This window comes from Onychostruthus taczanowskii, unplaced genomic scaffold, assembly GCF_017590055.1.
Source record: "Onychostruthus taczanowskii isolate IOZ18803 unplaced genomic scaffold, ASM1759005v1 scaffold45, whole genome shotgun sequence".
Taxonomy (NCBI): domain Eukaryota; kingdom Metazoa; phylum Chordata; class Aves; order Passeriformes; family Passeridae; genus Onychostruthus; species Onychostruthus taczanowskii.
In genome coordinates, this window is record NW_024502014.1 from 6,230,490 (window position 1) to 6,374,668 (window position 144,179).

The window sequence follows — 144,179 nt, forward strand, 5'->3', positions numbered from 1 at the left end:
GCTCAAAGCCTGCCATGTGACCAGCTACAGGTTCCAAAAAGCTTTTTGCTATAAGTCCAAAATGAATTTTTGCATTTCCAAATGAATCAATAGATGCTGGGACACTATTGGACTAGATTATTTGTCTGCTGTAATAAGCATGCTTGATTTTCAGGGGCTGCCATTCCAGAGGCCAAATTAAAGATATGATATTAACTTCTTTCAATGATGCAGCATCCCAGGCAAGAGAAGAATGCAAATAAATCAATTCTACATGCTTAAGCCCATCTTCCTTTCATGCATGCCTGGTGATGGAAAATGGTTTTTTTTTTTTTTCCACCCTGTCTTATCATTCTGAGATATAAAAAAAAGATTTTGTTGCAGTAATGAAGCACAGGAAAAGAGCTTGTTATAAACTTCTTATAGTTTAGAACGAAGGGCAGGTTTTCATTAGCTTTGTTACATTGAGCATCATCTCTAGACTGGAGAAATTGCCACAAAAACTAAAAGAAGGTGGATGCAATGTACAATTAATGAAAGTAAAAAGCCAAGATCTATTGATAAAAAAAAGAAAAATAGAAATTTTTCCCTGATGCAAAGCTCAAGTTACACCAATAACAAATGTTAAACTGCTCTGTTAAGACACTCAGGAAGGAAGTCAATGTCTTATTTGAGTAATAAAGAATTTATTTTAGTTGTTTCTTGCTGCAGTTAATTATTCACTCTTTGTTTCTCCTAAATGTCATGTGCATACATCTATTTTCCCATCCACAATTACTCAAGCATTAGTAGCAGGGATACAAATTACATGAGTGACTATGTGGTTTACTCAGGCAGAAGTACAGTGCACACAGCTAAACTTGGCCTTAGTGAAACCTCATGTATTTATTTGCTTCCACTGAGAAAATTAAACAAACTGTTGCAGATTTTATTCCTTTCCTCATGAAAAGACCAAACAAAAGATATTTATTTTAAATACTTGGAAGAAAACTTTTAAAAATTTTGCTTACTCAGAAATATTAGAGAATTTCCTAAAGGACAAAGTGTTCATAAAAGGAGAAGCAGTTTTCTATAAAATAGATTAAAGGCTGTAATGATGGTATCATTAATTCTCTTACAATTCAATCTCATCTTTGTAGAAAGCACCGACCCTCTCCACTCTATTATGTTTTAGGACCTGATTTAAGAAATAATCCCAGGATATTAATGATGCCACAGGTAACAGTTGTAATATTTCAGGTGGTTTACAGCATTGCTCTAAGGATGGAGCACATTTAGTTTGAACCCCATTGCACTTTATTGGGCAATAATTGCTTTGGGGAGCACTGAGAATGCATACATGTATTCAGGCTTCAGTTACAGTACTTCATAAATCCCTTTCCTCCACAATTTATCCTCTTGCTCTGCTCTCCAGTGGTTGCCCTGTAGTCTTCTCTCAGTCTCCTTTTTACACACATTTGTCATGCTGCATACCTGAAGAGAGTCCCTATGTGCATACACCAGATGCCTTTCTCTAGATTCTTTATCATGCCTCCCAAACGTCTCTCCTCTTTAATGTTCCTCCACAGCTTCTTTTCAAGTCTGGTCCTGTGTGTGCAGATTTCCTACTCCACAGAAACCAGTTTCCAAATGGCATTTTATCCTAATCAAGTACAGCACAGTTTAGTTCTGAACAGCTAAAGGGATGCTCTTGGTTATGTCTTGTGCTTAAATACCCTTAGCATGACCTAAATATTCCTTCCCATCTTCTTCCCATCTCTCTCTCATAGAGTGATAGAACAATTTGTTTGTTCACTAAAGAGGCTGCTGAACAAAATTATATCCATTTGCTCAGTACATGCATGTAGCTGGAGGACCTCTGTGCTGGATAATGCACTTTGGTTAGGCTGCAGTCTGAATCCTTCACAGCAGAAGTTATAAAAGCTAAGATGTACAGTCATTAAGAAGGCAGACAATTTTAAAAGTTGATAAGAATTTTTTTCTTCCTTTTTTTAAAAGTATACTTGTCAAAACTATTTTTTATACTTTTGCCTCAAGACCTCTTCCAACTACATATATTCTTGTGTGACAAAAATACAAGTAACTATACTCAAAACTCAACTTTTTTTACAGGAAGAACATTAATAACACCAATATTGTTCAAAGCAATACCTTTTGTCCAGTGAGTTAAGAACTTTTTATGCCTTAATTAATCCTCAATCACTCCCATAGCTTTGAGAAACAGCATCATATTCATGATTTGTAGTTTAGATCACCTGAAGTGAATTTAGCAAAAGACAGGACCTCAATTCTGGATTTTTCAGGTGTGATTTGGGTACTCAGTTCCAGCACAGAAGAATTTCTATCAGCTTTGCACCTACTGGGGACAAAATAAGACAGAATAGCACCCACTGAAAGTGCAGTTATGCATTTGTTCATTCCTATCTGTTCTCACTTGATTAACACCACACTGCCTATAAAGCAAGAATTTGAACTAATGTTGGGAAGGATTATCAGCAAGAGATTAAGATCCTGTTTATCAATAATATTAAAATTTGCATCAAAGTCTTTTTAAAAGACATTCTAAAATAGTCAATGCAAATGATTACACACATGGTCATCCCATTTTCCTTGAAAAACAAATTGAGAGAAAAAGTGTTACCTATTCTTCTCTTGCAAGTTTGCATGACACAATCTCTATACTGATTGCCACAGACATCCTCTTTCTTCCTACTGCTGAAGAATCAAGTTCTTAAAGGTTGCTGGAAGAATTTAACCCCAATAGATCCTGCCATCAAACTTCACTTTTTCATGGTTTGTTATTTCTACTGTGCTTGACACTGTGAAAGCAGAGGTCAGGGCCCTATTAAGACAGGTTATGGAAAGCTGAAGGAAAGTGAATTCATACCACCATCACCATTATATGCAGTGGCTGAACTCACCTCTCACTGTTTATTGTTTAAATCAAACCTTGACCCAACAGGACAAAAAATAAGAAATTTTACTGCTTTCTTTATTTCCTCTGATGGTAAAGACAGCCATGCCCTCTATTTACAGTGTCATAAACCTTATATCCATTACAAAGAATATTTTGCAAAACACAGATCCTAACATTTAGGCCTGGATTTATCATATTAGGCAAAAGTACTCACAGCCGTGACAACATACCTGAGAAACAGAGTCAGTGTCCACCTGCATCTTACAAAGAAAAGATTAAAGGCTGGAATTTCTTCATCAAGGTGTCTAGGCCTGCAAAACTTGCCACTGGGTGTGAAAGTGGGATGCAGTTGCATACAAGGTTTTTGCTTTTTTTTGTTATAATAAATGTTCTATTTACCAGTAATACGATTGTCTCCTGATCCCTATACACAGCACAGCACTGACACCTGCACCAAAGAGTGCAGCTTATTTGGGTCTTCTCCTTTTAAGCAAAAGAAAGGCCAGAAGGAGGCAGAGAACAGACAAACCAAGACTCTTCAGCAAGAAGGCATGCTGAGGATCAGCTGCTGGGCCAGTGTTAGGGCAGAAGAGGAATACTCATCCTTACAACCATAAGGGCCAGGGCAAGGAATTGCAATGAAGAGAACAGCTCAGATATAATCAGACCTTTGGTAACCTCCACAACCAGCTTCAGGGCATGGAAAACATACAAAGAATTTACTGTGAATTCTGAGCAAAAAAAATCAAAACAGGGAATACAGTGGAAGTAGGCTGCAAGAAGTTTAATTGGGGTAATGAGAGGAATTATTAGTTAGCTGGAAAGATGGAAGGCTCAAAGTTCCCCTTCTGCTTCTTTGCATAAGATCTTCTCATTGAGTTCCTTGTACAATAAGGCTCAAAAGCCCAGGTACACATGGAGACTAAGGAGCAGGGACCCATCAGAAAAGAGAAATGGGAAGAAAACCAGATTGGTCAAGACAAGACTGAGGAAAGGAGGTGTCAAAGAACACCTTCTGTATGTTCTTCTTGTTCTCCTGAGTTACTTGAAATAAATCAGCCTTTTTGGTTTTTTCAGCTGTGTGATCTATGGCACAGACATGAAAAACTTGGATGCAAATATGACAAAACTGCAGATGGAGGTCTTCTATTTACAGAACTGCCATTCCAGTTAACCAACAGGCATTGCCAGCAGTTTGAAATCAGTCCTCTAAGATTAAACAGAGTCCCAATTAAGCATATCTTGCTCAAGTATATTATTTTAATATTATACACCAGTAGGTGTTTTGAATTGTTCAAGTAAACAATTCCTAAATTTTTTGTAAAAAAGAGAGAAAACTCCTCCACAAGGATCAAAATATTGTAATAAATCGATGCCATTTCATTTGAGAAAAAGGACATTGAAAGAGCCTGCTGATCAAGATGTGCATCTGTGAAAGATTTACCATATACAAAATAATGTCCTGACAGTGCCAGTATTGGCAGATAGTGCTAACAAATTAGTGCTTAACATGTTGATTTATTAAATATTACTTATAGCTCTCAATGTTTTTCAAGCATGAAAGATTTGAAAAGACTCAGGACAACAAAATCTCCATCATTTTATAAAGATATTGTGATTTTATTATTATGTCAATGCAAGTTATCGTCTCTCTCATTTTCATATGCTACTTCATATTTTCCTCTTGTTTTCTCTGCTGACATTGATTATTTTAATTTATTTTCACAGCCAGATCACTAGGAAGGGCAATAGTATTTTTTGTTCGTTATTGTGGTACAGAGATAAAGAGATCTGAACCCATCCCCTTTGCCAATCACTGAGTAAGGAAAATAGATATTTCACCTGATGCAGTGATTATAGCCTGGGTTTAATAAACCAGCAAGAAATGTAATGACCTTTCAGCTATCATTCACTGCAGGAGAAACCAACAAGGCCTTAAGCTTCCAGCAAACCTTTTATAAACAGTAATGCTCATTTCAGATAACTCAAAAGGCAGTGCAGAAAATAATCCTTAATAGATTGAGTAAATGGAAGCATATAAATCATGCAGTGTATATTTTAATTTCTAAATAATTATTTAAGGCAATTTGCATGAGAATTTTGGCTATATCTCAATTCTCTACTGCAATACAAAAGAAATTGCCATAACATTACAGGCATTGCTATTTTAAAACCAACATTCATATTGAATTGGGACAATCATCCTCCAGTCATCCCCAACATGATTAAAAATTCTCCAGTGCTCCAGTAATCCCCACCAACTGAGATGCTCCAGTCTGGCACGGACCATTGCTGCTCCATCATTGTGCTGCACTTCACCACTCACTGAGTAAACAATTTGACATCCAGTCAGCAATTCCACTGAGAGAGACTTGCTTGTGTTTCTGACCACAGCACCATTTTTAGGAATGGCTACTTCCATTCTTACACTGAAAGAACTCCCTAATTGATCTGCTGAACTGGACCCTCCAGAAGCAAAATCACCCATGCCCTTGATCTCATGGGCCACGTTTTCTTCCCTTTACACCTGCCTTTTCCCAGCATATTTGCAGAGCCTCTTTGAGTCATAATGATGTAAATCTCAACAAGTAGGGAAAGTTCAAAGACATCTAGAATAGAAATTTAACAATATTTACCTTTTCCCTACTAACTGCAATTCTGAATCCCTGTTCTTGAAACAAGAAATTGTTTTCAATTTATCTGGTAGCAAAAGAAGAGAATGCTGACTAAACCTATTATCTTCTCTGTGTGCTTATTTTCACTTTGATGTACAATAAATAAAAAATGAACTGACAATTCTGAAATATGGAGACACCATATCATTGTCACTGTGTTCTTACAAATCTGATCCATTCATGCTGTTTAAGCTGCTGAAACCTTTGAAGTTGGAAAATGCTGCCATGAACTTCTAGCACTGGTAATTAAGACATAGTGTGGCAAATCAAAGAAGACGTGCTACCTTGCATCTACAGTTCCTTACTAAAAAAATGCAAGCTGAGAGTCACGATAATAAATCAATTGGTTCTGCTTTTCAGTAGGAAAAGACCTGTAACTTGTTATATTATAACTCAATCCCATCTTGTATCCAAGATCAATTCCTCTTTCTCTTCATGCTTTATGATCATCGAATTTCTTTTTCTTAAGGCTAATTTTTCTTATAGAAAGCGAGGGAAATACTGCAAGGTTTGAGGAGAAAAAGAAAAAAGAAAAAGAAAAAAGTCTGTCATCATTTGTCTTCTCAGTGGGGAGAGCAGGAACATTTCCTTTCCCCTCTACTATCACATTTTTCTCCTTCAAGCTGCTGTTGTTTCCCCATAAATTTCGGCAGGTTGAGCTTCTGAGACTGTGCTGTGGTTTGGGCTGGGGAGACATAGCTTGGAAAGGTTTATTAGCACAACTGGGTTAAGCAATGTGTGTGAGTGTGAGGGAGCCTTGTGTTCTGGGTAATGGACTCCTTTCACATTTCATAATGTATTAAAAACACAAACACATCTATTATTTCAATAAAAATAAATCAATATGTGCTCCAGTTGGAAATCTCACTGCCATATTAATTTGCTTACTGCATAAACCAAATTCCTACATACAAGGTGTGGAATTGCCTGGGCTTAAATCATGGATTTCACTAAAATATTTAATTTTTCCTACCTCTATTCTATTTTCTAGTCTAGTTTTTGCTTCAAAGAGGATAGCAGGATAAGGATTTATTAAAAATACATATATGCCTAAAGGGCACTGAGCAGTTTGTTTGATTCTAAGATGCAAAATAAGAAAACCTTCTGCATAATGATAACATTATTCAACATTTTCAAACATGTGGGCTTTTACATGGCCATTCCTGTCTGTTTCCATCACTGATCTAAAGTTTTTGACTAATTCCCAGAACTGTGAGCTCCTCCAGCTACTCTAATTCTGTGCTATCCAGCCCAACCCAGCAATACAGACAAATTTTCCAAACCTAATTGCAAATGTAGGGATGAGCTCATGCTGCTCATTTCCCTTCTCTGCACCTGCTTGTGCAACATAAAAGGAACCAGACAAACCTCGACCATCTACAGCCACACATGCAAAAGGCAGATCTCACACACATTCTACCCATTGCCTTGGACTCCTCCTCACATTTAGCAGCCAATTGCTGTTTAACTTGTGAGCTTTTTCCTACAAAACCAAGTAAAGGCAAGGTGCAAATTCCTGCTGCCATTCATGGGAACTCTCTGAATTGTCCTGAACTTTGCTGTCGTGGCTGTGACACTTCCTGAATGATCCTGCATGAATCATTTGCCCTTCACACCAAGGAAATCAACTTTATTGAAATCATAAGACATTCAGGGCAACCCAGGTTTCTCATGACACATTTATACAGTGTCTTTTACAATAGGACTTGAATTGAGGGTGTTATAAAAATAAATATGGGACCTCTGTCCCCTAATGTTGTGCATTTTGTCAGTCTTCGACCACAAAACCTGTCTCCCCTTCCAGTACCATCAACTTCCTTACTCTTATTTTTCCACAATACCTGAATTAAATTCTCCCAAAATGGCAACAAAATATTCCCATTTCTCTTGACATCAGAGCAGTGATAACAAGTACAAAAGGTTTCTTTCCAGCATCCAAATGTCTCCTTATATGTCACATAGGAAATATATAGAGCAGCTGCTACAGGAGTCTGCCACTAAAAATCCTAAGGGGCTATAGTTGTCATCCTAATTTTAAAACATAAGCATGATTTTGAACACTAGTGAGATTTTAAAAAAAGTTACACTACTGTCATATATTTATTTGTAAAATATAGAGATTTAAGTAGAAACTAAACAAACAAAAGAAAAAAAAAAACAACAACTTATTTTTTCTTAAACCTATCCCATTTCTGATGAGACTTTACCAAGGAGACAGTGAGACTCTGCAGTGAAATGAACCACACAATCAAAGCCCAACCAGTGCACAGAAACAGCCACAGCATTCATCCAGGTGAGTGTGTCTCTAATAACACAGCCTCACGTTCCTTCTCTGGGCACCTCTTTCAGCCCAGATTATTCCTGCTGCTCACAGAGGGGGAAGTGCATGGGACTCACTCCCCAGATGTTCCTGGATGAGATATTTGACCATCTTTCACAGCTACTCTTGAGTAGACTAATTTGGAATAATATTTCTCAACATAAACAAGACTACTTTCCCACCAATTTAACTAGATTTGAGGGAAAAAAAAACCCAACAACAACAACAACAAAATACATTAACTTAGAGACACTTTGAATTAATATTTGGAACAGAAAACTTCATCCCTTGTGCTTTTTGGGCAGTTTCCCAGCTCAGAATTAAAGACTTTTGTTTAGCAGTGAGCCTTATTCAAATAAAAACAAAACAATGATTCATAACTAATCAGGGAAACTCACAAAACAAAGAATGTATTTAAAATTCAGCAAAGAGGCTGTAGTCATGTAAATGTTTCCAATTTCTGATTAATTAGTAGTAACAGCAAGCTGGTCAGTCAAGCTTCCTAAGCTGCACTTTCTTTTCCTCGAAGTCCTAAATAAACTTTTAAGGAAAATGACAGAAGCACTTTTCTATAAATACAGCAAATACAAATAATTTTCAACTAAAAATCAGAAATAAATCAAACAAGGCCTTGTGATGCCCATTCGACTAAAACAGTACTTAATAAAGGCTTACTATTCTTATATATTTGAGTTACAAATCACTTAACCCAGTTAAATTTTATCCCATAAATCCCAAACTAAAGGGATTATGTTGTATCTGAAGGTGAATATGTGCACACACACACATACACATCACTGTCATTCATTCACCAAGTCCTGTGATTTTATGAGTCAGAGATTAAAACCTATAGATAGAAATAATAAAACACCCTTAGTTTATTTTTCTACAGTAATGCCAAAAACTAAGATTATGTTTGTGAGATACATTTGAATTCAGTTAGGTTATTAGGATCAAAAATACTCAGATTTTGAAGGCCATATTTTTCTCCAATACACCTTGAAAAGGGTATGTAGGTAAATTTCAATACCTTGAAAATTTTAGGGATTATGTTAAGAGAAAATCTTTATGACACAAAGTATTATTAGGGTTAATGTGCATTAAAATGAAAACTTTGATCAGATGTCTTGTTTTCTGATTTTCAGTCATGGTGGAATAAGCCCAATCCTAAAATCACCATGACATAAAATGAGGCCATGTTTGAGTGGATTGCTCCAGCCACCAGCCTGATTCAGTCATCACTTGGGAACAACTGAGATGTGGCTGCTCTTGATACTCATTTTCAAGGCTTTCTAAAAAAAAAAAAAAATTTCCATTTTCCTGATTTTCATAAATAGTTTTGGCACAAGCCTTATGTATACAAAGAAAAATCAAAATGTTGAACACAGATGTCGCCTTTTTTTTTTTATTTTTTAGGGATTTCCCTCCAACTTCTAGAAAAATATTTTTGTTTTTAAAGATATTGCTACAAAATACACATATAAACAGCATGGTTCTAATATGTCACAGATAATAGAGCCTCATCATAGTGAAACTGTATTCAGCACAGTAAGAAAAAAATCCTTAGAGAAATGACTCACTAAGAAAAAGCCCAGTGAAAGTCATGTAGGTCTCTGGAAGATAATATTCAGTCACAGCATGCTTTGAGAGATGACAGCACTTGTGAATAAAAAAGAAAAAAATCAAGGCTACAAACAAGAGGAAAGAGAAGAACAAGTCAGATTTAAACACATTTTTAAAATCCCCTAAACCAGATAAGTGCTCTCACAAAATTTGTTTACTATATTATATGGAAAAAAAAATCTAATTCTTTACAGACAGATTTTCTGTGACCTCAAACCAAAAAGGGGAAAACACCCAAAAGCACTCCAAACCAAACAAAGCTGAGCTGTTTAATTACTACCATCAATTCATCTCAGGACTTGTGGAAAAAAAAAAAAAATCTAGAAATCGCACAGGTCTTGCATAAATGTGTGTTTGTGCTTCCTTCCTCTCTGGTTGTGAGTAGGGTTATGGATGCTCAGGCACTTGCAAAATCAGATTCTAAAATTAGAAACCTTTGCTGCACCAAACTGAATTCTTCTGTGCCTAGGCAGCTCTTACCCTCCTTAGCAGCCACCATTTCACCTTTCACATGCTATGGGGTTTATTTTTTTACATAAAAGGACTCTCTAAAATAAAGGGGGGGAAAAAAAAAAAGAAAAGGACATCCTCATTATTTACTGATCCCACTTCTATTCCCTATTTACAAACAAGGAAATTGATTGATATGGATATTAACAAATAACCACATTTTTCCACTTAACTTACCAAGATCACAAGTTGGAGTGTGCATCTTTTTCAAGTCAGTGACCACCCCCAAAATATTCATAGGTTTTCCCTGCCCCAGGGACTCACTACCATCATTGGTGTCTGCGCAAACTCTGGAGAGCCAGAGCTGCAGGAATTCCCTAAATTTTGTCCAGGACTTCAACACTGCTAAGCTCAGCATCATAAAAATATTTCTCCTCCATTTTCTAAAGTACCTGTGGCTTTGTGGAGACAGGCTTTGTCTGAACTCACAAGGATGGTTATACTTTGAAAAGAATAAGGTTCAAGTGTGCTGAGCTACTTCCCTAAATAAAGTTAAATAACAAAGTGCTTTACTTGCTTCCCAAATCGAGAGCATAATCAGAAGCATGGTGTAGGAGGAAATCCTGCTTAACAAAACCCAACAAACAGAACAGCTTTTTTTAAAATCTTCTTTTCCTGCCCTGGATACTGATATGACCACATTCAGGATGTACAAACAGGAACAAGATCCCTTAAATGGCTTCCTAGAGACACACGAGAAACAAGAGAAATGAAGATAAGATAGGTAAAATTAGAAATTAGGAACAGTGAGGATTTCTTCTAGTCCAAGGAGATATGAAAGAAGCAGAGGGAAAAGTAATAAAATAATCTGGGGAAATTAGGAGGACGTTTCTCTGTAATGACAATCCAAAGAGATTGGGATTTTTTAAATATTATTTTTATTTTGGAAAAGGAGCTTGTTTATAAGATGTGGCTGTGAAGGTACCACAGTTCTAGCAATTAGTCCTCTGCTAATTGAATTGCCACATCAAAGAGATAGACATTGTAGGGTAGCAGAATAAAAAGACACCTATAGCAGTAGGCTCTTTTTTAAAGATTGCCAAACTTGGAGCATCTGTTGAGTAAATGTTGCAAACACCCCTGGTAAATATTTCTCTCTATTTCCTCTCAGTGGCATAAAGACAGCAAGGAGAAGCCCATGTCTGAAAAAATATAAATGGTTTGGTAAGGATCTAATATTGTAAGGTTGTATTATGCTACTGAATATTATCTTGTAAATACAGACTGATTTTCCAAGTCCTCAGTTGCTACCAGCTTGGATGAGCTCCAAAATCCACTTTTCTTCCAGAATTAGGGACTATCAAGTACATTAAATATAGAGAACAAAGTTTTTGCAACTATAGTAACATTTTCTTAATTTCAGAGATTGAGCATTGACACATAATCCTACATAGTTATTTTTATGGGCTCTGATACTTCCATAGTCGACTGCAGATTTATTATTTGCATCTCATTTCCATACAATAGAACAAAAATGTCACAATGGGAAATTCAGACATGGTAAGATAGGAAAAGGAGAGAGAAGGGAGGTGAAAATAAGCAGGAGGGAGAGAAAGAGAAAGAGAATATGAGAGGGAAAATGCAAGTGTGGGACAGCATGTGTGAGTGCACGAGCAAGAGAACAGAGCGGGAAGAGGAAAGAGCAGAGAAACAGAGAGAGGTGGGGGAGAGAGAACGACAGAACAATTCTTTTTTTGCCACATCTTGAAATGTAGCCAAGTGAAAAAGCTGATGAAATGGACTTAATGAAATGAACACCTGCTTCTAATAGATGAAGGAGGACGATTTTTTGTACAGTTGATTTCTTGTGTCAGAATTGCTGGTAGGAAATTGTAATTAAGAGCAGATCAAAAGTGAGGGATGGTGATTTCCTCCATTCTCCCTCCAAAGGATTATGTATTTTAAGTAGATTTTAATCGTTCTTAGGATAAACATGTCAGAAGTGTTTAGTTCTAGAGGGGTCTCAGAGCTTCATCACGTGGTCTCTGGTGTGAGGAACTCCATTGAATCTCTGTGCACCTCAACCCTCATTTTTCCACCCAAGGTTCCATCTCCTGTAACAGAATTGCCAGCTGATGTGCATGTCCATGTGTCAGACCTTCCACTTATCTGTTCAGATTATTGGCTCAAAATTAAATTCACTTTGAAAAATTAATTCACAACTCTATAAATTCTATTTTCCCCCCACATCTCTTTATACAGAACCAAAATTCAATCTCTTTTTGCTAAAACCTACTTTGACACTTTTAGAAGAATACAAGCATGATTTTTTAAAGTTTTTACCTATGAAAAGCAGATACTCTGACAGTACCTGCCTCTGGCAGGGAAGGGTTTAGCCCTCAGAACAACCCTAAAGGGCTTCCATTTACATAATGAAACTAATATGCTGCAACACACTCCAGCAATTCTTCTGGATCAGATACTTCACATTTATTATGGTATTTTGGTGTACTTTTAGCAGGGCAATTTAATTAGAATTATCCATGGATAGTTTAAAAACTGAATCTGCAGATCATTTATTACTGGCCTGTATTTACTGATGCAGCAAACAAACCCATCTGGTTAGGGCTTATTCTTTAATTAGTTCATTTAACATTTTTGTCCAAAGTGAATCGACTACAACTTTATACACGGCACAGGGCATAAATCAGCCTCTCATACTGAGTGACTTAATGGGGAGTGTTCTCATTGAGGGCACTTTTTATACATTTCATTCACTGTGCCAGAATTGTCAGGGTGAAATTGTGACAACAGCTGGCTAAAACTGAGGGATTATGACCTTCTCACAGTGATTACATGGTAGAAATTAATTGTGTTTCCCCCCCAGCACTGTGGCATTGTGATTACTCGAAGCGGAGAGCGTGGGTGGGCGTGGGCGAGATGCGTGCAAGAACAAATAGATTACAAGGCACACAAATCAATGCTTGTTATTGCCAAGTCATAAAAAATGGTTTCTAGCTAACCAATACTGAAAGAAAGAAAGAAACAACAAGTTTAATTTAATTACCAGTATATCTGTTTTGTACTCTGGAGCTACTGAACTAAGATAAATTGTGAGACTAACATTCATCTGTATGTTATATTAAGATGCTGGTACAGCCATATCTTTCAAAGCCCTGAGTTTACTCCACCAATCATTTTTAAAAAATAACTCAGTCTTTTCTATGCCATAAGTAATGCAGTAAATCTTGTTTCTTTTAATGTTACAGCATCTTTCTTCTTGATGTTACTTCTTTTGCCATCGTTTGCTGCAGGAAATATTGATCTCTGCTTCCTCAAAATGAGTTTTCCTTGTACTTTTTTTTATTCAGTGGACCCTACAGTTTGTATGCTTGATATTGCACGTTCCCTCTCTGGGGAAAACTGTTCTGCCACTTTGCAGTTTCTTTAAGCAGAATTCTTTTCACACTTTAAATAGCATTGCGCTGTGCCAATTGTGAAAAAACAAAACACAAAACCAAACCCAACTGAAGCCTGTTTGGTTTATTGTAGACATTTAGTTACACTCCAAACCATAAGCTGGGAGCCTGAAGGGCAAATCTGGCATTAAAATATCTCTGATTTAGTCATATACTTTCCCAGAGCAGCATGTAGGCTAAGACAGGAGCTTCAAAGAAGTTTCACATATTTTTGCAATGATCAAAAGCCTGTGAAACATCTTAATTTGCAAGCTTGCTCACACCCACAGGTAGCAGAATTAATATGTGGGGGAAAAAAAGAATTTTGGGCCAAAATTCAACACAATACATAAGGGCATTGCTAGTAAAAGTATGCAGCTACATCTCTGTCCTTTTTACACATATATTTCTTTGTTAGTTTAGGCACTTCCTTCAATAATCCTTCATTTTTGGGTTCAGATCTCTATGAGCTATGGGTGATCTCCATCTATGATTCCCAGATGGTGCAGCTCAGCAGTACTGTTACTTCCTATGGATTGAAGCTTGGCTTTTTGCTCAGCACAGAACAAGCAAAGAAAAAGGACTGTAAATGATACACATGCATTTCTTCATCTGACCACCGAGGCTGCTGGTTGGAAATAGGACTCTGAACATTTGCTTTGGCTTAGGAGAAAGACATTTTTTCCAGTTGCCACATCCTATTAAACAATTGTCTTTATTTTCCAATGCCTGCATGTTTATTTTCTTTGCTCCCAGCATTACATGAGCTGCTTTCCTATATGTGACTTACTTCTAAAAAATGCCCAGTCAACACATTTTCCATGACATCAGTGAGAACTGCTGCTCTCTGAACTTTTCCATATTTGTTTGCTTTTCTTTAATCAAATTAATTAAACCTTTAGGTCCCCATTTTAGGAATGTTAGTAATAGTACTATCTGTGGGATCTTTTTCCAGCAGAATGGAACAACAACAAGTTTCAGAGCTGCCCTTTGAAGAGGTGTGCTCTCAGTGCCTCATCCAGCTGTATTTCCACTGCCTGTGAGCACGTCAGTCTGTCCAAGCAGACCGGAGACAGATTCTTTCTTTCTTTCCAACCCTGAGAATTCTATTTTGCCTTTTTATGATAATTTAAGTTAAAACTCAAGGTGGACAGAGCATTTTTATAAAAGCAAATACTTTGTTGGTTTTTTTTCCTATCAGGCCACTGGAACAGGGAATAGGAAAACTGAGTTATTCCCTATGATAAAAAAAAATAAAAAGCCATTTTTAAAAATTGTAACTGAAAGTTCACGAGAAACACCCTATGAAATATTGAAAAAAAACCCACAAAATATTTAAGCTCACTCACAATGTTCCTGAATTTTATATTTGAAGAAATAGTCATTTAAATACAAAATTTTTATCAGATCAATTGTCTGACATAAACCAATACAGCTTTATTAGCAAGCTCTGCAATGGCATAAAATTACCCACAAGGGTTATTTTTTCTGCTTTAAGAAAATATAGTGTGCTTTAAACAACTATTCTCATCACCTAAATTTCAAACTACATTTAAAGCAAAAAATATTTCCAACTGCCAGCTGACAAACTAATTCTACTCATAAGAAAATAAGACCCTATAATGATTATATAAGGTGGCATATTTGTACTTTATCTCATTATTTATTTTGTGGGTTATCTGCTTTTTCTTTACAATTGGTTGAATGAATTTTACCAGTTTGAAGTATTGACATGTTTTAATGTGGATTTTTTTTCACTTTTTAAAATAAAATTAAATCGTTTTAGATACTTCCCCTATACCTCCATTTAATGTCTGCTTTTATAGCTCTAAAGTAATTATATTTTTATACCTAGTCATTAAATTCTGAAATTATTCTGTGTTTAATCTTTGCTGGATTTTGCTAAGCTAAGTAAAGGCATGTGCACCTCAGTGATTCTGCTCTGGCTACATGGAAGAAATGAAGATACAAGATTCACTGCACAGTGCAGTCGTGTGCTTTAAGTAATATGCTCCCTGATCTGTTATTAGCAATGTCCAATTAGTGGTGTCCATCTAAAAATAAATTTTTCCCCCACTTTAAGGAAGTAAAGTGTTTAAGTACTAACACTTGGAGGAGAATAAGAAAAAGGGAAAAAGAAAAAGGGAAAAAGAAATGGGAAAAACAAGAGATAAAAAGAGAAAAAAAAAAACAGGAAAAAATAGGAAAAAAGGAGGAAAAAAGAGAAAAAAAGAGAAAAGAGAAATTTCCTTTTAAAAAAGACCATTTTTTGCTGTATATGAAATTAAAAACAATGCAGTTACTTGTGACACAGGAACAGCTGCATGCCATTGGTGTTTGTAGGAGCCTGCAGACACCCAAGAGCACGAGCGATCTTCCCACAGGCAGCACCGGGCAGCTTCCTGTGCGATGGCATTTGGATGCAGCCAGGTATCCAGGCCATGGCTTTGCCACTGGGACTGTCCCCGAGCCCGCCTGTGGCCATGCCAGTACCCCTGGCTGTACCCCTGTCCCCGGCTGTGCCAGTACCCCTGGCTGTGCCTGTAGCTGTGGCTCTGTCCCCAAGCTGTGCCAGTACCCCTGCCTGTGCCTGTAGCTGTGGCTGTGTCCCTGGCTGTTCCCCTGATCCTGGCTCTGTCCCTGACCCTGTCCCTATCCCTGGCTGTGCCCCTGTCCCTATCCCTGGCTCTGTCCCTGACCCTGTCCCTATCCCTGGCTGTGCCCCTGTCGCTTTCCCTATCCCTGGCTGTGCCCCTGACCCTGTCCCTGGCTGTGCCCCTGACTCCGGCTCTGTCCCTGGCTGTGCCCCTGTCCCTATCCCTGGCTGTGTCCCTGCCCCTATCCCTGTCTGTGCCCCTGTTGCTTTCCCTGTCCCTGGCTGTGCCCCTGACTCCGGCTCTGTCCCTGGCTGTGTCCCTGTCCCAGCTGTTCCTCCCGGAGGCTCCCTGCCTTATCTCCCGCGGGATAAATGGGTGCGTGCCGGCCTCTCAGACCACACAAATCACCCCGGGCGGAATAATAATTGCACTTGTACCTGCAGCCAAGCTATTTCACGGACATGTGGGGTTGGCAGAAAAGTGAATCAATTTATAAGAGTGTGCAGCGTTAGATAAAGCCCAAGCCCTGACAGCTTTATCTGATAGGTTCAGTTTGTTTTTTTAGAAGTGAGTAGCCCTGAGGCTTTTTGCTGAGTTTTATTGAATAGTCACTTTATTTTAAGCAACAACAGAGGTTTAATAGGAAGGGGGAACATGCTGAAAGGTCACCTGTAGCCAGGTATTATCATCTGAGCAAATGCAAACTGTACATCATGGAAACCTCTTTACAAACTGACAATAAGCATTCATCTCCTAGGAGTTGTTTCATCCCTGTGCTCACATCCTTTTGCTGAATTTTCTTGCTTACTATGATTTTGATATAACTGACACGGACAGTAAGAAGATATACTATAATCCAAAAGAGAGAATAAAAAAGAGTGGAATTCAGCTCATTCAGTAAAGTTCTTTTATAGAGCAATACATTTTAAGATAATCTCTGGAGCAGCAAATTAAACAGACATGGAAACAAACTTCTATACATCTCAAAATTATGATGATCACACAAAGTAATTACCACTAGATGCTAATTTCATATACTGCCAGAAAAAAACCCTTAATTAAACATTGGAGATGGTAGAAAAGAAGAGAATTGAGAAATGAAAGGAAATCTTTGAAAAGTTTTGGGACTATTTTCCTCAGGGTTTTTTTTTTAATCCATGCAAATGGTAAGAAGTTCAGAGTTAAAGCAAATGTATTTTTCATTTAATCTAACTACAGAAGCAGAGATCCTTAGTCCATTGAGCCAATCCACAAATTATATGAGGAAAGCTTGCAGGACAAACCACTGCAAGAGCATTAAAAGACCCCTTCATTGCTCTTAATTTCAGTTACCCATTTCATTACAATAACAAATGTAAAAACACTACATAGAAGTGGTGGTATGGGGAGGACACATTTCAAGAACAAGACCATGATTTTTCCTGAATACCATCACAGCATCACTCTCTCTATTACTTGCAGAAATAAGTCAATAATTATAAGAAGATACTCAAAGACTATGTTTTACCCAGTCAAAGTTAGTAAACACATCTCCTAGGCTAGAAAAAATTCCTAGCACACAATAATCTGTAAATTATAGCTGGAGGCCAATATTTTAAAACTTTAAAAATACAGGTCTTGCATCTCAAACAATATTCATGGATCAACATGAACTTAAAGAGGCCACAAAAATTCTAAGCAATTAAACGGGATTTTTTAAGTTTTAAAATTGACAAAAAATAGTGATCAGTATTTAGGAAATTGCAATTTCAGGACTGCGTCCCAAGCGCTGTTAAATTTCTTGCATTCTTCTTTCGAAAGTTTGATGTTCCCATGGGTAAATGTTCAACACTAATAAGTTGCTTCTGTTTACTTGTGTTTGAGTCCCTAGGAGCCCCAGGGACCAATCAATGGCAAATCCCTATGCCTTACATATCTTTCTTTAAAAGCTGTGCTTTTGCTGGAAGAGTCAAGATTTTTATTTTTCTAGATACCATCCAGATTTTGCCCATGTGAGGACCATATTTCCACTTCAGAAAGTTAATAGAACTATTAATAAGTATTAGTTCAGCCCCTGCAAGAGCATAGGGACCCCATCACTTAAGTCAACAATAAAGACTTCAGATTTCTATTCAATTTAATCTAAAGATCTAAAAATATTTCAAAATGTAAGAGAGTTGTGCTTTCTACTCCTCCCAAACAGTATAACTGTATTTACACGTACAGAAGCAAAGGGCAGGTGGACAGGATTTCAGCAGTGCTGGCAGAGCAAAGTCCTGCTCTCCTCATTTAAACATGCAGTCTTTGCACCCCAAATTCCAGGAAACTTGAAATTTGAGCTCTGCAGTGTTCCAAGTATTCCCTGCACTGAAGAATTTTGAGCTGTGGTGTCAGCAAAGACTCACAGGATCTGTACCACAGACATGTGCAAGGAGCAGCAGTGTTCTGAATCCCTTTTGTCACTCACAACACAATGAGCTTGGAATATTTTGTTTACTTGGTATCATTGTGCATGGGATTATATTTTTTACAAAATAACAAATGGGTTTTATTTTATTCAAAGACAACCATGCATTTATTTTCAGGTATCTTAATAGAAATTCAAAGTATTTCATTCTAAGTATTACATTACATCAATTATGTTGATTACTATACTCAAGAACCTAAAGAGGATAGGGAGGGTTAGATTTTTAAAATCTGATTTAATACATCATTAATTCAGAAGAATAATTTAAATATTAATAGACACTCTTTAAAAATCAAATATCTCATTGGGTGTGGGGGAGTGGGCATAGAGCAGTAGGAAACACAACAAATCTCAAGTCAAAATCCAATTCGTAATTTTTTTTTTCCACAACAAATATGCCAAGCCCTATGAATTATTTAGGTTATACTTTCTGGCCCCCACCTCACAGTTTCTCCCAGTTGCATATGTTGGTTACCCATTAGCTATGAAACACTGCAGCCCCTCACCCTCTCCAGGACCTGCCAGCTCTCTCCACCAGGAGCCAAGTCCCTGAGAGGAAGGGATTCTATTGTTGCCATGTCTGTGCCCTGCATCCAAACAATCCCCAGTATGAGCTCACTCTTTCTGCAGCATTTAGGTGCGCTGCTGTCTGCCAGACAGGATTCTGGTCCTCAACAGGAATGATGCACAAATTCAGTGTCCCTGTGTGTCCTGTCATGCCGCTGGGAAGGGCAGGAGGTGCTGGTACCTAAGGGATGCCCAAGTGTTTGTGTGTATGCATGTGTGCTTTCACCAGCCACCTTCTGCCTCAGCTGGAAAGGGGAAAGGAGCCCTGGCTGCCTGGGTTTGTGTTTTGGGTGGGTCCAATGCACAAGAGCTGTGGAAAGCCACATCTCGTCCACGGCTCACTGTTCACCCTGTCAGCATCCTCAGTGTGCTGTGCCCCTCTCTGCGATGCTCAGCTTTGCTGCTGGTGGAACGGGCTGCAAGTAAAGTGGCAGCAGTGTCCCTTGGCTGGGGCAGAGACTCCAGGTGCCCAAGGTGATTCCAGGGAGGAGGGAGTCCTGGGCTGGAGCAGACAGCCACGTTTCTGACATCACTTCACACCAGCCACACTCATGGTCCAGTAGCAGCCTGAGAATTCTCTGTTCACTGACAGCCCCAGCAGCTTCCATATCAATGCTTGTTGCAGTTCGACTTGAGGGGGGCACCCCGGGGTGTCCCCGGAGGGCCCCCTAGGCTGTGAGTTTGCTGGCAGCAGCAGGCAGGCAAGGAGACTCCACACGGCTTCTGAGGGTGCTGATTAGATGAAGGTTTATTTTGGGTCCCATCCTCTGGAACAGCATGGTTACTGAGGGAGAAGGGAGGAAGGGGAAGGAGGGGGAGAGGGAGAGCCTAGGGGAGGGAAGGAGCAAGAGGGGAGGAGAAAGGGCTAAGACAGTGACTGGTCTCTCTGGCACTGTTTAAGAGGCAGATTGAAAGTAGGCGCGGAATCAGACTTGGGCCAATGGGATTACAGATACAGGATGGTTCAGGGCAGGACCACAGGCTTGGGATATACCATACATTTTGGAGGGATGAGACAGAATATACCGTTTAAATAAAACGTAATACTACACATGATGGTGTTGTAAAGCTGATATCCAGATGGACAAGGTCATCAAATTTGTCTCAAAACATGTTTGATCCATTAATTGCTCAGCTCTAACTCACTAAGTTGTCTGCATTATATATGGATTTAGATGACTGAGTGGCCCTGCTCATTTGGAGTAGAGCACTGGATTTTCTGATATGCCAGTGCACTAGAGTGGAAAATAAACAACATCCTCAACTGCTGAATAATTAATTATTTTACTGAATTAAATATGAAAATAGTACAGATCATTTAGAATTTCTTATGCTTTTTAGTAATAGTCTCTTCAAAACCTATCACATTACTCAACTTCATATCAGCATCTATTTTATTTACTCTCCATTTTTAATATGCAGCACGCTGCAGTATTTTGTACAAATAGCCATATAAAGACATCACATGCTGTCAAGCAGGAAGTGAAGGTTTTGATACTACTGGGATCTTGCCTCAGAGGCAGCTCAGTGTTGTGGGTTAGACTTCATAGCTCAATTTCCCAAAGTGAAGGTAGCAAAATAATTAGTAAGAATATTTATGTAGTAAAAGGGGGTTTCCTGTGGAAAAATTTGCTTGCGTATGGATGAAAGTATATGCATCTGTCCATACTTCTCAGCACTAACAAAAGGGTTCTGCTCCTGTAGAATGAAGAGGGGAGATAACCTCACGACACCCCTCATCACAACCAGAGCCAAGCAAATGACAAAATTTTAAAATTTTTTAAAGGAAAAAATAAGCTTATTTAAGTCTGAGGCTCCTGCATGTGTCCTCATTAGTCTCACAGCACAAAAATCACTTTCCCTGAATGATGAGCCCTTTCTCCCCATGCTTTGCTATGGGAAGAGTGGCTTCATCCATGGATGTGGCAGCTTTACCAGCAATGGAAGTCCTGCTTCTCTAAGCACAACCTGCTCTGAGCACAACTACCAGGGCCCACAGAAAGTGATTTGATACAACCTGACCCCAGTTTACACCTTTTGCCGATATTTGGTTTTTGTACAGAATAAACTGAGCACCACATCTCCCTACAACTGCACTCATCCAGGACCACAGGGAGTCTGCTGGAGAAGACTTACTTAACAGAACTATTCTTCAAAAATCCTAGACGAGATAAAATTCATCTCTTATTCCTAGAAATATTAAGGAGGAAAATTTTAAAAATGCTGAGATTTGATAATATAACAGGGCTATCTATAGCCAAATTTAAGATTTGAACAATAGCCCATTTTCATCTGTGAGAAACAATTATTCAAAATTTGCATTGGGGCAAAGATATAAAACATCTAGACAGAATCTCTTACAGGCAGGAAAAGGGAAAGTACCAACCTAGAACTTAAAAACTCATTTCTTATGAAAACTTGAACATCGTAACTTGCTATAAACTGTCTTCAAACACTTTCTATTCTTCCAATTAATCTACTCATATTTCCATGTGAGTTTTGAGCTTTTGATGATGGTCAATTAAACAACAATTATAATATATTTGTTTATGCAAATAACAAACACCAGAACAGCATGTATTTGATGGAATTCATATTATTTTCCCTTATGATCGCTTTCTCCTTAAAAACAAGCAAAATATCTGTAAAACAAAACAGATGATGTTCAAGTGATCTTTAAAGGATGAAGGTCATGCTTCGACAAAAAACAGCAATTCAACCAACCCTTCTACAGTTTTTACAATTAAACTGAAAGCAACAAAAATGTAGCAATGCAAACCAATCAATTCAGGCTCTCTCTGCTTGAAGTTGAGAATCTGCCAATTCATATAAAAAATTTGCATTTCAAAATGAAACATAAAACCCTTCTTCACCTGCTTGAAATGAAAAGAAATCCCAGTGGATCTTGTGAAATACATGCCCATTGTTTAACGACCTTCTAATACCAGTGAAAGAACATCCAAGAACATTGCAGATAATTCTGGTCTAATCAGGTTAATGACGGAAGCCAAGGCCAGGACTACAGCAAGCTGTTCGTTAGCATTTGATATTTCTGGCAAATAAACGCACTGCTGTTCATCCATTAAGTTCTCATCCACCAAATGGTAACAACTGCTCCTGACATTCAGTACAGAATATTCTGCTCCCATATCGAATCCTGCTGCTCTAAAGATGCCACCACTGACATGAAAGAGGAGGCCAAGCTTCTTCCAATGGTTTCTGTTAAGCCACCACAGCAATAAAGTTCCAGCTGAGCAGGGCAAAAACTGATCATAATTTTTTACTTTTTCTCATTGTATGAGGATGCATCTGGGGAAATTTTGTTCTTCATTGCGATGCAGGACAGGGAAATAAAACAATCACATATTATTATGTCTTCAGCCTTCATACTGAGATCATGGTTCTGTGATCACATACTAAACATATTTTTCATAAGTACTGTTCAATCTACCATGTGCAAGATTCCAGATTTCTGCTGGCCTTTAAATCCCAGTTTTATGTGTCTCTTACAACCAGTATTCACTGGTGAGCTACATGGACATGATCAAGCTTGCTCCAGCTGATTACTGACCAGCTTTAAAAGGCCCAGAATAGCTGTTTCCTCCAGCTGGAATGTTGATTGAAGCTATCTCAGCAAACATGGAATATATGAGCACTCAATTTCCAGCCATTCACCCAGAGACCACCCGAAATGTAAGATTTGCTGAGGTCAGGATTAGATGTGTATAAAACTGATAAATTATTTGGCCAGAAATTATCATTTCCCTTCACCAAAGGGGCTCCTGTTCTGCCAGCCAGCAGTCCTCGTTACAGTCTGGAGCTGAGAAATGCCTCATATTCCTTCAGTGTCCCAAATCCATCTGCACCCAATAGAGTCCTGAAAGATGTTCGTCACCAGCCACTTTGAGGAGCTGGTCAAGTAACTCCTAATTCCTCAGGAAGGGGTGGACTCTTCCGCTTTCATGGGGAGGTCACTGAGGAATTTGAACTACTCTTTTAAATCCATCTGAGGACACACCACTGTGCCAGTGCCTCAAGAAACTCTGAACTGCCTTTCCCTCCCTGGAGTTGCTCCCTACTGTAACATTCATCTTGCTCATCTGTCCTCATGCATTTTTCTGCTGTCTGAAAAATATACTGGAGGTAAACACATACACGTATTCAGAAATTCAAATGAATAAAGGTTGCTAAGAAGAATCTTAAATATTATTCAAGAGTCTCCCTTGATTTTTCAGAAGAACCTTGGTTCCTACTGCCTGCCCAGGGAAAGGCTGGACATGGAATTCAGCTGAGTATATCAGGCAATATCTGAAGTTCAGCAGAAGTTAACAAGACTCACAAAAAAGATCAAGACTTTCAGGTCAGCTGAACCATAATCAAGAAATAAAAAAAATTATTGAAGACAACCACCAGCCAACAGTAGATATCAAAAAGCAGCAGTTCCTGGGGTAAGAAAGGAAGCCATTTCCTCACAGTTGGTTTCTCCCCAAAGGTCACTTTCTGAAACCTCAAACTTCCAGGAATGAGCACTTACTAGAAGATGGGGTACAATGTTCTCATTCTGTTAAATCTCATTATTTCCAAATCACTGAAATGTTCTGTCTCATGCAGCTGCCTTGCAAATTGGCTGGCAAATATTAACTCAAGCTGGTCTACCAAAGCAGGTGATGAATTTTTTGCTTTTCCATTTCAGTGTTCCAAATAAAGTCTGGGTACAACACAGACAATGTCTGCACTGTCCAGGGAAGGACTTTGTGAGGAGATCCACTAGATTCCCATGGAGGGCTAGACTGAAACTTTGGGATCCAAGCTGTCACTTCTCTAGCACTAAAAGTGACCTATTTTTTTCAACCACATGATATGGTTTTTTGCTAGTTAACAAGACACATTCACTTTTTCCACTCACAGCTGCACATCTGTACAGTCTTTCCTTTGAGGACTCCTGGCCAGTCTTTACTACACACTTTGAGTGGTCACAAATATGAACTCCCTAAAACTGCAGTGGTTATGCAGCCAACACACCAGAGGCAATTAACACAGGCAGGTGAAAGACTGGGAATCTAGCAGAAAACAAAACACCACAGCAGCTCTGACTTTCTCCATGAGAGCTGTAAAAAAGGTTAGGAATTATTTCACATCTACTTATACCATGCTTAGATAGACTGCAAAGGTTAGCTGATATTTACAGCTCCAGCTCTCAGTAGAGCAACCTGGCTGCTCTGAATTCAACAGTCTGGCTTTGATCGTCAGGGAAACATGGTCTAGCCATCTCCTGCTTCCACTCTAAAGTGACAGATGTACTTCAGCAGTTGCTGAAGGAGAGACATGAAAAAAATTACCAATCTATTTAGAAGAGCCCATCATGGGGTCTTTTATGTGTAAACATTTCCTGATTTGATGACAACTTATAGGATAAATTGTCTCTCACTATGTTTTTAATTACCAGTCTAGACAAGACTAATTGCAATTTATTTCAGTTGAGGTGAGCAGGAGTATCAACATCTCCATTTGAGCACACATCTCCTATGGAGATAAGTCTGTATCCTCCTTGTCTTCTCTCCAAACTCAATGGAGATAAATTGTCTCCTGCTCAAGGTGCTCCTGGCTTATCATCCCCAACAGCCTCTTCTAACAAAGTCCCATCAGGGTTCTGAAAGCCCTGAGGCCTAAAGAGCTCAGTCCCTGTGGGACACTGTTTCCAGTCTGCACTTTGATGAAGGAGGCACCTCAAAACATGGAGAAGGGAATCAGCCTGGAGCTCTGAAAGGCTGCTCCAGTTCCCCAGGCCAAGGCACTGACAGTGCAGGTGGGAAAGGAGCAGCACAGAGGCAGAAAGCAGAAATGATAGAGCTGGCACTGAAACCAGGTGAGAGTAGCAAGACACAAGATCACCCACCATTGCCATTTTAGAATGAAATGTAGGAAACGTGGCTGGATTGTAGAATTAACTGATAGCAGTAAATAAAATAAGGTAGAAAAGGCAGATGAAAGTAGCAACATACTTGGGTACATTATAAGACATTCATTACAAGACTGCCTGCAGCAAAGGCTGAAACCTCATTAGTCATATGTACTTCTCTGCACCAAATGTGTGATATTTACAGTTATGATTAGTTTACAGGCTAGTTGAAATTTGGACCAATGCCTGGTTTTATTCTTCCAGAAGCACTTGAACTATCTTCATGGTAAACAGATATAACTGAGAAAAAATATATAATGTAGAGTGGCTTAGCAGTGGCTCACAGAGCAAAGACAAAAATAATCTGATATAGAGATAGAAAAACAGTATGAAAATAAGAGATGAATGTGGACGGATGGCAAGCACTGCAGGTGTATGGTACTCAATCATATCCAGTCCGGCAGTAAATGAAATACCCTATAGAAATAGAGCTGTCTTTTAAAAACAAAAATTAGTGGCTGATATCAGCTGAATGATTCACCCTCCAACTTGCTGGAGATTTAAGCAGAACTGTAGTATACACAAACAATAAGTCTCTTTCTCTCACTGTTGATTTTATGGATTATCACGAAGAAATTGGGAAATAGCAGGTCACATTGAACCCTAATCAAATTTTAGTATTAGGGGAAAAAAAGAAAAACTTAATTTTTTAAAAAATATTTTCTTAATGTAGCTCAGAGCATTTGTTCAGTGAAGAATGGTTCCAAATTGTAGTTGCTAGTAGTTTTAGACTGCTGCTGTCACCAATCAATATATGCACAAACTGGCAGAGGGTTTCTCAGCTGCAAATGGAAAAAAGAATCAAGCTTGCAACTGCAGCAGGGAAAGAGTGGAAAGAAAGGGGCATTGGAAAGGTGGAATAGAAAGGATCAAAAGGGATCATCTGTCTTCTCAGGGGAGGAATGAGAACAACATACAAAAAGTGAAGAGTGATGAGTTTTGAGCAGGATGAATATTGGTCTCTCTGCTCCTCTCTCTCTGTCCCTGCCTATCCCAGCTTGTCTCCCTTGGCTACCTAGGGTACAAACGTGCATTTGAAAACTGCTACATCCAGGCTCCTGCTTCACTTCTGTCCTTCAGCCTTCTCTACTCATCTCTACCTCACTGGGGAAGAAGAGACCAAGTAGGCAGCCAGTCCCTGCCCCAGCAGTGCAAAAGGCAAACACAGCAAAACTGGAGGCAGGGATGAGCAGCTGAAGAAGGTCTCAAGGAAGGGCTTTCTGTTCTTCCTTGAAAGGAAGCACACTGTTGCTGCTGAAGAATATGACCCTTGGAGTTAATTGTTTTTTCTCTGCTGATGTGGTAGATTGAAGAATCTCACTGTGAGGCCACACAAGTGCTAGAGTGGCACCTTAAAAGGTACCATGTTAAGATCAAGAATGAACCTAACTACTCCTCAGCAGCACTCAGCTGCTGGATCAGCTCATATTGGAGGAAATGCTGTCTACCTGCACCTTAAATTTACCTGCTGCTTCCCTTCCAAAGCTGGTAAAAACGCACATTTGATGACAGAAAGCTAAAACTGCTTAGGTGAGACCTGTCCGTGCTGAAAATCAGCTCCCTTTTGACTTTGTGATTCAATGCCTTCAGCCCTTTGGATTATTACTTCTAGGAGCAATTGTCCCAAAGATTATTAACTAAAACTTCTTGTAAGTCTCAGTGAGGAGTTAATTAGTGTCTGTCTAGAAAAATAAGTATCATATTGCTAGAATCTTGCCAACCCAACACAGCATTCAGTGCATCCTGCGAGAACAGCCATCAGTTCAGCTAGTTTTGGAAAAAACACTCTAAATTACCCCAGGTTATCCAAGTTGAATTTTAGTTTTCCCTGATTTATGGCTGACCATTATTCCCATGCATTGTTTTATATCAGCATGTGGCAAAAAATGTTAGGTTTTTGCTTTCTCTCTTATATTTTCCTTGGAATGCTTCATACAACAAATCTAATAAGGTGTTCAGAAAGTCAGCTGACGTATGAAGACATCAACAATCTGAGGAATATCAAATTACTTGGAGACTGGAGAGCAAAACAAAAAGAGGAAAACTTCTTGGGAACAGATAAGCACAGAAGAAAATACATAATTTGCAGAGGTCTACAAATTACTTTAGCACATGTGTGCACATTTATGTTATTTCCAACAGAAAATGTCAAAGGAATTTTCCAAAGCTCTGCTAAATGAACACAGACTTTTCTACAGGTGAATACTTCTTAAGAGTTCAGGAGTCTTAAGTAATTATGTACCCTGTTAAAACAGATGACATGTTCCATGCAATCCTGGCAGGTCTTAAGAGAACAATTACAGAGTTTATATTATCTTTTTTTTCGGTTGTATCTGGTTGGTTTCTATTGGATATATTCTGGAGTGATTCTCTTTAACAGTGAAGACACAGTGGGTCTACATGTACAGAGATAAACCAAATAAATTCAAAATATTTAAGCAAAAGTAAATCAGTGTTTTCTGTGCATATAACAATAAATAGACACCAATGAAAGAATTGATGGGGATGCTGAAAACAAAAAGAATGGCAAAGCCTGCTACAAGGGGCTACTGAAGACAAAACTTGAGATTCAAAACTATTACAAACATGTATGTGGATAGCAGATTATTATCTAACAGCTGCTATAACTGAGAACAATCTATATATTTTGCAAGAAAGATTGGAACTTGATTAAGCCCTGAAGAAAAATCCCTGGTGGGATCAGGATTTAGACATAAATGAAGACATGCCATAGGGTGCCTGCCTGTTATTGGGCCTTCTAAAAAATCTGGGTTGGGTCACTTTGAAGATAGGATATTGAATAGCCTGCTTTTATCCAGCATGAAATGTCTGTGTGTCTATGAGTTTCTAAACTAAATCATAACTTTTGTTTGAGGACAATATTTTTGAAATTATTTACTGCATCCTCTTTATGTTACTGTTTAAACACTACTTAAACAATTGGTATATGCTTATTTTTTCCAGGGAGCCATTTATAAAGTCATCTAAATGTAATTCATGCCAAATAATTCTTCTTTTATTAAATGAATTCAATGGGTTTCAACTACACAAGTGCCTCAAGCAGAATTATAATCTGAAACCCTTCAGGAATTTCTGATGGTCATTAATGCAATTAACAAAAAATGGCTATACTTTCCCTATTTTATATTTTCAAAAGTCATGCATATTTTTCTCCTGAAATTCCTGTGTAAATCAGCTACATATGCTTCTGTCTTCTTTTAAGACAGATCAGCAAACAAAGATGTGATCTTAGAGATGTACCCTAAAATGCGTACTGTAGGTGTTAAGAAAACAACCAACCAAAAAAAAAAAAAAAATCCAAACAAACAGAAAGCAAGGAAAAATATTATTCATCTGAAACCTAACCATGCTGAGTTGCTGAGTTCAGGACAGTCTATTTTTTCAAAATCTTGATCCTGAGCAACACGTGTTGTAATACTGTGAAAGCCAACTTGATCCTTCTACTTATACTTGATAATTTCCCCAAACCTCAGTTTCAGTCATCCAGCAGATGTTTACCAAAAAAATAAAGATGACTTAATATCTTTTGACATCAATTCTATGTCAACCATTTCTACCTGTGCTCTACTTCACATGGTCCCTTCCAGAGTAATTATTCCATACCAGTTCACTAATGAACAATGCCTCTCACTGTGGAGCACAGAATTTCACATCAGTTTTAGAAGATGTTACATCAAACTTTTCTTTGTCTACTTTTTATTTAAATTAAAATCATTACACTGTCACAACTAGCAGGAAGAGCAGCAGTTTGATTGACATTATGATCAGGTTGGGTTTTTTTTGAGCCAGAGTAAAAAAAGGAGACCAGAGCAGAACAGCACAGCTATCATAACATCCCACTGTCATACAAAACCTGACAAAGTGCAGGCTTTGGAAGGACAAGATCCCAAAACACCGCTCTATGGAATGTCCAGCATTTCACTGATTTTTCTTTCAATCATATAATAGCTGTATCATCATAACGCAAGAACACTACTGAATATGTTCTGTACTATTCTAGTGCCCAGACATTTCCAAGTGATCATCAAGCTCAAAACAGAAATTAATCCTTACTTCCAAAAATTTTACAAGCCTGGTTTGACATTGGTGGTTTAGTGAATACACAGTTATCCACTATGTAGCATTAGGCTCCAGGGCTAGAAAGAAAACCACTCAGATTAACATCAGCCAGTGCTCTCACCGTATTGGAATTTTAATGTTTGACAAATATTTCTGAGGGGAAATGGATGTTTAAAGAATGGTCTGCAGCAGTTTTTGGGGAGTGACTCCCAAGCATGATGTCCCAATGAGACAAAGCTAAAACACACTTTAAGTTTTCAGTCATACTGACAAAGCAAGAATTATTGGATTCAAAAAATAAAATAGTTTGGTGTGAACAAATGAGGATAAATTGGGTGGTGTTGCCATCTTATTGCAAAGGTTTCGTATCTTCTTGGTGATTTCTCATGGGCAGCTCCTCACAGCACTGACTCCTTCTCAGCACAGCCAACAAACTCCATCCTCCCATCTTGACCAGCCAACCCGCTCTTTTACAATACCCACCCTAACTGGATTGAGCTGTGTCCTGTTAAGGGCAGGCTAATTCTTGATAATTAGCACAGCTGTAACTCCTTAAGGGTGAGATTACCTTCATCACTATCTTTGTTTTCCTACATTCCACCCATCCACAGGGTGGGGTGACAATCCTGAAAGTGAGAACAAGTGACTTCTCTTTGATGCAATAGAAAATCTTTGGAGAGATATGAAACCTGAATGATGAGCTAGAAAAATGAATTTATATAGAGATGCAGAAAGCAATATTGCCTTTATTCAGGCAAGAGAAAGGGGGTTTACAGTAACCAAGATGCGATCTGATGAATCTAGACAGCAATTTTAGCTGCATGAACTGACTGAAAAGGTATGAAGTTAGAGCTGTAGGGTAGAATGGGACAGCATGACCAAGGCATAGGGAGGAGGATCTGCAGAAATACCTAGAGATGGTGACTGTGGTTTTCTGAACTACAAAAACTGAATGTCCTGCTTTAAACTGAGCAAATCTTAAATAGAACAAAACACATGAAGGAGGAAACTGAGGAAGGGTAGTAGACCACAGAAGATATGAGATGCCAAATGGAATTCTGTGGCTCTCTCTTGGCACAGACAATGCCAACTGGACTTTCAATCAGTACTAATGGAAACATCTCTCTTTGTCCACAAAAAAGGATGAAAGAAGATTTGATATAAATCTTTTTTTAAACAAGAAATCATTTTTAGTATGTGCTGATGACTTGCTGCCTTTTATATACATATGGTTTTGCTATGGAAAGACCATGTTTTTCAATTAATGTGACAGTGTGATTCAATGTAATCCAATCGAGGAATATAAAGAGAGCTGTGTATAATCAGAAAAGTACTAAAACAGAACTCTTCTGAAAAGGCATTTGGTGTGATGGTGAAACTTCAGGAAACTGAATCAGAAATCTGAAGCAGGAAACAGAAATCTAAAACAGTGCTACAAATCCCAGTGGGACAGCCATTTGTAGATGTGAAGTATTCCCACCACAAATCTTGGTATTCGTGCGTTATATAAAAGTAAGTGCTCTTCTGGGAACAAATAGAGAAGAGAAAAGAACCTTAGATTGTTTTGAAACATTGGAGCATTATTGTTCATTCCCATGTAGTTTAAAATCTCAGAGCATTCCTGGTTTGAACCTTTATTTTTAGGGATCCTACCATCAGGGTTTACTATGCACGTTTAGTTGCAATTTGGAATGCAAGGTATAAGCCCAGAAGTGAAATTATTTTAGTTAATTGAAGGGGGGAATGTAATCAGTCAGATTCTTTTTTCTAATTAAAAACTGCAAAAAATAATTAATTCCAAATGCTTTCTTGCACAAAATAGCTCCAAATCAGATAGGGATTTAGGATGCATAATTGCAGATTGAATACAGGGTTGAAAGACTCTCCAGAAATTTCCAGGGTATTTTCATCCAGATTTTGGACTGGGAGGAGTTTCTGTTCAGACATTTAAAAAGATGTAAAACAAGATGGCTATATAAACTATAAATACTATACATATGTTCTGAGCCCTATAGGGAATTTGAAATTACAGTCTGGTAAGAGACCCAGGGGCTTAGTTTGGATTTGAAAGATCCATGAAATTACAAACATATCAATGTATAACTACTTCATCCACATAACAGAAATACAGACCATAGCTGCAAGAGGAACTTTGAGAGGTAAAACAATTTAGTCAAATGCTCCATAACAGTTTTCACTAAGAAGTTTTCCTTGGTCTCACTTAAATCTTTCTTACTATATTTTAAGATCATATTTGTTTATTTTTCCCATCCTAGACAGGAAGAATAATTTCCCTATGTCTCTGCATACTACACTGGAAAACATTTTCACATCACCCCCTTGATGCTAAACATTCCTATTTCCTTTTTTCCTTCTTTCCTGTAAAAATTACACTCAGTTCCTTTTCAGTTTCTTCTAACAATTTCTATTTCCCTGCAGTGGAGTGCTCATACCTGAACACAGTAGAGTCTTTCCAATGCTGAATACAACAGAGAAAAATTTCATGGCTTTCCTGGGTTGCAAAACATACCAAGGCTCTGGGCACTGCACACATGCCATTACTGTGATATATTGTAGGGATACTTATGCCCTTGTGACAATATGATATTTGTTACTTGTGATTTATGTGTGATTTCTTATAATTGTCAGGACCTGTTCTGAAGGATTTCCAATTGTACCTCTTTTGGTGAATGAACAGCTTATTCTGATCCAAGTATAGTACACTGGCTTTCAGTGAGCACAAATGCATTATACTTTTAATCAAGACTTTGACTTTGCCATTTTGAGCTCAAAAATAGACTAATGCTTTCAGTGCTTTTACAGAAATTGCAGTTAAGCTGATTCCTTTATAACTTGCCTCTCTTCTCTCATTTTTTTTTAACTTACAAAGCTTTCCTAAACTTCTGCTGTATAACCCATGTTCTACACAGTCTCAAGATAAGGTGTTAATCTAAAAAGTTCAGCTTGTCCAACTGATTTTAAAAAAATCCCAAAACCAACCAAACAGGAAAAAAAAAAACAAAAAAAAAACCAAAACCAAATAAATCCAGTGAATGGTCTGGGGAGATATTTTGTTAGAGGTATTACAGGATTAGTTTTCTGCTCATAGCAATTGGTTGTGATCTCTTAAAGTAATTTTCCTCCTTATTATTGATGCAGAAGTGACTTTACAGGAAAAACAACAGAGGTAGGTACTGCAATAATTAAATCAGGAGTAGGGTTTCTATCACCCTTTGGTTTTATTGTACTTAACAGCATGGAGGATGAGAGATCAGTGTTCATCCCTCTAGAAATTTCCTGATTGTGTATCCCTGAAGGAAGCAGGACATTGTTTACAATTGCTTGTTTTATGGCAGATTTTAAATGTCTCTAATACCGATGGACCTGCATTGTGCTGCACTGCTGTACTTTGAGGCAAATTAGGACAGACATTCTTTGTAGGTTGTTTTTTCCAAATGGTTTTAAAAGATGATAGTTCACACGAGTTTGTTTCCACAAAATTATAGTCTGACACATTTTTTACCTATCTTTCAACTGACATTTTCTTTCACCATTATTTTCAACTCAACTATTCTGTGGCGGTGCCTACAATGCTTCCACAAGTAGGTGTACTAAGATTTCTATTTTCATTACTCCTGTGCATTTAAGGGTTCCCATTTCAGAGTTAACACTGTCACCTGAAAGTCTGTCCAAGTGATAATGTTCCTGTATAGCTACAGTCCTGCTCAGAGCCCTATTTTGGAGGCAGGCAAAAGTATTTTGGCCATGAAATAATACTGGTAAGCTAGTAAATGCATTGACAACCTCAGGCCAGTGTACCATCAAGTCATCTACTCACATACCCACAGCACTGTCCAGTTGCTTTATTCCTTCTTGGTGGGATCATATTCATAATTATTCCCTAGATAATCCCAAATCTGCACAAAGAATACTGACTGAATACAACCCAGCAATGCATGAAAGGAGTTCTAACAAACAGCCCTGGATGTCATTCTCCATGTTACCTCAGAGAGGGAAGCCCTGAGTCGGGCCATCCTCTTAATTCACTAAGGATCTAGGTACAGACCTCCAGCAAGATGAAAATCTGACAATCCCCGACTACAAGAGACATTGAATGAAAAGCATCCAATGCTGAAGGTCCAAAAGTTGAATATTTGAATTCTGAGCAAAGCCCAGCAAAGGGATATGCAAACGAGCAGTCACTGTCTCAAACACAATTTTTGGGAGTGTCTGATGGGATTAAGGAATTTCCTTGCTTTGAGCACTCTGCTGAATAAGGAATATGTGCTTTAGCACTAGAGGATCCCTTGATACAGCCCTCAACAACAGTGCTCAAGGGGAATGTGCACCATCCTGCAAAATTAAATCCATGCCTAAATCAAGTGCTAGAGAAGAGCAATAGTGAGAGATCAGAGTCTGAATTAGTGTGATACACTTGAGTGTGGAGTTTCTTCCTGCTTTTCAAACTAAAATTTTATCTGATGCTTTGCTTTTACAGCTATTTGAAGTCTGAAGTCTTAAGCAGTTGGTGACTGAGGAAGTGTATCATCTTGATAGAATAATTTTTTTCTTGCTGTTGAAAATTAATTGTAGGGTTATCACAGACTGAAAAATTTGGTCGTTTGAGACCAGGGAGAAGGAGAAGAACACGGTGTGAGTTGGCTTTCAATTAAATCCTACATTGATATATTAAGTAAATTCAGCACTGTTAACTTAAAACACCTGCAGGGCTTTCCTAAAGCTCTGATATGCTTCTGGCTGAGGCAGAGGATTTAATTCTATTTTCAATTCTAGAAGACTTGAGCACAATTTACATTTGCTCAAGATTTTAGAGGTAAATAATATAACTCCCCTGACAGGTTATAATTAATGGTTGTTTAAGGTACATACACACTATCAGATGATTACACTGTAGTGACAGAAGTGCAAGGCAGGATATCTTTTAAACAGAGAGATTATGAATGAATATTAGCATATGATATTCTTTGAAATCAGAGATTTTATAAATGGTAGCCCTTTGTGCCTTCTCAGAAGGTCCCTTTCAGGTTTGCAGGTCAGCTTGACTGCTAGAATAAAACAAAAATAAAAATTACCAGTTCTACAATTTGCATGAAAATCTCATGTCCTCTCACAGTTGCCACGTAGTAAGATTAAAATATGTTCAGTGCTCATGTACTTTATTCTTTAAGGGTATCAGGGAGAAAAATATAAGAACCACCATAGTGACTGTGAGGTCAGGGGTTGGTTCAGTCTCAAATCAAGAGGCATCTGGAGGCAGTTTGAATTAAATTGCCAAGCTTATGTAGCAGGTAGCTTTTGTGTTCAGAAAGCAGAGGTGTGTCCTGAGGGGTGGGAGAGGCTCTCACTTGTGCTGAGCTGAACCCCCATCCCACACAGCCTGGTCTGGAGGATGAAATGCACCCTGAAGCTGTGTGAGGAGGGAGCTCAGCAGCTCTGTGAACATGGTGAGCACAGCCCAGGCCCTCCTTTTGTTTGACCTTCTGTTCTTACATTTGTTGGCAGGAGAAGCTTGTTAGAGCAGCAACATTCACCACATGGGATAAGGCAAAGCAAGGATTTTCTTTTTCTTTTACTTCACTCCACTCCTCCTTTTCTATTTTTTTCTCCCTGCAAAGGGAGATATTATTTAGCTTTGTGACTAAAAATCACGTTGGTAATAAGCATGTTAAATATATTGCCTAATTATATTGTAGTTATTTTGTGAAGAATTCTATGCTTTTGTTCAATTTTATTTTTCTTTTCTTGTCTATGAAGACTATTTATGAATTATGCATGCAAACATAATTAAGAATAACAATTGGTGAATTTTACCCTAGTGACATTGCTCTTTCAGTCTCCCACACAACTGTAGCTGTACTGAGTTTATGCAAGTGGCAAAGGTTCTCTGCTAAAACCAGAACTACTCTGTCTAAAGTTCCTTTGAGTGCCAACAGCACTAAATGTGGGAGAGTAGTTTTGCTACCTGGTTCCTGCTTATTTCTAAGTGATTGAAACACTTTCCTCTGGGCTGGAGAAATATTGACTCAAATTCTAATAGGGGGTGGGTGTTAGAAAAAAAAAACCAAAAAAAAACAAAAACAAAAACAAAAAAAAAACCAAAAAAAAAAAACAAACCAAAAAAACAAAACAAAAAAAAAAACCAAGAGCTTCTTAGGTTATAAATATTTGATCAATATACTCTTGTTAACCTGAATTATGAACTTCTCAAACATTAAGTGAATTATTCACATAATTCTTTTTGATATATAAGGTAGCTACATTTTGAGATTCTGAATACAGAATGTTTGTCTTTTGTCCTCTTTTTGGATGGAATTTCTCTACTCACACACAGCCTAAGAAAAGAATTTTACCCACAGTTGTCCTGAGATCAGCCCCCTGAAGTTTATCAGAAATTCTTCTGAAAATGACAGATCTGAATTAGTCTTCCAATAACTTTTACAGTTCAGCTGTATCAGAACTATAGTCCTTTTATTATTGACAGCTTTCAAAGAAATCACTCCAAACAAAGGCTAGGAACACTTCCTGTTAGCAAGCATGTGTAATTCAAGAATAAAAGACTTGCCACCTATGCAAGATAGGCCACCAGGAGAACTAGATTGTTTTCCCACTCTGTGTATGAAAGAGGTCTAATATCTTGCCCTTTTTTTCTGTTATTTAAATATAAACTTGTTTTACACTATATAAAATATAAAAGATTATTTTAGGCACTAGAGAAAATAAATTTATTTCCTTATAATGAATGCGATGGACAAAACCTGAAAATAAACTTTAAGTGCATGAAAAAGGTGCTAACACCTAACATGCACAACATGCAGACTTTAATTCTGAAAATGGGCCTGCACAAGTGCCCTCCTCAGGTCCCTGGGAATAACAGCTCAGGGCAGAACTGGAACCTTATTTAGGACATAACAGGAAACACTGACCCAAAGAAGGTTGGGTTGAGAAATCCTTAGAAAAATACAATCTTGGAAATAATCCAGGATATTCAAATAGTCTTCAATGATGTGATGATACAGGGTGACCTGCAGAGATCAGATCTGTATAAGTCACAAATCGCCTTAAATCAATGCAGAATTTGCAAATTGGCAGAGTTTAGTCACTAAAGTGGTATTTTGTTTCATCATTGCATTAATCCAGCACCTCGTTGCTTGTGCTTTCTTTGCCTTATTCAAGCTCAGCTTTTTTGACTATAGGTTTGAGTCAGGCCTTCAATAGAAATACAGAATGTCTACCACACCTCACAAAATACTTTATATTCTTTATCTTGTCATTGCACTGCTCAACAGTTGTTCAAAAGTGAAAGAGAAGATAAAAGGCTATTAATTAAGAATCTAGATTATACTTCTTCCCCTATTTCCTTTGTGGTCTTCATAATTTCATGATGTCTCACAAATCTGTTTTTCTGAGCAAGCTCTGCTCTCTACTAGGAATTTACTTTAAAAGATGGTTTCAGAATTCCAGAAGCATAGGAGAAAAGTAATTAGCCTGAATTCTGGGTGTAAATACATTGCTAGAATGTATTCTAGTTGTGCTGTAAGCAGCCTATTACTTCCAAATGCAAAGCAGTCTATTCAAATTGACCAAACATTTATGAAAACATCTCCTATTTTATTAACCTTTTGAAAGAGTTTTCAACAAAAAACTCAGCATAAGGTTTAGGAGATCACTTCAGAAGCTCTGGATGGAAATAGGCTTTGACGAAATAATTTTCAATGTAGTTTATTCTGTTATGCTTATTTGACTAGATAACTCACTTTTTATTAGATGTACACCTCTTTTTTCTTTGTTTCCTTTATTTCCTCTTCACACTCATCTTTTTTTGCCACTAGAATTACTCAATAGTGGAAATAAGACAAGCAACTTTGAACCTGAAACACCTTCAATCCTTTCACCACTTAACTTGTACAGGTTAATTGATTTTTCCTCCCAGCACAGTACTGATGCCAGATTTACATTTCCTCACTTTCAATCTCCTGCCACACCTAACCATGTTCTTCTGTTCTTCTGTTTTTTCTGTAGGTATTTCCTAGCAAAAACGTTTGAGGAAGGAAGGGAATTTGTCATTCTACCTCTCCCTTCAATTTCATTGATTGTCTTAGAATACATTAGTGCTCCTCCATATAAAAGTACTGAACCAAAAAAGGAAATGGCATTGTGACCTCAGGGTTACTGAAACACTGCATTAAAAGGGGGCACAATTGCTTCTAAATGATCTTCACATAAATATATATACACAGATGCACACATATATCGAATTACCAATTTATAACATCTCTTTAAGGAGAATACTATGTTACTATACAGTAGTACTATTTTTGTTATATAGAGGCAATGACTACTGTCTTTCAGACCAAGAAGGAAGGTAAGGAAAGAAGGCAGAAGAGAGTCTATAACATATCTGGTTCTGAATATTTTGGTATTGTCTGAGGTTTTTTTGTACAGGAGATGCTAGAGCATCAAGATTTCTCTATGTGGAATTAAAATGGATTTGCAACTTTAAGCCCTTCATGGCTTGAAAATCAGTATTTTTAAGAGACTTTAGACTGAATAGCTCCATCAACTTACCATCTGCCTTCGCCTGCTAAGCCCTACCCCTCTCTCTCTATTAAATGAGGATTTCTTTTTTTAAGTGACACACAGAGAACTTTCATTTGATTGATGCCTTCCTGTTGTCATTAATCAGTGGCAGTACAATAGCAGAAAGAAATTTTGAAAAAGTAGTGCTATTCTGTCATAAACCACCAGCAGGAATCTATCACTCACAGTGTTGTAAGGTTTACTCTGAAGAATCTGAATCTGTTAATTGACATACATAATTAATATGAGAAAATCAAGCACTACTAAAAATCTTCATGTCGCTCAACAATTTCATTGAGTTTGGAATCATGAAGTTTTGGGAAAGAAAAGACAGTGTGACCTTTCTCCTTCAAAACCAGAGAACTTTACATGGAATTATTAGAGTTAAAAAAGGAAAATAACTATTTATATTTAGATAGACATTTTTCTAACAGAATGCTCCATATGTTGTGTACTTATGCACAATATATATTTTATACCTAGAGGTAACATATAGAATTTGTTTCTAATAAAAAAGTTGAAAAGCCCTATATAGGATAAATTTCACTTATGCTGACTGGCCAAACAACACGGCATCAAGATTTGGCATGGGAAAAGAATTTCAATGAACGTCTGAGGTTTATTACATATTGTTTCACAAGGCTAGTACTCGTATTGAGGTGAGAAATGTGAGCCTTCTGACTTTTCTGATTTACATTAGCAGAGGATACCGTTCACAGAGTGCTTCTTCCAGTGTATCACCTTGCTAAACAAAAACTATTTAAAAACTACGACAGGTAGCTCAGATATTTTTGCTTGAGAAGAATCTCCCTGACACTCTAAAAGCACACACGTCCAAAGGCAAAATTTATACATGGCTGGAATGAAGCAAAGAGTTTACAAGTAGAAAATAGAACCACAAATCTTTCTATACTTTCATATAATCCTTCAGCAATATCATCCCACAAATCACACATTAAAAGTAAAGCTAATCTTTTCAGCTTTACAGGGACACTGTGTTGGATGCACATAAGGATTATTTCATTTCAGGATTTGGGTTTAAGGGGAAAACTCAAGAAGCAGGAACCCTGAAGGTCTCTTCCTTCCCTGAAGGAGCCAGAGAGGAAGAAATTAGTGCGTGAAAGTGTCCTTGCTGTGTTTCCTGATGATGTCTACAGTTCTCTCCATTAACAACAGCATGAAAGCAGAGCCCTCAAGAGTTCTTGTGAGCCCAACCTCAAACCAGAGCAGCAGAATGAATCCAGGCCCCAAATGTCACATACCTAACATGTGATAACCACCCATTGTTGAGGTTATACTGAAGCCAGGCCTTTTCTATCAACATTATACACCTCCACAGAGTTTATTGTTCTGTTTCCTAGAGGAACATGAGATTATCCACAGTATGGCCCATGATATGCTCCATAAAATGTCTTCGTGTTTCTCTAATCTCTGCAGTCCCATTCTCAAACAGCATACTAAATCTGTGAGTTATAGGTGTTATACATTGAATGTTATAATAGATTTAATTCAATTTCCATTGAATGCTTTTATTTCTACTAAATAGGGCATGAATTCATGACACTATCAATAATTGTTTATCAGAGTAACTCACCCATTCAGGAATTATGCTAACAATACTCTGAAATAGGGCAACACTACAGCAGGATTTAACCAAATCTTTCAAGATTTCAATTTTCAGGGAGCTCTGGACACATTCAGTATAGTACATATCTATTTTTTTATTTCATATTGATATCTCTGTTTAAAAGCAGAATATCAAATGCATGAAATCATTTTTTTCTCAGAGAAAGAAACAGAAGCCTCAAGCATTCTGTAGCTCAAATGCAGTAAAACCTATGGACATCTTCCACAACCTAGAAAAACCTTCTGAAGTCCATCTAACACAGAGAAATCCAGCATCCCTTTCATTTTTTTTTAAGTGGAGTATTGAGAAGCATAATTATTGTAATTATAATAATTACCTGTAAGAAAGATCTCTAATAATTATTTTCTTCCCATATGTGTTATTTGAGTAAAGTACTTGAGTATATAAGGAATCATGAATGATGACTGAGAAAACAGTACAAACAGAATAATCGATCAGGGAAGAAAAAAAAAATCTTAAAATCTGTGAAAACTCTTTAAAACCTCACTTTGACAGCTCCAAAATGAATGAAATGGTTTTGGCACAAGATGTTGACAAGTTATCTGACTCGAATTACAGTTTTACATGCTATGATTCTTTTATCCAAAACTTCAAAACAAAACTTGCAACAGACTGTTTCAAATAAGTTAAAAACAATTTTATAAGTAATAGAATTTGTTACATTTCAGAAACTGCAACATTGCTAATTTCAAAAATGAAAATCTTTTGGCACAATGTACAAATGAAATATCATATAGTAAAGCTAATTTGACATAATTTTTCCAAGTTATTTTCCCTTTTTCTTACCTGAAAACGTGTGGCAGCAGCTCTTTGGCCACAGAGAGCAACACACAACTTTGCCAGGCGTTGTCCGGGGGAAGGCTGTGAGAAGAACAGAGAAAAAGAATCATAAACAATTCTTATCTTCACTGGCTGCACCTGTTGTTGTGCACATGTGGAATGTGTTATGGAGATTTGTTTACCAAAGGGTGGTTTCTTAATTGGCCACTGGTAATGGTGTTTGGACTGAAAGACCAATTGGGTTCACCTGTATTGACTGTCTGTAAGGGCAATGGGTTTCTTAATAAGTATAGTACAACAATAAATATCGCAAAAAAGTGATTGATCAGCCTTCTGAGAATCATGGAGTCAATGACCCAGTTAGTGGCCAGCAGTGACAAGAATGAGTTTTGTATTTCTCTAAACACAAAATTTCAGGGAATTCTGGCATCTCTCCCCTTTGCTACACACACAATTATTCATTGTAAGTAGTTGTCGTGCTTCAAGAAAATATTTTTTCAATCAACTACCTCAACATGTTAAGGAAACTATTGAGTGTCTTAAAACATACAGGAAAGTCAGCAAACCCAGATTATTTCAGACAAGAAGGAGGAAATATCTTCTCAGCACCCTCTGGCATGACTGAATGCTCTAGCAGCTCAGTGTGAGTTGAAGGAGACAGGGACTAGAAGTTTCCCAAACAGAGAAGATACAAAAGTAATTTTGGGTCTATGTAAGTCATTATGGACTTATAACTCCAAATTCAGGTAAATTGGATTCTTTATTATGTTTTCTCAATCTTACAAGCTTACATCTAAGAATTTTATGCCCCAATAACATGTAACTGAGCATCGGACAGCTTTCAGTGTGGTCATCCCCCCCAAAACCTTACTTTTACTCCCAATTTTTTTTGTTGAGGGCTGTAGCATAAATGTAGCAAATGACATGCTCAGCCAAACTTTGAACACAGGTTTCCCAAGCCATAAACTTTGTCCAGTACTAAACAGATCTGAGAAAAAGGCAGACTACCTCCACCACAAAATCTTAAGGTGTTAGACATGCCATTACTCCTGAGTCAGCATGCATCTTCTTTTCTTAATTAAAAAAGAATAAATAAAAAATGCACAAGATATATTCACTCCTCTACTACAGAAAAGTGTCCAGATCCTGATATCATCACTGTGGAAGGCAACACAAATGTGTTTGCCATGGTTATCTGTGAAAGCCTCATCTGACAACAGGAATGGATACACAAAGTGTATCCAAAAAGAGGAAGAAGAAATCCAGAACATGAGATAAAAAAAAACAAGCAAAACAAAATAGCCCCCCCCAACCCCCAAATCCTCCTGTAAATGTTTATTCCAATTTAATTGTTTCGGTGTTTAGGGTTCTTCATTGCCTGGTGGTTGTTGTGGTTTGGTTTTTTTTGTTTGTTTGTTTGTGGGAGGGGGTTTGTATTGTTTTGCCTTAGGTGATTTTGGTTTGTTTGGGTTTTTTTGTTTGGTTTTTTTTTGGAGGGGGGTGTGTTTGGGGTTTTTTTCACCAGATCTTTTGTTTAGGATTTCTTTACTGATAAATAAAAAATAGTTGCCCGGTCAGTTAAACACAGCAGGGTCTGAATCAGTTCTGCAGAGCAGGTGACTGTCTTTAGCTTCCATGAGTAGTGATCTGATTTTTTTTTTTCCTATCTTACACTTTAAAAATTCAATTCCAGTAAAACCAAGTGTATGAATTTTTAACTCCCTATCTCAAGCCAAAGCTCTCTATAGCCCATGTTCTCTGAACTCTGGCCCACATTAAGGTAGAGCCTGTTAAAAAATACAAAACATAAATCAGCATTAACCCAACCCTGACAAACCCTGTAGTTGCAGCACAGCTTTCAGACAAATGAATATTCTAGAAGTAAATACATTGCATAATAAAAATGCACATACCAAATGGTGAAAGATTAATTTAGACCCCTTAATAAATTCATTCTTCCCCAATTTATGTCAATGATTTGCATATAATAAAATTGTCCTTGAGCAAATATCTGATAAAGTAATAAACCTGTCAACTGCATAAATTGACTGCTTGCTAAGGCTATCTGGCAGTTGGTTCATACAGAGGCAGATGCTCTGCTATGACACAGTAGCTGCAGGAAACATTTGTCTGTTATGTGATAAGAGGGGAAAACAGAGTCAAGATTAGCTTGGATTTTACTCAAGCTCAATATTCATCACAGAAGAAAGGAATATGCTCTTTAACCAAATCTGCATATGTTAAGTCCCTTGAATTAGACTTTTTCAACTCATCTAAAAAGGATAAAGGTTTTTGCTAAGTATGAGAGGAGATTAACAAACTGATTTGCAACTGAGCGTTTATTTTTTCAGAAAGCTTCATGTTGATCACATTACTTAGTGAATCACCAGCAAGTAACAAAGAGCAGAAAAGGAATCTACACAGACAATATGTTAGACTAGAAAAATCTGAATCTAACATGTTAGTCAGGATAGGTCATTAAATACTCATGTTTTCAGAACGCATGTTTTAAGGATGATTAAACTGACACCTTTACCCCAAAATTCATGTTAAAACTGCTGTTGCAAGGTGTTCAGCAGACCTTTTAGCCAATAGCACAAGTACATGAAGAATTTCTTGCTCAGAGGCAAGCCTTGAAAACAGTACAGCCCCTCCTAGTATTACATGAGAGCTACTTCTTCAGGAAAAAATGGAAAAATACTGAGGAAACACAAGTGTCAATTGGAAACTACTCTTCTGCCCCTTTCCTTCCCATCCTCTGTCACCACACAGAAACTTGGAAGACTGTTCATACAAAGATTACAAAGTATGAGCATTTACTAGGTTAAATTATTCAGGGAAAAATGATATTTAGATACGCAGTTTCCAGTGATGATCTCCCTGAAATAAGCTCCCAATAATAAATCATTTAGAGTGAAACTAACTTAAAGGAATTAAAGCAAAAATGCAGTGTTTCTTACATTTGATCAAATAAGGAGAGATGTAAAATTGCCTTCTTGCCTGCTCTTTTCTTTAAAAAAAACCAGAACAAAACAAACCAGAGGCAACACACTCAAAATCCCACTCTAACTTTTTCTTTAAGGTACTGCTGAAATTCAGACAAAATTCCACAAAGCAGATGGGTTTCTTGCAGTTAAATAGAGAACACATTAGGAGCATGGCAGACCTTCACTTTTCAAACTCCTGGGAAGTGAGACTTTTCAAGGAGTTTGAAGTGATAATTGCCATGCACGATGCCAATTATTTATATGGCTGTGTCCAGTTGGAAAAGGCAATTTTCAGCATGTCTTTTCCTGATGCACTATGAGAAAATATGCCTCACAAGCAGAAAAATCAAAGCTGTACAAGAATCTGCTCCTGGTAGAAGTGAGAAGTGGATGGTTACACATAAGGAGCTGTCAGAGTCAACTGAAAAAAGTCACCTTATCAGCAGCAAAACGACAGAGTCAAAACTGATCCTGTCCCAGGTCTATTACAAGCCTCAGATTCCCCCACTCAAAGCTTAAGTCAGCATTTATATATAAATCTAAGTATTAAAATATTTATTATATTTTATTATTTTTATTTCATTAATTATTTTATAAATGGTGTTATTAATATTTATAAATATATTCGTCTATGTATTTTATATATATATTTTAAAAAAGGGTAAATACAAAATATAAAGCAACAAACTGCACTTTCCAAGAAACATTGCAGAAGAAAGATGCTAGTTATATATATTGACTAATAGTTATAAAACAAGATGCATGATATTTCCCATTACCTGTACTGTATAATATTTGTATTGTTGCAAGTTAAACCCAAAGCAATCAAGTTTGTATATGTTACTGTAATTTATCACTTCCACAATAATAGAAAAATGGCTCTCAGTTCTCCAGGTCTTCTCAACTGTGTTGCACATCACTGAAGTGTTTAAACAGCCATGTTTCCACACATGTCTGAAAACAAGACTGTTGATATTGTCTCTTCTCTTCTATTCATGCCCTGAATGGGCAAAGTATTCCCAGCAGTTGTGCCAAAGTTCTTGCCCAAGCGGCAGAAATCAAGTGACCTGGGGGAAGAACCGAGCTCCAGCACCCCAGGGCACACATCAGTATTCCCTTCTCACAGAGTACCAGCTCAGACATTAGCAGTGAACACAAAGGAAAAACACGAAGAAGTACAAAAGCTCCAGCACAGCCCTGCAGAGGACACTGCCAGCATGCTTAGCCTTTATTTGGGAAACTTCTTTCTTTGCATCAGGCTCTGTGATCACTTCACCAGCACTGGAATAGTGAATTCTAGTCAATGTTGCACATGCTGATTTTTTTTTCCCCAAAGACTTAAAAGCACATAGTATGGACCTCAGGGTCCATAAGGGTATTTCAGCATGCCTTTCCCATCATGGTTATGCATCTTTGAGGATCTGGCCTTCATATTGTTCTTGTGCTAGTTATAGAGACTGGATACCCCATAGGAGACTGGTTACTGCTCCTTAATTCCTTGCCAGACCCAAGAGGCAAATTACAAGTCTGCCTCAATCTGCAACAGCTGTCTGCAGTGCCTCTGGACTCAGGCAGAAAATAGAGACTGCAGAGTCTATTTCAGTTTTCCTGCTTAACCCTTCTGCTTCCCACTATGTCCCAAGGGATCCTCATGTGTCAGAAGGCAGCACAGCAGCTGAGGGGTTTTGTTTGTTAGGTTATTGTTATTATTAATTTTCTTTCCACTGTTTCAGATTGTGATTTTGTTCTCTGTGCTGTCAGGGGAACTGGGGTGACACCTGAAATTCCTAAAGTATGTTTGAATAAATTGGCAGTGCAATGAGCATGACTTACATAGCAGCAACAAGGATTTAATTAAATAAAAGGGAGATTGGGTATTTAAAAAATCTTGCTAATAAAGGTACAGATAGATACAATTTATCTAATAAAAACAATATATGGTATAGCTGAAGAATCCAGGGCATTTTCTAAGCAGAATAACAGAGAGCAATTTCTTATCCTTATCTAGTACAAGAAAGCAAAATTTTTATTCAATTTATGGAATTACATAGGAATGTAAAAAATTAGATCCCAGTCTATTTCCTAAGGTGCCTAAAACCCAACACTGAAAATCCTGCTAATATGATTAAGCAGCTCCTCTGTGAGCAACTCTGCATTTGTGAGCGATTCCCTGGGTGTTGCAGTAGCTGCAAGTGAGCAGCTTATATCAAGATTGGCTGTGGAGTTCATATGGGAGGAGAGACACAAAAGAGATATGAGAAAAATCAGAGGGATAGGTGGGAGTGGGACATGCTTAGGAGTTACACCATTGTGCCTAGGCTAGATTCATCTTTGTAATAAAGTACTTGGAAAAAAAAAAAAAAAGGACTTAGACATAGTCCTTGCTTAATAGAAATGTCATGCTTTCAGAGATGTCATGATGCTTAAGCTGACAGAATTCCCTCTAACTTCAGGTACTGAGAAATATCTCTTCCTCAAAACTAAGGAGTCACACATATGTTTGCAATAATGTAATAGACAGCCACACTGTGATTAACTGTAAGTGATAAATCCTATTCATCTCTCTGAAAAAAAAAACAAAACAACAAAGCAAACACATGAATCTCCTTTCACAAGTCACCTTATTTAATTGGTATCATTCCACCTCTGACAATAAGTCAAAATTCAGCATCAAATGATAAAGTAGGAGTTTCTTCATAAAATGCAAAGAATTCTGAACTAGTTTTTTTTCAGTCTCTGCCTTTCCTCACTTGTTACTCTATCTGGGATGCAGTGGTCAGCCACCCTCACCAGCAGAGAAATCACAGGTCGTATCTTGTGCTCCTAGAACACTCTGGGGTAGGCTGAAGGGCCTGGGGAAGCACTTCCAGGTGTCTTCCCCTTCTCTGACGTTTGGCAGGGCATTTTCTTTCTGCTGGGTTTTAACATTCCCAAGCTCTCTGTCATGGACAGAAGAAGTTCATAGATAGTTACAGTAAGTGGAACTAAACCTCCTTTCCTTTCAGGAGAGACTTCAGGCTAAGCAACAATTTCCTTAGTTTTCAATGAACTTAAAGGGAAGAGCTGTTCTTCACAAGTTATTCTATGGGTTTGGGGCTCCAAAAAGGTCAAGTTCTCATCTTTAAACCCCTGGTCTAGCAGGTCACAATGTCTCCTGACTACACTGAAACTACTTACACAAATCAGGTTAAGTGAAGTGTTCATGGCAGGTGACAATCCTCATGACATGCTGAAAAGTCTGGAGAGTCACTATTATAGGAATGTTTTGTACACACAATATGTCACTTTGTATTAGAAACCATTCCAATTTTTGGTAGTGAAAGCATAATGAAGCGGGGATGTTCATAGGGCCTATAGAATTAGAAGCATAAAGCCCGAGTCACTCAGACTTTTAGCAGTAATAGTTTCTTTTGCTAAATATAGGAATTACAATTCCAGATTCATGCTCAGTGAAAATTTTGCACCAACTACAGAGGCCCAGTTTATAGGTTTTCAAAGGAAATGAAAGGCAGAATGAATCCTTTCCTGTCCACAGACCCTGAACTACAGCTGCTATATTTGAGGAATGCTAGCAAGAAAGGTGCATGGTTTACAAACTGCCTAAATTCCAGCTCCTTAAAAGGCAAAAATTACTGGACTGGGCCAGTCAAAAGGTTTCAGTACCACAAGGTTTGTACCCCTGAAGTGATGGGGAGAATACACAATGCTACACACTCACTGATCTCCTACTGTCTCTTTGATGAGCTCAGGAACAATGAACTCCAACCTCTGGCATGTCAGCAATGCTTCTCCACAGGCTCTCCAGAGAAACAAGAACTCCTCACACCTCCTACCACTGAGATAATAGCTCTTGGTTTACTTCCATGTTCCAATTGTTCTCTGAATCAGGAATAACACTTATCACATCGAGCAAGTCTCAGAAACCAGAACAGCTTAATCAGACAGCCTAAATGGTGCCTCAGTTTTGTGTTTTGCTGTCCTGTGCAGGGGCTGGCCTCATACAAGCCTTTATTCAGCCCCACACAGAGCCCCCTGGGTTAGGCCTTTCCTGTCTGAGGCCTTGGCCTAGGCAGGAGCTTTGAGCTGAGTCTTCCCACCAGCAGCTGGTGGCTGTTTATTGCTTTCAGAAAGATTTGCCATATGAGACTGCAGAGAAAAAAGAAACCTCGCCCAGAACAATGACAACCAAAAAAACCCAAATGCATCCACAGTCAGAAAATCCTCAACCTTCAAACTTTTTGTAGCCTGGTAGACCGCTGGAAAAGGCCACAACAACTGTCCCTGTTGCTGCCTTCCCTCAGGCACCCTCCACTGGCCACTGTGACTGACAGGGCACAGGGCTGGGATGCTCTGGCCAACTCGGCTGTTGCTGCGCTGTGATGGAAACACACAGTGTGAGCCAGATTTTAGAGCTGAACAGCAAAAATTAAAGCACATGGGAGAGAGGCTCAGCTGGATGGAAAATGATGCTGCAGTGCTTTACGCCACTCAGGTCTCACTCTCACACATTAGTGGCCTTTAATCTGTTCATTGAAATGGCTTAATGTAAAAGCAGGGTTCATCAGTAGAAAAGAGCAGCTTTGGAAACAGTGAGCACTTTTTCCTAATCAATATTCTAGATCTTCTATCAGCTCTCACAATGAATCAGTATTACATTTCTTTGGTTTTATTACCCCTCAAGTAACCTGAGATACAATTCTTAAAATGTTGGGATTAAATAAGGATGGAATTGTTCCTACACACTGCAGTTCAGCATCCCACAGATCTACAGTATTTATTTCTTACTATTAATAGACTCATTTTTAACAACATGGGTAACCACTGTTTTAATGTTTATTCTACTATCTATACATACACACCATGATGTCAGTGGTAAATAATGGTAAAATTAATATTGTGTCAATACATTTCCTCATCTGCTATTTTTAAGGATGAATGAATTAAGTGAGGGTCATTCTGTAAAGGAAGGATATCTGGGGAATATATTCTCCCATAACCTCTTTGACTTGGAATTTAACACACAGATGTAAACACACCTGGTTTCTGCTGGGAATAAAACCAGGGCCATCTCACAAGGAAGGCAGGGGGCCAGGGCCAGTAAAGGTCTGCACTGCCTACAATTTAGGCATTGCCAAGTCTGTACTTAAGGAAGCTGGCTCCAAAGTGAAATCCAAAACCATGAGAGATTTTTAGGCTTTCTACACAATTAGTAAAGCAGCTAAATCTCCCAATGCTGGTCCTGGTTAGAGGTCTCAAGTATGAAACACTAAGCACACACATACCTCTGGATTCTAGACCATGATATCACAACAATTTCCCATTTTTCTCCAAGAACTGTCGAATGTAAAATACAGAAATCAGTCCTGCCATCAGGGCTTGCCAGCAAGGGCTTGCTGGTTTCACTTGGGTACTTTAAACACAAAGAAGTCCCTGCTGGTTGTTCCCCTTTTAAATATTGCATTGCTTGTTTCACAGTGACCTAGATTCAACAAGATAGAAGCAGAATTGTTTTGGATGCCAAAAGTGCTTTAAAAGAATGCCCTACTTGGACCCAAATAGCTGTTAACTCTACGTCAGGGCTCTCCCCTGAGAGATAACAGTGGGAATTTAAATGTCTCCAGCCTGAGGGCAGCAGTGAACTGTACTGCTCAGCTTCTTGGACAACCCATTTTAGCTACCAGAGGATGCTTAAAAGAAGGCAAATGCTTTTTCTTCAGTTTAAAGACGCTACAACTGCGGGGTGAGATGTGAGTTTCTCTGTGTGGCTCTCCTGAGCTCAGAACCCCCAGTCAATCAGACCTTTCACTAGAGCGAGGGTGGAGTTCAAGCAGGAGACAGGTATTTGGTCTGAGGCAGATTTGGATATTTGGGTAATTCTCATATGAAATGAGGCACGGGGAAGAGCTGTCTTCTGGAGTGATGCTTGGCTTCCAGTTTTGGTCTTGGACACCTGAAGCCTGAATAAAAGCCATGGATTAAACACAGTGGAAGCAAGTGGAGTGGGGCATGGTTTGGTTGTCATTTCCCCCTCCCCTTTTTAATATTCAGTTCTTGCCATATTAATAATAATTTACACTGAAATAAAATTTCCTCCTCTGCAGCTGTTTGCAGGCAGGGCTCATTCTTAGTGTCTCAGTCAGGAGCTCACCTTTTAGAATTCTGCTTCTTCATGTCTCTGAATGCTTTGATCAGGGATTTTATTGTTTGAGAAAAAATTCAGCTGTCAATCTTCCCAATCAGCTGCTCTCTTTCATATTCATCATCCATTCTTATTTAACAACATGTGTGATCTTAATATGTACAAATGTGAGGCCCTTCACATTTTAAAGATTAGGTGCAGACCTATGCAAACAAAAGTACAAATCCCCCGAAACAAAAAAACAAACACCTCAAAACAAACAAACAAAACAAAAAAACCCCACCACCACAATAGATGTACTTACTTCTCATTCCATCAGTAGCTAAGATAGAATATTGCCTAGCTAAGAACACAGAACGGATGCAGGACCAACATTATTGATCTGATGTATTTGATTATAGGATTGTGACCCAAAAGTTGCTCATTCTTCTGATAATCTGATAGGACTGCTTTGTTTGTCTAATTGTTTCACTGAAATATATGGTTTTACAAAGCAAATTGGAATAAGAACATTAATGATGGATCCGTAATTTTTTTTTTATTTATAGAATCAGAAAGAGCTAGAATATGAAACAATGAATCAAAATATATTAATGTCAAATATGAATTCTAAAATTATTTAGGATTTTGTTCTCTATATTACAAGAAGGTAAATACTGGGCACCTTGATAACTACAGCTTTTCCAGGCAGCAAGATTAAAAAATCCTAAATTACAATACTCCCCTCCAAGAATGTTTTGATCCATTTTTCCATGACAATGACTGCAATTCTGCTGTTACAGATCTGTTCAGATCTTAATACTGGACTGGAAAATTTGGTAAAAAATATATCCTCAAGCAGCTATAAAATTCATTGGTTTTAATGCTTTATCAGAAGTAATGGATGACTTTGGTATCTCTCTAATTAATACCACCAACAACGTAAATACAAGTTTTTGCAAAACACAGAAACACCAAGAGCTTATGGCTTATAATTGAAAATATTCAGGAAATTCAAAGATCAGAACCAGACATAACAACTGCCCTGATCAGATGTAGATGGGATCTGCCAGTTGAACACCAGGTACTTATGACTAAGATATATAGAGAAAACTTCAGTGAGCTGCACACCTGAGATTCAGGGTTGTAAATGTTTCCATTCCAATTGTTGGATCTTGTGATGGCCTTTGACTGAGGGCACATCTGTATGATGAACCTAAGGCAGAGCTGAACATGCCTGTTCTAATGGTCAGCTTTGCCACTGTTTGAAATTATTGCATTCAGGGAAAGAGTCTCGAGACACTGAATGCCCATGGACACTGAATGCTCACAATCTCCCCAGCCCACACCACTCTGCATTTCCTCACCTTTACAGTGGCAACAATGTCCAACAGTGCAGGTTGGGGACACAGCTCACACAGAATGCCTGGCTCTTGAGGCCTTTATTTGCCAGCTGACCAACTTCTAAAGGGACATCAGTGAGACACAATCCCCACAGTGCAGGATTATCCAAGTCGTTTCTAGGGGTTTCCGTGAAGGTATTTTGCAATACTGTGATATTACATTATTACCTCCATGGTGTCTGATAAAAGGACACAGCAAATACTCTGCAATGGAATACATCCTATGTTTTTAAACACAGCAGCCTGTGGTTGCCATAGTTACTAAACATGCTGTAAACATTGTTATTTGCAATATGTTGTTCTTTAAGAGAAACAGAGCAATATATGTAGCATAGCTGCACAGAAGACCCACTGAATGTTTGCAGTTGGAGTTGATAACTCCTGCTGGCAACTTGCCCTTCCAGATGAGGGGATGGTGTTCCCTGCTGTGGGAGCAGTGCTCAAACACTTCAGGAGAAAGAGGCAAGCAGGCCCACAGTGGCAAATGGGATCATGATATCAACTAAGTAGGGAGTGTTAAAAAAAAATTATAATGACAGGATTACATTGGTAAAACAACATTATACAAGAAAACTCATCAAATTGGTACAAAGCACTCAAATGTTCCTTGTTCTTTCTCACTGAAGGTCTGTGCATCTCTCTGTATTAGAGATAGCTGTGCATTAGTTATTACCAACCAAAGTGTCTTGGCATCTGATTAAATAGATGAGCAATTCTATTCCCCACTCTACAAATACCAAGTGAAAGCAGCTCTAGCAGTGTGGTAAATGTGGAAGGCACATTCACAACTGAAGACTGCACACAGCTGCAAGTTTAAAATGCTGCTGCAATCATTGTATGAAAATTTCATTTTATGGTACCTAGAAACAGCTTTGTCAGGGCTCTCTCATTCTTTCAAAATCCTGATTCACATCTCCTTCCAGTCAGAGCCCACATGATTCTTGACTAGTTCCACCACATTACATTTTTCCTTGTTAATGATCATGCAAGGGGATGGGGTCAGACTTTGAAATATTTTTGCCTGATGATACAAGCCACAATTGGACTATCTCAGTTAAGCCATTGGAAACCATAGGAGTTCACAGGCAGATAGAAAGCAGACAAAATTTCAGTTCATTTGCAAGCCACAGTTAGAAATTAGTATCTCAGTAGACAAAAAACCTAAATACCACAAATCAAATTTTAGTCAAATTTTCTGTGCAGTACTCTGCATTCCTATTCACCTCTTTACTGATACAATGGTTACAGTATGAGCTTACTCCTTACCAGGAGTAGGATGATCCCCACAGAAGAGATATTATAAACAGCCCAACTATAATAAATGATTCAGAGCCTGATCCTGAACAGAAATCAAAGAACATCTAAAAAAGCAAAAAGGATAGAGACTTTCAAGTGGTTTCATCCCCCTTAAATTTGCTTTTTGACAAAGTCATCATTCAGAATAGAATCATCCTTGACAGTCCTTTCAACACTTAAAGGGCGCTTATAAGAAAGATGAGGACAGACTTATGTCCATAAGAAATGTTGTGATTATGAAAGGCAATGATTTTAAAATAAAAGAGGGTACATTCAGACTATATACAAGGGAGAAGATTTTTACAATGGTGGCAGTGAAGCTCTGGCACAGGTGGTCCAGAGAGGTGACAGATGCCTCATCCTCAACACAATCAAAGCTAGGCTGGACAGGGCTCTGAGCAAGCTGATCTACTGATCTGCTCAACAGAGGGGGGTTACAGCAAATGGTCCCTTCCAAACCAAACCATTTTATGATTCAAGATATTTTCTGGAAGTATATTTTATTTGAAATCCAATTTATAACTATTCAGATATACTGTTCACTTTTGGCCTTGTGGAAGCCTGAGAAAAAAGCACCTTGGGCAAAGCTGACATATTTCAGGCTCCCAGCAAAGACAGCCTGCTCCAGGGCCCTAAGCCAAGAAAATACAGAAAAGCCAGGGTTATACTGCCAAGATGTGTCCAGGCAATATTTCTTGTCACAGGCCTTGGTGCATCAGGGCCAATGTTTATTATGTGGCATCAGACCAATCCACTAAGACTAAAAATTAGAGGAGCATTTTTCTTCTGGGGGAGTATCATGCTGAAACTGGGGAAAAAATCAGAGAAAAACCTCTGTATTTTCCTTTCTTTAAGTCTTTTTAGGCACAGCTTTCTAAATGTTTGAATGGGAACTATACAGAGTTGTTATCTGCCGTAAAAGGAAAAGAACAGACTTAGTGAATTATTTTCAAAAGTACATGATGTGTTGCATTTTCACTCATGCATTTCTCTGTCTGTTATGTTTCTAACTTGATGCCAGTATGAGTTCTGTGGAACCAGGAAAGTCCCTTGTTGTACAAGGGTTGTGTAGGTGCAACAAGGTCAGGGACTTCTGATGGAGCTCTCTTGATGCTACTGCTACACAAGGACACCAAAATGAGCACAGCATGGTTTCACATCATTACTGTCACTCCAATGCTGCCCAGGGCAGTTCTCATTTTAGAGAGGGCATTTTGGCTCTATGACCAATGAAATACAGAAATACAGAGAACATTCAGAAAAAGTTTGACACATTTCAATAGGAAAAGAAAAACACAAAACCCTTTTTGCTAGATATCAGTAAACTTTTTTATTTTAACCCAATTTTTATATCATTATTTCAACTAGTATTTGACCAGCACTACTCATAAATAAATGCTTGTCTTTTGAAGAAGGAAAAGTAAAGAGCACAGATATGTCATTATATCTGTAATTTTTGACTACACAACCTAAACCAAGCACAGACCAGACCAACTCAATCCTGGCACAGATGAAATTAAACTATTATTTGTGTAAAAGGCTAGAGTTTCAAAGCTGAAATCCAGTGTCATGAGAGCATAATTGCTGTCCCCTGGCATTTGAAATTATACTATTCATTGAAACAATTTGTGGAATTGTTTTAATGAAACACAAATGCAACATCTCAAAGAGCTGATGCTAAAGAACCACCATATTACCCCAGAATAAAGATATTTACTCTGGTGTCTAGGCCAAACTGCAATACATATGCTATCTCCTCTCCCTGTAAAAATACCCCAGAATTTTCAGGTGGAAAATATTACTTTCTGAGTTATACTGCTAAGGATAGATCCTCCCTGATGATATCAGTTTTCTGATATGTAAATGAAAGGAGTGCCTACCAGGGGATTCAGACAGATGCTGAATAAAGCTCACTGTAATTCATATTATCTACCATAAACTTTAGAAGTCAAAAAGTACTTTTTGATTAGGTATGAGAAATTAAACAGCAGCCAAAGAAACCTCTGAAGCATAACAACATATTTCTTTTGGGTTGTTTTCTGTATCCAAGTGAAAAAGAAGTGAAACAACCATGAATAAGCAAATAAGCTAGTAATGTAAACAGTCTCCCGAAGTTAAACTGCTTTCTGAAGTTTATATTACCTGAGATTTCCAAGCATAAACTACATCAGATTTATTTGGCAATAATCCAACCACAAGGGAAAGGAACAGGGAAGAAATAGTGTTTTAAATCATCAAACAATAAGATTAAGTATTCAAGTTAAAAACATATTCTTGCACTGGATTTAAAGTGTAAATAACCAGAATCAGTAGCAACTACCAACATAATTTTGTGAAAATTCTAATGAAGAGTTTTGTCAAGTGCAATGCTTTCAAGTTAACCACACACGTTTTTCAAATTATCAGCTCTTCATAATTTTTTTATTATTATTTGACTAGTCAGCCTAAAATATGTCAAAATCTGTCTTCATTTCTGACAGTGCTGAGCTAATTTAACTCTAGACAGACTGCCACTAATTTAACCCAGTGCCTAACAGGGTTCTGTACATGGAACGTGAAAGGAAGAGGGTTGAAGTGGGAATAGAGTCAATTTCGGTCACTGGCTCCTGAGGAAAGGGAATAATAGAAGCTGAAAGATCAATTAAATTATTTCTTGAATGACTGTTTAAAAATATTTCACTCTAGAGAAGAGCAGCTTCAAAAATTGGTGTGGGATATGGAGCTTTTTGTTGCTTGATTATTGGTTAGAATCCCAAGCAGGTCAATAGTGAATTGCAGTCACCTGCACTCAGCTCTGCAGAAATGTGAAGTGAACAGGTGATGTGGGCAGCTCCTACAAGACACATCCATTTCCAAAAACACGTGAGATGTGATGAATGTACTGTCATCCTTCAGGCAGCAGACTGAGGAATTGTGGAAACCGAAAAGAACCTGCTCCATCAGAGCACATTAAACTATAAAATAGGAATAATGCCATTTAGATTTACAAGTTTTATTCTCTAATTCTGTCATTATGGCACTTTCTCAAAACCTATTTAGGGGGCAAATCTCCAAAGAAATTATAAAGGCATCAAAATCTCTAAAAGATCCAATTAATGACGCTGTTATTTTGCATGTTTGATGTAGCACAGTCAATCTCTTGCTTCCCTAACACATTTTCAGCTATTTGTCTTATAAACCAGGATGCTTTGAAGGCAAGAACTCCTGCACAGAGCGTCTCTTCATCTGCCAGAAGTTTTGTGTGTCAGGATGTTACAGTGAAGAAACAAGGATTTTTCCATGCAATAGTCTAATGTCAGTCATTTGAAATAGGTTATGTCCCTTGGCATTTATTAATTACACTGAAAATTCCCTTGACTATTTGAACACACTACAATCACTGTTTCTTATGACATTCAGATAATTGAGGCAGCACTGCATTTTATATTGGAAAAAATTGGATTTTTTTTTTTAAACTACCTAAAAACTGCTTCTCTCTTGCAAAATACTTACCTTAGGCCATATTATACTGTTTCAAGACAGAATTAATCTAAGATTTTGATAAATAGACTATCAGACAAAGACAAAGAAACTATAGAAAGCTAGAGAAAACCCTCAGGAAAAATATCTTCTCTAGGTTGCAAGTGCAGCACTGCTAAAAGTTATTTGGGGTAGCTGAGGAATCTCCAAACTTAGTAGCCTTCCAGACTCAGGTAGGCAAAGCAATACCTGACCTCATCTAGTGCTGGAGACTGTCTTGCCTTGAGGGGGAAGCAGGACCACAGGAGCCCTCCAAAGGTCTCTTATGGATGATATTTCTGTCATCTTTCCTTCACTGAGCTATTGCTGTGATTGTTTGGATTGAATTAGGGCACAGAGGCTGCAATTCAAGGAATCACCTAAAAGCAGGCAAGGGGACATGGCCATTAACAGAATGGATTAAAACACTTTAGGAACTCTCAAGAGAGAGTGCTCCTGTACACAGACAGGAATGTTTTTGCTATCACCTAAAAAAGCAAAAACCAGAAGCCTGAAAGGGGAGACCAAACATTGAAATACAAAATTACAACCTAAACTAGAGTGAATAAAGAATTCAAGGTTATAATGACCTGAAAAAAGCCTCTAAATAAGGGGCTGAGGAATAAAGACACACAGACAATGGATATGGGATGGGATACCAGCCCTGTACACCACAATTAAACTACAAATATTAGGAGGAAAGAGAGACAGAGATGCACGAGAGGATATAGAAGTAAATTCCATCATCAACATTTATCCTTACTAGAGGCAAAAATAAATTCTAGAAAAGTTGATAAAGGATGTTTGAACTGCAATGTAGACAGCATCAGTAAGTTCAGGAGAAATTTTTTCCACTGCTATGGCTGCATTGGTAGCAGTGTCCTGCCTAAGTTTAAGGTTAATGCAGATGTTTGCACAAATCTGCATATAAACAAACAGAAACAAAAACCACCCCAAACTAACAGTAAAAAAACCCACCAAAACCAAACAAAGCCTCAGGGAGTTGTAAACAGCAAGTGAACTGAAGCTGTCATTTACTTCTTGACTGCACATTAAATAAAGCACAAAAGAAAAGACAAAAAGGGGAATGCTGTTTCATTCATGGTTAAAGGAACCCATCACCCCTTTCTATCAGAAAGGCTCTAAGGGGACAATTCTGGTGTGCCACTTTCCTGCCCATGGGTGGCTGCCTCGCGTCTGGGAGTCAGCGTCAGGTGCAAACAGTTTCACTCTTCTCACTCTGTTACTCTGAGCTGTAGAGGTTATGCCAAATTTTTGCCTACCAGGAGCTTAACCGTGAGACTGCTCAGAAGGTTTCTGCTTGCTTGTCCTGAGGGAGGTCTTGTTCTGGCCATACTCCACTGCCACATTTCAGCCCCCACACAGAATCACTGGGTTGGAAGAGACCTTCAAGATCATTAAGTCCAGCCCAGCTCCGAAACCTCAACAAGACCATGGCCCCAAGTGCCACATCCAATCGTTTTTTAAACACATCCTGGAATGGTGACACCACCACCTCCCTGGGCAAACAATTCCAGTTCTTTATTATTCTTTCTGTGAAAACCTTTTTCCTACCATCCAACCTATATTTTCCTTGGCACAGCTTGAGGCCGTGTCCTCTGGTTCTGTCAGTGCTGCCTGGAGACAGAGACCAGCCCCACCTGACTGCAGATACATTTCAGGAAGTTGTAGAGTGATACGGTCAACTCTGAGCCTCCTTGGCCCTTGGATTTATTAAACTTGATCCTATTGGACTCTGCCCATCCAACCATTCCAGGTCCCTCTGCAGAGCCCTCCTACCTTCCAAGAGATCCACACACGATCCCAGCTTAGCATTGTCCACAAGTTTACTGATGGAAGACTCAATACCCTCATCCATGTGATCAATAAATGTGGCAGCAGCTCTCTGGCTACAGAGAGCAACACACAACTTTGCCAGGCAAAAGTTGGGGAAGGCTGTGAGAAGATCAGAGAAAAATAATGATAAACAATTCTTATCTCCACTGGCTGCACCTGTTGTTGTGCACATGTGGAATGTGTTATGGAGATTTGTTTACCAAAGGTGGTTTCTTAATTGGCCACTGGTGATAGTGTTTGGACTGAAAGATCAATTGGGTCCACCTGTATTGACTGTCTGTAAGGGCAATGGGTTTCTTAATAAGTATAGTACAACAATAAATATCGCAAAAAAGTGATTGATCAGCCTTCTGAGAATCACGGAGTCAATGCTAATTATTACCTGGCTGGGGGCCTGCAGTGACAAATAAAAATATCAAACAGAGCTGGCCCCAGCACAGAGCCCTGAGGGACAGCACTGGTGCCTGGCCCCAGCTGGATGCAGCACCACTCACCACCATTCTCTGGGCTGGCCATCCAGCCAGTTCTGAACCCAGCAAAGAGTGCTCCTGTCCAAGCCATGGGCTGCCAGCTCTTGCCCTTTCTTTGCAAGAAATTCTTTCATTAGAAGAAACTTAACTCTGATTTCTGTGAACCAAGTCCAGATTTACAGCTACACATTTGTAGCTGGGAAGCAAAGCCTTGGATCTCTTTCAAGGCTTCTGTGCAGTCCATACTGGAAGCTGTACAGTGCATTGTTTCCAAGTTCTCTTCTTTACATGCCAGTCACAAAATCAACCCTGTTCAATCTTTTGAGGATGACATGCAGAGAACAAAATATAAAGAACAGAGAATTCTATCAGGATAAAGAGTCATAAAATGACTGCTTGTCTCAGTCTTGCAAAGTAGACTTCAGCCAGGTGGCTTCAAATTTTTATGCTTTAGTCAATAGAAAACTGTTCACTGTATACACTTAAGTGTTACCAAGTTACCAGGTATGGCTCAGAGAACACAGCAATGATGTTCTTGTGTTGGACTCTTTTCTCCATCGTTGTCCCAAGCTCCCTGGATGCATGCCCACTGGTTTCTGTTCCATAGGCATAATACTGCAGATTAAAAAAAAAAAACAAAAAAAAACCAAAAAACAAAAAAACAACAACAAAAACAAAAACAAACAAAACCACAAAAGCTGCTAAAATAATTGCTGGTCCACTGAAACTATCCAAGGATCATTTTTTGGATGGAAATATATAGACATTCCAAGTCCCAAGCCTGCTCTGACCCTTGCTTGATTGAAAGCAACATCTGTTTTCCAGGCTTCCAGCTGTGCTGGGCCAGCCAGAAGTAGCCAATTGCAGACATGTGTGACATTTCCTCAGCACATTACATTGACATCACTGACATGCACCTTATTAGAACAATGAACAGCAAAACTTCTCAACACCTTTTAAGTCTCAAATAGTCCATCCCATGAAATTCAAACTGGTTTTTTTGGTTGTTTTTTTTTTGGTTTTTTTTTTTTTTTTTTTTTTTTTTTTTTTTTTTTTTTTTTTTTGTCCTACTCTCTTTGGAGATGTTCTGAGCTACTAAAAAATCCATCAGTATTCACTCTTTGAGAGCTGTAGATGCAGAGATTGATATTCAAAAAAGCTGGCATAAGTTAACTTGTACACACTAAAAGAACAAAGGAAACCCCACATGAATGGGCTTAGTGGGAACAATGCAAAATCAAACCACTGCAACCAGATATTGTTTTATTTTTCCTTTTGTAAACTGAGAAAGTATAACAGGAAGACAGGAGGCCACAAGAGAGAATGTTCATTCTGTAGCTGCAGAGAAACTACACCAAAAAAAAGGGGCAGGTTAATATTTCAAACCTGCACTTGTGTTAAATTTGAAATTAGATTAGGAAAATAAAGATTGAAATATCAATACAGTACAGACAGTTCTGAGGCCCTTAATAATAAGAAATTTTCAGATCAATACACTACTTTGTTTAACAGGTTGTTGAAACAGAGATGTCTGAATAGAAAAGATGTGTAAACAGCAACCTTTTGAAGAGAAAACTTTTGATAGCCCCACCCAGGATGTGAGATTCTATCAGGCAAATCACAGAATGTGTGGTGACAGTAACTTAATTCAGCAGTGAAAGAAAAATAAATGTAGGAATACTTTAACATTAATGCCAGATGAGACCCAATTTACCTTCCTCTGTGTCTCCATAGCTGCAGCCCTTTAGAAGGCAGCAGGAGGTGGTAGCCCAGATCCTGGGATACCCAATACTGGTAGCCTGGATACTCCTCCTGGATACTCAAATTCATCTCCAATAAATCAGTTCTGATTTACCTTACCCTGGAGTCAAGACTGTCACTTCAGCCCATGCTACCTGAAATTCACTGTGAGACACAAATTTAGTTCTGCACCAGGACTTGCTCTGCTCTTTATCCTGGAACACCAACTTCTGCCACTGTTTAGCCTCTACTCTTGGTGGGAAATCTCAAGCCATACTCCCTGTTTTAGTCCTGTCCTCCTGAACAATCAGACCAACTTTATCCTGCACATCAAACTCCTCACATTGTATGCAAAGTGAAGAGCAGCTCTGATTTGCATGAGCACCTTTCTGTCACACACAGCCAGACCAAGAAAGAATGTGCTTTGTGCCTAAATTGCACACGTATGCCATGCACATAGGCAGAACTTCAAGACTTTATCTTTTAATGACAGTGCACCTAAGGAGGGAAATTGCCAATATAGGCAGCTGATTTCTGCCTATTTAGACATTCTGTATGTCCATTTTGTTTAATTGTAGTGACTGACTGATGTGGATACTTCTTTCAAGCCTTCATTGTTACTCAAGCACATGATAATATGTAAAATACAACTGGATACAAATAATTCTTGTCATTATTCTCTATTTAGATGTAGTTGCATCAGCTAAAGACAACCCTGCAGTTAAAAATCAGACAAAGGAAGTCTGAGTATAGTTTCTTCTAAAAGTTTGGGCCTGGAGTGAAATCAGTATTCTAAGGATTTTTCACACACACAGCCTTACTAGATCCCATTTTAATTTCTGTAGTAATAAGGCAAAATTTTTTTTTTTTTAATTCTCAAAAGGAACCACGTTCAGGTATGTAGTATTTCCAAGTTTTGGATCTCTTTGCTAGTATTACATACATCACCTTTGATTACTGAACTTAAAAAGAAAGTTTTAAATTGACCTCCCATTTGATCAATCCCTTGCAATTTGATCCCTCTCCTTGCTTACTTTTTCCATTTGTATCAGAAGTGAAAATAAACTAGCCATTTATACATTTGTTTAGACTTTTGAATGAGTTTCATTTTCTGGTTCTAATGCAGTGTTTGACTTATATGCATCACATGGGAATGCTTATTTAAAAATTCATTTCAATTGGAAATTTTATATTCTGGAAGTTGTACAGGAAAGCCTGTCTTGGTCTTCAATTAAATAAAGCTGCAAGTCTAGCATGATACTGTCCATTTAAATTCCACTTTTTGAATGTTGTCTTATCGTCTATAAAGCATGATGCAGCTAATGAGTGGGAGAACCAGCTCAATTTGTCTTCATTACTGAGCACATCAGCAGTGCACCCAGGACATCACCCAGTCCATTGTGTGTTGGAACATTCATCTGCATTTCTGTGCTCACCAGCGCCCAGAAAACTGTACACTATTCACAGGTGGAGCTGCCTCATGCTGTAAAACATTCTCTCTTTGCAAACATCTTCAAAAATAAACAAACCAGCCTGGGGGATAAAGGACAGGATATGAGTAATGATATTTGTGACACTATCAGGGACTCTTCAATTGACCCTTAGGGCAAATCATTATTGTTCTTTAATTACTTATTTGCGTATGTGAGAAATGATGTGGTGCAGTCTTCAAATATGTTATTGAGGCATGCCCTAGTTAGATATTTATATTTGATTCTAAAAGAGAAGTTTGTTTAATAACAATCTTTCTTTCTGATCATAGAGTAATGCATAGGGACTTCAGCCTTGGAACAGTGCCACAAAAATAGAAATCATGTTACCTCAAAATAAAAATTAGAAAAAAGGTAATACTCTGTGCTAAGGAACAGTAAGTGAGCACTGGTAACAGAAAAAGAAAAAAAAAAACAAACAAGTAACAATCCCAGGGAATGATAGTAATTGCAACAGGCAGTGATCTTAACACATTAGCCCTGCAACCACTGCCGAGTTATTTATGAACATCAATTTATTTACAGGCAGTTCTGGGAGAGGCAGCCCAGGATGAAGCCGTTAAGTTTTGAGAATAGTACATGAGTGACAAAGCCTAGCAGAATGCAGGCAGAGGAAGATTATCAGAATCTGAAATATGACCAAACCTTACTCATGTTTACTATAAAATAGTGAGGTTATGGATTTGGGCAGATATTCAACTGCACCAATATTGAAAGTTGGGCAAATACTGTGGGATCTTGTTCACAAGCATTCCCAGAAGGTTTTCCCAGTAATACATTCTCTGGAGCTCCATTCTTTCTATTGCAGTTATTAAACAGAAAAAAAGAAGAAAACAAATCAAGGAACTGAGGCAAGTGTCACAAACATGGGTGCAAACAGAACCCATATGTCAAATCTGTGATCTGGGCTCTCTGTAGATACTCTGATGTCACACAGGCACACCTGTACTTACAGAAGAATAGTCACTACACAGCTCACACACAGCAAACTGAATCTCCAGGTTTAAAAGCACCAGCCAAAGTTGTTGTTTTCTTCCCCTGACTGTAACAGGCCTTCACATCCTGGTGAACATGAAGAGAAAAGCCCTTCCAAAACACATGGATCAGATGTGGTCATCATTGAGTAGGACCCACAAACAGCACCACACAATTCTGCTGAACAATAATTATTCTCCAAACTGTTCCAATTGTGACTATAAGATATTCCTATAAAACTGTGCTCAGTCAGTGTAAGGAATGTAAGAGATTATTGAAATGCAATCTGAACACAGTCCAGGTTCAAGGAACAAGGATAAAAATCACTGAGCTATCTGCTGAGTAATAACATGGTTGAAGGCTTGCATCTATTTTGTGAGCTGAGGAACAAACATCATTTGCCAGTAAAATCTTGGCAGAATTTGTTGGATTAATGACCTTCCCTCAAAATGGTTCATATTTTCTGCCTCACATCAAACATTTTGCTGTTGTTCTGACACCTTTGCACACTGGGTCATGGAACGGGCATTTTTGCAGAATGCACATCAATTTCCACTCTTAATGTATTATCTGAACAAATTACTTGCATCTAAGCTGCAAGTGCTCAAAACAGGTGTCAAAGTTGTAGTGGAATTGCTATAACACATTTGAACAAATCAAAGGGCTGTGTGATCTAATTGTACTAATCCAAACACTGAAAAATTATTAAAACAATTCAAGTGACTACAATTTTTAGACAGATAAACAGGGGTGCTGTCTAAAAATAAGTCCACAGGGTAGAATTTTTTAGAAAAAATTTTCTAAATAAATTTTCCATAAAGTCCTTTTAAAAATCACAGCCTAAGCACAGAATTTTCATCACTTGTATGTATTGCAGTTCATTTGGGCAAGTGTAAAGTCAATGAAATTAAAACTGAGAACAGAAATGATCCCACAATAGCCCATTAACACTGATGTTTTACTGGAAAATTTAACCAGGAAACATTTTCCCAAAAAAGCAAGTTGGCACTGCACAGTTAAGGCTTTGAAAACTGCCCAAGAGATGAACCCTTCAGTTCCAAATTTCCCAATTTTAAATATGCTTAAAGGGAATTCTCCCTTCCACTAATCTATTCAGTACAAATTGTGCAGCAATTTGCAGAGTCTACAGCCATCTGGAGACAAGTGGGCTCTCCTGAGCCACCAATTCTCTCCAATTATTGAGCCATCACTCTTAAGAATGACACCTTCAGTCCATAATCACTTCTTTCCTGATACATGCCTGTATCAGGAAAGGTGCAAATCCCAGTATTCTGAAATGTCCAAGTGAGGATTAAAAAGGAATAGCATGTCTAGAAACCCACGCCTTTTGGTACTCCAAAATGTGAGGCAAATCTTGTTCACCATAACCACGTAAATACAGAGGGTTTGTTATCAGAAGCACTTGTCAGTTCACAAATCTTTAACACCTTTTTGTCATATGAAACAATTGTTCAAGAAATAATGATTTTTTTGTGTATCATAACCAAGGATTAACAACTTCCTGTGGCAAGGAAAAGCCACAACCCATATTCACATATTTTTTCAGCCAGAACTAATTCCCCAAAGACAAAATTTTCAAAATAGAAGGTTGTTTTCTGAAATTAGCCCATCCAGGGGATGGAAAAGAAGTTAAGAAAAAAACCCACAAAAACAAAACCGTCTTAATCTTGGAGAATAAATTCTTCTCAAATAAAAATATCAGAGTCACTGCTACTACCCAATCAATTATTATTTACAGAGGACATGCAGCAAACACAGCTGAACTCGAACTCAGTAGATCAGGGAAGAGAATAGGTAGGTTTGATGCAGCCTTGCAAGCACCCTGCACTGGACTAAAGTTGCTTTGGTTAAAAGGCAGCTCCTTGACATTTTCCAAAAAGATCTTATCATGGAACAAACACTAAATTTTGTTCCTCAATAAGATACATTTTCCTGATATTTTCCATGTCAGGATTCACATATACACAACTGGTTCTACTGTCAGTCACTAAAATAAAGGCCCAGCCTCAGCCATTACTGCTGGAGGGGCTTTGGCCACTCATGGGATTATTCCTGACATGCCTTGCTGTTACAGATGCACAGGCTGGACAAAATTTCAGAGTTCTGCTGACTGGGCTGATAAAAAACAGAAATGTTTTTCAAGCAAGAGAGTAAAATCATAAGCATCATACTCCATGGCAGTACCACTCCTTTGCAGCTCAGAACACTGTCCAAGAGCATTTCCATTTATAGAAAAAATACAATAAGACCATAAGACATACTGAGCAGTCATACAGACATTGAACATTATTTGGTGGGAGCGTGTTAAGTAGGAGGCTAATTGTAAGATTTGTTGAGATGGAAATGAAAATTTGTCCCTTCTTTCAAAGGAAAGGAAAAATAAATCTTTTTGGACCATACAAGTTAAAGGAAGATGTTTGCATAACAACATTGCTTCATTCTCACTGCCAAGAGAGAAGCTGGAACCACTTAATTCTGTGATTTTGTTCAAGTGCCAAATTATTTGGATATAGCTAGCCTAGAAATGAATAAATAAGCTGTAGGATCAACTTTCCAAATTACTCCATAAGCTCTAACAGAAAAAAAAAAAAAGAAAAAAAAGAAAAAAAAAAGAAAAGAAAACCAATTTCTATTTTATTGAATAGGATTTCTCAAATATTTTATTTCAGAGAAAAATCCCTGCTATCCAATTTTAACTACCTAAACTAGTGAGCTGATGTGCTATGTCAGTAAAAGCCTTTTTCCATGTGAAACCCTTGAAAGGAATGCTGTCTGCAGAAATGGACAGGCACAGAACACCTAAAAAACTGTTCAGGAGCCATGAGACCTAACACTTGTGAACCCTTACAAGACAAACAGTTGAACTTACTAACAACTTTCTATCATCCTCAGTATTGGACTGAAGTTTGGAACATTGGTTTGACTATCAGATAAGAGAAGACGAAAAAATAAAAACTGACATTTTCATCAAACTGTTGAATAAACACTACAGAAAATATTTGCATTTACTATGAGAATTTAACTGTTCCTACAGGTAAGAGAAATAGTATTTAAGACCAACTTATTGTGGCTGACTCACATTTTACATTGAACATTTTCATCAGTTCAGGTTTTCCTCGGTGCATACATACATATAAATAACAACTGCCCCTTTTACAAAGGCTGTCATCCGACTGAACATCATTATTTCTGGCAATGCTCCCATTCCAGAGGATCTATTTAATCCCCCAGTGCACAGCATTCATGAATGCATTTTTTTCACTCCCTACCCCTCTCTACCTTTATGGAATTCCCACAGGAGACATTCCAGCCCCATTGTGCTGCTGCACTCCAGCTGCAGAAAGGCCGGGACTGGGGCCAGCCTACGTGAATATTCGAAGGGTCACGGGGTCAGAAGGAATTGGCTGCTTCTGCTCTTTCCCTCTCCTCTGAGAAACTGCTCCACACCTCATCACTGAGAAATACACCTCCCACGACTGCTCTTGCCCAATGCAACCAAAACACGCCGGGACAGAGCGCGAGGTTCTGGGAGGCTGAGGTCACATTCCAATCCAACAGATGTTGAAAAGGAAAGAAAGTACCTTTAGCAAGACCTTGGAAGAGTAAAAACATTTTTATTCCTATTGCTCATGTAGATGCGCTCTACTAGGCAGAGAAGAAAAGCCAAGACAGAAAAGCTCCCTGTGCTCAGACATTAAGTATTTTCTGTGTGTTAATGTTTTCCTGTTTGTTTGCTTCTAATTGTTTGGAAATAATGACCCCAGAAACTGTGTTCTTTGACTTGATCATACCTGATACACAACAACAGTGAAAGTAATGGATGTTTACTCAAATTCTCCTATGTCTTCATTCCAGTCCTCTGCCTTCACTATGTATTTCCTTAGAGGTAACCCACTAGTATTTAAGCTGGTGGTTTCTCTCTTGGGAAGTAGAACCCCCATGGATCCCCATGTTTATTCCTGCCATTTCATAAAAACAGTGCCAGTTAAGCTCAGCAGTAATCTGAGCAGGTTTATATCCAGAAATCAAGTACATGTGGGTCTATTTATTTTTGTCTTCAGTGAAGGATAATGAATCTGTACTAGATTAAGGAATGTGGCACCTTTCATCTTGGAGGAATATTTGTATTATTTCCACTGGCTCATTCTGTAGGGTTTTGCCTAAAGCATTTAGATGGATGTATTTTAATCATTCAGCCACATCCAAAAGACATTTTTCCCAATGTATTGGATCATGTATGATCCTTTCCATGAGTTCACTGGTTTTCAATTCTAGCAACCTTTCTATATATACGTATTGGAAATTTTCTTCCAGCTTGTTTAGTTGTTCACCAGTACTTAAAAGTACAATATATAATCTGTTTTTTCTTGGGAGTACATCCAGGAAGGAGGAGATAACATTCACAAAAGTTTATTATTATTTATAATATTTAGTTTTTGATTCAGTTTGATTTCCATTTTGGCACCAATATGGCTTATTGAAGACTGAAGTTGCCATGTTTGGGTCCATGTGTCTTAAAACAGTGTGACATGCATCCTGCATATATTTGCAGCCACAGACAGAAAGAGAGTTCCTTGCTGAGAAAGCAGGGCTCTCTGCTAGACTAAATGCTCACAAGTGGTCAAAACAGAGGAGAAATTCTCCTGCTCACACATTTCCTTCTGAAATGTGTGGGCAGGAGAATTTCTACTCTGTTTTGACCACTGTGAACATTTAGGGGTTGGATAAAATAATATAACTGGGGTTGGATAAAATAATATAACTGCATTTGTGAGTGCAAGGCAGGATTTAAACAGTACAATGAAAGACAGACCCTTCCCTTCAGATTGTGCTTAATTAGGAGACTGCCACAGGAAAAAGTGCATGAAGTAACAATACTACTGCAGTAATGAGGCTAAATGCATTAGTTTGTTAATGATGCAACTCATGAGCACAGCAATGGGCCCAAAGCCTTGTTGTGGCTCAATGGGCAAATGCTGTTACAGGGCTGGTCACCCCTCAGCCTGATTGCAGATTAATTCTGCTACTCCTGGGCTACCTGGCTCTGGTCACCACCTGGGCTTGCTCTGGCAAGCCCTGCAGAAACACCTGCCTTGGCTGCAGCCCGTACCATCTCTCAGAGAGCTGGCCTCAGTTTCCAGCTGGAAGTTGCCAAGGCCCAATGGGCCAGCGTCAGTTCTTGTGGATTTTAGCACAAACAACCCTTCTGACATTAACTGGAGCTGAAGCTGATTTTTCAGTGTGATAGAGAGAGGAGTCCTTGTGACATGCACTACTCCACTTCAGACACTGGCACAGTACCTTGCAGTTGAGAAACAGTGACAAAGTCCATTGTAAAGTGGCACTTTCACTGTCAGAGCTGTTTTCACCACACGTGATCACACTGTTGGGGACAGGATAACGTCCCCAGATGGACCATTAGACTGTCTCTAGTATGGTCATGTCAAATTTTAATGCCTAAATGACAGATCAAGAGAGGAATTTGAGATCTGAGATCTCAAGAGAGGAATTTGAGATCTCAAGAGAGGAATTTGTTTCTACTGATTTGAAGGTATTGTTTTGAAAATACATTACAGAAATATCATCCAAATGCAGATCCAGGTACATCAACTGAAAATAAAGTCCATTTAAATAAATTATGAAAAACAAGGCCTTCTTTCTACACTACCATGGTCAAAGGATATTAGCAACTGCTTGTTGACAGTAGATGATTTAAGTTTACTCAAATCAGGTTTCTATACAGGACTTACAGAATAGCATAATTACATTCTCCCTCCTAGCTTTTAAAGGTGTTTTCTGAAGATATATATTTTCAGCTGCAGAAAGCTTAGTTTAAACATTCCTTATCATTTTGAAATAATTCAGTGGAAAATAACAGAGTAGCAAATATATAATTTTGAGCAGTTTAATTTTTTGCCACTTAAAAAGAGGGTTATGCAAGTTGCTATATTAAAAAATATAATTAGAAAAGCAGACATATCCTATTCTTCTCCCTGTATTTCAGGCAAGCTGGCAACTGCTCAAGAGTGATCAGAGACTGGCCTATTTCTCAAGGACCTCAAGAGATTATAAGACTTTAAATCATAATCTTAGGAAAATGCCTGAAGCAATTTTTAAAATTATCTTTTACTATGGGGGGGATTGAGGGTGGGAAGAAAGGAAAAAAGAAAGCTTTCTACTCTCCAAACTGGCAGAGAGACTGTAAACAATGGTTTGAGGAAAGCTTGAGACACCCTACACTGACATGGACTGAGGCAAGTCTGAACATCTGCCAGAATAAACAGACTTTATCTGGAACAGAATATTTAAAACAATGTTTTTCATGAGCAAAAGTACAGCAGTTCATGTGGTCATTATTCCCAAGCAGTCCTGGTCATTATGAACAGGCTGGAAATGAGGTGTTGAGCTTCCCAAATTCCACATGACTGTAGGAACACTGGAGAAAGCCAAGGCAAGGCTGGAGAGAGGAGCTCACAGTGCTGCTCACACTGAAAGGAAAATGTTCTCTCGGAGCAGAGGCAGGGGCAGGGCAGGATGGGAACACTGGCTGCAGGAGACTCCCCAGACTGGGACTGGCCCTGCATTTAAACATTACCTTTAAGGGTCTGCCCCTTTAATTCAGCCCCTGCACCCAATAAGATGTAAAAGATCCAAACTTTCTCTACAACTCTGCAGCAAAAAGATTTTTTACCTGTCATGCCAAAAAGAATCCATTAACATTTTTTGCAGAGCCCACTACAGTGTTTGGGAACCAAGCAGTTTATGAAATCAGGGTCTTAATTCCTCTGTGTTAATGCTCTCTCTAAACAAAACAAAACAAAAAAAAAGACTTGAAACCATTTATCCTCACAATAGCTTTGTGAGGTTTAATACTTTGAAGACCCTTTTAAGTTGTCATATAAACCTCTAACATGTGATCTTAAAATGATGTTCTTTAATTTCTTTCTGGGTTGGTTGTTACTAATTCTTTTAGCACAGAAATTCTCAGCATGAGACACCCACATAATCCGTGGAATGCTAAAACAATTTCTTTTAACAGCTAGAAAGATCTACTTTGGCCTTTCATGTAAATGTCTAATACTAAGTAGTTTTAATTAGATCAGGATTGATAAGCATGAATATTCATCACTGCTTTTCTGAATGCTAAAGTCATAATGTATGTACTTTTTCCTGTGGATATAAATGTACAGATTCTCTCCTAATCTGGCTTTCACTATGTGTGGCAGTCAAGCATTTTAGAGTAGACAAACACAATTTTGGTATCTCAAATTCAACATGCATTTGCATGGTAGAAAGACACAAGCAAACAGAAGGGGAGGAGTAAATGCTGCTGTAATGTTACATTTCAATGAGATTTAGAGATGGTGGATATCAGATTGTCCATTGGGTTAAAAGTAAAAAAAAAAAAAAAATACACAGCTATGTACATTATTTCAAAATTACTTAGTCTGTTCAAATAATTTGCATCCTCTCAGGAAATTTCAGATTTCTGGGGGGTGGGAAAGTGTGATATTGAAGAGAGAATGTACCTATTTCATAGTAAACACTTTAATGTCTCAGTGCAAGCAGGGAGAGAAGGATGACTTTTCTTCTCACTAATCCAGCTCACAAATATCTTGTTTTACAACTTCAGTCCAAATTAGTCATCAAAGGACCCAAGACAGCCTACAAAACAATTAGTTATATTCCTATATAGTTGCCCAATTTTATGCCATTTTAGTTTCCGAATATTTTTAAGAGAGTCCGAGCTGCAGCAATCAGTTTAAGACTATTATTTTCCAGTGCAGACTTATATAATTTGGTGAGACAACAGAAATAAAATATTCAACACATTTCCTTTCTTGTGTAATTTTTGATATTTAAAGTTCTTCAGAAACAGTAATAATGAAAGAAACTTGCAGATCAGTTTATTTTAGGCCTTACATTGTTGAAACAGAGAAAGTTTATTATCTTTGTTTCTGACTGTTATTGTCCAAGCTGATAAACCAAGTGAGTGATGTTTTTCCTTGGTAAGCCTTATTTATTTTATGTTCACATATCATGTATTAGTATCAATAGGTTAGGCAGTAAAAATCAGAATTTAAGAAAATAAATATTTTGCCAAGCAGTTTAAGATGAAGGTCTGAGGAGGTTAAAAATCCAGCAAAAAACACAAACAAAACCCTTTGCAAAGGTTCTGCCTTCCCCACCCTCACTTCACAGAGCATCACTAGGTCTGACTGAGGTTAATGGTTTCAATACTATTTTCCATAACACCCACATCTGCTTTTTGCTATTCCTGTGACATTAAACATTACATCTTCCTTTACATCTGTGCACACAGTCCAGTCAAACCAGGCTGTTCTGCAAAGGGAAATGATGTGGCTCTCACAGAATATTATGCAGCCTCATTCAAATACCTGGGCAAACTGCTCATGACTAACAGCCCTGTAGGTCTGAATAAGCCTTTGAGGAACTACCTCAAGTTTATTTTACAACCCCAGTTCTGATTGTTCTGACCATGAGCAAAATAGCAGGCCAGAAAGACAGACACATGAAATATTTTTCTAGGTGAGGCTCACAAATATAACTCCACAGCTCAGTCACAGACAAATATTTGCTTTCATCCTGCAATCAAGGAAGGATTGAACATATTCATTAGCCAAAATATTATTATACATCTGTGTATTTTACATAATCTCAAATCTCTTCTTATGAAAACAATGGTTTGTGTTTTGGGGCACTAAAGCATGACAATACTTGAAAACTCATCAGAGAGGTGCTCATTTTAACCAACTCCAGTTTCCTTGTCAGACAGAATTCTGTTTAACTATATGAAACCTGTACTTACTGTATCTGGCAGAGTGAGGTTTAACACAACAGATTTGTGTAACAAATGTACACTAATCTGAAGAAATAGTAGAAATCTATTAAAAAATCTGTGTGAAATCTATGGTCTCCAAATATATATTTTCTTCAATGACTTACTGCACACTTGAATTTTTTTGGCTTGTCCTTCTGCATGCCAATTTTTCAGACAAACTGCAAGAGAAACATGTTTATCTTTCTTTTTCAGATATATTGCATGTTTGCAACCATGTCTGTCTCTCAAATGCATTGTCCTTTACAAATTTACACAATGGGAGCTGGATGCAACTGTGCTGCACCATCAGCAGCACTTCAGAAAGCATCAAAGCATCAAATAATTTCCAAACATGTTTTCTTCCCCCAGTTGCTCAGAGTTTTGATCCACATCTTCTTGGCCTTAGGCAAGATCCAAAGCAGCTTCATCACTGTGTCTTGAACTCTGCACAAGGCTCCTATTCAGCAGGGTAGAAGGTATTGCTCCATGAGCAATAGAACATCTCTGTTCTATTGCTCTGAATGAGCAACAGAATCTTCTCTGCCTGTGACAGAGAAGTTTCCCTCACCAAGGGCAGCTGGTCCAGTGCAAACTTCTGACTGGAAATGAGGTACCTATGAACAAGTTCCAGTTAGATGGAAGAGCTGACCCACAGTAATAGTGGATTTATTGGATCCCAGAGGATTCATTCAAGCAGCAGAAGACTCTGCTATTTTGGATTATGAAGTTTGGCAGGACTTTAAAGGTTTTTCCTCTGTGTGTTTGTGTGCAGCTGCAGTATTACACTGTGTGTATTAATGCTCTTCAATATTAATTCCCTACTATTATTTGAGAAGAGAGGCCTGAGAGGGAATCTTATCAAGGCGTATACACATCTCCAAGGGGTGTGAAAGAGCATGGTGCCAGAGTCTCTTCAGTGGTCCCCAGTGACAGAATGAGCAGCAATGGCCATTAACTAAAACAGAATAAATTCCACTTCAACATGAGCAAGAACTTCTTGACATTGAAGGTCGAGCAGCTGCCAGGGAAGGTGTGGATTCTGCTTCTCTGGAGACATTCCAAACCCACCTGGACATGTTCCTGTGCCACCTGCTCTGGGTGACCCTGTCTGGGCAGGACTGGATGATCTCCAGAGGTCCCTTCCAACCCTAACAATTCTGTCATTCTGTAAACTCTGATACTGTGCTTCGATTTCAATATGTAGAGGCAGCACCTGAACACAAACAAGGAGAAGAAAACCAAAAGAGGAGCACAATTCATATATTCTCTGTTCAAAAGTGTGAAAGAAAGGCCAAGTACCCTAAAGTTTGTTCAAATCTTTGCAAATATTGCTGAGAAGAAAGAAAAGCACATGAAAAGAGAATTCTATGTGAATTAAAGTTACTGAGCTAAAGTATCTATAAGTGGCCAGCTCAGGACCTGGCTAAACCTAACATGCCACAGTAAATCATAGAATTCCCTGTTCTTTAATCTCTGCTTCCAGACAATTAGACAAAGTACCCCTGGGAGACTGTGGCCCAACACAGAAGACATTGAAATGAACTTACTATTATTTATAGCTCAGGTAGGCAATACACTTTGAGATTCTTTTTTTGCTGACACATGAAGCATGACTAGAGTGGGTTTAAGGAAATAGCTCCTGCCCTCAGCATTTAATTTATCTAGATTCTGTATGCAGCACAGATCATAGAGAAAGCATAGACAAACATGTTTTTGAAAGTATGATTTAACCTCCTTTCAAATATAAGGAAAAAAAAAGGGGGGGAGGGAAACAGCAACCACGTACAGTGATTTTTCAATCAAAACCACATTGAAAATCATACATGTAAGAGAACATGTAAAACTTTTCATTACTTCATTTGCTATCAGTCAGAAGATCAGAGAGCCAAACACCAGTTTTTGTGATTTGAAATTTATGATCCTGCAGTTGTATGAAAGTACTGATTAAATTAATGGTTACCCACAGAGTAAATGGTAACTCCAAGGGTTGAATTGGCTCACTTAGGATGGACACTGCCAGAAATGCTTGCACTTGTGCTGGGTCCCTTGTGCAACAGTGGTTTAATCAATAATTAAATTATCTACTTTATTGTGAAAATGCAGTTCATGTCACCTTCTATCTCATGAGCTCTAATGACTGAACCCCAAAGTCCCTCAGTGAGACAACTATGAAGGAAATGGGATACGGGGTACCTTGGGAGAAATTCAGTTATGCCCTTCCTCAGTAAAGATGCACAGACCACTGTGGTGCTGGGAGCATTCCTGAAAGGGATGCATTTGTTCCTGTCTGATTTTCAGACAGGAACAGAATCACCTCAAAATAAAAATCTGCTGATTAGTACAATTTAAAACCTTGGAAGCTAATAAACACCATTAAAAACAGAACACCTTTCTCCTCAGCTGGACCTGTGGTCAGCAGTGCCATGCTGAGAACAGGATTTGAGAGTTCAGCTTGAGGTTCAGAGTCCTTTACAAAGTACAAACTTAGTAAATGATTTGACATGCCCTTCAAAATGGAGACTGTGACAGTGGCAATCACTGCCTTGCACACCTTTTGTATATCCCAAGTGTTTTTCTGAAGGCATAAATTCACAGAAGTCCTCGTCCTTGAAAATCTGCTTATTAAGTTTAGAGGATAAGAAAAAAATTGAAAGGAACTGATAGTAATTTTTTTTTTTTAAGATTTTTCCAATTTTGCCATGTTGCAAGAAATGAAACACAGGTGAACAGTTTGACTTAGAGAATGTATGTGCTAATTTGTCTGTGAAAATGAAGGGATATCCTTTAGAGATTGAGCAGTATTTTTCCTTGAAATGACACAAATATATACTGTATTGTCATACATAGTCAATATCATTTGTGAAAGAGATTGATAACACACCAAACAGAAATAGACCAGAGTCTTAAAGTCAAATCATATATGGAATAAAGTGCTTACATAATAAACTGAACATACCCTAGATCTTATTCAAGAATCATGACAATTACATTTTAATTAAGTTGAAAAATAATCAGTATTGGTTTTCATTTTTTTTTTTTTCTGGCTTTCCATCTTTTTGTAATAGAAGTGAACTGCAGAAAGAGGAAGACTTGAAAGACAGGAGCATGATGTCATTTTGGCAGTATTCTTAAAAATATTTTATCCGTTTCATTTTGAAGTACAATCTACAAAATTGCTTAGAGAGAAGAACAGAAAAAAAGGAGATTGCTCTTCATCAGGCTAAGCATGGTTCTTTTTAATGCTCTAAAAGCTTTCATTGCATCTCTTTTCTGATCTTAGTTAGCATTAAAAACTGCACAATAGAGAATAACAAAGAGGATCAGTTCACCAACTCAAAGGGGACATACAGAAAAGAGCAGTAGCAATGCACATGTCCTTGAAGCCATGAGAATTTCTATTACACCCTCCAAAAGACTGAGCAAACATTGATGTGTGCAAGGTGAGGTGCCAGTGAGGAAATCACATAGCAAACCAAAGTTAAGACTTGCAATGTAGGTGCTATAAATCTCATCATTTCAATTTCAGGTGCATTTATGGCTGTGTTTTTTAATTTACAGTTATTGAAATTCCATGATTAGTGTTGCACAAATTTTTTTCATTTGTGGCTCTCAAAAGAGGGCAAAAGCAATGCTACATTCATTTTGAAAAAATGAATTCAGATTATATCCCTAAAGACCTTGAATCATCACTAGTTCTAAAGTTGTCATTTGGGGGTCCACCTGTTGGTTTTAACACAACAGATTCCTTTTGCCTGGAAAACCACTTTTGTCCTCACCTTTGAGTACTACTTAGACAAAGGTCAAATGTTTATCATTTGGTCCCTTCTTTTTAATTAATAATGTACACCTGATTTCTCCACTGGAATCTAAGTCGAAACTTTTTCCCCTCGTTCTGTCAAGATTCTATTCTTAGTATGTGCTTCCACTCAGGCCCTCTCCCAGATATTTGGGAAGTGGAATAGATATTGGCCTGTGGAATATGTTGGTATCACAGATATTCTTATTTTGCCATTCAATTTGCCAATTTTTTGCTGGAATTAAATTATGCCAGCCACCCACTCAGTAATTCTTATCAGCATCACTTATGGTACCTTCTCTAAGCAGTAAATTCAGTTCTTCTTGTCATTGCCTAGAAGTCTTTCCCCCACTATCTTTAGGGCAGATGGACTGCTGAGAACACCACACACCTCTGGAACAGCTGTGTATGGGGGTGGCAGAATGAACCCAGATGCCCTCCTACACAGCAAATCTGTGGTGCCTTCTTTCTCTCTTCATTATCAGAGAACAGGTAATCAAATATTGATACCTGGCACAAAGTAGGAGAGAGGATTTTCTGAGTTTTTCTTCTTTCACAGCAGGAGCCCTGCACTAGGGAAAGCATGCCCAGCTCAAATCATCACTGCTAGAGGCTACAGTGAATTTATTTTAAAGGTTGTTCCAACAGCCTACTGATACTGTATATTTTATCCCATTTTGTCTGACCATTCTTAGCAGACTGACAAAATTTAAGCATATGAGGAAAAGCCCTCTGAAGTCACATCAGCTTGAAGCAGAAAAGTAATTCCAGAACTCACACCAAAATTTTATTAGTAACCATATATTTTGTTGGAGTGGATTGCAGGGTTAATTAATAACAGTGTATAGCTAATAATTAGCCTCTCTTAGGTTTGGCATTGCTTCACTCTAAGAAATATGTTACTTTAGGGAACAAAAATGTAGGTCACAGGAGTACTGTAAGCACGTACTTTAAGGAATTCTTGTAGGCTTTCCATTCTCTGAAGTGAACAGTTCTATCACCTACACTTGCCTTTTGCTTATGATTCTCTCTCCCATCCCCTTTTGCATCTACTGAGTTTCTTCAAAAAGATAGGAAATAATTTGTTCTATGTCTTTTTTGGTCTTGAATCTTTTTCCACTGAAGCCATAGGCAAAATTCCCACTGAAAAGAATAACAATGAGTGAATTTTACATCTCCATTATTAGACTGTCACATTTGACATCACCTTTCCTGGCTCTCATCTGCCACTGATTATCTGGGCCAAAAAGTGCTCTTTTTCATGAAGGTGCTGCTTGCATGGGTCCATCTTTGGTGAAACAGAAAATGCAGTAAACTACATGCAAGCCTCAGAAATATCTTGTGTAAATAGATCTCTACTACATCAAAGCTGGGAACTTTTGTTGCATTTCATCACTGTTTCAATATCCTTCAGGACTGTTAATGTCCAAGCTAAGAATCAGGTAATAATCCTGAAGAAATCATTCCATTATAAGTTAATGGCTGGATTTTCAGTTAATGGACCAAGCTGAAGACAAGGGCAGTTAACACTATAACAAACTATAGCAATATAACCAATTTCAAGGGGATTATTGCTACCATAAACTGTATTAAATGGTTTATAAAAGGAATGGCATAGACTTTTTTTTTTTTTTTTTAGTTATGTGAAGAAGAGTAAATGAGAGACTGCTTTGTTAGCTAAGTTGTTTCCAACCAATTAACAAAGCATTTTGGACAATGGGAATGCTGCTAATAATGTCACATAATGAATATTCTAAATGCACCAGAGGTTGTTCTTCACTCTAATAAATGGGGGAACTCATGATCTCATTTTTCTGATGAGATTTCAGTGAAGCTGGTCTATAACTCAGCATAGAAAAGAAGCACCAGATTCAGTCTATGCTCAGTTCCAGTGTCAGAGCCCATTGCTTCACCATTTGAAAATCTCATCATTTGTCAGCCAATTACCTTACAAGGCCAAGAGAGGATGAAAATAAATATATTGAGAGCCCTGTTTTACATTAAGTTCTACAAGTAAACTGGATAAGTAACTGCCAGGGAAGAGTCAAGTTATATGTATATATGTATTTTTGCCCTTTGACCATACAGTGGAAAATAGATTTTAGTGGGGTTTTTTTCAGATATGATGCATTTTTTCTTCAAGTCTAAATTTATGCTCTGAAGAATTAATACAAGATATAAGTCATTTATTCAGATAACGGTGCTAGGAATTTCTCTAATTCTACTACTAATTTCAATGACCAAATGTGTTCTCAATTCTCATTTCATCCAAACATACGAACAGCAAAGTTTACATGCAAGAGGATGAGGGGAAAGGGAACAAATCTCTATGGGATGGTCAAGCAAAACAAAACAAAACAAAAGGACAAAAGGGAGGGAAATAGCATAGCCCTCTGTCTGTACCTCCCCTGACGCCTGAATCCTTGCTAGAATGTGACACACATGCAGAGCACTTCAGATTCCACCCTTACATCACAACAGGTGTTGGGGAATTTTTCCAGGAAAAACAAAATGTTACCATCTTTTTTTTGACCTCAGCCCCTCCTCAACACCAGAAGCAATCAGGGTTGATGTTGTACAGTCTGTGTCAGTTCCCAAGTTTCCTGAAGTGCACATTCTCCCTCGAATAGCTGGAGTTTGCCATGGGCCTGCCGCTCTTTATTGCTCTAGTCCACCACAGATCATCTTCATTTAGATTACCATAATTTAAATATTATGAATTACACATAATGATTTAGCTTAATATAGATTTAAACCTCTTCCCAACAAATCAGAGGCAGCATCCAACACTCAAAAATACTTGCTCATTAAGAGTCTAGAAATTAGAGAGTGGAATGATAATATCTCAAGTTATCTAAATAACTTGCACATACAAAACCTTGGAAAACCAAAGGTCCTGTGACCATAGACACTTTAAATGGAGTGCAGTTAATCATGTTCTTTTATATTATCAGCAGCCCAAATATTTTCTTGGAGTGTCTGTTTGAGTAGTTGCATCAGGGAGTAGAAGCAAATGTCAGGCTGTTGCAAAAGGGCAGTGACTGCAGTGGGCTGTGCAAACACGAGCACGACCTGACAGATGCACAATGGCTTTGGGCTCCTCTCAGAGCTGATAAGGCCTCCGCTGGAATATTGCCTGCCAAAGGAGGTGTGCCCCAACAGCAGAGTCCAGACCACAGAAATCAGAGTTTTCACTCACTCAGAAGATGTAACCAGCAAGGAAAAATAATCACACTTATTTAACCTTTAACTTTCCTTAGGCTACATACTTCAAGTTGTATTCAAAATTTCTATCACTGTACCAAATCTATTTAACAGAAGTTCAACTCAAGAACAGGTTGGAATACTAAGCCAATTATACCAGACTCTCTGAGGCATAGTGGAATTTATCAGTATCATTGTAAAGGAAAATAAACAGCCTAAATATTTCTGGGCCTCATCAAAAATTGTGGCACAAAATACTTATGTATGAAAGAAAAGCATTCCAGCAGGAAGTGATTAAATGGAAACTCTGTGAATCTAAAGTCCCTCCATAACCTTCACTGTGTTCTCTCAAATGACCTTAGACAGTTTTGAGGAGGTTGCTTAATCAATCAGCTTCAAAAATCCCCCAAATTGATCCATAAGAGATACAATTTAAGATACAGCTTACATAAACCAACACTGTCCATTAGAAATAAATTCTTATTTTAAGTAACAGCATCTTCTGATAGAGCAAATAACTGATCACTCAGGTATTGCTTCATCAACCAGCTTTCTCCACACCTACTTCACTTGACATAAGCCTGTTATCAAAGAACCACTGATTTATGAATTTGTCACTGCCATAGCAGGAGAGAAACATTTTTCCTTCTTTTCACAGGATAAATAAAGATATATGGATAGAAGAATATGCATCTTGGATTCTATGTTTTCATGTTCAGTAATAGATCAGGATCAATAGGGAGGAAAAATGAAAAAATGGTCATAGTATTGCATCTCATAAATTCTTGATTTATCAGATGGTAGTTTCTCATCTTTATAGTGAAGGTAAACATTACTAAAGAACTGATTTTAAAATTAGGATGACAATTATCTTCATATGCCACAGAAATTAACATCAGTATTACAGATTTTTAGTCCTTCTATTGTCTTCCTCACATGCTGGTGTATATTGAAATGGGTTTTCTGCTAGTACTATTTCATTTAAAAGGTCTTCAGAAGAGGTTTCTTCCATCCTGTTCCTCAAGCAGCTGGTCCATGACCCTAGTAGGTTTAACTTCTGGTACCCATCTCAGATTTCCTTTTATCTTCGATTTCTGTCCCTTTGGCATTGTTTAAGATTTATACCTTCCGAATAGTTGTATAAAATTCATGTTCTCTCATATCTACAGTAGAAGTAACAGTTGTGAAGAGATTAGTTTAATCTGTTCTAGTTTTTTTATCATCTTAATTAAGAGTTACAGTCCTCAGTTTATTAAAAGCTAGGTCCCATGATGTCTCACTTTATGCTGGGATAAGCAGGGCATGAGGCATTCATTCCCCTTTCCCAGGATTTGAGAAGGATGACAAGTGGTATTGGCTGTGTCAGCATTCCTCTTCTCAAAAATATGGGGAGCCACAAGGATGCTGTGCTCGTCCACATTCCCTGCACTCAGCTGCAGGCTCTGACACATTGCAAGATGAGATAGAAGGAATTGCTGCTCACATTGCTGATGGTATTTCCTGCTGACAAAAGGTCTAGCACATATCACACACATTCACTAGCAGCCCTCATTTCAGCCTTGGTTAGTAGTCAGCTTCCTTCTTCCAACAGAATAGCCGTGCAAAAGATAATTTCCTCTCAAGCACAGGTCATCCTCCTCTTTCTCACAGAACCCATTTTGCTCTTTTGTGCTCATGTTCATAATTTCACTGTATGAGTTTGCTCTGTCCAAAGGGCTATTTGCAATTTCTTCAATTGGAAATGTCATTACTATGCTGGTTACTTCTTTTTAATCACAAAAATGGATTTAACCCCATTACCAGCAGTACCCCTTTGAAATACCTCATCCCCAGTGGAGGTGCCTTTCAATTATGGACTGTGAACAGGCACATCAAATTCCCCATTTTTGTACCAGGATAGATCATTCACAATCAAAAAGCTCCTTTGACTTTCCAAGTATTGATCAGGGGAGATTTGGACTGGTTTGATGCTGCACTACATCCCGTATATCTAACAGGCTCACAGGAATGCATCCATATTTCACTGCAATCTGATTATAACAGACAACTGGCTTCTGAGTCTCCTTACTATTATTTCAAGGCAACAAGCAGTGAGGACCATATGGCACCATTGCTACAGGCCTAAGAGATTTAAGTCTTCTAAAGAACCAGCTGACCTCTGACTTGCAAATGGTAATTTTCTGATTTTTAAAGTCTCAGCAGCCTATACTGCATAAAAGCCGTCAGTTAGCTTAACAACCTGTACACATAGAGCATAATGTCTTCCAATAACACTGCCTGCCAGGACTCACCATCTGCACTTCCTCTGCTGGGAACAGCCAAACTGTTACACACAGTTGGGCTAACACAGGGAGAACATGCAAGATTCCTCAGCACAAATGGCGGGGAGCACAGGAGGGCTGCACCTTCATGGGAATGAGAGGCTGGAGAGCAGCACGGTGGAAAGGCACCTGGGGGTTCTGCTCCATGGCAAGATGAATGTCAGCCAGCAGTGCCCTGGCAGCCAGGAGGGATGTCCCTGTCCTGGGGGGCATCTGGGACACCATGGCCAGCCAAGTCAGGGAGAGGGGATTGTCCTGCTCTGCTGTGCTCTGGAGCACTCACCTCGAGTGCTGGGGGCAGTTTTGGGTGCCAAAATAAAAGATATAAAACTGTTAGGAGGGCTCTGAAGCTGCTGAAAGGCCTTTGGGGGAAGCCATATAAGGAATGGTTAAGATCAGAGTTTGTTCAGTCTGGAGAAGACAACACAGAGGAATCCTCATCACAGTCTGCAGCTTCCTCCTGAAGGGAAGTGGAGGGGTGTTGCATATAGGTAAAGCCTTACAGAAGAAAGGCCTTGTGAAGCATGGTTTAGGCCCTGCTACTCTGGCTAAGGTAGCCTGATAAGTTCCCATGAGAATGGAATCCTGTAGCAGTGAGAATCAGTGAGCACAACAATCTATTCTTGTAAAATGGCTGTTTACACCTGTGAAGAGGAGGATTCCACCCCTGAAAATCCTCGAAGAAAACACATAAACATCTGTGTAAAGAGAGAGCCTTTGCACATACACAAACAGCACCTTCTAACCAATTGAGTGGCAAAAAGGCTGCAGACCAATTGGAGTTAAACCCAATGACTGAAAACTCTATAAAAATGAGCTGAACCTTAAAACTGGGGCTTTTGCCACTGAAATTTTGAAAGTGTCACGCCTGCCTTTGCCCAATTCTCGCAGCAACAGAGGGGCAGGCTCTGATCTCTACCCTCTGGTGCCCAGTGACAGGACCTGAAGGAACAGCATGAGGCTGAGTTGGGGTTAGATTGCATATTAGGAGAAGGTGTCTCACCCAGAGGGTGGCTGGGCACTGAGCAGCCTCCCCAGGGCAGTGGTCAGAGCACCAGCCTGACAGAGCTCAAGAAGCCTTTGGACAATGCTCTCAGCCCCTGGTGTGACTCCTGGGGCTGTCCTGTGCTGGGCCAGGAGTTGGACTTCAATGATCCTTGTGGGTTCCTTCCAGCTCAGGATATTCTATGATTTTGTAGGTGAATAAAGATTCCCATTTTGATACTGTTCCCATCAGGTTCCTACACAGCAACAGCAAAGAAACAGAGCTGTGGAACAGCGTGAGGTCTTTAGGAGTGAAAAGCTCTTCAAGGCTGTGACAGATGGCAATATCTTCATATGACATGTTCTGGGGGAGTGAAAAACAAGACTACTCTGTCCACCAGCCATGGAAAACTCAGGCCCTCATTTAGACAGTGGGGCAAGCATATGTTAATTTAAGTCTTGCTTTGACTAATGCAGGGGCAGCTCCTCAGCTGGTATAAACTGGTTGGGTAGTGACAAAATACACAGCTGAGGATCTGCCCACATTCTGTTTTCTCTGCTTCTGTACATGAAAATGTCAATGTTCCTTATGCATATGTTCCTCTACAGCAGCTATGCAACAGTAGCTAATAACAAACATTGCTTACCCAAAGCAGTCATTGGTCCTGCTCTGCCATGAGTGGATCCCCAAATTTTTGCCCTGCTGTCTGTCCTGCAGGCAGTTCCCTGAGCTGTGCAGCTGAGGGGGTCTCAGACACGTTCCACTGAATATCAAGCACTTATGATGCTCTGCTTCAGTCACTTGGACAGCTTTAATTCCCCCCCCACCACAATCTTTGGTGCAAACAGATATCTCCTCTACCTTCTGCTGTCTCCAGGGAAAGATCCTATTGCACAGTTTTTAGCTCAAGCTTTCTTCCTTGGATAAACTAATGCTTTACATTGCCTCCCTGCTGCCCACTGAGTGAGTTACACAATTCCCACATACAGCACTCAGCTCTTTCTGGCTCTCAGCATTCTGAGAATTTTCTAACAACACCAGCCAACAAACGCATTATTACAAGACTTCAGATTGAACCCTAGAAGGAAAAGTGCTGAAAAAAAAATTAATCCCTTGCTTCCTGAGCCTCACTGTGGCTATCCTAAAGAGCCATGGCAATGAAAAGCAGACAAGAATGATGGCTGAACTCACTCATGAATGTGCTATCCTCAGTCAACAACATCAGCTACTTTTTACCGGTGTGCCTGGCTGCTTAGATAAAGGAACATGTAGGAACTTGCATCCTGCATTGCCACTGCTTTCTACTTTTCTGGAGAAGAGAGTTGCCTCTATGTGTGTTAAAACATCATCTCTGTGCCTGTGATAGCATGTGCACAAAGTTTCTCTGATGCTATCCATTTGAGAAGGTAGTTTTGGGGAGGAGAAAAAGCATAAAGGGCTGGCTCCAAAGATGTTAGACTCATTTGAGAAATAATACTGGGATACAGGGGTATTATATAGAAGTATTTCAGAAGATTATTTGCCTTTCCTTTACCTGCAGTACCATATTTGCTCAGTGGATCAGGGCACTGATCACTTAGAGCAGTTACCTGTGCACCATGTTACAGTATTCAGCTAAATTAAGCTTCACGACAGCATTTAGGGATTTTTGCAGCCCTGGGTTTCATCCAATTTTACACTTGGGTTGAATGAGGCGCAAGTAGGTCAAGAAATTTTTCTAAAGTCACAGAGTAAATATATTATTTTCTTATAAAATCAGAAATCCAGGACACTAGTGCTTTCAGTTCTCTTGCCTGAAAAGCTAAGACTTACTCAAAATATTTTAAAAAAGAATAGGATTATGCAAAAAAAAACCAAAAAACTCTGTGATTAGTGAACAAGTGTTTCTATATAAAAAATAGCTATGCTAGAAAACACTACTCTTACCATGTCTATTTTCTGCCTTTCCTACTTCATATGGCCATGAGTAACATACACATAAGAAACATATGCAACAGAAGCTAGCAGCAGTTCAAAACTTATATTTTAAGTTTTAGTTGTGGTCAGTAATGTGGTTTTCACACTCTCTGAGCATTTACACAATGGTCCCTAGAGCTGCTGTGTTAGAAGCCACTCATTCCGCCAGCAAGATTCAGAGGGAATCTTTCAGAACCTTGAACTTCTACCTTCACAGAACACATGTGAAGTACTCTAAGTTACAACATATCCAAATTCAGATTTCTCTATCATATTAAAAAATCACTTTATTGTTTTGCCTCATGTGAAGCTGCTTCTACAAATCAGTGCATGCCTCTTATTACCCAGCCAACAGGTAGCAACATATGCTAACGTACAGTTTGCACCTGAAGAGTGAGATTCCTAATCACATGTGGACAAATATATTATTTTCATGCATGTGTTTGGAATGAGATCTTTGTGAAAGAAGAAACAGAAAGATTAAGAGGTTCTGAGGTAAACTTAAAATTTTAGGAGGTTAACATAAGCATTCAAATTGTAAGAGACTTTCCCAAACATTCAGGCTTGGAGAACCAGAGTGGAATTAATTTACATGAAATAAATTATTCTAGAAAAAGGCAGGAATAGGAAAAGCAAAGTACTCTGGAGAACATCAGAGGGAATTCACAGAGGACTCAAAGAGATAATGAAGCAGACTGAAGAGGAAAGCAGTTCCTCTATTGTTTAATTCCATAATCTAGTTTAATCCTACTGAATGATACCTACTCCAAGCAAACTGTAATCAAATCAGGTCTCCATCACCTACTTGCTAGGCTGTAAATGTTAAGATGAACCACTCTTACAATAATTTCAATACTTTCCAGCCCTTACAGTCATTGCTGGCTGACAGCATGAGCCACCACTTGCCTTGTTCCCCAGCTTATTCACACAGGCTCCCCCATCTGTGCTTCACTTCCAGCCTTTGAAGTGACTCTTTGTGGAAACACTTTAAAGGAGAAAGTTCTGAAAGGGTACCACAAGTATGGAGATGAGATGGGAAGAATTGCCATGCATCAGAACAGGTTCATTTCCTGTCATTTCTCAAGGAATAGGATTCCTAAAGGTAGGGACAGTATGAAGTCTGTATGAATGCTTAGATCCTTATTTTATTAAAAAATAAAGAAAATAAAATGTTACATGCAAGCATGACCTGTCACAAAGAATGCCACACATGAAGACAGACAATTCACAGAATACTCATAAACCTCTCACCTTTTCTGGCATCTCTATAACTTTTACACTATTTAAAGTAAAATTTTAATTCCACACATTAAATATAACAGTGTTAGGGAGAATAAGTGAGCTGAGCTGATGTCCCTGCTGTATGAAAGTTTTGTGTCACTATCCTTTAAGTTCTTGCCCAGGACCACCCTACATGGAACTGCAGTGTCTTTCTGGTCCCAGGGTGCCATTTCCTTGTCATGATTTGCCAGGGCTCCCTTGGGTGACTTGGCTGCTGCCTGCAGCTCTCGTTTGCTGATTCCACTTTTGCTCATTCTACCTTTGTTGATTCCACCTTTGCTGATTCCAGTGTTACTCTGGAACTTCCTAACTGGCACACGCTGCCTCAGTCAGTGTCCAAAACCTTTAATTAGCAGCCACAATATCCACAGGAAAGAGAGAGGAAGTATCTTCTGTTGCTTGTTTAGAGATCTCGTTTCATATACAGGATTTGTCTTCAGAAAAACTTGTGATGCCTGACCTTGATACATATGGAAAATTCTGCCTGGGCATTCTGCCAGACATTTTGTTTGATATCTATATTTTCTCCCCTTGGCCATCTTCTTGTTGTATTTTTTCCCCTTCTGGTTCCTTGCCTTTTTCCATAACTTCTTTAGGGCTCATTATCTTTACCCAAACACATTGGCATTATACGTCTTTCCAGTCATGGAAATTTAAATGCTCGTCCTAAGAATATTCTGTGAAAAGCAGAGAAAAAATTTTAGAACCATCTAACTGAGGAATTTAAATTTCACTGACTTCCAATCAGACACCTATGGCATAGTTGTAGACTTACAGAGACTGTGACAATAATATTTTTAACACTTACAGTTATGAAAGTACATATGCCCACATTTAGTACAATATCAAGTTTGGCGCTTTAGGTGTATTTTTTCAATATTTTAACAAAAATTCCTGCAGTGTGTTAAAAGAAAGAAATGCTCTCCCGGATCCTTTACCATTTTCTCTTGAGAATTATGTTTAACCTTAGGAACCTTGCATGGTTTTAAAATATGTTCCTTGTTTTTATCAATTTACAAAATAATTACTGCTTTTGTTCCCCATTAAACATTGTAATCACATCTATCTTAGATTGGTTGGTCCTGCCTTATCCTTAGTTTTATGAGTTCTACTGATATCATTAACCTGTGGCACTCATAGTCTTCTGTATAAGTGACCAAAGAGACACATGAAGTACAGGGAAAAAAAAATCACAAATTAACAAACCAGGACCTTGAACTGTGAGGAACTGGAAAATATCTGTCATCATCTTGCTAACATTTTTGTGTTGATATGCTGAAGGTACTGTTTTATGCATCCCTAAGTCTGCCAAAAGACAGACAGCATCCAAAGGAAGGCTGGAGGGAAAAAGGAGAGGGGAGCAGACAGATTCTTAACCAGATTTGAAAGTTTGGCAGGAAAAAGTTTTTTGTCATTTCTGTTCTGCACTTTACTTTGTCTAGGCAATTATATTAACAGAAATGCAAGGCACCTACCGAAGATCTTGTGGATAAGCCAAAAAAATGTTTAATTGCTTTTCAAAGAAAAAGGTGGTGCCAAAACTTTGCATCAAGCTCTAGCCCAAAAACTTTCCCAGCCCCATCTACAGGGGAATAAATGTCATCCAAGGTGACCTTGAACTCTGTCTGAGGACAGGGCAGGCACACACCCACACTGGTGCTCAGAGGTCATTAGGAGAAGCTGTAACTTCCCAAGCTTTACACATGGCTGCTGGATTTCAAGCAAGGTGGAGTGAAGATTTACTCTTGAAAAAGGAGGAAGTCTGCCTGAAGCTAAAGCAAATTAATATTGTTGACCTTGGCCCTAACTCTGCTCCTGTCTAAGTTAACAGAAATACTCCTGTTAATTCCACTGAGATCTGGATCAAGCCTCCTGCTGAAGTAAAAATTGCAAGCTTTGGTTTAGAGAACATTCAGGCCATGCAGGAAGTTGTACTGAGGTACAACCTGATGTTCTAATATAGAAGATTTATTGTGTCACCTAGGTTGGGTGTTTATTGATAAGAAAACTTGCATATTCATCCTCAAAAGACACTGAAATCTAGGGTTATCCAGAAACTTCATCCAATATCTCTGAGAAAACTTTTTTGTTCTAGTGAAGTTCAAAAGTGTAGACTCTACTGCCATATTTCTGCTGAGTTTATTTGAACCACAAAAGGTTTTCTTCAGCCACAGAAGAACAGTCAGAAGTGTGGTCATCTAGGGTCACTATTTAAAGTGAATTTATTTTTTCAAAGTATCATTTACAGAATTTACCTTGCAGATTTTCATGTTAATAAAAAATAACACAATCCCTGCATGTTTAAAAACCTTGCAGATGGACTTCAAATTATTATATATATTATTTAATATTTATTCATGTTGCCTGCTAAAACCTGGGTGTTTTTCACCACGTTCAAGACTAGTCCTATAAAGGGCCTTCTGCTTAGTGTGCTTGTATGAGGGACAAGCAGCACTCTGAACCCTTTTTTAATCTGAAGAATGATAGTTGTAAAGTTGTCCTTTGTCTGTGATCTGAGTGGAGGAAATGACCTATTGTGTGTAAAAATAAATCATCTCCCTTAGAAAGGCAGAAACAGTGCCAAACACTGAATGTTCCTGAGGGAGTAGATTTTTCAGCTTGTATATCTTGATTATCTAATGACTCAAGGCACAAAGTATAGCTATGGTCAGGGAGTTTAGATAGAAAAAACCAAATTTCTTATTTAATTTTCAGCAGATTTGACTTCCTGTCTTCAGAGTACACGGCTTATAAATTTAATTAGATCACCTGAGTGGTTCACATTAACCCAATTCCCTCCACGGTGGGGATATCATTTTAGGGATGTCATATTTCAAAGGAAACAACTGTTTATTTCACTGCAGTATTTCAAAACAGGGAAGAGATAGTACCATGGAGACTTTTGTCTTAAGGACTAGTATTGATGCCAGTATTGGGAAATATGAATTGATGGAAAGCTATTGACACCCAACACAGGAAAAGTCACTATACTTTATGTAAGGAGGAACTCAAATCCAGAGAGTCTTGTTTCTGCCCATAACACAAAAAACTGCAAATTTTTCCAAAGCTGCATGGATGCAGTGACTTCAGTTTGTGAATCTGTCCACTTCAAACCTTGACAACAGGTGAGGAACAGGGACCAGATTTATGAAATTTTTTTTTTCCAGAAGAAAAAAATAAAATAAAAAAGAAAGCATGATGTGACATATATGAAAACATTTCATTATACAAAAATAAGAAATTCTGTATCTGATTAGTATTAGAAACATATGACTGAAAAATGAACATGCAACAGCTGAGAACACATCATCACTAAAAACTAGTTCTTGGAAGCTAGCAAATGCAATGTTAAAGCCAAAAGTTCAATGTTAATTCTACCCCAACTGCTTTGTACCTTAAAATATATCACATGGTTTGAGTTATTTTACATTTCATTATTTATTTACATTATAGGGAAAATTCTAACTAGTATTTTTCAGAGCGTGACACACATACATGTGAAAGCAACATATTCTAGATTTGGCTTAGAGTTTCAATCTCACTGAGATCTAATAAGGAAGTCCAGTTTGGAGCAATTTGATTTAATAACTTTAGTCCTGTATACATTTGAAATTAGCTGGTGGAAATTTAGTAGTGGCTCAACCTGACAGTGTTAAAACATTTTGGGCTGTTTTGAATGTCTGCACTCTGAGTAACACTTTAACAGAAAAATGCCAGGTGGTTTAAATGGGATAATAATGAAGATGGGAGAAGTGAAGAGACTGGTGCTTTGTTCCCTGTGTCCTTTGCCTCCTTCAGTCCATGGTAACTGCAGCATCCTGCACGTCCCACAGCACTGCTCTGAGCAAGAGGAGCTCCTGGAGGCTGAAGCTCTGCTACCTGCTGGGTGCTGTGTCCTGCTGAGCCACGCAGCTTCTGCCACACAGAGCACGGAAAGTTTGAGCCCCCAGAGCATTTCCTCACAGGAATCCTCCTCCTGCTCCCCAAGAATTGATTCCCATGGAATTGGAAGGTATAATCCTTGTCCTCCTCCTCATCTGTTGCATTGGCTGAATGTGACTTTACAGGTCAGAAATCCAAGCAAAAGACAAGTGAACTCAAATAGTTTACACTTGTTAATCTAGGAATCATGCTGGTTGGAAAACCATCCTATAAATGATCTAATTAAAAAGATGAAAGATAGAATGTCTGGATTATGTACAGATTGTCATGGTATTTTAAATGGGTAGTGTCATACACTACACATTTATAAAACAATTACATTTTCAAAAGTGCTGTACAACTTGTGTCAGTAAAGTATTTCACCTGCCAGAGAAGAAAAAAGCACATTGCTGTTTCCTAAGTCATCTGCTATTTTTCTAGCCCATATGACAAACAAACAAGAAGTTTGAAACACTCATGGCTTCATTCAGCTTGTAATTTTTAAGAGGATTCTGAAGGTCAAGACTTAAACAAATGGAGTTGTAATTTCTATTTTGGTCTGGTTTTAATTTGGGTAATCCTTCCATTAAATATAGCTATTTATGACATTTGTTAAAAGCCTATGCTGCTAATTTAGCTTAAAAAAATCTAATGGAGTTGTATTGGAAGTTTTCCATAAAATTAATGTTCCAGACTTAATGGATGTCTAAGGTATCGTTATTAACGGGAATATTCCATAAACTAAAATCGGAGTCTTTGAATTGGTGATCTGATACAGTTAGATCGGAACTTATTGAAAGCTGGACTGAGGCCAAAGTACCCAGGAATTCAATTTAAACACCTTATGGAGGTTAATGCTTTTATGGTATTTACTTTAATTAGTGTTTTATTAAATGCTCAATTTCACTTGCATACTTGGGCAGGAGCAGTGGCCAGCCTGTGGGTAAAGCAGGAATGACAGAGCTAAGATCACTTTCCTCTCCGTACATCTGCCAGAAGCACCAGTCTTTTCCATGATTCCTAGGGTTATATTGCTTTTGGCTGTATTACCACATTGCTGAAAATGTCACAGAAATTCTTACTGAGCATCACAGGCTATACCATGGCCAAGCAAAAATACATCACAAACCATAGGCCTCTTCAGAGTTTTGCTTAAAGAATCACTTCTGTCAGTCCACTCTCCTTGACAGTGCAAATTTGGAGTATAACTACCCAAAATTCATGGGCTGTTTGCATGCTTTGCCTTCCATTCCATGCTGAATTTAAAATGCCCATTTTATCTGGTTAATTATATGATGTGTTTTTATCTCATGGGGAAGGAATGGATTGCCATTGAAGCTAACTCCTACCATAAAAGAGGTTATTCTTTTGCTTTGGGGCTGGTCCTGGGCCAAGAAAATCTGATTTTGTCCCTGTTGACTGCAATAGGCTTAAAAACTATTTCTCACTCCTTGTTTTATTAACAGCAGAAGTACTGAAGTAAAAACTAAAATCTAAAAATGTACAGAATTTATTTGTATTATCGTTTACAAAGCAATCAGGAGGAAAAATAAATTGTTGGGCTGTGACAAATTCCACAACCATGATACATATGGGGTGACTCTATTTACATTACTCTTTAGACTCATGTTTGATCCATATGGAAAAATGAGCTCCATAAATATTTAACCTTCAAACTGATGTACCAACTTTACAAGGCCACCATATTTAGTTTTTAATGTGAAAAAGATACAAAGTACTTCTGTGCAGTTATGATATATTATGAAAAATCCTTTGCTAGGATTTTTGTCCTGAGGAGCTGAGGAGCCTCAGGAATGAAATGTAAACAATAACTATCTGCTGCTGTGGAATGCACAGGTGCATCTGTGATTGGTGCATGTTGGTTGTTTTTAATTAATGGCCAATCACAGTCAGCTGGCTCGGACTCTCTGGGAGTCAAGAGCCTTTGTTATTCATTCCATTCCATTCCTGTTCTTTCTAGCCTTCTGATGAATCCTCTTCTCTCTCTTCTTTTAGTATAGTTTTAATATATCATTTTAATATAATATAATATATATCATAATATAAGAAATCAAACTTCTGAAACATGAAGTCAAGATTCGCATCTCCTCACACAAAGCATCAGCCATACTTCTGTTATTTCTTCACCTCTGGAATGGAATTTAATTTAAGATGCATCTACTTGTACCTAGTGACAATAATGATTCCAATAAGAACCAAAGTCAAATTTTCTATGCAGAGAGAACTCAATGGCTGATATTCTCTCATGCCATGGCACCCTGGGGCTCAAAATAGAGTTGTACCCTTGTATGAAAAGCAAATTCTGAGCTGTCAAATATCAACATAGATAGCTGCCATTATATTCTCCTGTCTTCTGCAGAGCCCCTGAACTCAGTAAGCACTTCTAGCAAAACTTGGCACACAGGGAGGCAGATGCTTTTGCTTGATTCTCTTTTCAGGTTCACCTTCTTGTGTCCAGCCTGGACCATATGCACACACCTGCACACTCCAATAAACACAAGGGAGACAAGAGGAACATCATTGAAATCCTTGTTCTCAGCACTGGCACACCAATCACAGCCACATGCAAGTGTAGACCTCAGCACCTGGACCTCAGCACATTTTGCATGCACTGGACACTTCATGAGGGAAGTTGCTGAGTGACCTTCTAGCACTCCTGCTATTCCCTAGAAACAGCAAATGATGAAAGAAATGAAAAAGTATAAGCCCCCTGATATTTACAATACAAGTCTGAAACAGAAGAATAGGCACATAGTCAATAAAACTGAGTAGTTAATGAAGTCAAGATAAACTTCACACTCTACCTTATCTCCTAGAAAATTATTCACATGCTAGACTCCACAGATACTCTGGAATTAATTCTTCACAAATAAGTTTTCTAGTCTTGATCAAAACACTCACTGTGCTGTACTCCTTACATCCATAGAATTAGGGCCATACCTTTTGGAGAGGAACTGGAATGACTATTTCATTCATGGTTATGAAGTTATTATTTACTGAGAAAATATTGTATGAATCAGATTCCTATCTGATTTTACCAAGAGATACCCCCACACACTAGGAATTAAATGGAAGAAAAATTAAAGGGATACAAAACTTAGAAAGGATACATCTACAAATCAAAAGCAAGAGAAAAGAAGGAAGATTTTAAAATAAAGAAGACATCAAGAAAACTAAACAGCACTTTTTACCTAAAAATGAAATAATTAATATTGGTATAACAGATAACTAATGTTATTGGAAGAGTAGAATAGATTATTAGGAATAGAAAATAATATCTTAAAAAAAGATAAAGTAAGTTCTGTAGAGGAACTTTTACACAAAGTAGGATTTAGGATTTTTATTATCTGAAAGGCTGTAAAATTAATTCAGTACTCCAAAAAAACCTCACCCAAAACTCAACCAATCAACTAAAGAAACTCTGACACAAACACTGAAATAAACCTCATCTGCAATTACAGTCCACAAGAAAAACCTTCCAGTAACTGGGTTTTTTTCCAGATTATTTTCATTTTCCAAGATCTGAGCACAGTGAGTCAGAAACATTTCTAAGTCACTGGAAGTAGCTTCAGGCTCAGATCATTTGAGCAGGAATGCAATGATTTACATAATTCTGGAAGGAAAAATGGCTAAGAAAAAATGTTAACAGTGAAAGAAACTAATCTGGATCAGATTTTTGGCTGCTGAAAATTAGCTTCTGGAAGCACATTGAAGTCTTATTTCTTGACTGGCTCTCTGGGGACCTCAGAAGGTAAATGTATTATCCTATGCTTGAGCTCAGAAAGGATGCAGTAGTTCCCAGGAAATGGATTTGGAGAGGATGAAGCAGGAAAATGGATCAGGCATGCATTCACCGGAGTGTTTTGGGATGTGCCTGCACCCCTGCCTCAGGGTGTCCCTGCTGCCTTACCCAGGGAGCTCCAGCTGTCCTCAGTGAGGGACAGCAGAGCAGCAACGCTGGCACAGCTCTGCTCCAGCTTGTGCTGCCCGTGGCCACAGCCTGTTCCCAGCCATGCTGAGCTCTGTGATGCTGAGCCATTGCAGGGGCCATAAATGGTGTGAGCAGAAGCAAGAATGGCCATGAGAAAAACTAGAAAATTATAGGGTAAAAATCAGGCTCATCCACCACCTGGCTCCTACAAAGTTGTGCAACACCTACAGTGTAAGGTACCTTTCCTTCCTGGTAACTTTTTGATGCCTGAACAGCTCCCAGGCCAAGGATTTGACTGGAAGAATGTCAAGTACAATTTTGCTCTAAAGTCCATCAGGCTCCCAGGGGTACTAGACCTACAGCATGGTTGCAGCAGCAGGAGCTAATCCCACAATTTCTTAAGTGACCTGAAGTCTGAGGATATTTTCTCCATTCAATATTTAAAAGTACTGTAACATTTGCATTTCAATCCTCATGTTCACTAGCCTAGTGCTCTTACCAGACAGAAAGATGCCTTTTAGCCACACACAGGATCTTCTGGCTATAAATAAACAGCAATGTGACAGCTCAGTGCCAGGATACAGAAATATTACATTTAAGAAGCAGGATACTGCACATAGCAGGCAATTGCCACATCAGGGCCTTTTATTACAATGAGAACTGTCCTTGCTTGAAATACCTCAGCTTTTATGGGACAGAGCAGCAGCTAAGTGCTTAGGCAAGGCTGTAATGTTTTCTTCTAGACACTGGCTGAGAGCCAAATGCTCTTATGGCAGAGAGCAGTAGTTTAGTGTGGTGTGTTTCTACCTATTGACCCAAAGACTGGCTGCTCCAGCCATAACTTGAACACGATTACATCCTTCCTCTTCTGTGAAAATTGGGAAGTATATAAAATTTTTACCAGACTGAAGAAGTACATGAATATCCTTGCCAGGTTTCTTCAACCAGGATGAACAGACCAGTCCAGATGAGGTTGCTCCAGCTCAGGGGCTCACCAGAAGGGCTTGAAGCAAGCATGGACGTGAGCAGGTGTCCCAGATGTCATTGATACTGCTTGAGGCAGAGCTGAGGAGCACCAGGGCAATAGAGAAAATGGGAATAAAGTGTCTCATACCTGTATAGATCCACCCTTCCAGGAAGGGCACAGGAATGCAACTGAGAGGCCAAGCAGGCATTGCACATATCAGCACAGCACACAAATGACACCCAGTGAGGCAGAAAAGAAACTCAGGGATGAGTGTCAATAGCATGCCTGCTGTTCTGTGGCACTGGAGGGCTGGCAGCCCACACTCCAACTCTTGGCTTCTTGGGCAGATGATGTTTAAAACATTCAGTCCCCTAAAGCACACAAAGATTCACGACCTGCTGGTGGCCTTCTTGTAGTTTTTGTTATTAGCAATGGTGATTTGGCCCCGGGCAGGGTATATTAAAGCAACCCTTGCAATCTGGATACCAAGGAACAACAGAGACTGAAAAATCTTCTTCCAGTTAGACAAAACGTATCTAATCCTATAATAGCTGGCATTAGGTGTTTGGCTGACGTCCCAGAGTGAAGGACAGAGCTAATCAATATTAAACATCCACAAGAAACTGAAGCAAGCCAGCAAGAAAAGATATAGGAGGTAGCCCTTATTTTGAGAGAAGAGGGAATGCTCAAGCTAAGGGAAGCAGAGTTTCTATATGGACTAACTCAGTTAAATGCAATTTTCGTTTGGATGGTAAGACATTTGAACCTGATTAACTATAAGGAGAGATTTCTACCTAGCTGTCTTAGGTCTCTCTGGAGTACAGCTTTTGCCAAAGCCCTTCAAATTCCACAGCTTAAATACTACATTCTTTGTAAGAAAACAGCTCTACAGATATTCTTTCAGTAAAGTTACTGTATAGATTTTCTTCTATATCCTTTGTGAAAAAGAGAAGGAAAAAGAAAAAAAAAAGGTAGAAACCTGCCCCATAGAACTTTAGAACTTGATAAAGTAAGGAAAGTAAAATGAATCCATTAAAAAAATACATCAAGTTAGCTTATACCAAAAATATGTAGCTTTTCAAATGCTACTTCAAGAATTCCATTCAGACACAGATCATTTCTTAATTCATTCACACAAGGACACAATATGGTCCATTCCATTCTAAATCCCCAGGACTGTTTATGACGTCTGTCACAATTAAATTCATCTGTGCTTTGAATTTAATTCTGTATTCCTTAGACTTTTGAGATTGTCATTCAAGCAAGCCAATTCAGAACTGCTCTGTAGGTCTAATGCTAGAATTGCTTTGGCATGGAACAGTTTCAGACTCTACACAAAAGAGCTAAAAAGAGAGTGAATATAAATAAATATTATATCAGGTGCTACAAAGTTGGCCTGTGGATCTCTTAATGCTCCACCTGACTTTCTACGTTTCATTTTATATGCTCTTAATTTAAACTAGAATCTGAGGTTTTCTTGCATGCTTTTAATCCCACTCTTTCTAGTTTTTGGATGCCAGACTCACATATTTCAGATGTGTACCTTGCATGCAAAAGAAAGAATATTCAAATAACACTTCAGAATGTCAGCCAAGCATATTTGCCTTCAAACTCATCAGCTCATGCTGTTTCTTTTGTACTCTTCCTGACTAAAATGTAGGAAGACATTTTAGTCAGGAAGAAAGCTCTGGAAAGCTCCACTCCTTCTGAGCTTTCCAGAGTGGCTGGAAAACCTGTAGTCTCTCTTACCTTGTGAGGACAGGAATGAGAGGCAAACCTGCAGTCATGAATAAAAATGTGCCCCTGAATAAAACAGGGGATTTCAACCAGGAATGGGACCAGTATTTCAAGAGAAGTTTTTCTTGACCAACATGAAAAAACAGTGGATGGAGGTGATTCAGGAATCTTGGTGTGAGAAATGGGACACCTCTCCACATTTACTTTCACCAGCAGGAGATGACAATTAACTGTTCAGCACATCAGAAAGCCAGTGGTTTTCTGATGCTAATCTCCAGCTGTTGTTGCAAGGAACAATCTCACAATTTCTTCTCCATTAATGTTTTTCTAGGTTTTTACATCATACCTTGGACATCCCTGCTCACACTTGCCCAGTAAAGGGAACCAAATTCAAAGGCATGACCCAGACAACTTTGTGTGTACCTGTTCTCTGTAAACATAATCCTGTTTCTATTCACTCCACTTGAGCTAAAGTCCCTTCCAGGGGGTAATGACAGTCTGTCCCTCATCATACAACTCCTGTGTTGATGTAAGCTTCAGCAGAAGCCTTAAAAACCATTTGCCATCTACTTAGGTCACTTTATAGGAGAGAAAGATTCTGTACTAACCAGTAACAAGTAAAAGACACTTATCTAGCTTTTCTGTGTGTTTCCTATCTCTGTGTAATTTTATTATAGCAGGGAAAAAGTAGAAACCAATCAATAAACCCTTTAATCACATAGGATGGAGACAAGTGAATGTAAATTAATAGATGCTGTACAATTCCAAAGAAAATTTAAGGAAACTAGGTGGAATCTTGATACTTTTTTTTGCCTTATATCTTGGTGAATGATAGCTCTGGGAACAAAATTCCAGTGAGATTTGTCAGTTAGTCAAAATGGATGTTTATAATTATGAAACAAAGTGATTTTTAATTTGATTGTCTCAAAATAGAAAACAGAACATAAATAAAAACTTGCATGGGAGATACTGGAGACAGAAAATAAGTCATGACTGTTTACAAAGATTCCAAAGACAGCAGAGTATTTTAACATATGCTCATTTTCACTTAAGAGGAAAGAGATTTTTATTGACATTACTTGTAGAAATAATAGAGGGGATGTTGGACACTAATCAAAGACTATTCTAGTCCCGACATTCTTGCTTCACCTAAACAGACAAAATTCATAGCCTGATGTAATTGCATTCATAGTGCTAATTTATTAAATATCTGTACAAATACCACATGGAATTTCAGAATTTAAAACAAAACAATTAACCTACCTAGAGACACCTTAAATAGCAGGAATATATCCTGCTACTCCAAGACTTTTTCCTGTTCCAATGCTAACACAGTTAATCAATTTGTTCTGTTAGGTTCCATGGCATTCTGTTCAGCTATGGAGCACCATCACAATTCACAGATAAATTGTACCTGACCTCTGTAAAACAAAACATCTGCTCTGTCATTCAACAGTCCCTCATTGTGTGGCATATCTAATACTGACTGTAGATAGCACCTGAACAGCCCATTTATTCCACACCATTCCCTTTACTTGCCTGGGTCCTTAAGGCTTCTGAATATCTAAGATTCTCTAGCTCTCTGAGAGGATCTCTGGCTTCCCGTTCTGGCTATTGCCATCAGTACTGATGGTTTGTCTCACTGTTAAGGTGCACCTCAGCAGGTGAACTTTCAGGTCCCAGCAAAGAACTTGAGCAGGACAAGGTGCACCCAGTCTCCTGAGCTCTTAGATAGATAAATCTCTCTTACAAGGGATGAGTCTTTCTGTGGAAGTCAACAAGAACCTTAAAACTTGCTAGGAATATAGGCAAAAGTAACAAAAGAGTTTGATGAAGATATGGCTACAGGATTTCCTAGCTCTTTTCATGTCTGTTCTCTCAAAGAAAGATGGGCTATAGGTTCAAAAAGAACAAGTAAGTATAGTAAGTAAGTAAATAGAGTTGGTAGGATTTGGGAACCAGAACCTGGAGAATGCCTGTGGGAAATTCACTCCCCAAACATCCTGATATGATACCTTTTAACATAAGAGGGGTAAAGTCACAGAATGCTGAGATCACCAGTCAGTTCTCACCTCCTGGGATAGTAATTAAAAGCAGCTTGATTGCTCTTGCAGGGATGATAAGAGACCAGCAACAGGGTCTTCCCAGAGAGCTCCAGTTTTTATCAATCTGTCTTTTCAGCACTAAACAGTTCTCCTGGGAACAGTTTTAACCTGCTGTGCAGTTGCACCTTGCCTTAGGAAGCAAGGAATTTTAGGCAGGAAACAGAAATTTGTGTATTTCTCCAGGAACTCATGGTAATTAACAACAATACCAAAACTTCAGAAGCTGCATGGCGGAAGACTTAAGCTGCTTAGGCAAATTCTGCATTAAAAATTTAAGTTTCACTGTCCTTAAATCTGAAAATTTCTGACAAACTCTGTCAGACCCTCGAACTTTGTGATGAACAGCAGGATGATCCATGATCCATGCTTCATTTATCCTCTTGTCTCCATTCTCATTAGTACTCAGCATAGGAAAAATTATCTGCAATGGTAATGTCATATGCAAAACAAAAAAGTTTTGCAAACAGAAAGAAAATCCTGCTCTTCTGAAAAGTTCTTTCAAGTAAGGAAATCAGCAGAGATTACTATTTTAATCTCACAAAAAAGAAACACAAAAATGGATTTATACTTCTCCCTGCCATGTATGGGAAATATCAGGCTGTTTTCTCCCCAGTGAAGCTCATCTTAATCATTCTTACAGAAAACATTGTTTTTCATGCGCCTAGTAGACTTCCACTTTCCTAGGAACCTCTCTTCCACCTGCATTCCTGATATTGCACAGATTCCAGCTCCTGGAGCTGAAAGGCAAAATTCCCTCCATTCCTGAGGGACCACTGACTGCAGCCCCATTAGCCACTAACTTTGGAAATATCTGCAGATCCCTTGGAGCACTTCAGAGCTGCATTTGGCAGTAGCACTTGAGGGTCTTCACACACTTCTGGAATGCAATTTCTTCAATCACAAAGCCTTATACTTTATAGTGTCTCTCCACAGCCGTAAATGTACTACTTCAGCTCCCAGCAGACCTGGGTAGATTATTGCAGGAAAGGTGAAACCTGTTCCCAGCTGATTACCAGGATGTTGGCCACTGAGCCATTCTGGCCTTTCTAATTCCCATTAAGGAGGTTGGGTGGTTTCTCAGAAATCAAGCTGATTACATTAGGTGAAACACATGGAACATTCCTACAGCTGTGTTATCAGGAGAATCTCGTCTATATATTGCCCTTGAGAACTTGCAAGCAGTTATTTCTAAGACTTATTGTTTGAGTCGGTTGCTGATAACTAATTATTTAATTGAATCACAGAAAAATGTGCAGCATGTGTCAGCTATGCACTAAATATACCCTGCTTCTTATGATATTTTGTTAATAAGTTCATTTCTTCTTCTTGACACAGGTGATCATGTTAGATGGATTGATAGTGTATCTTTGGACCTATCAATATCAGGACTCCTTAGAAATTCTGCCAAATTTTACACATTAGTGTCTGAGCACATCAATCTATCTCTTCATTTCTTGGGCTTCAATATGTTAACAAATGGAAGAAGTTGCTGGTTTACTCTGAATCCCTCCTCCATTGTAGAGCCACTTTTTTTCCCACCTTCTTTCCCAGCAAAAAGTGAATGTAGTTTTTGCTTGTTTGCCATTTTAAACTGAACTACTAGACTGAGGTGATGTCTTTGGAGGGAGAATAGTTAATTCTTAAAAGAAAGAGAGAAAGAGGGAAAAGAGGAGAAAATGTAAGAGCAAAGGAGGGAGGATTCTGCTTTGCAAATGAGTGCACCACTGTGTGAAAGTGAAGTTACCAGCTTCTGTTCTTAGATATATAGAACCCTAAATAAAACAAAAAAATTAATTGTTCAAATACCAAATATAATTTGGACATAATTTATTTGCAGTATGTGACTAGAGACATTGAAGAATGAACTATATACGTTCTGAATTCCTGATGAAAATCTTAGCTTATTAGCCAAGAACAGAAACCTGGAAAGAACCATATTTAACACATCTGTAAATCAGGGTGACACGTGCAATCATTGAATCCATTCCAGCTCATTGAATGCCAGCTTGGTTCCAGCTATTCTGTGTCCTAATTGTTTATTTACTTTCTGATCTAATGTAATTTCTTTCCCTGTCTAAAGCTCTGGAATGGTCAAACCACAGCAACTTCTCCAGATTTTGAACAAAATCCAAAATTATTATTCATCAAAAGGTTCTTAGAATACTTAATAATCTTCAATAATTAAACAACAGAGCTACATTATTTTCCAGTGTATTACTTTGATGGATAAATCAAATTAAAAAAACCCAAGGTGAAGAAGTAGCACTTAGGCTAAATGTTATTGCATGATCACACAATTTATTTTAAAAAAGGTCTTTCATATTAGTCACCCTTCGTTCTGCAAACTCAGAAGCATCTGCTCGCCTACTCAGATGTGTCAACATATCTGAAGCAGTAAGATAATAACTATTTTTAGACACTTCAAAAATTATTGAAAATTAATGGAAGTTACTATATACCTGATATTTTGTAAATATCCCAAATACTTGTTCCAGAATAAAGAGACTTGTAGTTTATCCTACTTTAAACTAGTTTTTGCAGAAGATTAGAAGGAGATGAAACTGCATTCATTGCATCTTCTGGATTTTTATCTAAGTATTTCTAATTGTTTTTGTCTGTGGTTAACCAGAAAAAATATGCTATATTTTGGATCAAAATAAGGAAGCAGAACTCAGGCCAAGTTAACCTTTAATGAATCAGATCCTTAATATAGTTCACACAAATAAATAGAATTATTTGTAAATTGATCTACATCCCATAAAAATCTGACCAGAGACTCTGAAATGGCAACTGTGAATCAGCACAGATAAATGCACAGGGATGAAATACCCACCTAAGGAGAGAGGGATGAAATACCCACCTAAGGAGAGAGGGATAGTGATTTCCATCTGCCTGAACAAGTCTCCAACAAAGCTGGTTTTGCAGTATTAGTTTCATGTTTCCTTCTCACTGCAGGTTGTGCACTGATTATATGTTTCTTTCCAAATATTGAATGAACTGCTGGAATTTGGTCAGATGCTTGATTTATTTGCTGGTCCAGCAAAACGAGTTGAATATGATCAACACAGAACTCTCTTTTGCTTTACATTTTCATTGCTCCAAGGTCCTTCAACTAGAAAGGTGGCTTGTCATCTATTTAGCTTTGATTTCTTTTCTTTAGGGTTGGACTGACATTTTTTTCTGCCTGACTGGAAAAGGATGCATTGAGGCATATTTCTGAAATCAGAGGATATGTACATTACAGTAAAGCAGTAAGTACATAGCCAGCAAGAACATTGCAGGTGCACAATAAAGAGCACAGTGGGAAGCAGCTATAAGCAGATCTTATAGGATCATTTCTTTTCCTACACCATTCCGTGTCAGAAATTGTTCTCCTGGCAGTTTGTCAGAGGCCATGTTAGAATGATGTGTTCTCAAAAGAACCTAGAAAAATAAAAGGTCTGCTTCACAACAATTTTATTTGGCAGATGTAATTTAAAATATTTGCGTGTGAGAGGCTTGGTCTAAGGACAAGAAAGAAATGCTATCAATGTGCCTGGCAGACAATAACATTTCTCTATTTCTTCTTCTTCTTCTTTTTTTTTTTTTAAAATATATATTATAAACAAGAATCCAAACACAGAAATTAACTTTGATTTTCTCAAGGACATACTGCATTATGCACAATGCATGAATGAATCCAGACCTGTCCTCAGAGCCAGAAGACGTTGCCAGGATCATTCTTAGTTTTTAATTTCTGGCTTTTCTATGAGTAGGACATAGTAGGGGATCCAATTCACATGCAAGGAAAATGTGGTACTACAGTACCTGAGGCTAAGCCAAGAGTCAGCCCTCCTTACAGCAAACTGTGTTTTATTTGTGAGATGCATGAAACTCATTTTTTGGAAGTTTCCAGAAATAAAGAAAAGTGCTCAATTTGTTGTTGTGGTTTAGCCCTACTTGACAAGTAAGCACCACATGGTCACTCAGTCCCCACCCCCTTCCCCCCAGCAGGATGGGGGAAAGAATCAAAGGGCAAAAGCAGCAAGGTCTTTGCAACATCATTATGCATGAAACCAAAGTAGGTAAGGTGTTTACAGAGGCTGTGGCATCCATTTCAGGAAAATAAAAGTAATGGCCAATTCAGGAAACACCATTTTGGACAAATGTTATTGAGAAAATGAAATACTTGCATCTTAGCAGCTAAGGACAATTACCAAGTATTATGTTTTATTCATGTAATTTACTGATGCCTTTGACCAGTCTGACATTATGAAGATTGAGTCAGTCAGAATTTATAGACAACAAGCAGAGTCAATGACAACTTGCCTCGTTAAGAAGAAATGTTGGATCACTAAAGAAATATGTTTAGTCATTTGCCTGTCAAATCCTGCTTTTAAAAAATGCTCTGAGCTGATTTCTCCTCCTGAGTGAACGGGCTTGACATTTATTGTCACTGTCTTCCACCTCTGGCTTGAATTGGTGGCATGGTGGAAATACCAGGTACTGTGCTTTGGTATGGAGCCGGGATGATCTTAAAGATGTGCAAGCACACAGACTCAGCTCTGACCTAAAGCATCACACCCTGATAGAGTAATTCACTGAAATTCAATGATTGAAATTAAATACCCTAGTGATTTCCTTTATACCCATTATTACAAAGGGGCTTTCAGGTCAAGAAAGCAATCAGGGATTCAGATATTTTAGATATAAAGAGGTCAGAGAAATGCCATCATGCCTTGAATATATTTGGGGATGTTGCATAGGACCCATTTTCAGTCAATACACAGATGTCAGAATAATTTTGTTTTCTAGAACAAATACCTTATCCATAAAAACTGTACAAAATTGGATCGTCTCCTCTCACTCATTTCATACCTTCCTAACTGCCTAAAATATGGGGAGTTTGGTGCCAGGAGAGAATCTTATGACATCACAAATTATTAGATAATTTCAGTTCAGTGTATGGCTTATACTGGAAAATATTACAGATGGCATGCAAAAAAAAAAAAAAAAAGGTTGCCAACACAACCATCTCCCGATCTTGAGATAAGATAAATCTATAAACAAGAGATAATAGGTCAAATATACTGACTACAAATAAGCAGCTTCTGCAGAGTAATAACAACCACACCATAGCTGTCTGTGTCATGTCCTATATCAGAACACCTCATCTGATAAATTTATCTTTACACTTTAGCTCCAGCTAAAATTGGAGATAAAGAAAACAAATGATACATGAGGGGCATACAACAGCACGTCTTGTCTACCCACATGGGAGGCTTTTTATAGAATCAGGCTTCATTTTCCTTCACTACTGTAATAAGTGACATTTAAAGGCATATCCAGCATATAAGTAATATAGAATATATTTGTTTCTGTACATATGCATATATATTATATGTGCTTATATGTAATGAGCTATAATAATCAAGCACGTATCTGTACACAGGGTATTTTAATGGCTAAGAAACCCTGTTGTAGTCAACAGCCAGTTTAGCTATGTGGATAATTTTAATAGACACATTACTTTAGAACAAGCCTTTACCATCTGTTCTGCCCTCTAATTACAAATGCAACAGGAATATAATTCACAATTGCATCATTAAAAAGACATAAGGAATCTAATGTATGTCTCTGATCCCCTTTAATGGAGCTTGTGTCTGTTGTGTTTTCCTTTTGCTGCGTAGAACCCCTGAACCAAGGAAAACTTTTTTCTCTTAAATTCTCTCCACTTACATTTGTTCCATAAAAGGCATTATTCATATAAGTAAGGTTTTGAACATATGTGGAATGCATCTGAACACAAATGCCTGCCTGTCCTGTTGCCTATAAGCTATTCTTACATATACACTTACAGAAATATATAAACAATTCCTCTAGGTGTCTGGCCTTATGGACAAAGTGCTGTCAGACATCACAAATCCAGAGTAATTGCATTTTTAAATCTGACCCAGCTTCCATGTACTCTTATAAAAACGTCCTTAACTGCTTCAAGATAATTAATTTATTCAAGAGAATGAAAGCAAAAAACAAGTGAGAAAGTGCAAAATAAGGAGATAGAATCCAGGTATGGCAATTCAAAATAAACATGCAAAGTGTACTTTGTACAGCATATCCAATGGAAAAAGTTAAAAAATCAAGCACACAATACAGGAAATTCTAAAGATAATGGTTCTAGAGCAACTCACCCACATCATAAATTCAGTGTTCTTGTTATGCTCCTTGGAAAACATAAGTATTAATTTGCTAAGGAAGAGATGTAACAAAGAAATGAGAGGAGAGAAAACAGGGCAAATACTGGCTGCAATTTACAACCTGTATAGATCCCCTAAATTGCAGTTTTAATCTTAGAAGAACATTCAAAAACGTTGAGATCAAATTGTTCAGTTGATAATGTTCTAGTTCTAGTAATGTTGGTTTATTTTTCCCTTCAATGTCAGTCTTGAATATTCCACTGGGACAGAGTATCAAGCTGTGTTCCCTTAGATTTTAACTCTTTTATCTGTTTTTCATTTCTTCACACAGCAGCAAGGCCCATCCAGGAGAGAATAGTTTCAATTGATTGTGTACCATCTTGTATACTTGTGGGAAAAAAAGTCATTCTTTTCTTTGTAGAAATTAATAATTAATTTTATGAAAGGGTATTAGTTAAGTTCTATTCCTTTTAATATGTCTTAAGTAATAAGATGATGTGACTTAAGCTTCTGCGTTTATTCTATGGAGTTTCAGTTTTCTTCCTTAATGTTTTACTGAGAATTTTACCATGAGAAACAAGCTAAATAAGCATTTCATATCAATATTGAATTTTTAAGAGTATGGAGGAAGTTTCTTAGCTATACTTTTGCAGTGGAACTAATTTCGACCACATGCAGCTTTATAGGACATTCAAACAGATGTTTCTGGTAAAATTTTAAAAGGAACTGCAATACACAGTGTACAGATCTGTTTTCAAAACTGGGCTGTTTAACTAGATGCTTAAAAGTAAAACCAAAGAAAGTATTGAGAGCAATGTTCATAATTTTCCTACTGATAGTAGTTTATGGCATGCAATACCACAGAGGTAAAGAACAGAATATTTCTACATGTCTCTGGTGAAACCAGTTTCCTTTTAAATGTTATGTGCTAAAATGCTTCAATGCAGTCAAAGAAAAGAAAAAAAAAAAAAAAAAGAAAGAAAAAAAAAACCCCCAAAACAAAACAAAAGCACACCTAGATTAAACAAAAGCTCAGACTTTACAGGAAAGCCAAAATACCAGCAGGTGTTCCTCCTCACTTTGTACTCTAGCCCAGGAAAATAAACTACCACACTACATGGAGAAAGTGTGAGGCACTGGACATTGTAAATTTTCCTAATGTATCACAGCTACAGAAACACCTGTGCTAAACACAGTAACATTGTGCTAATCCTCTGCGAATATTTCAACAGCCCTGCAGTGTTTTCTTTCCTTTCCAGCATGCTGGGGTGGTCAGTGGTTTTTTTTCTCCTCCTCTCCACATGCCTCAGCGCTCCCAGGTTTGAACTCAGCCGGGTGCCTGGCCAGGTCCTGGGGCCAGCAGTGTCCCCAGGCTTGGTGGCCAGCCTCAAACACCCTTCCTGGGGAGCCACGAGACCACCACGAGCACTCTGCTGCTCCTGCTTCAGCCCAGCCAGGCACAGGGCTACTCTGCTGGCATCATTTTCTGCTGCTCTTTTCTTTCACTGTGTAAGAAAAGAGGCTACAGCTTGCCTAGGTGACAGTCCTGTGCTTAAAAATGGCTGCATGTTCACAGCAGTATTTTCATGCCATCCCTTGTGCTGATAATGGCCAAAGCAGGTGGAGGATGATCCCATCCAATGTGGTTCAAGTGTACCAAGTGAATCAGAGGGGAAATCCAGTTTAAAACACAGGGGACAGCACCTCACTACCTCTCCTGGAGAGCAGCCACCCTGAAGAGTCCTGCTTCACCCAGACCTGCCATGCCCATCTGCCATAGGGTCCCCCAAGTGTCCCCACGGCCTCTGGGCCACTCCAGGGGCTGCCCCATGGGGCAGGGAGGAGGGCTCAGGGAACCCTGAGAACCTGCTGGAGCACCCGACCGCACAGATCTCCCTTCACCCACAGAGCTGAGGTCCAGGGAGGGTGACTGAACCTCATCTGTGTGTCACCACCCCTGCCGGGGAAAGCTGAGGGGAAAAGCCTGCCCGGGAGAGAGGAGACAGCCCTCAGGGGCCCCACAGCTTCCCCAACCCATCTACCATCAACTCTGTTCTATTTGATAATGAGCACAGGCTGGGAATGCCATAGAGGCAATTTAAACCTTACAGTCAGGACTTAAGCTAGTTGCTAGTACTGGAGATTAGGCCAGGCTTTGAAGGGCAAAGGCACAGCTTTGTCCCCTTTGGCCCCATGGGGGCTACACAGGCCGCACCAGGCCCACAGAGCACAGCTCGTCCCAGGGCAATAAAACTGATGGAGGCTGAGAACCCTCACATCCCAGTGCATCTGAGGGGAGGCAGAAATTAAAAGGACACCCAGATCAAGAACTGTGATGCTGCTGTTTGGGTTACATGCAGCCAAGGTGCAGTTTATTGTGCTGCTGACGGGTTGAGAGGGAGCCAGAGAGCCAAAAGCAGCTTTCCTGTAGCTCACAAACTTCACAATTTACATGGCAGCTCTCTTTTAAAGTCGGGCTTTTCATCAGAGATCACCATGGTTTTCATCAATAAAAAAAAACCAAGAAACAAACTCAAAAAAACTGCCAGAAGTTCAGCACTTGCAGAACTGGTTACCACTCACGCTTATTCAGGTTTAATTAAAGACCATGAGCACCACTGTCTTGTCTCCCTGCCTGGAGCTCCTGGGATTCATTCCCCACTTTGCAAGCCCAGCTCTGCACACTGTTCCCACACAACAGGAAAGAGAATTCTGACCTGCAAGGCCACAGCTCAAATACATCATGAACACTAACTTAGGAATTATTGTGTTAAAAGAAAAAAAGTACCACAATCTAGTATCCATGTCCTTAATAATATTTTTTTCAGTTAATTTCCTAATAATTCACACAATTACTGAAGCTAAGATAAAAATTCCAGTTGAAAAGAATATTCCATACTGAAAAATGTTTTCCACATTTCATTTCCACATAATGAAAAATGTTTTTCTTTTGGCAAAACTGATAAATTTTGGTTTATAATGACCTCTATGTAGATAATAAATGGTAGTTTTTGCCAATGAACTGAGAGGGAGAGGTCAAGAGCTACCAAGTGTAAGACTGAATGAATGAGTCACAAATGTCCCATTTACAATTGTCAAGTGTGTACATTCCACTCTCTCATTAATAAGATGTCCGTTAAATAGGAGATATAATGATAAAGGAAATCTTACCTAGCCAGTTAAGTACACTTTTTCACACAGAAAACTTTATTTTTGTGGTGAAAATTATCCTGTTGCTTTCTGTAAAATATACTTTCCACAAGCCCCAGCTTGACAGGTCTTGACTAGATAAAGCAGATGACACAGGCAGGGAACATGGACATGATTCTATGGCAGCATTTTCAGAGTTGTCTCTATGATTTTTGAGCTTACCTGCATTGCACTCCAGGGTCTGCAGCCACTCTGAGCTCACCACGGACACTTGGGGGATGGACTGAGGGTTGTAACACTGGACTTCTCACCTTACTGGACTGGAAGCATCCCACCTTCCACCAAAGCTGACAATTTAGAATCCCTACAAGTGCACTGATCTCGTTTTCCCAGTCAATAGACACAAGCTGCCTCCTTCTGTCATGTTCTGACAGACAGAAAAAGCAGCTACAACGTCAAGAGTGGATTCTGATTAAATAAGTAATTCTTTTCTCTTCCATTGTAACTCTTAAAAAGGCAAAATGAACCTTTTAAAAGATGTTAATATGTGCCATAAATTAGGGGAAAATCCATTTTAACTCTACCATGGTTGATATTTTAGTGGATTTACAAGACTCCATGATGTTACTCCTGAGAATTCTTTATTCCAAGTGGAATTCAACTATGTCCCAAAACCAGAGATGAAATCTGGTTTATCACCCATAGGTGTTTAATAATTCTGCTTCATTGTCTGCTTTCTATTCTTATCATGTCAACAGCACAAAAAATTACTTGCTAATGGCAAAACCAGTTGAGAATTCAACTTTCTGCTGTCATCAGTGGCTTGATTTATCTTCTATCATCTCAGAGAAATCACCAGTTAAATCCACATTTTTATCCTTATCTTCCAGCCTATTCAGGCTATGAAATGTCTTGCAGGCAGTTTTCTCACTGGAGATTGAGTTAATCAGCTCTTCAGAAAACCATTGCCTGAGTAGAAACATTGCTGGTCTGTATGCAGCTCTAGAAAAAGGCAGGGTGGTGGAGTTATATTTTACTTGGTCAAGTTTTTCTACCTCCTCAGTAATTTGGTGCAGTTGTATGAGTGGACACATGATTGAGGAAATGCCAAAATTCTCCTTCTTCTGAATGTTTCTAATGCTTCAGAAGTTGTTTTGAAAGAACAATCTGTATCCAAAGACTTCTTTCAAAGGGTTCAGCTTCAGAATTACTCCTTAAATTCATGTTTCAGGCTGCAAGGTAAGAGTGGCAAATAATCAATCACACAATTGCCATTTACAAAGACTTTGTTTTCTAAGATAATTAGAGTTTTTCAGGAGTTGTCCAAAGGTATTGATAAAAAGCATCAATAAATCTACTGCTACTGTTGATTCAGATTTTACTCACAACTTTCTTTGCTGAGATTACATCTCAATGAATTAGAATCAGAAAAAATATGACAAGGACCGGAGCCCTAGAGGACAAACATAATTTCTTTTTCTTTTCATTGCTACTTTATATAATCCTTTGATGCAATAAGGAGCATGAAAAAATAATTTTTAAGACTGTAATATTTAAGGTACTACTACAATGAAAATAATTTTTTTTAAGTAATACACATTGACGAAATCTCTAGTAAATTTATTGGAAAGACATTATTTTGTTGTCACGTAATGATTTTCTACAAAAAAATGTAGAAAACAACAGGTTAAACAAAGCTCTCTTCCTGTATGGACTTGTGCCAGCATCAGCACTGATGACTGTATTTGAGGTCTTAAGAAATGCAAAACATCAAGGCAAGTTAGGACCTTGAACTACAGCCACCTTCCTCAATGCACCTGATAAAAACTGAGTGGAAGTTCAGGATGCCAGCTTCAATAAGATTGTTGCAAGACAGGTATAAACCTTCTGCAAGACCTTTGTAGCACCTTGTGGACCTTTTTCCCTGGGAGGTGTCCCCCCTCTGACGTGGAACCCAGCTCATCCCTGGCTTGTCCCTTCACTCTGAGGGATTACAAACAATGGAATCATCCAAGCCCACTGTCATTTTCACAAGAGCACACTGGTGAATGTGACTGCTGCTAGCATTTCTCCAGCTAGCCAGCACGTTTGTCATCACTGCCATGTTGCTCAGTGGTAAAATGCTGCTCCCCACTTTGGGGAACACCTGAAATACCTAAACATGTATGTGACTGAATAGGTTCCAAGATCAACCACATGCCACTAGATAAATAAATCATTCAAATCACCCAGCATTAAAGTAATGCACATACTGAACTCACAGGACAGTTTATTATGTCACTCTCAGTGACACACAGAGCATCATTTTTCACCTTTGGCACTTAGTTCATAAATTCTCCAATATTTTGTAATTGAGTAACTGAAGCTGTCAAGTGCATACTTGGTATTTCAATTTATGCTAATATCAAGTGTCCAGAGTATGAACCTGATTTTGCTCCAGAGCTCACTCAGGATAACAGTCTGACCACCCCAGCTTCAACTTGGGTGGAAATCCACAGAGGAAAGTTTGAGCACATGAGAATATTATCACTCACCTTTATTAGAGAACTTTTCTTAGGTACTCAACTCCCTTTGTCAACTCCAGTCTGAGGGCTGTGTGTGTACCCACAGTACCCACACTCAGAGAGACAGGCATTTCCACAAGCTCCTCTAGGTCAGCATAAACACCAGAGTCAGGGATGTTGTGTGGAACTGCTGGGAATCATCACCCAGCTGCCCACAAGGAACAACGTGCTTTCCTCAAGGCAGTGACATAAAAAGCTGTAATGGAAGTCTACACAGTAAACAGTTCAAAGATAAGAAATGCTAAATAGATCATGGCAGTAAACTCCATTATTATTTAAAATATTGTAGGCAAATAATTTAAATGAAATAAACCCCAGAACTTTGCATAAGAGAATTATGGGGACTAGTCTGTGTTTGTTATGCAAAGCGTTATTTCACCATGTTTTAATTATGTTTAAGAAACTGAATTTTATTGTATTTTGGCAATGGTAGGCATATTTTATTCTATTTTATTATTTTTAAGAGTGTTTTTTGGACCACCTTATATATTACTTATGCAAATTTTGTATTCCCACTTAAACATAGGAAGAAATTTAATAGTGCTAAGACACAGTAGGGCATTTTAGTGACACTATTCCAAATCTTTTTTTTTTTCAGTCCTTACTGTTAAAATTCAGAGAGTACTTCTTTCCTCTTTCTTCTCTCTATGGAGACATTGATGATTTGTCCTGGTTTTGGCAGTAATGACAGCAGAATTATACAACCCTTTCACCACTTCAGTTTCCCTAGGATTAAGGAATGTGATAGTATTGCAGCATTCCCAAAGTGGGTCAGGACTGAGAAGTGGAGTTTTTTGGTTGTCACCAATTCAGAGATAAATCACAATGATGCCACCATAAAGAGGCTGTATCTTCAACAACAGTGACTGCCACATAAATGAGTTTTAAAATTGTGCTATGATATCTTTCAAGTCATCATAATCACTGCCAAAGATCTTCTGGATCTAAATTGCACGTATTTAATCTACATAGCATGTGGAAACAAAACACCATCTCAGATGCTTGATTTTTCCCTGGGGAAGAGCACAGAAATTTTACCATGGTAAAACTGCAGGTGGCCATATGTTGAACATTACATTTCCAGAGCCAGAAAAGCTGAATCCACATTCCAGAATGCACAGAGAATCCATATACATATTAAAATTTTAGAGAGAACTGTTGCATTCTTATTCTCAATGGATGTGTTAGTAGAACTTGTGACTTTAAGTACCCTTCTGGTAAAAAGATTGCTTTGTAATTTGAAAGTACTGCAGACATGACACATGTTGTGGATGTCAAGCCTGGATTTTTTGATATATGGTACCACTGCTTTCATAAAAACTGTCCTCTCATTGAAGTTCTGTATCTTTAATATTCCTTATATATCACAGTAAATTTTAGTGTACAAAAGTAATGCAAATAAGAGCTATGTGTGCAAAACTGCTTGTAGAATTAGAGCCTATTTTTATTCTTTCTATTTTGCTACTCACAGTGAGATGTGCATCATGATAAATCATGCTATGAGCATTTTATACAGCAAAAAGAGAAACTTTAGCACTTACTGAAGCCAGGATGAAGGGGAAATTATTTCCGCCTTTTTGTGTTTCCCCTTTTGATTCTCTGGTCCCACAGAGTATTTTAAGGGCAGATCATGAAGTACTTATTTCTTGGAAAATGTAAATGTTTTAAGAAAACCAGTGTTTCTTTGCAAAAATAACACAGAACAGCAGCATCACTAATTCTTTATTTCTCCTCAGTTTAAAGTATACCATTATTTTATTTTAATTCCAACACAAATTCCAGATTAAATCTTAGATGTCTCACACCTGTCTAAAATTAATAGATACACAAGTTCTTGTTCTACCTGTTTATGAGTTTTTCACACTTTTTTCTTCTCTTTCTGTCACAGAGTGATAATGGATTTTTGAGACACTTTAAATCCTTAAATATGCAAAAAGTGAGGCAGGGGGGCAGTTAATGTGGCTCATTTACATCAACTACAGTACAAAAGAACAGAAATGAATCATGGAGTCACAGTGAAACAAGGCATGTTATTTAGTGGAAATGATGCACTCCTGCCAACAGAGATAATGATAATTATAATATAACTTAAAACATTTTCTGTCTACATAACTCCTGCCACTACTCTATGTCCTACAAATCACACTAAGATTTATGACAAGATAAAAACCTTAATTATATCAAGCATATGAAGATGAATTAATTTTAATATGCTTGGCTTCCTTTATATGATTTTAAAAAGTAGCCAAATGTTACACCATTAAATATAGCCTGAGAACCACTTTGAATTTATCCACAACCAGTTTTTTGCCATGCAACATAAGTTTGATTTTGCTCAGTGATACTCCTGCATTGCAAATCTCCATGTGGTATAATTGCATAACATAAAGACTTTTGAATGGAATACATCAGGTAATGATTTACAAATTGGATCAAAATGGAAAAATTCTGTGTTGATAACCTTAGTCATGTTTCTACCCATGTTTAAAATCCAAGTATGCCTCCATTTTCAATTCTAGGCTTGCCACAACAAATCAGAATGATCTGTCCTGGAAAAATCATCTCCTGAGGTTGAACACATGCAGTATAAGAGTAGAAATAAAAATTTTTGCAATCCAACTCAATATATGATATCCCATTACATTAAGAGACTTCCTGATAAAATCATCAAACAGACAACAAAGATTGATTAATCAATAAGTAGGCATGGCCTTATTACAGTGAACAAATTAGACACTCAGGATATATTGCTTTATAGGCAAGATTTCTCTTTTACAAATATTCTCCATAATTGACTTTAGTGACCTTTTAGCAATACTGAAAAACATCCTCAATTAATAGGCTTCTTTTGCACAACAGATCACAGTGGGGAGAACTACATGTCTTGCACAGTAAGAGTTCAGAGAAAAGGAGGAAAATGGTTTTTAAACTCGTTCAGTGGGAAGCAGATGAGAGCTGTACTTTCCAAAGCAGTATTTGTTTAATAAAAGCAATGCAAAGACACTTTAGCATTGATGCAATATGTCTAGAACCACATCACCAGCTGAGTTCAAATCTCTTGGTCCTCTCACTGAGGAATAAACTACAACTTGTGAATTGTTGCTAAATGCAGATTGGAAGTCCTTTTGGTACAAAGAAAACTGCTTCTTGTTTCTGTCCTGGTCACCTATTTGGTGCAGAAGATACCCAAGCACTACATTTAATGATGTTTTCACTGGTAACTGCATTTTGCAATGAACTCACTTATCACATTAATAGAGCTTCTGTTTCAAAGTTTCTTGTTACTCCTCCAAACCTCAGATTCCCAGATAACAAAAACTTTCTGAGTAAATTTTAAAAAAGACACCAACATTTCAATTTTACGCCAAGACTTGGGGGGCATCAGCTGAGGTGACTTGCTTGCAGGAAATGGATGCAAAAGTACTCATATTTTGTGCATCACACTTTTTCATGGAAATGGTAGGCCTTTTTACAGCAATATGGAAATTGGTAAAGATTTGGTTGTTTGAGTCTGACTTCAAAGCTGAGATCTGGGAAATAAAGTAAACCCTCATGGAAACAGAGAATGAAAAAAATACTACTTTTGGTCAAAGGAAAAGTATGGGAATGAAGATCGTGTAAGGATTCCGCTTGCATTGGACTGGGAAAAGGAAAACAACAAGAACAGCGCTGTAGTTTTTGGGAAGCAGGAATAACATTCACCTTCTGAATACCAGACCATCCAGGAAAGAACTGTATCTTCCCTTTCCTACCTTCCAGCATATTTTTTCTCCCCATTTAAAGGAGCAGGTCCTTGCTCTGTGTTAGCACTGGAAAAACTGCTTTTTGGCACAGAGAGCAGGTTTTGTTGTCATCATTTTTCCACCTCAAGCTGACTAGAGAGAGCAGCATTTTTAGATGAAGTCAGAGTAAGGAAAGATTATCTCCTCAGAAGATGCTGTTGTCAGCTAACCCAGGAAATTTCAAATAAACTTGCAGACCAGTTAAAGACAAACAGGAGGACAAAAGACAAAATATGAGTTAAGACAATAGTCCATCCCACATACAACCCATATGATCCTTGTCTCAGAGCTGAATATAACTATATTCTCTCCAAGACAGACGAATAAATGTAACAAAAAGGTTCATTTCATTTCAGAGTGTTTTCCCTTCTTATTCAACAAGGCTTATATTGATAGCCTTGTGTGTAGCTGTCTATTTTTCTTGGTTTACAGGCTGTAAACATTTCAATGTGGAATGTCTTGAAGGAGAGTGTGTCTTTAAACTTCTCTTTGTTTCTTTCCCTCTTTTTAAATGAAAGCTAATTAGACTTGATTTTAGTCCTCTGTTTCATCAGATTCAAGTCTGCTGGTTTTGTTTTGTAGCTTCTGGCTACACTGATCAAGTGTCACAAAAATACCATAAAGTCCAGAAGTTGTTAATTTAAACAACTTCTTAGTTCCTGCCCATCCCCACAACCACCAGTTTTCCATGTCAGTTTTACACAGATTTTCAGGCACCGCATTTGTGGAAAGGGAAAGGGAAAGGGAAAGGGAAAGGGAAAGGGAAAGGAGAAGGAATCAAGGAAGGAACCAAGGAACCCATTCCATTCTTTATATTAATAGAGAACATTCCTTACTGGGCACTGGAAGAAATCAAAGTGTGCTGTAATAGAGATTTACAGTTACAGAATCCATTGCATGCTGTTTTAAGCCCTTGTCACATTCCATAGACACACCTTTGGAATTTAAATGCTAACATGAAAGAAGCCCTTCTCACCATTTTTTTGCTCAACCCCATCCACCTCAGGATTGCTAAGGTTCTGCTGAGCAAGCACTTCAAGGCAGGTTGATGCATCAGCACCATCCATCACCTTCTAAAGCTGACATACTGAATCCATTGTTTCTTCCCTTTCCCATGAGCACAGTAAACTGGGCAATGACCAAATGAGCAATGAGGCATCACAGACCACATCACTGCCTGAAATGTTTGTAGCATCAAGCTGGAGGTGCAGAGAAACAATTCCTAAAATTTCACTCAGTTTCATAAAAATACAAGGGAACCTTCAGCTCGTGCAGCACAGTGGCTGTTGCAGGATACAATGTGCACTGCAGAAAACACTCAGCTCCGTGGCTGGCATTAATAAAATAACCCTCTGAGTTTGTGGATAATTGTCACTCTGCACATAATCCATGCTTCCAGTTTTAACATCTCAGCACCAAGTGATTCTATTCAACCCAACCATCTATGATGACTGCCCTACATCAGAGCTTTTTAGAAGCACAGATGTACAAATCTTCCTCTGCTAGACTAACACAGAAACCTCACGCTAAATGTCAAATAACTCTAGTCAAGTTACGCATAGAAATATCACCAGTTATATTCAGTTACCTTCAAGGCAATCTGGGCTTCCAAGTAAATCAGAAGACATTTTGAGAAAGCAAGGCTAATTTTGGATACTGGTGACACAAACATACCTGGTTATACCATGTCTCAGACTTCTTTTTCTCTACATTTTGTGATGGTAATTGCTTGTCTAAGATTATTGATTGAGAAAGGCCTTATCAGACACTCAACATAGAGTTTTTGCTGGCATAATTACTTGTTAAATAGCCTGATTTAAAACCCTTTTAGGTTTGGAAATGCAGATTTGGCTCCAATTTCAATATCTCATTGTTACATACAGTGATAACAGGAAAAAGAGGTCCTGAGAATGTCTATCTGGTTTCATCTCATCTCTCAAGGATGTGACAAACACTACACACGAGCAGATATTCAGCTCATGTGTACAGTGGAAAGGTTACTTGAGCTTAGTACATTGACTTCCATGAAGTACTGCCAGCACACCCTGTGATATCTTGATTCACTGTATTAAGTACCACCCTGGAATTATACTGAAATGCATCATTTTTAGAAAGTTGCCTGCAACATGAAGGTAAATACTTTATTTGATAAGCATGCTTGTTTCCCTTCATACAACAATTCACAGATATCCTGTCAGATCAGTCATCCTGTGTGCCTGTCTCTGCTCTCTTTGCCTTGATATCTGAGCATCTACCCACATTAGAGGAGTTCTATTTAGAGTCTAAATGTAGATTTTGTGAAATTATGGACACCAGAATAATTATTAATGACAAACGTTGTCATAAAGCTGCAAATTGAACTTTTCATCCTCAGGGAAAGATTTCCTTACTAGTAATTTATTAATAATATACCACCAGAGGAAATAGGTTAAATTGAAGAAAAATATGTATAATATATTAATGGATCACACCTCACACATATTTTCTAATGTGATTAATAAAGATCCCTTTCTCAAGACTAGTTCTAAAACAAGTTTAAACCAAGCTGAAGAGGGTATTTGGACATGAACTCCCAAAGTTTTAATTTATTTTTCATCAGAGTTTGTCTGATGCCAGATAGTACAGCATTACAATTATCTGTCTTGCTTTATTGGATGTGTTTCTTCAAGATGAAGTCTGGATACTTTTTGCAAGGCCAACATTTTCATAGCCAGCTCATGTACATCATAAATACACAGGTCAAAATGGCTGCATCTGTGCAGACAGGAAAAACCACCTTGGTGACTGCTACACAAAAATTATTTTTAGCAGCTGCTGGTGAGCAGGTTTTGAGTTGCTGTAAGAAAATGAAGAAGACTTGTGAGCAAGTATTTGCATGATAGAGACACTCTCCAGAATCAAACTGATGCAAAGCTCTGGGAAGCCCCTGCTCTGAGAAATAGAGTCCTCTGCCCCCTATCACAAAAACACCAAGATCTACATCTGGGCATCTGCTCTCAGCTTCTTTAAATTAAAACTACAAGCCCAGAGTTCACTCAAAATACAGAAAATTTCACTGACATTTTTACAACGTTGCCAACTTTTAAATTCTTTTTTGATGCCTCACTTGATAAAAACAAAGCAATCCCCCCAGTCACAGAGATTTAAAAACCTCTTTAAAAGTGCGGGTTAAGTGTAGTAGATTAAATTAATCTACTGTTATTACTGACATGTTTTCAGCTTATTATAACATGGCTAATTTCCCTACTGACAGACTGGAATGTTCTTTCTCATTCAGATGTTTCCTTCCACAGCCACATTCTGAGAAGTCAGTTTGGTTCTGACTCCAAGGGAAGAGTACCACCCACTGCATCAGCTCCTGTGGCATCCTGCATTTTCCTTAGAGAATCTCCTCAGCCTAAGTTCTGGACATTTGATGTGAATATAACCCAAAACTAAATGTAAAAAAAAAAAGTGTACATACATTACATAGACATATACACTAAACATATGGAGAATGCACTGCTGATACATGCAACTGCAGGTTATTGCAGCTCTCTTTAGGAAAAACCCACATAATTTATAAAACATACGTGCTGCTTTCATGCTATTCCCTTTCTTTACCTCTAAAAGGAAACTCCGGAGAAAGTAATTTATGCTTACAAAAAACAGCAGCATCTCTTGTAAAAGATAAATGCCAAATTATATCGTGAGTAAGAAAACATAGCACTGGTTGTCAGCCCACTGCAAAGGTATTTATTTTTTCTCTCTAGGTTTTCCTTTTTCTTTCTTATTTTTTTTTCCCTTTTTAAATACTCTTATCTCTTCCCATACCAGGAAAACCCTAGAACTGACTATGAAAAAAATACTTATGCATAGACAGGAAGAAGAAATTTCAATTTGATGAAAATGCAAGTACATCTGCTAAAACTCGTGCCTAATGGAAGGCCCCAGGAAGATATATGCCAATGTCTGCTGTTGCCAGTTTAGAAGAATAAAATGAATATCAGGTATCTTGTTTAAATATCTATTAGCAGTTTTGTTTTGACAATTCAGTACTGAATGAAGCAACCTGTTTCTTTAAACTGCCACCAGATTAACAGGGCAAATAGGTTTTCAGTGGAGGTTGTACCAGAAATTCAATAAAAAAATACTTACAAGAAATAGAATAGCTTTGAAAAGCCAAGTCCTATGTCAGTTCTAATAATCTTTTTTTCTTCTTTGCAGATGAGGAGCTTTGTAAGGTGACATTGATACTAGAAGAATTAAGGCTTCTCATAATAAAGCTACACAACAATATTGGCTCCATCCCTAAATATTTGTATAGAATTAAATAACATTCTCCTTCATTATTATACTCCTGAGGAGTCATTCATGATATACATAACAAATCAATAAATCAGTAGGAATGCCTGGCAGTGATAATAGGCTTTTAAAAAGAACAAATACAGGGATTAAAATCCTAATTATAGGGGAAATAATGAAGGTGTATGATGGAACACTAAATTGTATATTGCTAAAGGTGTCCCATTTAGTTACTAGACCTGCACTTTCATTCTCAGGAAGGAAATTTACCTTTAAAACATCATATTTATCTGGAAATACTGAATGCATTATAATCCCAGCTAGTGCATTTAATGGTTTACACTCTGCTGACATTAAACTTGTTGGACAGATTTACCTCTTCCTGTTGTAGCCATCTCACATGTTTGAGACACAAAGCAGCCAAACTTGGCTTTTCTTGCCAGCAAAGTGTCCCCCAGATTCAGAGAGGGTCAAGTTTCTTTGTCCAAGCTCTTATTCCAGCTGCTCCTGGCTGCACAGGTTCCCAAACGCAGTTTGCCAGGGAATTTGCTGCCTCTGGTGAGGCACTGTGCTGTGTCTGCTGGCACTCCAGAGGGCAGAATGAGCTGGGCATCCTGCAAGAGAGACAGTGGGGAACAGTAGTGGGCTCAGGCAGCTTAAAGAGCTGATTTACCAAAAAGATTCCCTTCATTTCTGATGTCTCCTCATCTGAAACCTTTAATCCTACTGACACAAAATACATGGGGAAGAGTTTGGTCAGATTGACGGAAGATAGAACACAAACCAAACCAACCCAAGCCCCACAAACCTATAAAACCAAACCAACTAAACAAAAAAGAGATGGGTAAAAAATATATAACCTAATACCTAATATCACAAATTTTTGGTCAACCTTTGAAAAACAGTTTGTCAAGCTGTTGGGTATGCTGACTTCCAAATAACTGTGAAGCTCAGGATACACTAGATTGTACCTCTCTAGGGGATATGTGACATATTGGAGGTGTCCTGGTTGTTTGGAGGGCTCATTTCTTACTGGGAAAGCCAAGTCAAATGAGGAGGAAGACTTCATCTAATACTGAGGGATGATATTATTATTAGTTTTTTAATCCAGTAGTACTTCCAAGGAGGTGGTACTGCATTTTAGTACCTCCACTTCCTGGCCTTAAAACAAGCAGATCAATTGAGAATGGCAGAGAGAAATTTAGAAGAATTGACAACGCATGGAAACATTGATCACACATTGCAATTCAGCTGAAGCTTGAAAAAGGAATTGAAGACCACAGTGGTTTGAAAAAAACCTATTTCCCTCCTATTTGATATAAAAACATTTTAGTGTCTTTTTCTAAAGAGGCTTTCATTTCAGCCTTTGAATTTTATTAAGGGGATGGGGAAGAGCAGAGATTATTTCATTTCTCAAAATGCAACAATTATTTTAAGATTATTTTGAGGAGAATTATCACATTTTTATGTCTCATTCAGGAAATTAAAATATATTTTAAAATTTCATAACCTCTCAAACAAAATTTTAACCTCTGCTCTGGAACGATGCACAAGGAACAAGCAATACTGCAGTTTTACACATAAGATTTTTAACCTCAAAAGTTTTGGGGTTTTTTTTAGCTCCATTTCCATTTATATGTACATATATTTATAATACATATATTTATTTGTACATATTGCATGGTAATGCCGCTATTAAATATTTAGTTTTAGGCTCTCATTTTCACAGACTTTTGACTAATCCTTGTACTTTAAGTGAAATCTTATTAAACCTTAAGCTCACTAGTTGGTAAAGTATTCATATAGCTTAAGTAATGACATAGGGAGAAAGAAATTTGGAGGCAGAGATCAAGGAGAGAAAAAAAAACCTGCTACAGTGGAAAAGTGATGGCAACTGAATGAGGCATGGAAAGTGTTTTAGACAGAGCAGCAGTATGAACAAAATTCTGTTAGACTCTGGACAGAGACAGCAGGAATGAATGAGAAACAGTAGGTAGGTGCTAAATGGAGCTGGTTACAAATTCCCATCCTGCCAAAATAGATTTGCTGTACACAGTATTTTTCATTGATGTATGTTCTATTTTTGTTTTCCCAGTTACTTATTTCAGGATGTTATTAAATGAAAAGACAAACAACAGACTGAATTTGACCTTGAGAAGAAAGCAAGTTACTAAAGCAGGTTTTTACATTTTGCTTTTCTTTTAAAAAGCCCTAGTTTTTTTCATGACTGAAAAAGCATGTGATACCATATGAGATTTGGTTGTTTAGCTCAAGTTGTTCTCACCAGTAGGGTTTTCAGCCATTCCCCTGAACTGAGGCCTTCAAATTTTCCCTTATGCAAATCAGCAGCATTTTTTCCTCCTCTGTCCAGGTCCAGTGAGAATGAAAAATGGTTTTATTCAGCCTTCACTTCTCCCCACTTCAATTAGTAAATGTCTCATTAAAGTAATACAGTGTATAGAGTCACAGCTCTTCCCCACAACTAGACAAAGCTCTTTAGGGTGTTTTGTTTGGCACAGGGTTTTTAAAGAAAAGCATAGGTCCCTAAACCTGTTGCCTGTCTGGAGACCCCACATTAGTGGTGCCCTGATGAACTAAGCTCTCCAAGCCTGATTACCTCAATCTGCCACAGCTTTGATGAAAAGAGCTCCTGATTTTGCCCAGAGGAGAGGAAGGAAAAATGGTTCACTTTCATTGGACAAAAGTTGACACATAAGGCAAAAATACTTTGGTCTCAAAGCAGACCCCAAACTGTGCCTTCCCAAAGTTGGGCCTAAACCCAAATCCATCCAGCTGGAGTGCAGCGGCTGCATGTCCAGCTGCTGTCTGGTGCCTTGCAGCAGAGCCCTGTGCAAGGTCTCAGCACTGCTCACATCAAACCTGTCCTACCTTGTGCTTCACGTGGCCTGGCTGTAAACTACACCTTCACTGCCAAACCAACTCTGGTTGTTTGCTTTTTTCTAAGACAAACTGTAATTCAGGAGGATTTGAGCTGTCCCCTGTAGATTCCACAGAGCTATGTTTGAATGTTTGTGGCTCACAGTAAACATTTCCTGAGCAGGTAACTCCCCACTGCCACAGCAACTGCTCAAAATCCCTCACAGCTCCTCTGTAGGAATGTGTCTTGGAAGACATAACTTAGGCCATGCAAGGGACTTCCCACTCCTAGTATTTTTTTTCTTCAGTACTTCTTCCTGTCAAAGCTCTTATAAAACAAAAAATTACTTGAAAATATTTAAGAAGTGTGCTTTTACATCTCAATTCCTGTGCTTAGTTTCTAGGATCTCTCTCTTATTTGCATCAACTCCTACTGTCATTATGATATTTTCTGAGAAATCCCTTTGCCAGGATTTTTTTTTCCCTGAGAAGCTGAGATGGCTCAGAACAAAAGAAAAACATGAATTATCTGCTGCTGTGGAATGCAACAGGTGCATCTGTGATTGGTCCATGTTGATTGTATCTAATTAATGGCCAATCAGAGTCAGCTGGCTTGGACTCTCTGAGCGTCACGAACTTTTGTTATTCATTCCTTTGCTTTCTTTTCTAGCCTTCTGAAGGACTCTTTCTCTCTATTCTTTTCAATATAGTTTTAGTATAGCATTTTAATATAATGTATATCATAATATAATAAATCAACCTTCTGAAACATGGAATCAAGATTCTCATCTCTTCCCTCATCCTGGGACCCTTGAACACAACCATATTCTACTGTCCAAAGCTGATAAGCCCAATAGGGATAAACTGATATAGATATATACACTCCAAAATGTGCCTATAGACCCAGAGACATCCTGGCAAATAAAGTTACCCCCTTCCACCTCTCTCCAGTTGTAAGTCGCTGCCTTAAGAGTCCTGGATGCTGGTGAGTGATTTTTGGCTGTAGACATGAGTGGGTGGAAGCAGAGGGACCTATATGTTCCACAAAGGTTCCTTTAGCTCCCTTAATGTATCCCAAGACATACACAGGTGTCTCCTGCTTTGGTGGATAAGTAGTCATCTGAGCCAGCAAATTGCACTGTGAGAATCTCAGGTTGTCCCTCCTTTATTTTGTAGAGCCACCAGTACAGCTCTGCACACTGCTTGCCTCAGGAAATTATTCATTGTATTGTGCTTGTGTAGAATCAAGAGGTATCTAAGAAACTGTTTATCAAATGCAGTTATTATTTCTCCATTTAACAATATTTTCATTGGTGTTTTTATAATTTGCTCAGATATATTTCAATCATCACATTTTATTGAAATGTACTTGCTCAGCATGTCATACTCATGGAGAATGAATCACAATATGGACAGAATGTGTTATTTACTTGGTGCTGCCTGCTCTCCCCTACTGTTACAGCTGGAGAACATGTTATTCCTGAAGGCTGCTGGGCTCCAGGCACAGACACAGGAAGCAGCTAACTTTTCTGTTTAGAACTGCATGAAGAGTTACAGACCATTTGACAACATTTAAAACTCCAGTTAGCTTCATTGTTCCATTTGTTTTACAGTTTAAAGGAAAACTCAAAATTCTTTTCATTTAAAGGACAAAATATTTCCTTTTTAGTTTGTCTTGGGTCATTTTAGTGAAGCCAGCATGCCCCTCAGGGTGGTTATGTATCCTAAACTATCTTGCTATTGAAGCTGACCACATTTTGATGGAAAGCATTCTTTGACTGCACATTCCTTGTGGTGATATTTCAGAGCATTCAGTCTAAATCCCCTTAGGTTTTGCTTTTTTTTTTTCCAGGAAGAAAATATTATCAGTGAGAAATTATTGAACCTCAGTTATTCCAATTAGTTCAATCCTTATCAGCATTATTAATTCAACAGTCAATGTAATTCATTCAATATCCTGAAGAAGCAGGTGTTAAAAGACTTGACAGATTACATTCGAATAGCATATTTAAATTCAGTTTTTTGTTACAAAAGAGGATTTTTTTTTTAATAACAGGATCCTGAAATAGAATTAATATTTCCAGAGAATAAAATTATTCCAATTTTTAATGGACTCTATAACCTTATTATGGTTACAGGCTCAAAAAGTTGTTTATTTGATCAAGTAATCCTTTAGGCAGAACTATTAAAAAATTAAGTTTGTTTTTAATAGCTTTTGCTGTGGTAACATTTATGTTCACCCAGCATTTCTGAGGTTTTCTATTTATTCTACAGCTTTGACCATTTTATCCTGCTTCTCCTTGTTACATCAGAGCATATTTGTCTCTCTGCTTTATAAAGGTGCCTGTTGCATTTGCTGACTTGAAAAAAACATGAAAATGATCACTGGGTGGGTGTGGATCCCATTTTATCATTATCTGTAGAACATTTCTCCAATAGCTGCAAATGAATAAACTTTTTCAGCTGAGGAGGGATATACAGGTCTTCATTCTGAACAACTGGCAGATCTTTTCTTTTTTAGAAAAACAATCTCATTCCCAGTCACTTTCTACCCCTTTAGGTCTTTTAACAAGGTAATAGCCATATTCCATTTATGTAACCATATTCCATTCCATATACAATTCCATTGCTTCAGAGCCAGTCTTTGTCAACAATATCTGGATCTTTCTGCCCTTAACATGAGAGGAGACAATCTACAGTTTCCCCAAAAAGAATGAAGTCAAAAGTTCTGACTGCTGAGGCTGACTGACCATTTTGGTGTTATAAACTGACTGTAAACTTTGTAAGGTCTTTTGCAAAGAGGTACTCAGTGCTAAAGTCAATCCTGAAAGACTATCCAAACTTAACTGGGAGTCTTTCTGAATTGGAATGGAGAATACTTGAGCAAAATTGAGTTTTTATGGAAAGTTTTTTACCTGGGAGAGAGGAACAAGAACTGCAGAGGAATCACTGATGCTGTTCTGTACAGGTTTATCAGTAAACAAGAATCTAGTGTACAACTGAGAGCACATAGATGAGAACTGTACTATTGCCTGCTCTTTTTCCCTCATCTACTTCAGGTAAACACTGGTTGTTAGCCAAGAAATAAAATGGCACCCAACACTTGTGTGCCAGATGTGCCTTGGTAAGGCAGGGCACTCTACCTGCAGAGTGTGCTTCATACCTTTTGCTTTACAGAGCATGGATGGAATTAAATTATACAGTGTTCTTGGTCTGATCTCAGAAAGCCATTAGTGTGAATAAATTTTTTTGCACAACATCAACACTTCAGAGTGGACCCTTGAGCCTCCTAACACAGGCATGAGTAAAAACTTCACAATGCCTTTAGTTTTTTGCCAGAGTATTGTGATAGAAAGGGAAATGTCTATATCTAAAACACAGTTGGACCCCAAAAGCCTCTCAAACATTACTGGTTTGTAAGATTCCAAGGTAGTCAATTAGACAATCCTGTGTTTTTCTTGGAAGCTGTTTGGCCAGGAGGAATCAGGTGAGAGGAATTGTTTCACCTTTCCTGATGAAGGTCATTGACTATTGTCTGACAAGTCAGCAGTAATTAGACAAAAGTGCATTGCAAGCCTTAATAAATAAAGCTGTTGCTCTGCTCTGCACAATTGTGTCTGGCACCCACAAGAAAACTGAGCTGAAATTAAGTCTCCATTCATTACAAAAATAGTCCAACAGTAATTCAGAGCTATGGACTGTCTGTTGTTTGTCAATGGTATTGAATGGTTTCTATCTACTATAACAAATCACTCAACAGTAAAATAAATGGTAGTTGATTGTATGCCAATGGTATATTTAACAGTACTCTATTGTATTGAATGCTGCTGGAAATGTAACAGGTCTTGATAGGGGGAAAATACATGCTATTTTTAAAAATAAAAATAAAATATTGATGTAATTTGCTTTCCCACCCACGGTGCTTCACAAGCCTAGAAGCAAAATTAGTTTTAATAGTTTGTTAGAAAAGTTAGGGAGATTGGAGAAAAAGGATCTTGTTGACTCCAAGGCATTTTAAAAGTATGTAATTAAAAAGAACAACTATCACAGACCTCTTTACAATGAATTCTCAGATTTCCCTCTGCCTCCCCAACAGTTATAAAAAAAATCAAGTAGCATCCTACAGTGCTAAAAGAAAGAATGGAATAGTAATGTTCCTCCTAATGAACACTCTCCAGCAAAGAGGAGCAATCACAGAACCAAAGCTGTAATCATTCCTACTGGCAGCCAGTTTTACTGCCTGACTGGCAGCAGGCAGGACCAAACAATGGTGGATGGTTTGTACTTAGTGCAAACTTACCCTCACAGGGTGGAATTTTCCCTGCTGTCTTCTCTGTTTGCTGTTCTGCATTTAGGTCTCATTAGGTTACAAGAATACTTTCTCCTCCCTCGCTTTTCTTTCCTTTAATGCCAGCATTCTGACTTTTTGTGACAGTTGCTACAAGGTCCCATCTAGTTCAGTCTGGACCAACAAAGGGAACTTGAAACTGCTTTTATTTTTATGTCTGTTAGGAGAGTAAGACCATCACTTTTTTCATTCTTACAGCAGATGAACAGCCCAGCCCCAAGGCCATGATAAAAACTTTCCTTTGGGGATTCCCAGTCACAATATTCTATGGCAAACAAGAAATTTGTATTTTCCTTGTGACTTTCCTCTGTTCAAGGGATACCTGGATGGTGATCCAGAAAAAAGAAAACCATTGGCGTGGACTACCATGCAACATTTAGAGCAATAGAGGACAGCAAACCTTCCTTCTTTGAAATGTACTAATCAATGTCAGCTACCATGCATCATAAAAACCTCAAGCAGGAGAAAGTGTTTTTCTCCCAGCAGGAAGAACAATAAAACCAAGCAGGATCAGCAACAATGGAAAGATCACCTATTGAAACAGATTTTTAAATTGGCAGCCAGCTGATGAGTACTGCCCTTTCACCTGGCCCAGCTGGAGAATAGGGGAGCATTTAAAAGGTTCTTCTCTTCCCACAGTTTGCATTAATGAGACTTTCAGGACTAAAATATCTAGGTAATTTTGACCTAGAAAAGCATAATTAAATGAACAAACAAATAACAAATAAGCAAACACATATGTTCTTCTTTGTGTTTCCTTTTCAGGTGTGAAATAACTTAAATATTTGCAATATACTATTTGCACGATCAGGAGAGAAGAGGGAAGAAAAGGAGACAAATTCTAGCCCACTAGGACCAGGGCCCTGGTTATTCTATGAGCACTTTAAATCATACTCTACTTTCAAATTCCCATCTGACATATCAAATAACTCCCCAATATCTACATTTTACTTGTACCACTAAAAGGCAGTGAAAACACAGAAAATGTAGCACTGTGCAAAATACATGGGAACATGCACACACAAAATATTCCCTCCCCTCCCTTCTCTTTTGCATGTCCCTTACCATAATGTAAAACCAGTCCAATCTTTACAAGTAATGAGCAACCATCATCTTTTTCTCCTTTCTCTACAAAGCGACTTTTTTCCAATAGTTATTATGAAGCGGTTTAAGAAACTTCTGAGAGCAGGTTTAGCTCAGAATTGATATGCTCAGGAGAAGTGGGACATTCCATGATATCAAAAATGGTAGTGAGACCAAGATGTTCAGAAATGAAGTGATAAAATGTGGAAAAGGTATGCATGCCATAGGCCAAATCTGATTCATTGATTATACTGACAAAGCAATATATACTCAAATATATACAAAATATATTCATGCCCCCACACTCTCCTTTTGATCTGCCCATATGAATGGATCCAAGAGATAGACTACATAAGCACAGGTTTGTGGAAATAATCCTACATTCTTTGTAGACATACCTGGTGAAAGATGCAATTTTCACTAAGGACTCATCTTCATTTTACTATCTTGTCTGACTAAAAATAATGCAAGCTAAAATATATTTTTATGATAATTGATATATTTTCTCAGCAGATTCATTTTTGCACTGCAAGGATTATTTCCATCAATTTTTTTTAGATTCTGCTTGAGTCATGTGGATGCCAACAACATAATTAGAATAGAACTGATACAATAACAACCCACATAGTGTCTGATTATATTTCAATAGCCTTTTTTTCCCTCTTAAACAAGCTTCTATTAGTAACAAGAAACTGGAACATGCCGAGGGAAACAGGCACAGTGCTCTGCAGATGAGCTGGGGATTCTCAAAGAAATGCTGAAGTTTATAAACTGCAGAATGGAGAATCAATTTTGCAGCATGGAGAATACTTAATTGCAGGAACATTTATGCCAAGAAAATGACATTCTGAAAACTCCATGAAAAACTGACACTGGCATCCCACTGAGAGGCTTTTTTTGCTTTCCATAAATAGACTGCTGGGCCCAGCTATTTATTGCCTGTGATACTATGAAAGGAGGAGCAGAGTGAAGGTTTGTAAGGGTATTCTGTAGGCTGCATTCATTGAGAAAGTAGAAAATACATGTACAACACTTAAAACTGCTCAAAGTCAGCAAAAAAGGCCTGGAGCATTTGCCAAGCACACAGATCTGTGAGCTGGAGGAACAGGTGAAAAGAAGGTAGGAGGATGAAAATAAACAAAAATATTCAAGCTATTTTATAAACCTCCTTAAAACTGGGGATCATGGAAAGCTATTGCAAAAGCAGGGGTTTTTTTGAGGTGATTACAGGAATGAATAGCTGTAAAGCAGGTCCTTTACAGGATGGATGAAAATGGATGCAAATTCATTTTTAAATCTCAATCCCTGATAGCCCAAAGAGCTCCTCAAACACCCTGGCTGTGAAAGGATGCATGGCTACTACAGAGAAAAAACTGCTTGCCCAAAGCCAGCTAAGGAGGCACAGTCCCTCTCTTATTCCTTCTCTATAAAGAAATTTGGGAAGCCTGGAGCCATCAGGCTGTCAGAGGTGGCATGACAAGGATGCCAGACGATTTAAGTTAAATTACTGTAGTTTCTACATCAGCTGCTGGTTCTGAGAGCATTGGTATATATCAGTATTGAGGATGGAGGGAGATGGAGATGACAAAGAATGGAATTAAAAAAAACAATTCAAGTGACTCAAAACCAAGGAAGAGGGAAGGACAATCAAAAGGGGAACCACAGAGTGGAACTACATCCACCCAGGAGAAAGCACTAAAAGTAACAGTAAATAATAGGAGAGTTTTCCTATACTTTCAAAGAATTTAATGGGTTTTTTTTGTCAAGTTTTTGTAATAAACTTCTGCAAAACCCTTCCTAATTTACTATGCTAAAACCCAATACTAGAACAAAAATAGATCCTTTGAGAAATGTTATCTGTGGCACCTTCATATAGACAAGTTAGTCAAAGACTCATGGAAGTATGCAATATAAGCATTATATCAAGTACCCCTAACAACACATTAAAAATAATGTGCAAGGGCAAACCAAAAATCATTACCAACTCAGAAGCTGAAAGATAAAAAGCAAATTTTCTGTATGATTGTGCTTTGCTAAAATATAAGCAAAGGGAAATATGATCAGCCTCAGGGGTTTAAGAAAACAGTTAATAAAAATCTAGTTTGTTTTTTTTTTTATGGTGAAACAAACCTATCTTAATGGTAAAGACACAGTACTCATTGTAATCAATTTTTATATAGCTTCTTTAGAGGAAAACTTATTGATGAAGATAAAATTTCATGCTTCTTAACAGGCTGAAATTGCCTGATGATGGAAGCTCCAGAATTCATTGCTTCAATTAATAAGCAATAAGTTAAGAGCAAAACTCTGCAAAAATTATTTCTAATCAGATTTTTGCTTTGCTTGATGGATAATTTTCAGATCACATTTCAAAGGAGGCATTGTAATAAAAAATGGATTAAATTGAAATACTGTACAACTATTTAAACCTGCAGAGCTCTAGCTCCTCTTAAATAATACTGACATGATGAATGCTGATGCCAGTGTGTGCTAATGTCAGCTTTAAAACATAAACTTTGTTTTCTTCTCGGCCCTACCATTGGAACAGCTGTCAATCCCCAGCATATGAAGTGCCCTGCCAGAAGAGCAAATCCTGCTCTGGGTGCAAACCGTGTCTGGAAAGGTTTGCAGGGAAACTCACCAACCTCAGGGTCACCTCTGAGTGCTGCCTCACTGCAAAAAGGAAACAATACAAGAGCACTTTCATTTACACAGCACGACCAAACTGGAAAAGTTTAAAAGATTAAAAGAACTCTTACTTTGTTAAGAAATTCATCTGAGCAAGATGAATCCAGAACTTTCTTTGACAGTAATTAATCCCTTTTCAGCTTTGCATGCAGAAAGAATTAACTGGAATTTCATTACAATGCCTGTTATTTAATCTATTACGTTGGTAGGGAGGTTAAATTTACTATCAAGTGAGAATTAAAAGGAACTTAAAAGGGTGTAGGAGGAACCACAATAATGAGATATTACAGCGCTCTTTATGCAAGCCTGAATTTGAAGAAACCATTCATGAAAACATTTTAGATTGCTACTAATTAATCAGATTGATACATATAGTCTCAAAGCCACATGTGACAGCTAATGGCACTTCTCAAATAGCTTGATCCAAAGCCTATTGAAATCAAGAGAAAGATTGTCATTGACTTTGATTATGCCACACAAATGTAATTCCCATAAGTATAGAGTGCCTACTAAATGATCTGCATTACAACAATCATATTGTTATAACAATATTATTGCATGTTTCCAATGACTGGTCTATTATTTATAAGATGCCAAGCATTTGTTGTGCAGTCTATACATTTAAGAGACCCATTTTTAGGGCACAATGAAAAGCTAGTGAGAGCCTTTACACAGATTTTAATAACTAATTCCACAGGACTAATTTCAGCATAGGATGTCAAGCATGAATAAGAATGACAGAAGGCATTCCTCTGAAGCAAAAATTCTTTTTCCCATATTTTTATGAATGGTATTTAATTTTGTAGAAATATTTATTTCTTCCTCAAAGCAACCCCTTCCAGTTTCTTTTCCTATTTTCTCTAAACACAGCCCCATGAAATAAATACGGGCAGGTTCTGTCTACTTGAGAGAAAATAAAGTGCTTTAAAGGTGCAGGGTTCTAAGATATCCTTTGATTTGTCTTGTTTGCTCCTTTCCTTCATCCACCCTCCTTTTTCATAATTTTGTACATGAAAACTTTTCCTTTCCTTATCTATAAATAGTAATGTTTCCCAGCAGAAAGTCATTATCTTACTTAACCTATTGAGAAACTGTATACTAAAATTTCTTTGTGTAAGGGCAAATTAGAGAGCATTTATGGAATCATAAATGCAATTTGGATCAGCAGCAAAACCAAACCAACATACAGTATCACTATTTAGTTCCACATTGGATATTTGTGGAAATTATGTGTATGTTTTTTGGTGGCATGATAAATAATGATAAATTTGGTAATATTTGGTAATATTGATATTACCAAATATTTGGTAATAATGATAAATTATTACAGGTCTTGGCAGATACTTTTAATCAGTAAGACTCTTACAAGTTACAGAGGATCTGACACTGAAAGGATTTCAGGAAAAAACTCTGCTCAGCTCTACCTGTAAGCAGAGAGGACAGTTACTGACATTTCTATAAGATGGTTATTGGATAAAGCTTAAAATTACAGAGAGGAATTAAAAAGCTGTAAAAATTGACCATTCCTATAGCACAAGAGGATTTTCAGGAGTCTGTTTCATTCCAGAATCTCCTTTTTTCTAGCACCATACAGAACATCCTAACCACCTCCAAAACAATATGAAGGTAACTACACATTGTTTACAGAACACTGACATTTTTAATGTTATCCTCTGAAAATGAACAAAATGAAAGGGACATTAAAAAGAGAGTTAAACCTCAGAACAGAATCAGTTAACAGACATACACTTGGAATACTGAATCAACAAAATTATGGCTTAATATTTCATTCTTCTACCATTTCAATTTATTGCAGGCTCAGGTGGTTTTGCATATCTATAGACAAAATGTTTTAAAAGTGTCAGGCAGAAAGATTGTCACGAGGATGGGGGAAGAACTTTTTTTTTTTTAGTTTTTAATAATCAACAACCTCCCCAATGACCCAACACAATGGGTTACTTCATTTACATACACAGCCTATAACTGTGGGACTGTCTCCTTCCTTTGTGCGTTCTTGCTGTTAGCAGTGGTTAACTGAAATTAAACTGTCATGGGCTTAACAGAAAATGTCATCTGACATGAAAAGAAATGTGCTGTTTCACTGGAGTATGAAGCTGGAAATGCAATAGTGGTTGTCTGGTATTATTTTCCTAAGACAAAAAGAAAAAACAAGCAAACCTCTACCAATTTCATTTTTTTATAGGCTGACATCATCTCCCTAATCCCTTGGGCTTTTTTTTGCTGAGAAGGTTTCTTCAAACCTATCACTAGAAAACAATTTGAAATGAAGCCATAATTCAGTTCTCTGTTCCCATTCTGTTGCCAAATGGTTCATGACTTTCCCAAATATCTCTGTTGTAAGCAATTTTTAATACAGCTTACCTAGTCAAACACTGCCAACTCCCAGCCACACACTGTGAAACAGTAGCAATTAAGCTGCCTCCTGAAGGCTATTCCTACCTGGAAGTTCAAGAGGGAGCTGATTTGACATGCATGCTGACATCCCCTAATTGAAGTGGTTTTGTTGCAGAAGCTTAGACTTATTTAAAAAAAAAAAAAAACTAAAAACAAAACGACAAACCTTTTTGTCTCTCTCAACTATTTGTCAAAAAGAACAGCAATTTCCTCATAAAATAAAGTTTGTCCAGGGTAAAGGAAAATCGACCTGTCTGAGCAGCAGTATCTGAACAAAGCTCTACATTCAAATAGCATTTAAAAATTTGACAAGAAACATGAAGTCTGTATAAGTTGCATCACCCACTATCATCTCCCACAGTTTTGTACATTCCATAGAACAGGATCTTTTGGAACATTATATACTAAATACTATAAGTGGAGCGAAAGCTCCTTCTGCACGTGTAAGACTGAGTCTCTTGAAATAATAACATGTAAAGAAAATCATGCAATATTTCTGCCAGTCTTGAGGAAACATGTGTGACAGGAAAATTCAATGAAAGCACAATATTTTTTTTCTGTACATAACTGACCTCAAAATACAACAAAATAAATAAAAAAGCACACACCTTCATTGGGGAAGTTTATACTGCAGGGGCTGAAGGCATCATTTCTCACATCGTTATGAAAGAGTTCTGGCTTTCAGCCCCATTACCAGCGACACAGGCAGCTGAAATGCTGTGCTTCAGAATGGAATTCTGTTTTACCTAGAATTATAGAGGAGGCTTTGGTTGACCATTGCCATAATGTCAGTTTATTCTGGTCAGTCCTTACATCCTTACTTCATTTTATTATTTCACCTTGTTTCTTTCATTCCTTTTCTCCACGAGGATTTCGTTAATGTGTGTGTTCTTTTGTTCGCATCACTGCTCTTTTTATTCTGTGTCTTGCAGTGCTCAACACAATTAAGACAGCTAAATCAACATTACCAACCTACTCAAATTTTCTTGGCACAGTAACTATCATTTAAGATGTGTGTGTGTCCTACACAGCTTTGAGCTTTTTTTATTCTGGAAGGTCACTTCAAAGTCATCTCAGAATTACTGGAGTGTTTATTGATCTCCTAATCATTCTCTGTTTGCAATTCTTCAGCTGCCTCTCTTTGTGCTATTTTGTTATATTAGCTTAGCTATTTAATAACAAAATAACATTTATAAAAAGAGAGGATTATAGAATCCCTAAGTTGTTCAAATGAAGAAAACAGTTAATTTCCACTGAAATATGAGGATGGAGATAAAAGTAAGAGGCTGAAGTTTGATCTACATGGCTGTGCTCTCCTGAACAAAAACAAAGCAAAGCAATAACAGCTTTTGGGTTTGAGTAACGTGGCTGCATAGCTTTGATTATAGTGTAGAAATCTCAGTAGTTTTTGCTGACTGTATTATCCAGAACCATTTCAGACTTGGGTTTGTTTTGCTTTTGGGGCCTTTTGTATGTAATCCATGTTCCCCACAAAAAAATCCTCCTGATAATGAATTTAGGGACACCAAGAAAGAGAATATTTCTTTAGAGAGGCAATTTGGTATTGATCCTTGAAGGTATTTCTGTTGTGATAAAATACAATCAACAAATTAAATTAGACCAGAATTAGATTCACAATGCAAATATTTAAAGTTTTTTAACTACAATTTACCATGTGGTTCAGACAGATCAACCCTGCATTTTAAGAAGCCAAGATTCTGTGCTGTAATACGACAAGGTCTGGAGAGTAGTTGTTATTTTAAAGATGCACCTGGTGACCCCACAAGTTAAAGTTAAAATAAATGTCTCTGACCTCATTTGTAGTCTCTGGCACACTGCTAGCTATAACTTCTGCCAGCTCAGCAATCAATAACCTGGTGACCCCACAAGTTAAAATAAATGTCTCTGACCTCATTTGTAGTCTCTGGCACACTGCTAGCTATAACTTCTGCCAGCTCAGCAATCAATAAATATCATCCAGATTTTCAATATTCCTCTTAAGGGAAGGAACACACCTTTCTGGTCCACCAGAACACCTTTACTTCATGAGAAAAACAAGATATTTTACCTTATTTTTGGTATCCATTGTTCACTGCTGGCTTTGACTTCATTTGTACACCCATTATTCAATACAAAGCTCACAGGAGGGCATGACCTAAAATTGCATCCAGACCTTTTTTCCTCAAAGGGCAATCAAAGAATCCAAAAGGACCTAAACGATCCATGGTGCATTTTCTCTGCACCAACCCAGCAAATTGCACTCCCTGCCTGCTTGGTGTCTATACAGATTTAGCAAACATAACCCATATATCTCTACTTGATCTATGTCTTTACTGCAGCTATCAAATAATTTTATAGGCAGAATAGCTACCAATTCAAATGCTTCTCAGCACCTCCTTCTGTTTTAACATTGAAAAATTATGATTTTCTAAGCAATTTTGCATGACCCCATGCTGTTTTAATCTTGATAATTTGCCCAAACTTGCTTCAAATGTTACTGATCTCTTTGTGGTCTCAGATGTTTAGCTTGGTTATTTGCAGCATTTTCAATTTCTATGGGTTATAAACTAACAGGCAGTCTTACAGAGCAGATTATGGGAAAAGAAAAAAAGCTGAAGAATATGATCCTGAGATATCCAGAAAAGCTGCAAAGAACTCCTTTGGGAAGAGCAAAGTAATCATTTGAGGTAGGAAAATTAAAAGCCTGCACATTTGTTTTGTCAATGATTTGGAAAACCAATGGAAGTGTTTAATTATTAATGGCACCAGCTAAATATAACTGTCTTCCCAATAAATCAGGATATCTCTATTGTAAAAATTAAACATTTGCAGTTACCTGGTACTGAGTACCTGTTGCCACACTGCAATATTAAAAAGTGACAAACTGGAAGGTGCTGGTGTGGTATATAAAGTGCTGTGATTTTTTTAATTTTTGTTTTCCCACCCTATGAGAAGAACATGGGCTTCACACACTGGCTTTGGCTCAGGGAACACTTGCTGGAGTCCCTGTAGAATATCATTTACATCATGATCAAACAAAACCATTTCATTTTTCTAATGACCTCACTGAGCCAAGATGACTTCCATGTGCAGACAGCAAAAGCATAGGCAGTTTTTTGGTGGTTTGGGTTTTTTTAAAAGTTCATAATAATTACTAATGGTCTTTCCTATGGCTTTCGTGGTAGTTATGTGCACAGCCATACATTTTATAGTACAGTTGTTCATTATTACTTGTAAAAAACTCTACGGTTACATGAAACAACCACCTGGGCTGCAGGGTAGTATAAAAATTTCTGCCTTAGTGTTTTATTTCTCCTTACTCTGTTATTCACTTCTTATTCCCATCCTCCCTCCTATTCAATATTTTTATCTTCATAACATTGTGCTCAGTTTATTTATTTGCTTCCATTCTTAATTTCTTTAATAGTCATTAGCCATTGAAATTACCCAAAATTTGACTGATATTTCCCTTTGAAATGATGTAAGAATTTATGGAAATTTGTTTCCTTGCACTGTTATTTTTCTTAGCATTAGAGGGAACTGAATCTGCTTCAGGTTGCAGAAACACCTTGTGCACCCAGAGCCCTCCCCTCTCAAGCTGGCTCAGGGCAGGAAATCCTCCTTCCTCTGCAAGGATCTGATTCCTTTGAGTCTGATTGAGAGCATCAACTTGGATTACTCAAGTGCTTAAACATCAGCATTCATTTATTTTCTTCTGGATCTGAAGTAAGGGGCTCTGTAGATAAAGCCAAGAGGATCCATAGAAGGGGTAAGATGGCAGAATGCGCCAAAGTCTTGGGAAATACTGACTGAAAGTTTCCTGCAGTCAACGGAAACACATTCTCTGCAATGGCCTTTGGATCACAGCACAAATACTGAAACAATAACACTCGATGTGAAGGAAACAAAATATCTCAACAGTGCAAGAGGAACTGTAAACTGTTCTAAGTCGTACAGCTTTTTGAAAGGCTGCCTAATTCTCCCTGACAAAAGGCAGTGATACAAGTAAGTGGCTCTACAGAAACACATCTTATTTTAAATCAAAGCAGATGAGTCATCTGACAATCTAGCTGTTGTGAAACAAAAAGAGAAATGAGAAAATTGTGTCAGTTCATCACTTGATGAGATTTTGTTTCATGTATTTTGTTTTCAATATCTGATTACCTCTGTTATTTATGTTTTTATAGACTGCTTTCATTGGCTCACTTGCTGATTTTTAAAGATAAAAGTCTAAATTACAATTAAGTTGAAACTGGATTTGCTTAAAAACAAACAAGAAAAAGAGGAAGAATTTCCTGTGTAATGGCTGACAGCAAAATTGTTTGAAGTAATGGGGTCCCATTTAAATACTAAGAAATTGGCAGACCTAGGAGAACTGAATTTGCATAGGCTGTAAAATCTTAGACGTACTTTGGAAGCTTGCTGGAGAGCTCCACAGAATATAAAACTTTTTGGCACTGCTACAAATCTTGATAAATTAATAGGAGAAAGCAGTACACTGCTCACAACTAATTTTCTTTTCCTGGTATGAGGTCTTCTTCTTTCTCCATCTCGCCCTGCTCCACATTTGTGTGCCAAATCTCCCTCTGTGCCCCTCTGTGCCTCACAGTGGGCAATCCCCACCGATTCAGGAGATGCCTGCTGGTGAAGGCACAGCTGATCAACATGGCTTTTTCTGCTGCCAAACTTCAGCCAATGAGCTATTCATGGCTCCAGTCCCTGTTTCTGTTCATTAGGCCACTGGGAATTGCATGAATCATTTTCATTCCCTGCCGGGAAGCAATGCCAGTGTTTACTATTACTTATGCAAAATAATTTTCCAGAATCACTTTACAAATGCTGAATGCTCGGTTGACTTATAAAAACTGAAATGAATTAATAAGAAATAAATAAGCAGTCCCAACTGCATGGGATATCAGTTTTATGCACAAGATGAGTAAATGGCTTACGTATTTCCACTAAGCTGGAATTACAATAACCCCCTTTCTCTAGGGAGAAACAAAGGCTGAAGTACAAAATTAAGATAAGTGTTATTTTTCTTCCACAAAAACAGGGAGTGGACTTGGTTGAGTTGAATTTTATGTGGTATGCAAATGATGCTAAGCTATAGATTGCTTTTACCCTTCTCTTTTTTGCCTTCCTCCTGAATGGTTTTTCATTCCTCTTTCCTCACAGAGGACAGAGCAGGGAAATAATACCCTTAAACTGTACAACTGCATCTACCCTGAGATGGGGAAAGGAAATGCTCTTGCAAGCATTAGATTAAGCAGCCAAAGAACAAAATAAATATTGACTTAATTGAGATATATAAATATATATATACATTTAAAGAAATAAATGTGTAAATATATGAATCAGAACAATAAGTGTTTTCAATAATTTGTGTGTCAGTTAACTTGACTACATTTGATCAGCTATAAAGACATTACTGTTAACTCAATAGAAAAGAAATTCTATTGAATAACAGAAAGAAGCCTTTGTTGGAAAATCAGCAGAAAATTGTGCATAAAACCTGATGGGAGCCTCAAAATAATCTCATTAAAGTGGAACACACTTATTCAAGACAGACAAAAAGGGTTCACAGCAGTCTTAAAATCTGTTTTAAGAATTCCATTTTATCTCTTTCTTGAGTAGGGTTCTCTCCAATTACTCTGTATTAAACTCTCTGACATTTTAATATTCTGAGCTAAATCAGGGTTTGTCCAGAGCAAGTCATTTTAATACTCAAGCTGCAAACCAGATCAACCTGATAAGGACAGACCCAACCCATAAATCTGCCTTTCTCTAACTCAGAAGGATACACTGGCCCTAACTTTTCCTTGGTGCTCACCCCCTCCTCACAGCAGGATTTCTGCAGACTTGTCAGGAAAGCCACTCTTTGTCAGGCTAAAGATACAGACAAAGAAAGGAGAGGTTTCTTCTGATTTCCTCACTACATTACTACTCATATCTAATTGCATTATTGATGGAGACTTTTTTTCTATGAAGATTTTAGTATTTGGGTGTTATTATTTTTCATTCTCTACAGCAACAAATCAATCTTAGCTTCAGGACTTAAAGGCCAGTGGGACATGTTCATATTCAAGCACAGGACTGCTGTTTCTGTGTTTATGCAAGAATGTATTTCATTCTAACTTGTCAGACCTGACTTCTGTGGATTTGTGCCTGAAATCCCCACACTTCTCTACTCTAGCAGTAACTCCTATTTACATCTAGGAATCCACCTTTCTTCCAGTCTTCAACAGGATCTCGATACGTCCTCCAAAGCCTCCCCACATCCTCAGCCTTTTTCCTGTTTGTCCCTCTGTCTGCTCTGACAGGCAGGCCATGAGGAATACCTGACCTGAGCTCACATCATTGTGAGATTTTAGCCTTTACTGTCTCTTTGTCCACAACAGAACTATTAATTTAAAATATTATACTGCTGTCAAACTTAATTGTAACAACAAGCACAGGATGGACAAAAATTCACTATACTGATCTTTTTTTATTAAGAAAATAGGGCTAAAATAAAATGCAAATATTTTCATTTAGTCTAAAATATTTTAAACATTATTTGAACTGTATTTTAAAAATCCTTTAAGCCCCCTGAAACTAAAAAAATATCTAGTGAGTTTTATAAAATCTGGAAATACATTAATATGCCTCACTCTGTTTAGTAAGGCAGCTAAAGATTTAAGAGCTTCTAATCCTTGATTTTCTGCCCTCAATGCAATGTTTTCTATTATTCAATTGCAATTTGCAGACTTTGAGCAAATTTTCCAATTATATAAATGTGGTCTTTCAATAGATACTTATGGTAATACATCATTTTCTGTTCTGCAGTAAATCAGTGACTGCTGCCAGTCTTATCACTGCCAAATTGACCTCTGGTACACAGCAAAGAACAAGGAGCCACCTCCATCCTCCCTTGCCACCCACAGGTGTGAGGGCTGTGAAGGCAAGACCCAATTTTTGGTGTCTCAGCAATTGTTTCTAAGGTCATCCATCACAGATTATCCTCCCTTTAGCAATGGAAACAGCTGGAAACATTTTCCTCTTGTCTCTATGGACATCTTGCTTCCTACATTCTTCATCTTCAGTCTTTCCCCCCAGGGCCCCCACATTTTGTCCCCCACTGATCAATTCAGGGATTAGCTCAGCAGAGCCCTTAACAAAGCAAGTACCTGTTTTACTAGCAGCTATCTGAGACAAAAGCATGGAGCCCAGGACTGCTGTGCCATTTAGAGGAACGTGAATGCACTCCACAAAACTGCAAATTAAGGTTGGAGAGAAGAAAAAGAGAGAAAATCAATTCTAAACTCTTCAGTCAGATTACTGAAGTTTTAAGGAGGTCTGGCTTTGAGAGTGTGCCCAATGCATCGTCTTGTTCAAGACAATATTTCCTGCTTTTACACTTCGAGTGACATTTTCTACATGGGTGCAGACAATTGTAATGAGGCAGGAAAATAATCCTATAAACCCTCTGTGAAGTTATATTTGAGGGATGTCCTTCTGTTTGAGCAAATAGTTTCTGAAATACTAAGTAGAGCCAAAAATAATATGAGGGCATCTCTCTCAGAGGGGTGTTTTGGGGGTTACATTCACGAATAATTTGTGCTAGGAGTGATTTGCAAGTCATACAACAGAAAGTACTACAGAAAATCCCACAACGCAGATCTAACTTCAAAATAATTGTACTTGAAGGAATAATATGAGGGCATCTCTCTTGAGGGGTGTTTTGGGGGTTACATTCAGGAATAATTTGTGCTAGGAGTGATTTGCAAGTCATGTAGCAGAAAATCCCACAACGCAGATCTAACTTCAAAATAATTGTACTTGAAGAAGATGTACCAAAACAATTTAAGAAATAGAAGAATACTTTCTTACTGTGCTTTGCTTATTTTTAAATAAAAAAATGATCCAGTTGCAATTTGCAGGGTTTGAGCAAATTTTCCAATTATACAAATGCTGTCTTTCAATGGATACTTATGGTAATACATTGTTTGCTGCTGTCTGAGAGATGAATGACTGCTAAAATAAAAATTTCTCCCTCCTTATTCACACCTTCTTGTAGTTATTCTTTCCAGCCCCTTCTAAGAGAATGTAAATCCAGTAACAACTGAATCAACCATATATCCCACAATGTTCAATCACATTTTAAATGTGAAAAAATTAATACCTTGGTTCTTAATGACCACCCAACTCATGTGGCTCCCTTTGCTGTCGACTGCACAGGTGATAAAAATTGAACAAGTATTCAGAAGGTCTTGCTTATAGCTCAGATCAGTCTCAGTGCTTTTCAGTATTCATCTAGGAGCTGGTATTCAATTGACACTGCAGACCAAAGGTTCTTTAGAAAAACAAGGCCTATGTTAGCTCTTATTTAACAGTTGTTTCATATCCAAGGTGTCTCTATTGATTATTGTGCAGAGAACTGAATGTCCTTTCTTACCATTTCTTCCTATTTTTCTTTCTCTGAAAGCACAATGCCAGGGTGAGATACACACAGCCACCAACAGGTCTGCCTAGAATTTCAGAGGAACATGGAATATTTGTGCTCAGCTAACATCCAAAGAGAAATAAAAAGCTTTATAAGAAGAAGAACAGGTGAAGGTTGAGTGAATTTACTAAGAATGTGCAACCAATCAGTAAAAGCTCCAAAGAGATTTTCCCATTGTTTAGACATCAGTAAAGGTTGTATCAAGTTTAATAAGGACTGAATACATACTCTCACCTTTTCCTAAACAGGATACACTGAAGATATCCTTCTGTACCAAATGCTTTCGTTCCACAACATTTATTGCATTTCTGAGATCTGATTGTCTGGGTTCAGCTAAAGGGGCGACAGTTCTTTAAAAAAGAGGAAAATACTCATTCACAAACAACATAATGACATAAGTCTTCATTTCCGTGGGGGAAAAAAAAAAAAAAAAAAAAAAGCAGTAAGACTGATTTTGGTTATATTTATCATTTGTGAAAGAGTGTCACTTATGTAAATGAAAGTCCAGGTTTAGACCTCTAAGTACCAATCAGCATGAAGAGTAATCCTCCATTTTTCTTTTTGAGCAGCATTTACTGGCAGAATTAAACTCTCCTGAAATGCATTTTATTTATGTATTAGATATCCTACCCACTCCAACACCAATAACTTGAAATAAATAAATTATTTTTAAGGTTATTGAAAATTTGAACTTAATTATTGAATAGCAGAAATTTTTCACAGAAATTCCTTTGCAGTGAACTACGCAAATAGTGCCAAAATTAATTTGAACTGTAATTTCTAGTTCCCTGGTTTTTGTTGATTTTAATTTTTCTTTTTGGACATACAAATGCATTCTAGGTTTGACATCTTAGCCCTGAAGAACCTTTAGTTTGCAGAATATTGAATAATCCTTTGACTGTAAAAACATTCTACACAGTGTCAGAAGCTAATTTGGCTTAGTTAAGCATTAAGTGACAAACGTCCCGACCCCCATGTGAACCTTCCCGCACTAATTTCCATTCCCACAGTGAGATTTAACATTTCTAACATATTTCTACTAAACTCACACAAAGTACAACTATCTAATACAGCTGCAACTATACAAATCATGCTGCTACTAAGCAATGAAGGTCACTTCAATAAATGGTACTCAACCAAATATGGATATTTCATCCAGGCGTCCTGGGGTCTAGAAAAGTAGAACTGGGCATTCCCCAGTATCCAGTGACATTTCTGATGATTATTCAGAATCTCTTTCATAAGAAGTAGGTGGAAAGGAGAATCCTGGAAATCTACAGAGTTAAGTATCATTTTTGTGATGATAAAGTATCTGGGCTCAAGTCTCCAAAGCCAGAATAAAAGTGAATTCGCAACAGACTTCTGTTCTATCCCAAACTCACCATAAGCTTTGTGTGGGATCTTAAAGAAGTCATTTTCCTTCTCTGTGCTTCATCTCCTCATCTTTCAGACAGGGATAACAAATAGCAGCTCCTTTCCACCCAGAACATGTGTGTGAAGTGTATAGAGACCAAAAGACAAGGCAGAAAAGCCTACGTATTATTACAGATACAGTGATCAGATTTATGGTAAAAATCCAGGTAAAGCTTCAGTGCCAGGAAGAGAAGAATAGACACATTTGTCATCCCATGTACTCAAAATCAGAACCAAAAAGGTAGCTGTAAACAGAGCAAGCAGCTTGTACTCTGGCATATTTCCTTGTACCTGGAATTGGAAACAACACAGCAAAACCTATTCATTCTTGGATGAAAAGTACATAAATATAACAGACGAGCCCTTTTAGTAACTCACTGACAACAACTGCCTACTGACTGGATGTGTTTGGAGTATTCAGCGTGGATTCAGGAGAAACAAAGGGCCCTAGGACTCTGGGAATATGTGCAAACATCTGGAGCACATACAACCTATACCTGTAAACTTAACCAAACAAATCAGCTTGCTCTGCTCCTTATTTGAAACACTTTCCTTTTACAATGCATGGGAAAACCATAGCAATATCTGTTATACCATTTACGATTAAGAAAATCAGGAGGTAGACAGCTTAGATCTATAAAAGTGATTTGATATATTTGGCAATCCAACTTGGCCTGCCTGCAATGAGCTGTTAAATGAAATTTTGCACAGCCATGCCATCAGGCTTTATTCACTTGCCACATTTTATTCTGAAGGGTAAAACTGATGGCTAGTACTAATCACCTCAATCATTGCCAGGATTGTGTCAAATTTTGGGATGAGATTGATCCCATCTTACACAGGCATGGGGAGTGAGCGTGATTCATAAAAAAAGCAGAAATCACCAATCAAATTGAAGAGAGAGATGGCCTAAATACCAACAACTTCCCCTTTCTAGGGGTGCAGTAGATCAGCATTTTGAAGAAATCCAGGTGAGATATTTAGTGGATTGCTTTAAAAAAAATGTAAAAGTGGATACAAATAATAATGTAGGCTTTGGGTTGTTTTTTTTGGTTTTTTTTTTTTTGGGGGGGGGGGGGGTGGGTTTTTTTTGGTTTTGTTTTTTTTTTTTTTTTTTTACCTGCAATAATTGCTGGATAAAACCTTAGTTCTTCAGATAAAGGTTTTTCAAATGACAGAGAGAAATGGCCACACAGATCTCCCTGGGAACAGCAAATCCACCATACATGTGACCATGTCACTACCTGTTCTGTGTCCTCAAGCGCAAAGTAGAGAAACAATTTTAAAAATAAGTAAATTATTGGTTATTAAAAGGGGAAGGCTGAAGAGATTTCTTGTTCTAAATGCTGTAGGGTTTTCCTTTTACAGAACCCAGAAAAGACATCAGTGCCAGAAAAGAGTCTGGTTCACCCACACTCCTGGTGCTGTTTAAACAATTTATTTCATCATTTCTCGCAGCCAACACTTGGTTGCATTTCTGTTTACATACTCAGCAGGGGCCACCACCTTTGGGAAGAAAGATGAGAACATACTCACATTATGGTATCTGTAAGATTCATTGAGTCTTTAATGATTTCCATGAAGAGTCTTGCTGTGAAAGCAATGAACAAAGTCAACAAAAGGTCCAGATACAGTATTCTTGTAATAAAATTAAAATTACTAAAGCAAATTTGTAGGTGTCTGACAAAGAATTGAAAAGTACAACATATTTATATGTAATGCATCAGCTGACACTAAATGCAGCACATGTGAACAAGGCTGGGCTCGGGGAGAACAGGCTGTGCAAACTGATCCAGACTCTGAGTGTGTGGCATGTAGATGGATGGCTCTTGTTTAATGAACAGATTTTCTTTTCCCAACTTGCAGTTTTAATGACAACAATACTCAAGTCCCAGGCATGAAGAAGAAATATTGTCCTTAAAATCTCATGGGTTTAGCCACTAAAACATAGCAGTAATTTTTTAAAATAGAAACTTAGAGATAGTAAGAAATTCATTAAATTATACACACACATACATCTAGACCCATGACAGGTAGCTAACTCAAAGTAACTTTTCAATGAATATCAGTATATGGATGCTTTTACTTCACACTAAAACTTAACTTTTGTTTTAAGATTTATTACCTTTTGAATTTTTTGATGATTTACATAAATCAAAATTATTTAATCAAGGATTTGCTTCTAAATAGTTTGAGTGTTTTTAAGCCAATTGCTTTGGTTTGATCTTGATAAAGTTACTGAAAAGAGAGAGAATGAAAATGCTCTCCAAACTGTACTTGCTCGTATTGTGATAATTTCTATTAAAATGGCAACTGCAGAATCAACCTATCTATCAATCAGAACCAGAAAAGGGGGAGGATAACAGTAAAATGCTTTGTATTGTCAGGAAACAGCCTCTGGCAGTTCAATTAGGGATTACTTGCTGTTGCTCAGGCAAATGTTCTCCCAGGTTTCAAAAGGACTCTTGAAAGGCATTTCTAGATAAGTGGGTGGCTCTCCACTCCTCCCTCTCAGATGTTTGCAGCTGTAGGGGCAGGAGGTTTCCTCTCACTTCCTTCCTGTTTCTCTGGCAGGCAGCTCTCAATTCTGTCTTTTCTGCACCACATAGTTGGCACAGTGACCTTCCACTTGAAGCCAGATTATTCTCTTTTCTTCAGTAGTCTCATCTCTTTTTTATTAGGCATGAGAATTTTGGGCTTCGGGCCCTTTTAATCTATTGTATATTCTTTTGTTTCCTTACTATTTTTTTGCCATCTCACTGCAAATTCAATGATGCCTCTCAAGTCAGCAGTGTCAAACTTATTTCTGTGAAGTCAGAAATCCTGGCCTGATGCAGGATTCAGTGTAAGGAACACAACAAATGGGCAGGTCTGCAATTAAAAGTGGCTGTCCAGGAGAGAGAACTAAACTTCTGAACTGTGGGAGTAAAGAACCTTACTATCCTTTTACATGTTTACCCAGAAATTATTGCTGTTCCTAGATCCTAGACTTACTGTAACAAAATATGATCTTTAGCGGGTATAATAACTTTTTTTATATGGCAGTAAAGGCAAAAATACAGCAAAAAAAAGACATTTTTATCCATTTTCTCCAGAAACTTTAAACCAAACATGACTATGAATTTTCTCAGAATGTCATTTGGTGATACACCAATGAATTCACCAAGTTTGACAATTCAACGAAAACATCAACAACTCAGCATGGATTGTTTTCATCTGAAACTTCCCATGCTGACTGTGAACCACTGCCTGCAGATCTAGATGACTGGATTAAAAAGATACAAGAAAGGGAGTTGTGTTTTCACTGGTAAAATCATCAGAGTAACAAACAGGAAGCAGCCACAAACCTTTCCATTTCCAAAACACAGCAAAAGAAAAAGCAGGAAGATTAGGGATATACAAAAATCCTGATTAAATAGGAAGCTGTGCCTACATTTAGACTTAGGCCATGATGCCCTAGGACTTACACACTCTCCCAGTTTCTATCTTTCCAATAGGGTCAATTATTCCTTGATAGCACCTAGTTATTTTCTTTTATTATAAAATATACATTTTCAAATAAAAAATATACTCTTCGGATACCTAAATTGGGATAGATTAATCCTGCTCTAAAACTACTGGTATGCATAGGCCACTAGGGTTTTTTTGTGGTGGCATTTTTTTTTTTTTTTTTGGGGGGGGGGGGAAGAGAGGAAGGGGGTGTCTTTTCATTCTGGTAATCCCATTTTTACTTCCTCATAGCTAATACCAAACTCCGGGTTCTTAACTTTATCCCACTTATTTTTGTGTTCTGCTTTTTTCCCCCATCCATCTCTGTCTGCCTTCAATTTTCTGTCATTAAAAAGGGAGAGCTCTTGAGCACCACCACACCTGAAAAACAAACAGACATTTACATGAA